The following is a 144,179-nucleotide window of genomic DNA, read 5'->3' as shown; positions in this document are numbered from 1 at the left end:
AACTGAACAAATTTGCCTATGCATTAACAGATGTCACCAGAAACAGCTGTTCTCATGCACTATTTTCTAAAACTATGAAGCCAGTTTTATTCAGAAAACATCAGGGGTGCGATACTTCTGTTCCACTCTACTAAACGCATTTATTAATGGACACATAGTTTTTCGAATAAAAAGGATGACGTCATCATATTTACCGGATTTCATGATGTAAACAATGGAAGTTCTATGGATTTATATACAAGTTTGCATGTTTTTGGACAAAGATTTAATATGTATATTGTGTAATGGACTATTGCAGTCAAAACAGAGGGATGGCATCATTGTTGGATTAAACTCTACATTGCCATAACACAAACAATGTAAGGACTTCCTGCTTTGTTGTTGTATTGTCTGTTGCGCACTCTTTACACAAAATAAGAAATCATCAGCTGAAAGTCATTTAGATTGATCAATGCTTTCATTGGAAGGAATCTGCAGCCTATAACACTGCCCTCGTGGAGAGAGCTCTCGCGGCCGAAGCTACAGAGGTTAGTTTATTCTCCGTCTCTGTAGCGGATATAACCTGATCCTTCCGACGGGTGAATATCCGTAAAGCCGCGGGTCCAGACGGCATTCCGAGCTGCGTCTTCAGAGCTTGCGCGAACCAGCTGGCTGGTGTTTTACAGACATTTTCAACCTTTCCCTCTCCTTGACTGTAGTCTCCACATGCTTCAAAACATCCACAATTGTGCCTGTACCAAAGCAATCCAAAATCACTTGCTTAAATGACTAGCATCCTGTTGCTCTGACCCCCATCATCAGCAAATGCTTTGAGAGGATAATCAGAGATTACATCTGCTCTGTGCTGCCTGCCTCACTGGACCCATTGCAATTTGTTTACCGTAACAACTGCTCCACTGATGATGCCATTGCATCTACACTACACACTTCTCTCTCCCACCAGGAAAAAACAAATACTTATGTGAGAATGCTGTTTGTAGACTACAGCTCAGCATTCAACACCACAGTTCCCTCCAAGCTTTATGTGAAACTCTGGGCTCTGGGCTTAAACAGCTAGCTGTGCAGCTGGATCCTGGACTTCCTGTCAAGCAGATGCCAGGTGGTTAGAACGGGCAGCAACATCTCCTCATCACTGACCCTCAACACTGGATCCCCGCAGGGCTGTGTTCTCAGCCCACTGTTGTATTCCTTGTACACACATGACTGTGTGGCAACACACAGCTCCAATGCCATCATTAAGTTTGCTGATGATATGACTGTGATAGGTCTGATCACTGACAATGATGAAATAGCCTACAGAGAGGAGGTGCACACTCTGACACGCTGGTGTCAGGAGCACAACCTCTCCCTCAACGTCAGCAAGACCAAGGAGCTTGTGGTGGACTTCAGGAGAAAAGACCTGTGGAGAGAGTCAGCAGCTTCAAGTTCCTCAGTATCCACATCACAGAGGAACTCACATGGTCTGTCCACACTGAGGTCGTTGTGAAGAAGGCTCATCAGCGCCTCTTCTTCCTGAGATGGCTGAGAAAGTTTGGTATGAACCACCACATCCTCACATTGTTCTACACCAGAACTGTAGAGAGCATCATGACTGGCTGCATCACTGCCTGTTACGGCAATAGCACTGCCCACAACCACAAAAGGGTGGTGCGAACTGCCAGACACATCATCGGAGGTGTGCTTCCCTCCCTCCAGGACATATATACCAGGCGGTGTGTGAAAAAAGCCCGGAGGATCATCAGAGACTCCAGCCACCCGAGCCATGGGCTACTCTCACTGCTACCATCAGGCAGGTGGTATTGCAGCATCAGGACCCACACCAGCCGACTCCATGACAGCTTCTTCCCCCAAGCAATCAGACTTTTGAACTCTTGATCTCTCACAATCAATATACATCAGCACTGCACTTTATTAAGCTTATTATCTCACAGTGGACTGTCAAAATTAACAACACACTGGGAACTGACTATCAACCGGCAGCCTGAATGTCAATACAGTCCAATACAACCTACTGTATATTTTATATATACTTTATATATTATTTTTATTGTATGTGTATTCTATATTATGTGTGTGTGCATTCTATATTGTGTGTATTGTATACTGTACATTGTATATTATTATTGTGTTGTGTAATTATGTGTATATTAGATATGTAAATTGTGTTGTGTAAATCTGATGTTTATTGTAGATTGGTATATGTCTCATCACTGTCATGACTGCTATGTTGCTCGGAACTGCACCCAAGACTTTCACCCACTGTTGCACTTGTGTATATGGTTGTGTGTCAATAAAAGTGATTTGATTTGATTTGATTTGTTTTGTGTACTCACCTCTGGACATTATTAAGGCAATTTAAACACAGTCTACACATACACTTGCACACACCAACTTCTCTGTGTTCCTTATTTTATCTCACTTGCATATACTTCAACCTCACACAAAGTGAGAATTTTACCATCCCCAGGAAGATAAATGTTGACATATCGGCCACTAATAGGTTGAAACACAAATGTTTTTGTGCCTCCCAATGGAATGCTCAAAATTACTTCAGCCCTGTAGATACACAAGGAGACACACATAGAGAGAAAGAGAGAGAGAGAGAGAGAGAGAGAGAGAGAGGCACAGATAAATGACAAAAGGCACATACTGTAGCATTGTATATACAGTACTTCTGACAGTGACATGCTTTTATGCAAATTCTAACCACTTTATTCACTTTTGACTTTCTTCAAAAAACATGATTGAAGTTAGAGTCTAACTGTTTGAACCTTGAAAGCCCACATTTGTTTACCCACATTTGGAGTGAGAAGGGTACAATAGACCTTTACCACAATTCCAACAAGTCATCATATCCATGATAAATCAATTATTAAATATGAAATCAAATCAACTTAATTGAACTCCACAATAAATCTTAGATTGTAAGATGTTTGTCATCTATTTTTATTTAAAATAGTGTCTGGGGTGGAAAATTGTGTCAGTAAGCTGCAAGGTAAAAAGTGTTACCAATCAATGAGAAAAAACAAATAGTAGCTGCACTCTGTTCAGGTTACTCTCAGAGGATAGGATGTACCCAAAAAGAGACTTTTAGATTTATTTTTAACGTTAATGTTTTTATTGTTGTAGCAGGTAAACACTAATTTCAAACATAATTATGTTTCAGCATTAAAGAGAGAGAGAGAGAGAAACAACTCTTACAGTTGATTGTTGTTGCCGTTGTTATTTGTGCAATGGCCAACACGGATCTGAGCACCATTTATCCGCTCCTCACAACAGTCTCCACGATTAGTGATAACAACCTTGGTTACCTGGTAGACATCCATCAAGTCCACTCTCCACCAGGGATTTTGCTCATATTTGGTGTGAGTGCATGAGAACTTCTTGTAGACTGATTCTTTGTTACCATCTGTAGCCTTTTCGGCTGTTGCATGGTCTTCATATGTGGATGACTGGACAGCGTTGTGCCGAGAGCAAGATTCCCTGTTCATTAAAGCAATTTAAGAATTTATTTAAAAAAAGAATCTTTTAATACATTGTCTCTTATTTTCTTTTGTTGTGTTGAGATAAATCGCAACATTGTTAAGTTATGTTTGTGAATCAAAGTTCTTCTTTAAACTATTTATAAGAATATTCATATTTTACTGAAAACACATTCAAAGTTACAAGAACACTCACTTTTGGACCCTTTGTCTTCTTTTTCTGTTAATAAAACAACAATTATTACACATTAATAAAACAACCATTTATACATATTAATATGTACAGCACAAAATGATGGCCCCGCGAGGCCCTGGACACCTGCTTCTTTGGAGGCACCCTTTTGCAATGTAATCGATTCTACATACATTATTTAACTTTATTATCTGTACAGACCAAATAGAGGAACTACAGCGCTATCAATGCATCATAATAAAAAATGGAGTAGTCCGTTGCATCCTTGCCAACAATGTACCACAATTAGAACACAGCTATGTTAAAGCTGCAATACGGTGTTCAAAAGACACTGCCTTGCGTCACTGGCTTTGGTTCATTGTATCACATATATTTGCAGTATCTTTTTTCAAGGTGTCAGGAAACTACAGGCCTCAGCCTGACACATGTTTTCCATCACACGTTAAAGCAGGAATGAAGCAGTGTGTACTTTTTTTGCCATTCATGTTAACAAATGAGTGTATTTACATTGGAAGCAGAAGCAGCACATGAGCCCCGGTGCAGCTGAAGTTTCAACGCCGAGTCTATTTTTGCTGCGCTGCTCAAACTGAATTAAACTGAAAGTGCACTGTTGATGGACATCATGAAGATACACTATATTGCCAAAAGTATTCACTCACCTGCCTTTAGACGCATATGAACTTAAGTGACATCCCATTCTTAATCCATAGGGTTTAATGTGACGTCGGCCCACCCTTTGCAGCTATAACAGCTTCAACTATTCTGGGAAGGCTTTCCACAAGGTTTAGGAGTGTGTTTATGGGAATTTCTGACCATTCTTCCAGAAGCGCATATGTGAGGTCAGACACTGATGTTGGACGAGAAGGCCTGGCTCGCAGTCTTCACTCTAATTCATCCCAAAGGTGCTCTGTCGGGTTGAGGTCAGGACTCTGTGCAGGCCAGTCAAGTTCTTCCACACCAAACTCGCTCATCCATGTCTTTATGGACCTTGCTTTGTGCACTGTTGTGCAGTCATGTTGGAACAGGAAGGGGCCATCCCCAAACTGTTCCCACAAAGTTGGGAGCATGGAATTGTCCAAAATCTCTTGGTATGCTGAAGCATTCAGAATTCCTTTCACTGGAACTAAGGGGCCAAGCCCAGCTCCTGAAAAACAACCCCACACCATAATCCCCCTCCACCAAACTTCACAGTCGGCACAATGCAGTCAGACAAGTACCGTTCTCCTGGCAACCGCCAAACCCAGACTCGTCCATCAGATTGCCAGATGGAGAAGCGTGATTCGTCACTCCAGAGAACGTGTCTCCACTGCTCTAGAGTCCTGTGGCAGCGTGCTTTACACCACTGCATCCGACGCTTTGCATTGCACTTGGTGATGTATGGCTTGGATGCAGCTGTTCGGCCATGGAAACCCATTCCATGAAGCTCTCTGCGCACTGTTCTTGAGCTAATCTGAAGGCCACATGAACTTTGGAGGTCTGTAGCGATTGACTCTGCAGAAAGTTGGCGACCTCTGCGCACTATGCGCCTCAGCATCCGCTGACCCTGCTCTGTCATTTTACGTGGCCTAACACTTCGTGGCTGAGTTGCTGTCATTCCCAATCGCTTCCACTTTGTTATAATACCACTGACAGTTGACTGTGGAATATTTAGTAGCGAGGAAATTTCACGACTGTACTTGTTGCACAAGTGGCATCCTATCACAGTACCATGCTGGAATTCACTGAGCTCCAGAGAGCGGCCCATTCTTTCACAAATGTTTGTAGAAGCAGTCTGCATGCCTAGGTGTTTCATTCTATACACCTGTGGCCATGGAAGTGATTGGAACACCTGAATTCAATTATTTGGATGGGTGAGCAAATACTTTTGGCAATATAGTGTAAGTTGACACAAAAACATAGATATTGCACAGAATGAGCAAATATTTGTAGTCTAATGTGCTTTTGTATTAATTTTAGCTCGTATGAAAACAAAATTAAATGACACAAAAACATTAAAAGCACACACATTGTTTGCTGCAAAATTGTTATGACGGTCTGCTTTGGTTTGGCTCACACACTGCTTTGGCGTGAGATGTAAAACATGTGTGAGGCTCCTCGCAATCAGAAGCTTGGGGCACTGGACCCATTAGCACTGGCCTTAAACCGTCCTTGGTAAAGAAACAAAATAAAACACAGACTCTTCTATCTGTGTCTTACTTGCAAATACTTCAACCTCACATAAAGTGAGAATTCCTTGCCAAGGTAGAACAATGTCAACATATTGGCCTCCAATAGGCCTGAATGTATATGTTTCTGTGGCTTCCAATGGCATGCTCAAAATTACTTCAGCCCTGTGGATACACACACACACACACACACAAACACACACACACACAGAGAGAGAGAGAGAGAGAGAGAGAGATGAAACAGCATTGTGTAGACTTCTGACAGGGACATGCTGTACAAATATTAAGCACCATTTTTTATTTTTTTGAGAAACATTCAATACCAATGCCTGAAGGTACTTATTACTTAGGAGTGTACCCTATAATTTTATTTTATTTTTTTCTTGAAAAGGCATAAGAAATTCCTCTTCTTGACACAATATAAAACAGAGTTGTACATAAAGAGGAAGAGAGAGAGAAACAACTCTTACAGCTGATTTTGGTTGATATTGCCGTTGCTAATCCGATTGTTGCCAACACGGATCTGAGCATCATTTATCCGCTCCTCACAACAGTCCCCATGATTAGTGATGGTAACCTTGGTTACCTTGTAGACATGCTTCAAGTCCACACTCCACCAGGGATTTTGCTCATATGTAGTGTGAGTGCATGAGAACTTCTTGTAAACTGATTCTTTGTTACCATCTGTGGCCTTTCCGGCTGTTGCATGGTCTTCAAATGTGGATGACTGGACAGCGTTTTGTCCAAGAGCAAGATTCCCTGTTCAACATGAAACAAATTACCCTATTTACATTCTTATTTCATGTTGCTGAACTTATTGTGAAGGAACAATCCATCTGTGCATGTTATTCTTCAACAAACAAAAAAAGTTTTGTCCTCGAAATCTTAAATCAAAATGAAATAACTTGCACTGACCCGCATTTTGTTCTCATTTCATATGGAAATGCATCACATTTCGGAAGTAAAATGGTTTCTGAATGTTGTGTCATGTTGACTTTTAAAGTGCTTAATGAGTCATCTGCTTATATATGTAACATATTTGCCTTGCCAAAGGCACAACTGGCCCCAGAATGGCCCCCATAGTAAAAATGGTCTAGTACCACTGATTATACTATACTTGCCTGTCAAATTAGCGACACACAGCCCAGGCAAAAGTGTGAGCAACACAATCACAGGCATGTCCATCCTGACCTAAGAATTAAGAATACAACACAGCATTTTAGTGCATGGAGAAAGTACATGCATCTCAGCGTCCTTTGGACAGAGGAAAATATCATTGCAAGTGTAGTGTAGAGGACCCCATCAGTTCAACATGACTTATATAGCCAGTATAATGTCCGTTTTGCTGCTTGTGAGTCAGAGTTTAGCAATAATACAACAGTAAATTTCCATCTAATGAATAAGCACTGAATAGGTGTTAAGTATCCAGGTTAGTACTGTGCTTCAAAAATTCAAGCCTGTGTTCCACGAAAAGTATTTGAAAGAGAATGCATGTAATTCTTAATTTTCCATACCACTGTCTCCTTAAGATGATTTGCTTATAATGTGTTCCTCTTTTGTAAGTCGCTTTGGATAAAAGCATCTGTCAAATGAATGAATGTAAAAGTAAATTAAGTGATTACCTGTCTCTTCTCAGATTTAGATGAGCCTTAGATCAGTGTGGCTTGAATGAGTGGAGATGTTTTTTTTTTGTGTGTGTGTGTGTGTGTGTGTGTGTGTGTCTTGTACTGTACGCCCATGGGTGTTTGTACATGAGCAGGATGTGTTGCAATATCAGATTAACTATCTTTCAAATGACCACAGAAATGGAGCATTACCAAATGTTTGTAGCATCCTAAATAGGTGCAATCAAGACCAGACCCTCCAAGACCCAGACCAATACCAGACCCCCTAAGACCCAGACAAAGACTAGACCCCTCGAGTCCCATATCCAGACCAAGACCTATCCCCAAGGCCAAGACCCAGATCTGTCAGTCCAAGAACCAGGCAGTGAATTTTAAGGAACCAAGATGCTGAATTTATTGCAGCAATCATTTAAAATATTAAACAATTATGTTTAAATATGTTTTCATGTTCCTTTATTTTCCTTTATTGAACAAAGAACAAGTCAACCTCAGAACTCTACCACCCTTTTGTTTCAGGTTTTCCCCAAAAAAATTAATACAAGAAAAGTGTAAATAAAAAAAAATTTAAAATAAAAACAGAGTGAAAAGTGTCATATATTACTATTTATTGCAGATATCATTTTTAAAAAGAAAAAAAATCTTAAAGGAATGCTAATAGATTGTTAATGAAATAATACAATTTCATTTTATCCAATAGGACCTATTCTTAATGGATACTTATCTGATTCCTTTAGGATTGGTTCAAAATTATGAAAAATTCCTTCAAGATTTTTTTTGCATCATAAATGAACTCTCAATACACAGATGGCTGCTTCACATGTTAATATTAAATGCCATTTTTTTTTTTTTATCCCCTTTTCTCCCAATTTGGAACGCCCAATTCCACCTACTTAGTAGTTCCTCGTGGTTCTCACCTCAGTCCGGGTGGTGGAGGACAAGTCTCAGTTGCCTCTGCTTCTGATGCAGCCAAATCGCGCATCTTATCACGTGACTCGTTGTGCATGACACCGCGGAGACTCGCAGCATGTGGAGGCTCATGTTACTCTCTGCGATCCACGCACAACTTACCACACACCCCATTGAGTGCGAGAACCCCTAAACGCGACCACGAGGAGGTTACCCCATGTGACTCTACCCTCCCTAGCAACCGGGCCAATTTGGTTGCTTAGGAGTCACTCAGCACACCCCGGACTCGAACTCGCTGAGCGACCCAGGCCCCTTAAATGCCAATTTTAACATTGCTAATCAAAGTTAAACCGATAGATGGAAACACTAATTGAAAACTATTGTTGGAAAATTAAACTATTAAAACAACTATGTATAAAAAGAATGTTCTTCACTGACCATCTCTGATCAAAATAAAGACAAATGCTGATGTAAAACAATTGCAATAATTGAAAAGAACAGTTTGAAGGAATTGATTAGCAGAAATGAGTTGGACTTCCCAAAACCATGGATAACTGTGTTTTATATGCATTACGAATTTAACAAAATAACAATGTTTATTTTTCAAAATCACAGACATGTCTGTTGAGCACATTAATGCAAAGACCAATCAGAGCATTATAATTTAAGTCACCTGCGCAGAAGAAATCCACTCAGCACTCGCTCACAGACTGACCGTACGTTTCCAATGGCGTAAAAAAAACTCAGCTCAAAGCCACTCACCAGGCCAGAAAACTGCCGCTTTGGGCCGTGTTTGTAATATGCAAAGCCAGTATGTATTGTCTATCATTGTTTTCAGTACACAAGCAATAATATTGTTTTATATATACGTGATTACAGTTGGAAAGATGCCAGCTTCATTTCTGAATGCCCACAATGTACAAGCTGTGTTGATTTATTACACGTTTGCTTATCCAGCCTCAGTATTGCCACAAATAATGCATGCAATCATCATTTGAAGTCTGTTTGAAGTCGGAATTAAATATACAAATTTTATTTAAGCACTGAATACAGCAGAAATTCCAGAACTTCGTTGAAGCTCTTCTGACGGACGTCACTGCTTTGAGCTCACAGTAATTGGCTCGCTGCTGGCGTTTTCCACTTCTCATTTACAAAAAGCAGAGAATTCTCACCTCAAGAGCGTGGCACTCAACTTCCATAGAAATTAATTGAAAACACTCATTCACCTTAGCTCACTACGCACCAGTGGAAACATATGGTTAGTTCTGCTGCCGCACTCTCACGAACTATCTTATTATAAACAACAAGGTGAAGAATCAAAGTAAATCTTGTGCAGTGCAGACAGCTTTATTGATTATAACAGGAGTTTTGGTGAGAGTGCAGAACTCAGTCAGTGGTTCACTCACGTTGAACTGAAGTGATTGACAGCTTCATTGATTATAAAGGGAGTGTTCTTTGTTTGCTTTCTTTTTATAATTTAATCACAATTTGAATAACAGTTGTTTTTCATGCTGCTAAGAGAAACAATGTGGAGTTGAAGTCTTCATTTTCTGATGCATAGAACAGCGATTAACTAATTCAGGAACACTAGCTGTAGCTACATAAATAATACAGTATGCAATACATTTATATTAGGGTTGTCAAATTAAAATGTGAAATTTGACTATTAGTCAAATTTAAGAAAGAAATGCACATTTGAATGCTAAAATTGTGCATTTGAATTTTGGATGTGTGCCAAGCACTGATGATGATTTCAGATCGATCACATTCTTGCGCTAAAAAAGGCTAGACATAGCGCAACTAATACAGTTTAACAGAAAGCAGGTGTCTCAAAATGCTTTTTAAAGTTCTTTTTAATTAAGCACAGCATTTAAAAAACAGCTCTCCTGCACGAGATGCTAAATAAACAAAACAAAGCGAATCAAAGATGTTCGTCTAGTATACATTTATATGGAAAACAAATGGATGGTTGCAAAAGCATTTGGTATGAATAGCCCCTTACAGTAGGTGGAGGTCTTTGGCCATCGCATCTTGCTCTCTTATAAGCATTTCTCAGATTAAACAATGAGCTGTTTAAATGCTTTGTCAGGAAAGATGTCTCGAGATTCTCACGTTCAGTTCCATTCTGTCATGTTCCGTCTGTTTGAACAGCCCCTGACCTGTGCACATAGTCTGAGCTGCTTCACCACCGAGTTTAGCCGAATACCACTGCTATCTGTGAATATTGCTACTCTACATACAACTGTACTGAATAAAAAATAATGTGGTATTTCGCTGTTATTATGAAGCTTGAGTTTGGAGTAGTAGGAATCAGTGCAAGTGTAACACCATGTGAACTGTCTTTTGAAGCTTTTCCCCCCTCATTTGACTTTTGACTTAACATTTGAAAATATGGATTGACTAAAACTTTTTTATTATTTATTTTATGCACATTAGTTGAAAATGGAATGCTCTTTTGTAACAGCCAAGAATGTTCTTTGCAATAATATAACAGTGCCGAATGGTTTATGTATTTGATGTGCCCTCTTGTGGACTAAAGAAACAATGTCAATTTAAAAATCAGATGACTTTAAAATTCGAATATTATTTGAATTTTGAAAATATTTAAGTTAAAAATCGAATTTAGTTTCTCTGCCCAATTGACAGCCCTAATTTATTTTAATCAATATTATTAATAGCAATTACAATGCCAAGGGAAATAATCTTCGATTATGATTTTAGTCATAATCGTGCAGCCCTATTCCCGCCAACAACTCATAAGAATACCGGCCACTCCTACTTACAACTTCCACAATGTAACAAGCTTATTGGGTCCTACGGCAACTAGTGGTTGAAATAATTATCACATTTAGTGCACTGGTAATACACTGCTGTCTTGACAAAGACCATACGCCGAGACCCAGATCCAGACCAAGACCACGTTTAGACCACAAGATCAAGACTCTAACTCTGGATTATCCTCAAAGGCTTTCAGAATCTGGGAATCTCTTTCCCATCTGGGACTGAGCACTCAACAACAAGCACACCAGATGCTATCAGTCTCCATAGCTGATGTAAGGAGGACTCTGGCAAAAAGCCAGATGGTCAGAGTGTTAAAAAAGTTAGATAAGGTAGCAGAGGTCTTCACTGACATTTCACTGACTTTAACATCTCCCTAGCTCACACTGTTGTCCACCATCATTACTCCAAGGAATCACCAGCATGTGAGCTTTAGACATATTCAAGCAAATACCTAATCACTACAATGCTTATTTTTCTGTATAAATGGAATCACTTGAAGTCACTTGTAATCACCTGGAACTTTGAAAAAAATATTACAATAGACATTTATGAATGAATACACTTCGTAAGAGAGTGCAGACCGATGGGGCACTAGTCAGCAAGTCCAATCACGCCCTCTCATGGACTTGCTAACTAGTGCCCCATCGGTCTGCACTCTCTTACATCATCAAAGTCTGCACTCAGAGGAAGACCACAAGGGCAGAGGGTGCATTTGGGACAGACTTCAATCAGATGACACATTTTTTACATTATGTTTTTATTTACATGCAGTTTTACAAATTATTATTTAAAAAAGTCATGGCATTGATAGATAGGGTAAAGGAACACACTTTAAACTAACTATTGAATATTTGTTTTTATTAAATAATTTCAAGCAACACACTGACAAAAAAACATAAGATAATAAAGAACCTCTGAAAAACAAAGTGCACATATGACTACAGCAATAAAACCCTGTTGTTTTATATCTTTAGAGAACAAATAAACATGGATGGTTACAGCTTAGAACACAGTAAAATGTATAGAAAGAACATACCACCATATATTCACACATTTTTTTATAAAATACACACAGCCACACTTCTGCAGGTATAAATAGTACTGTTAGACCGAATGTTGCTATATCAATAAATATAAGCAATCTTACAAGCTACAACCATGTGCATTAATATCATGGTTACTTGTGTAACCTCCGTTCCCTGATGAAGGGAATGAGATGTTGTGTCGATGTAGTGACACTAGGGGTCACTCTTGGGAGCCCAAGACACCTCTGGTCTTTGATAAAAGGCCAATGAAAATTGGTGAGTGGTATTTGCATGCCACTCCCCTGGACATATGGGTATAAAAGGAGCTGGTATGCAACCACTCATTCAGGTTTTATGCTCAGGAGCCGAGACAAGGTCCCGGCCATTTCAGCGGGTAGTTCAGTGTTGTGGCAGGAGGGACACAACGTCATGTTCCCTCCATCAGGGAACGGATGTTACACAAGTAACCATGATGTTCCCTATCTGTCACTCACTCGACGTTGTGTGGATGTAGTGACACTAGGGGTCCCTATACAAAACGACGCAACTGGCTGAACTGTGTTACGTGAACTGGCGGTGTGTGATGGGCAGACAAATGTGTGCCTCATAGCCAGCACACCAGGCCGACACGTAACCTCCCCCAACATAGTTATGAGTGTCAAACGGCCCTTTGGGGACAAGTCGACTACCCAAAAGATGGAGACAGGCTAGCCCAGTTGTGGCCTCTTTTCCCCTTCTTTTTTTCCACTCCCTAAAAAAAGGGGGAATATCCGACTGGGCCGACCTGGTCTAGTCGGGGGGTGTCCCTCCCAAGGGGAGGATACCGTGGAGACCACACCTCCCCAAAGAGAGGGGGGGATATTTAGGTAGAAAAATACGTCTTACCGACCATGTGGAGAGTCTCATGGTAGATCCTACCCAACGGGGGAGGAGTTACTACAAACATGGGTGTGGCAGAGGGGGCAGTTTGTCAACAGGGAAACGAATTAGCGGAAGATATACATCACATGGGGTTACCTTACAGGGAACCGCCACATGCTGACCACCTACCCCAGAACAGGGCTTTTAGTTAGCACGTGAGACCACACCTTGCCCAGAGAGAGGGGGGATATTTAAGTGGAAAATACATCACATGGTCTTGCCAAGCTATGTTGGAAGTATGTCATGTGGGGAAGTCTCATGGTAGATCCTAACCAACAGGGGAGGAGTTACTACAAACATGGAGGCTGTGGCAGAGGGGCCTCTGCCCAAGGAAGATGCAGTTTGCCAACAGGGAAACGAATTAGCGGAAGATATACATTGCATGGGGTTACCTACAGGGAACCGCCACATGCGGAGCACCTACCCCAGAACAGTGCTTTTAGTTAGCACGTGTACTGGGCCGGCAGCGAGTCTCTCCGAAAACTCAACTGCCACAGGGCTTGGAGGAAGTCAACCAGGGAACATAGTTTGTGAACACTACTGGGAGTTAATGGCGCATGTCCTCAGCTCGGAGGAGGTGAAAGGCGCTATGTGCAAGTGATACACCTGGCCAGCTATCCCAGGCTTATCCGCTTGTATTGCGTGCCACTACCCAGGATGAAACCGGTTCCACACGGAGGTTGTAGAACCTCACAAAGGTGTTGGGTGTTGCCCAGCCCGCTGCTCTGCAAATGTCTGTTAGAGAGGCACCCCTGGCCAGGGCCCAGGAGGCATGATCCTGGGCATGATATGCCATAGCTATGGTGTCAATGAGCCAGTGAGCGATCCTCTGCTTGGAGACAGCGCTTCCTTTCCGCTGTACACCAAAGAAGACAAAGAGCTGCTCAGAGATCCTAAAGCTCTGTGTGCGATCCAAATAGATGCATAAAGCACGCACCGGACACAGCAACGACAGGGCTGGGTCTGCCTCCTGCTGGGGCTGCGCTCGCAAGTTCACCACCTGGTCCCTAAAAGGGGTCGTGGGAACCTTGGGCACATAGCCTGGTTGGGGTCTCAAGATCATTGAGAGTAGCCCGGACCGAACTCAGGCACGTTTCACTGACAGAACGCTTGCAGGTCTCCTACCCTCTTGATGGAAGTGAGCGCAGTCAGGAAGGCAGTCTTCAAGGAGAGTGCGTTAAGCTCAGCTGACTGCAAGGCTCAAAGGGGGCTCTCTGTAGACCCTGAAAAACTACAGAGAGGTCCCATGAGGGAACGAGGCACGGTCTGGAGGGATTCAGCCTCCTGGCGCCTCTCAGGAACCTGATGATCAGGTCATGCTTCCCTAAGGGCCTACCGTCCACTGTGTCATGGTGTGCTGCTATAGTGGTTACATACACCTTCAAGGTGGAAGGGGACAGCCACCCTTCCCACCTCTCCTGCAGGAAGGGAAGCACCGATCCGACTGCGTATCTCTGGGGGTCTTACCGTCAGGAAGAACACCACTTAGCGAACAGATGCCACTTAAAGGCATACAGGCGCCTCGCAGAGGGGGCCTTAGCCTTAGTGATCGTGTCTACCACCACGGGTGGTAGACCGCTTTGGTCTTCCACGTCCCTTCCAGGGGCCCGACATGGAAATTCCAGAGGTCTGGTCGCAGGTGCCAGATGGTGCCCCATCCCTGGGAAAGAAGGTCCTTCCTCAGGGGAATTCACCGGGGGGGCTGTTGCAAGGAGCATGAGGTCCGAGAACCACGTCTGCGTGGACCAGTAGGGTCTGTGCAAGTAGGCTCACTGGGGGAAACGCATATTTGCACAGTCCAGGTGGCCAGCTGTGTGCCAGCGCATCTATACCGAGAGGTGCCTCGGTCAGGGCGTACCAGAGCGGGCAGTGGGAGGATTCCTGGTGCAGTCACCGCAGGGGGACACCCTTGGCGACGAGCAGACAGGGTGCGGGATCTTGAGCCACGCCGGGGCAGGATGTGCCAGATAACATCTGTCTGCTGCTTCACATCTGAGAACTGCTGGGCAAAGTCCTCGGTGTCGCCGGACTGGCCAACTTGGGAAATGAGAGCAGCAAGGAACCGTGCCTTTTCGGCCTCTCCCATCTCGACCAGGCTGAGCCAAAGGTGGTGCTCCTGGACCACCAAGGTGGACATCACTCGCCTGAGAGACCGCGCCATGACCTTCGTCGCCCGGAGAGCGAGGTTGGTCGCCGAGCACAGCTCCTGCATCAATCCCGGGGTGGAACTACCCTCGTGCAGTTCCTTTAGCGCCTTGGCTGACTTGCAGGGGAGCCATGGCATGCAGGGCGGAGGTGGCTTGTCCAGCGGCACCGTAGGCCTTTGCCGTCAGGGACAACGTAAACCTACAGGTTATCACTGCACCGCGCCACTCATATGTTCTGCTACGGACTCGAAGACTTCACAAGCGTGCAACTGAAGGCCACGAGACCGCAAGTCCACATGAAGTGTGCCATTTGGGACAGGGAAAGGTTGACTGCTGCGTCTTTTGTGGGTGGGTCATACAGTATCGCATGCGCATTTTAATTTATTATCTTGTTAGAAAGGTATTAGAGAATATTAAATATAAAGGCTACAATTCACTCTGATAAAAAACGCTGGACTGCAAAGGTGACTGAAAGTGAGACTGATTCTAATACATGTATTTCCAAAGTGTGGGCTGCTATTATCTTGGGTTATCTTAAAAGATTATAAAATTGAGAGCAAATGCAAAGTTGTTTTTAAATCATGTTTAATATGGAGATGCATTGTTAATTTCATTGCAAAGAGCATTTGTAAATGCTTGTCTTATTTCATGAATAAAAATGTGGATAGTAGATTTTAAAACAGACTCTCCCTGATTTCTTAGAGGGTCGTTGGATTATTAAATTTGAGAACCTCTGGATTTTAATTTGCCTAAATCATTCACAATACTTTATGGGATGAGTAGCATGTAGTTAATTCCCTCATTAAATATTTTAAGCACACAGTTTTGAATGCTATTATTTCGATTTTCAAATATTCAAATATTAAATATTTTAAAGTGATTCATTTCAAACCTTGTTGATTTGTTTTACGGCTCATAAACATAGGTGGAGCATGTGGCTGGTCAAGGGTGATGGGCATGATGTGTGAATTGATACTGAATTTATATTGTCGCTCCGGGAAAATGCTGGCATGTAATTGCTGGTCTAGAATCTATGAAATCTCTATGAAGTGATCTATGAAATCATTTAAAATTTTACAGCAAATATTAAAGAGTGCAGTTCTTAGATCAAATCATGGTTGCATTGAAAACAAGTTCATCTAAATTGGTAGCGTTTATCTGTTTTTATTATTAATTATATCTATTCAATCAAACTCGAAACGAGCCAGCATTGACTTTAGCGAAAATACATTTATCCGACACATTCCTTAAACTTGTGAAAAAGACTGTCTCTACTGGACTTTATCTTAACTTCCAAAACTTTTCAAGTCATTGCTGCATGGCATTGTCAGTGCAGAGCGCTTATGGCGAATGGGATCCAAGTGTTTAGCGCACTTAACTTTTAATGCTTTTTCCAAATCAAATCAAACACCTTTATTGTCAATCAACCATATACACAAATGCAACAGTGGGTGAAAGTCTTGGGTGCAGTTCCAAGCAACATAACAGTATGACAATTACAGTAAACATCTGATTTACACATAACACAGTTTACACATCTTGTTACACAACACAATATACAATATATACCTAATAATATACAATATACAGTATACACAAAATAAGAAGACTGTATACAATAAAAATATTATACAATATAACCGCAAGGGGCGATCATCGGGGTCCAAGCACATGTGAAGAAATAAACAATATAATCAGAATTGACAGAAATGATCCAGTGGATGCTAAATAATACAAACTGACAGAATAGATCCTCCCTAAACTAAATTTGCTGAAAATTGTGTACCAAATTTTGAAGCTGTAAAACGCACATAAAGGAATCATAAAATTAATCCATATCTTCTGTAGCAAAATCATTCAAGAGTTATGGCCCAAAATGTAATTTTTGTTTGTTTTATTTGTTCTGTCTGTGTCAAATGAATGAAACTGGAAGTCTCTACTATGTTCTGGTGCAGAGATATATGTTTTGTTACTTGGTTGCTAGGGTAACCCAATCTGGTGGCTTAGCAGTTACCAAGGTGATACTCAAAATGCTCCTTGCTCCCCTGAGTCAAATCAATGAAACCGTGTGATTTGTTACTTGGTTGCTAGGGTAACCCCATCTGGTTGCTAGGCAGTTACCAAGATGATACTCAAAAGGCTCCTTGCTACCCTGAGTCCAATGAATGAAACCAGAAGTCTCTACGACATTCTGATCCTGAGATCCCCATCTAAGCATTTTGAATGGAAGTCAATGGGGTTTGGTTGCTAAGGTGCAATGGTTGCTAGGGCATGGCTAAATAGTTTATCAAGTGGATACATGAAGTCTGATTGCTCACCCAAGTAAAACAAGCCAACTGTCATTTCTCTAGGACACTCTGATCCAAAGATTTCACTCAGCATTTTTGAATAGAAGTAAATGGGGTTTGGTTGCTAGGGTGCTCTAAATGGTTGCTAGGGCATGGTAAGTAGTTTTTCAAGTGGATACATGAAGTCTGATTGCTCACCCAAGGAAAATAATCAAACTGTCATTTCTCTAGGACATTCTGATCCAAAGATATCACTCTCAGCCATTTTGAATGGAAGTCAATGAGGTCTGGTTGCTAGGGTGCTCTAAATGGTTGCTAGGGTGTGGCTAAGTACTTTCTATGATGATCATTAAGAGATGTAGAAATGAGATGTGAGGAATCTGTCTGTGTCTCGTTTGGAAGGCTGTGTCCTCCGGAGGTCGCATTTGTCGGCCGCATAAGTCATCGAGGCTGTCTCGTTTCAGAAAAGCGAGTAGGACACTTCAAATGCAGCTTTCAAATGTGACCTTCTTTCTCAGGAATTCGAAGGATGCATGAGGTGTATCCTTCGTGGGCACTCACAACCCACAATTCTTTGCTTCAACGGAAATATATAAAAATAATGCTAATTTGCCTGTAAATATGATGTTCAAACACAAGTAATGTTAATTCAGTACCTCAGTAGATGGGTGCAGAGTATATAATATGTATAAAGTATTAGACTAAAAGTACACCTGTAAAATCTATTTTCTTTTCTCTTTACATCATTATAATTCTCCTAAATTTTACCTCATACATTCCCTTCCAGAGGGACTTTGTTCCCTTCTCACTCAAAGCGCTCGCGCTTGTTAAAGAGTGGCGTGCTGTCATAGTAACCATGTTACATTCCGTTTCCGTTTGTCCTACGAAGGCCGTCTCGTTTAAATGAGACTTGTTAAAAGGAGGACACTCAGTATACTGCAGCCTTCAAAGGACGTGTCCTACCTAGCATGCAGCCTTAGAAATGAGACAGAGCCCTGTTTCTGTGAGTCCGCTGGTTTGTTTTTGTTTGTCAACATGTTCTCTGTTAGAGTTCATGTGTCGCTGACTCACGTAATCTGCATTGTTATAGAAGCTGTGATTGTTTCCATAGTAACGCTGATCATGCCAGCTTGCTGCGAATGAGCAGCACCTGATCGCCATTAGTTCCCTAGCTATAATCTACCTCCGTCATATCAATATGGAATTAGTGCAAAATACAAAAGAGCACTTAAAATGGACTCCAACTAATATTAATAATCCAGAGGAACATGAATAAATTCTTGCAAAATACAAGAGCACTTGAACAGACTACAAATACTTTTAATAACAATCCATGTGAACATGAGATGAATTCATATAAATAATACAAACATTCATGTATTAATATAAATAGCTAAATGGAAGTGCATGTTTTTTTCCCAAATGTTTTTAAAATGAAAGAAACACGAGCACAGATTTTACGCATATGCAGCTACAATGAACCTAACCCTAACAATAAACGAATCACTCTCTGAGACTGCTGGTTATTCAGAGTCATATAAAAGATTCGTTCAAAATGAACTAATTGTTCATGAACGACCTGTCACTAGGAACAAATTATAAATTAATATCACTTAAATGTGATGTAGTAATTTGACACTGACAGTATTCCACTACTTGTTGAAAAAGCTGCACAACTTTAAGAGTATAGACGTGTCACATTACTTCTGCTCCCACAGTATTAACTTAACTGCTCCGTATACTTACCTGTTCTCGCAAGTGATGGATGTCCCACAAAGTTACGAATTGAAGACAATACAACTTCATGTGGCTCTTCAGTGGCCTTCCCCATACTTGAAAGCTCAAAGTCTTTTTTGCATAACTTACAACGAGCTCTATGTACATTGCTCATGTCTGGCAAGAGCCAACCATAATAAAGTGTCAATGTCCAGCTATGCTGGATTGAATTTACATTAACCAGACATGATAGTTATCTAAACCAAGACCATTACTAAGGTTCAAATTAGTTGATTAACAATAAAGAGCACACAATATCAACTGAATCTGAGCGTGAAAATGTCACTACATTTTATCAAATTCATCCACCGCAGTGCTAGTTGTAAAATGGTGAGGGAGGGGAACTCCACTGTTAACACTATTTCTAGCTAGAAGGCAGCTGTACTGTCAGTCACACAGCCCTTCCAATCAAGGGCAGTTTGTATCCTGCCTGCAGGGAATATTACAAATATCATTATAGACTTTAATGACTTTTTTATAATTTGTACAAATCGCATACACATTCCATTTTTTATTTCAAGCACTTTTAAGCACTTTTCCTTGTTTTTTGACAAAACAAGCCGACATTCCAGGTTTTTCAGACCTTAAATTTGGAAAAGCTAAATTCAAGCACTTTAAGGACCTTGTGCAAAGACTGTAATTGCCTTTTTCATTAAGCAGATGCTTTTATCCAAAGCAACTGACAAACAGAAGCTATTCTTCCAAAGGAGAACATAAGAATAAAAAAGCTGTAAATGTAATAATTTATTTGTCTGATTTACAAGGAGTGGCTGACTGGCAAAATATTTCAGAATTAACTGTTAGTACTCATTGAAGACATTTCTTGTCATGTGGCTCCCTCTGGTGGACAAAAAATACAACAACCTATTTATGTGCAACATTTCAGTTGTAAAATAAATAGCTATTTCTTATTTTATAGCTCTGCCAAATTGATGACAATTGGCTTTTTTTAAATCTAAATGGTAGAAAAGATTTCATGTGGAAATAAAAATCAATGTGATCATATCCTTTAAGGGCACTAACGGATTTGGAAAAACACAAATATATATATATTCTAGCCTATACAGTTCTGAAGTTATTAGCAAAAATGAAAATTTGCTTATTATAGCACCACCATGTGGCCGATTCTCACAAAATTTAATTTAAAGTTTCAGGACAATCAGCCATTCACAATTCAAGTTATTACGTGCTGAAATTTGATTGGCTTCTGGCAGCCATTTATGTTAATTTGTCGAATTGAATTTTTAATATGTTAGTATTTGAACCAAATAAGATCCATATTTAATTTGAATTTTGTCACTCAAATGGCTGCAAAGTTATCACAGTTTTTTAGTTGTAGCGCCTCCTAGGGGTGGAATTGTACAAAACTTTTCTGACATCTTCTAAACGTCCAGTTGACTATGTGTCCCGAGTTTGGTTACGTTTGGAGTTTGTGTTGAGTACATATTGATCAATTACTCAAATTGCATTAAACCGAAGGAATTATATCGTTAATTTCTTTGGGAAGATTTTACGTATCAAAATTCTTTGATTAATTTTTGTCAGGGGGGTGTGCAGATGATGTATACTAAATTACGTGCCGATCAGACTAACGGTCTAGGAGGAGTTCGAAAAAGTAGGTTTTTCAAAAAATTCAAAATGGCAGAAAAAAATTATAGACGGAAATGAAATCGGAGATATACATTTTGTAGGGCATGACTCAAGGAATCAGAGGAAAAATAATTTTGATTCTAGCCCTTATGTTTCCAAAGTTATGAACACAAATGCAAAGGTACTTATTATAGCGCCACCTAGTGTCTGACGGATTGGTGTATGGGTGCCTGAGTAGTGGAGGGGATTTGAAACCAACCTGCCTAGTTAGGAATCTCTACGACTTACGGTCTCTGACACCCAGACACTTTTAGGGCAGAAAAATAATAATACGAAGAAATATAGCTGCGAGCAGCAAATAACGGGGTTCAAGTGGTTTAAGGCCTTTAAGCACATGCGTAAAAAGGTGGTATTTCTTATTTAGTAAACATGTAACCACCTAGATCATAGATGGAATAGACCATTTACAGCCAATACAGACAATTTACTAAGGAAATACATGGTTTTTAAAGCTTTTTAAAGCTCATAGCGCCACCTATGGTCTGATCTCCATAAAAGTCTGCAAGTTTGTTTAGAATCATATGTTGCATGTGCTCACCTAATTTTGTGAAGTTCTGAGTTTTTGTTTAGGAATTATGGGCTTATTTGTACACTTGACCACACCCATTTTCTAAATGACACTGTTATAGCTACCCAAAGGGTAAAGTCCAACATTTAGTTTTTTATCATTATTGACCTAGAGAGTCCAGAGAATTGTACTGCATTGGTTTTATAGAGGTTGAGCGAAAAACCTAGGACTAGTTCACAAAAGTAGGTTTTTTACATAATTGTGAATATTTAATGAACGATTTGATTGACAGCAGTGGTTCTTGAGGCAAAGTTGTTCAGTGTGAGGAGATCTAACAAATGATATGAATTATAGCTTTGTCCCAATTCAGAGGCTGCATTGTTCAAAGGTCGCATTCGAAGACCGATTGCGTCACTGCTGCACGACAAATGCTGTCCGAATTCGAAGGCTCCTTTCCCATGGAATGAAGGATACAACAGATGGATCCTTCGCGACCTTGCCTAACCCATAATTCATTGCGCGCCAGTGACGACAGGATTTTTTGAGAGAAATTGCTGAATTACACTTTTAAAGGTGAGTATTGGGTTTCAACTTACTCAAATATCTAATTATACAAATGTAAAAAAAAATAAAAACTTTAAAGTGGTTCAAATGTTGACATATCTTACTAAGATGTGATTATATATAGTTTATACTCTTTATTATATATAGAAATGGACCATGGTGAAAATATTTAGATACTTTGTGAACCCTGTTTTGTTTTAGACAGTTTAACATAACTTTCAAACAAGTCCAGTACAAATGTTACAGTCACTCGGCAGCTGTCACAGTTGTTAGGCGACAAGAACAGTCCTCCTTTGGCTAGACTGTCCCAATTAACAATGCTCAGTCCGACCTTTGTGGCCTTTGAAGGAGTGGCCTTTGAAGTCAGAGTCCATCGAAGGATGCAGCCTTTGAATTGGGACACAGCCATTGTGTGTATGTGTGAAACACCACGTGATTACAGAAGTGTAAAAGTCGATAGTGCCATCCATTGGCCGTTTTCTTTCAAATTTCTCACAGACCTCTAGGGTCAGGAGTTGAACAGGCCCACTGAGTTTTGTGCCGATCAGCCTCCATTAACCTTGTCTAATAGGTGCTCAAACCTCTTTGGCCGATGGCAGCCATGTTTTTTGAGATATGCCAATGTCCTCACAAACACCCATGGCACCTTGGACAAAGACATTGCATGCCGATTTTCAACTCAATCAGACAAACAGTTGCGTAGTTAGAGCTGTTTTCATGTTTTTTTTCCTGTTATAGCACCACCAAGCGGCCAAACATTTTTCTGTGACCTCAGATTGAGCTCATACACGTGTACCAGTTTGGTGAAAATATCTAATTTCATTCGGGCGTTATAGCCATTTTAGTAAAAATGGCCCACCCTTTTCGAACGTTTTGACACCCCTTAGCGACCCTGAGTCGAAATTTCAACTTTTTTTGATAATTATTAATAATCAGACTCCAGAGTATATTTCTGCACTGGTTTGGTTCCGATTGGGCAAAAAACCTAGGACTAGTTCGCAAAAGTAGGTTTTTAACATTATCTGAAATATTTACTGAACGGTTTGACACACACCAATGCTTCTTGAGGCAAAGTTGTTTAGAATGAGAAGAGCTATCAGGTGATATATATTACTTGTGTTTTTTCACAACACTGCATTATATACAACCATTAACACCTAAAAAATCGTGAAAGCACCACCTAGTGGCTGATTTTTTAAAACTTTGCACAACCCTTTCTGACCAAGAGTCAAAGAGGTCCACCAAGTTTCGTTCCGATCGGTCATTGTTAACCTTGTGTAATAGCTGCTGAAATTTGATTGGCCGATGGCGGCCATGTTTTTCAACATACGTGAATGTCCATATAGAGAATGATGGCAGCTGAGACAAAGACAGTGTATGCAAATTTTGAAGTCAATAGGATTAACAGTTTCATGTTTTTTTTGGTATTATAGCGCCACCATGTGGAAAAACCGCACCAACTTTTCTGGACGAACAAAGATTGACCTCTTACATAAGCATGCCAAGTTTGGTGAAGATATCTCATTTCCTACTTCCGATGTTTTCACATACCGTAGCTAGCTCGTCGAAAGTTCAAACTTTTTTTGATAACTTTTGATATTGAGACTCCATAGAATCGTTTGGCACTGGTTTAGTCCCGATCGGACGAAAAACCTAGGATTAGTTCGCAAAAGTAAGTTTTATGAAAAATCCAAGATGGCGGAAAATTTAAATCAGAGATATACGTTTTGTTTGGTTTGAGCCAAGGATTCCAATGGTATAAAGCACTTGAGAAACAGTCTAGGAGTTATGAGCTTGCATTTTTGATCGCTGTAGTGTCCCCTTTTGACTGATTTGGCCGAGTCCGTGTTTCTGAGTAGCGAGCAATACTACTACCATCTGACCAAGTTTCAAGTCTCTAGGCCTTACAGTTTGCTCTGCCCGATCAGTTTTATGGCGGAATAATAATAATAATAAAAATCTTAACAATTACATTAGGGTTTCAGCGCTAAGCACTTGAACTCCTAATAATAATAATAATAATAATAATAATAATACAAATCTTACCAATTACAATAGGGTTTCAGCACTAAGTGCTTGAACCCCTAAAAATCTTACCAATTACAATAGGGTTTCAGCGCTAAGCGCTTGCACCCCTAATAATAATAATAATAATAAAAATCTTACCAATTACAATAGGGTTTCAGCGCTAAGCGCTTGAACCCCTAATAATAATAATAATAATAAAAATCTTAACAATTACAATATGGTTTCAGCACTAAGCGCTAGAACCCCTAAAAATCATAACAATTACAATAGGGTTTCAGCGCTAAGCGCTTGAACCCCTATGCTCAAGATGGCGCCGAGTATGGCTGCTACGTTGCGAGCTCCGACACAACATAGCAATGTTTTGTTTGTTTTGTTCACAATTCTTATGTTTTTTGTCTTGGATGTTGTCTGCATTATTGTCTACGACAGACAAACACTTTTGGACATTGGTTCAGCGATCTCACACCGAAATCCGGACTTCACATTCCTCAATGCCGACCCGCTGTTTACAAACACGCAAGCGGAGCCCTTTGTCTGGGCAGCATGGCCGCGGAAACGCAGGAGGAAAAGGGGAAACAGAGCCGGCGTTCTCATCAGAGTAAGACGCCGTGCAAATCGACCCCCGCTACCCACTATTCTACTAGCAAATGTTCAGTCTCTGGATAACAAGCTCTGCGAGCTGAAAGCGCGGATCTCTTTCCAACGAGAGATGAGGGACTGCTGCATTATCTGCTTAACAGAAACTTGGATGTCTGCAGAGATTCCAGACTCAGCCATTGAACCCGCAGGGTTCTCCGTGTACCGAGCGGACAGAGCGAAAGACCTCTCAGGTAAAACTAGAGGAGGTGGTGTATGTTTTATGATCAACAAATCCTGGTGTGATCAGAGGAATGTACATTCTATCAAGTCTTTCTGTTCTCCTGATCTGGAATTTCTTATGCTTCTGTGTCGACCATTCTGGCTACCGAGGGAATTCACAGCAGTCATTATCACTGCTGTGTACATTCCCCCACAAGCCGACACAGACCGGGCACTCAAGGAACTGTATGGGATTATAAGTGAGCAGGAAACCACGCACCCTGAGGCTGCATTCATTGTGACCGGGGACTTTAATAAAGCCAGTTTAAAATCAGTCGCACCAAAATATCACCAGCACATTAGTTTCAACACACGAGGGGACCGGGTTTTGGATCATTGCTACTCTCCATTCCGGGATGGCTACAAATCCCTCCCCCGCCCACCATTTGGCAAATCGGACCACTCTTCCATTCTGCTTCTGCCCGCTTACAGGCAGAAATTGAAACAGGAAGCACCCACCCTCAGAACGATCCAGTGCTGGTCGGACCAATCAGACTCTATGCTACAAGACTGTTTTGATCACACGGACTGGGAGATGTTCCAGTCCGCCTCTGATGACGACATCGAGCTTTACGCTGATAGCATAATGTGTTTCATCAGAACGTGCGTAGAGGAAGTGATTCTGACCAGAACTGTACGAATCTATCCGAATCAGAAGCCGTGGATCAATAGCGATGTTCACGCGGCACTTAATGTGCGGACCTCCGCTTTTAATTCCGGGAACGCGGAGGAGCATAAACAAGCCAGTTATGCCCTCCGAAAAACTATCAAAACAGCAAAATGCCAGTACAGGAGCAAGATTGAAGGACAGTTTAACACCACCAACTCTAGAAGCATGTGGCAGGGAATTAACATCATCAAGGACTTTAAAGGGAATAAAAACTTTGCCATGAACACCGCTGCCTCTCTACCGGATGAGCTAAATAATTTTTATGCTCGTTTCGAGGGAAATAACACCGCCCTTGCGGAGAGAGCTCTCGTGGCTGAAGCTACAGAGGTTAGTTCACTCTCCGTCTCTGTAGCGGATGTAACCCGATCCTTCCGACGGGTGAATATCCGCAAAGCCGCGGGTCCAGACGGCATTCCGGGCCGCGTCATCAGAGCGTGCGCGAACCAGCTGGCTGGTGTTTTTACGGACATTTTCAACCTTTCCCTCTCTTTGTCTGTAGTCCCCACATGCTTTAAAACATCCACCATTGTGCCTGTACCAAAACAATCAAAAATAACTTGTTTAAATGACTGGCGTCCTGTTGCTCTGACCCCCATCATCAGCAAATGTTTTGAGAGACTAATCAGAGATTACATCTGCTCTGTATTGCCATTCAATCTTGACCCGCTGCAGTTTGCTTACCACAACAACCGCTCCACTGATGATGCCATTGCATCTACAATACACACTGCTCTCTCCCACCTGGAAAAAAGAACACTTATGTGAGAATGCTGTTTGTAGACTACAGCTCAGCATTCAACACCATAGTGCCCTCCAAGCTAGATGAGAAACTCCGGGCTCTGGGCTTAAACAGCTCGCTGTGCAGCTGGATCCTGGACTTCCTGTCAAGCAGACGCCAGGTGGTTAGAATAGGCAGCAACATCTCCTCATCACTGACCCTCAACACTGGAGCCCCGCAGGGCTGTGTTCTCAGCCCACTACTGTATTCCTTGTACACACATGACTGTGTGGCAACACATAGCTCCAATGCCATCATTAAGTTTGCTGATGACACGACGGTGGTAGGTCTGATCACTGACAATGATGAAACAGCCTACAGAGAGGAGGTGCACACTCTGACACACTGGTGTCAGGAGCACAACCTCTCCCTCAACGTCAGTAAGACAAAGGAGCTTGTGGTGGACTTCAGAAGAAAAGACAGAGAACACAGTCCCATCACCACCAGTGGAGAGAGTCAGCAGCTTCAAGTTCCTGGGTGTCCACATCACTGAGGAACTCACATGGTCCGTCCACACTGAAGTCGTTGTGAAGAAGGCTCATCAGCGCCTCTTCTTCCTGAGACAGCTGAGGAAGTTTGGAATGAACTGCCACATCCTCACACGGTTCTACACCTGCACTGTGGAGAGCATCCTGACTGGCTGTATCTCCGCCTGGTACGGCAATAGCACTGCCCACAACCGCAAAGCACTGCAAAGGGTGGTGCAAACTGCCAGACACAACATCGGAGGTGAGCTTCCCTCCCTCCAGGAAATATATACAAGGCGGTGTGTGAAAAAAGCTCGGAGGATCATCAGAGACTCCAGCCACCCGAGCCATGGGCTGTTCTCACTGCTACCATCAGGTAGGCGGTATCGCAGCATCAGGACCCGCACCAGCCGACTCCATGATAGCTTCTTCCCCCAAGCAATCAGACTTCTGAACTCTTGATCTCCCACGATCAAAATACATCAGCACTGCACTTTATTACCCTAACTCTTATATCTCACACCGGACTATTATATTATATTATATTATATTAAATTATATTATTATTATTATATTATGTTCTCTCTTAACAACTGACTATCAACCGACAGCCTGAATGTCAACACATATACACTTTTTTTTATATATATATATTTTTATTTTTAATTTTTATTGAATAATGTGTATCTATATAGTAAAAAAAAAAAAAAAAAAAAAAACAGCGTATTGTATACTGTACAGTGTATGTTATTATTTGTATATTGTTAAGTGTAATTATGTGTATAACAGATGTTTAAATTATGTTGTGTTCATTTGATGTTATTGTAAACTGGTATATGTCTCATCACTGTCACGACTGCTATGTTGATCGGAACTGCACCCAAGAATTTCACACACCATTGCACTTGTGTATATGGCTGTGTGACAATAAAGTGATTTGATTTTGATTTGATTTTTTAATAAAAATCCTGACAAAAACAATAGGGTTTCAGCCCCACTGTAATCAGTGGAACTAAATATGAAGTGTTGTGTTGACATTCAGCTGTCGGTTGATAGTCAGTTACCAGTGTGTTATTAAGAGAAGTATAAAATGTGAGTCCAGTCTGAGGCTAATAAATTGTGGTGCTGATATATGTATCATGAGTGATCAAGAGTTCAAAAGTCTGATTGCTTGGGGGAAGAAGCTGTCATGAAGTCAGCTGGTGCGGGTCCTGATGCTGCGATACCGCCTGCCTGATGGTAGCAGTGAGAACAGCCCATGGCTCGGGTGGCTAGAGTCTCTGATGACCCTCCAAGCTTTTTTCACACACTGCCTAGTATAGATGCCCTGGAGGGAGGGAAGCTCACCTCCGATGATGTGTCTGGCAGTTCGCACCACCCTTTGCAGGGCTTTGCGGTTGAGGGCGGTGCTGTTGCTGAACCAGGCAGTGATGCAGCCAGTTAGAATGCTCTCTACAGTGCAGGTGTAAAACCACTTAACTTTTAATTCTATTTCCAGTGAACACAGTCTGGGTTTATGCTTCACATGATTAGGACAGACAGAGTCTGATTTGTGAAAACTGGTGGCACATTTGGTGGCATTTGATTGAGTAGTACTCTCATGGCGAAATTGTCAGGATTCGTACAACCGTTCTAAATTTGGCTAATTCGTTTGAATTCCTACAACTTTCACTACAGCCAGTGACATTGCTGGACATCGTTTCCATCTAATACGTGACAATTACTTATCATAATATTAATAAGCATGTCTTTATCACCTCGTGCGTGGAACTCACGCTTGCTTCTGCATTAGACATTTGGGAATTTGCACGTGATGAAGTCATACGAGTTTATGCGAACAAAATCGTGCGACATCACACGAAATAGTCACCTCGTAAATTACATATGACTTTTCATGAGATCGGGTTGTTATATCTATTCACATTCAAATCAATAAAAATCTAACCAAACTATGAACGAGCCAGCACCGAGATGAGTTTGGTGAAAATAAATTAGTCAGACACATTTTCAAACTGACATTGTCGGTGCGGACCGCTGGCGTATTTGATTCAAGCGGTCCAGACATTTCTATTTTATTTTGCTTTGAAAATTCTTTTTAGAAGTGAATTTTAAAAAAAAATAAAATAAAATAATAATCATAGCCTACTCATGGAAAAATTGTTTCTATACTAATTTAAATGTCTAAAATACAAAGCACTTTTGGAATATTTATGAACATTTCTGGGTTATAATTTGCCTAGGTTAAAGTTAAATTGATAGGTAACTGTATGCAGCCTAACTGATATTTTTAAAGGTATGTGTATGGGATCAAAATCCCGTCAAAAGTATTGCAGTCACGGATCCAAAAATAATAAGCATGAATCAAAATAATAAAACCAAAATAATATGTGCAGATAAAAAAATATGCGCAAAAATAAGTAAATAGTGCAGAACAAAATAATAAGTGCAGATCAAAAAATAAAAAGCATGAATCAAAAATATATAAACACATTTAAAATATGCTGCAAAAAAAACAACAGAATTATGAAACCAGTCATCAGAATTGCAGACAAAATCATGTTTTCATTGGTTATAATACTGTTTTTTGTGCTCTCTGACAATTTTGCTCATATTTTCATATTTGTTGTACACTTACGCTGTATTTTTCTTTGCTTTTGTTTCCGAGTTCTGCGCTTGGTTTTCCAAAACTTGAGTAGTGTTTCATGTAAATCAGGGGGCATTTTGCATCCCTATTGGTCCACTAGTTCTTGATCGACAGCTCCTCCTCTAGACAATCATTCGAAGAGGGGAGGTGTTGTCACTCCAATGCGGCTCCGATGGCTACTGCTCAATCACACGATGGTAGATGAAGATGGATAACCGTCAGCAGGCAAGTCCTGAACAATCACAGGCAATTGAATATAACTATATTATTTGTGGTTGATAGATACGCTGCTTGTGTCTATTTTGAGTATTTTCTGCCAGCTCTAGGAAACAATGTGTTGTCCGAGTATGAGAGATGAGATGACAGTCACATTTAAAGCCATAACAACTTAAAAATTAAAGATACATGCTCAAGTTTATTATTACACCTACATTACAAGTGTAGGTGTGATATTACAGGAGTCTGGTGGTGTAGGTGTCTGCTGTAGGTGTGAATAGTCCACTCCTCCATTAGGATAGCTTAATTCCTACGAGGAAATTTCTGATGCATATACCTTAGCTTACATTAACAATGGAATAGGGTACCATATACATTTAACTGCACATGTCTAAGTATTCAGCATTACTGCCTATAATGTCAGTATTATGTTACCAAATAGTTTTTAAATAAACCGCCTTTTTTTGCTTGAATATAACCAGTTAACTTGGCTGTTACACATTAAGCTCTGGGGTTTTAGGCCACAGTGTATGTGTGAAATTCAGACTTAGCTATATCCGCCATGTGCTGTCACATAGCCTACTGTACATGTAAATAATATCGCATTCCATATTTTTATTCCCTACCACAAATGGTTTATTTGAATCTCAAACAGCATATGTGGAATAAGAAAGGGAAGACTCTCTTTCTCTTAAAACAATGGTAAATAACCACCAAGTAACGCTAATAAAAATAATACTAACAATATCCACTTTACGATATAAAGTAAAATAAATTTGACACAACATTAATGAACATAAATAAATGATCTTTCACACGCACACGAGTGCGGGACAGGATGTTTATTTGCACTCTTTGTATGGTGGACTTTATCAAAGCTCAGGTGAAATATCACCCATGAGTGCAACTACAGCATGACACGCAAACATCAGCAGTCTACTGCGATCAGCAGAAAAAATCAGCAGTAGTTTAAAGTTTTAAGAAACCTGACTGTCAGACACAAGTCAATAAGACTCTTGTGGTCATAGATGTGAGAGACAAAGTGTCCAGAAAATGATAGAAATTCAGTTTTTATCCAAATGTCTTGATTGCATATGTTGGGTGGAAGTTCGCAAAGAGTAGGGGAGAGTGGGTCACACACTAATGCGGGGCTACTCACATCCCAGGTAACAATTTTAGGTTCTAAAAACGTTTTCCAAACGTTGTTAAAAAATGTTACTAAAACGTTAAAATGTCCAGTTTTCTTGTCGTGATTATAATGTTATTTAAAGGTTAAAAAAACTTTTCTTACAACATTCTCCTAACTTTATTTTCACCCAAAATATAACGTTCTTTGAACTTTAATTTTTTATATTCTATGAACGTTAAAATGTCCAATTTTTTTCGTGATTTTAATGTTATATAAAGGTTACAAAAATGTTTCTTACAACGTTCTCCTAACTTTCACCCAAAATATAACGTTCTTTGAACGTTTATTTTTAATATTCTACGAACGTTAAAATGTCCAGTTTTCTTATTGTGATTAGAACATTATTTAAAGGTAAAAAAAAGAAAGAAAAAATGTTTTTAAAACATTTTTCAAACTTTATTTTCCCTCACAATATAACAGGTTAAATGTTTATTTAAACATTATATTAACATTACAATGTTCTTGTTGTGCTTAGAATGTCACTGAAAGGATAATGTTTTTTACATTTTGCTAACTTTATTTTCCCTCACAATATAATTCTTGGAATGTTTATTTGTAATATTCCAAGTACATGAAAATGTCCAGTCTTCCTACCATGAATAGAACATTTGAAGGATAGCAAAACAACCTTACAAACTGTATTCTTTCTCATAATAAAGAAATCATGTAAACTTAAGTTATATGAAACATTTATTAAAACTTTTTACAACCATAAATGTTGTAAAAAAACTGGTTTAAAAGTATCAAAAACAAGGACAACAAATATAAATTTGGATACATCTAAAATTTTCATGCAAAATTATGAAGCCTCAAATTAAATGTGTGTGTGTGTGTGTATTTTATAACATTAACAGTATATAAGTGTGTGTACACATTACACACACTACTGGTGTCCACTCTCCTGATTCTCCACCTGTGAAGTGAACAGATTGCCTCAAGTTATTATTTTTAATGTTTTATTGTTATTATATTATGAGATTATCATAAGACATTCACTTTAGCTACTTCATGCAATTGAACTTATTTTATAATCTTTGCTCTATAGCTGAAGTGTGTCATTTCCCACCAAGGAAAATTGCTAAAACAACCATGTTTTATTATACAACCAAGCATGTTGGCCTGAATGTGTGCCTAAAACAATGTTTTGATTGCGCCACTGCTGCCACAGTGCAAGTGTTAGACCTTAAGGTAAAGTACAAAGAAAAGACAAATAAAAACCTTTAGGCCATGTGGCTTGGATACCATGTCATCTAATGCCGTATGATATTATTATTATTATTATTATTATTATGATATATGGGGATTTTATGCGTGTCAAAAGATCACATATGTGCATTAAGCCTTACCAATATGCCAGTAAGTCATCGCCCACCATGTGGTACACATCCATGTTGTTATAAAAACTTACCCTTGTTCTGCGATTTGGAGCGTACTTTAAGGTCTCTGCAATACATTCAACAAACACCTTTATAGACACCTATGGATGCATCTTGCGGCATGCCTCTAAAAATATATTTTTCATAAATAATTTGTTTGCATCAAAAATAAAAACTTTTAAACACTTTTCACACCTGAAAATTTTAACCCAGGGTCATTCTTATTTTCAACTGACAGTACAATAACACCCTTTCTACACTGTTCAAGTCTGTCTACACTGGATGTGAAGTGAACATTCAAAATGACAAACTTTTACTATTTCTTCTCTCCCTGTTCTAGCCTATACTTTTCTGAATGACTTTGGAACCTCATATTGCTAGCACTTCTCATGTTATTGCTGATAAATGGCTTGTTGTATTCCTCATTTGTAAGTCGATTTGGATAAAAGCTTCTGTTAAATTTTACAGAATTCTGTTGATTTTAATTAGGTTGTGTATTTTTGATTTACTTGCTGCACATCTTGGCAAGGACACTCCTGTAAAATAAATTTTTAATCTCAGAGAGGTTATCCTGGTTAAATAAAGGTTATAATAAATGAATAAATGTAAATTTACATAAAGCACATACAATCAGCTTTGAACTTGAATAACCTGCATCCTGTTTTATTTTCAAAAGAGGTATTTCATTGACATATTGGAACCCTGTTCTATTGTTTGTGCAACGCAATGTGGCGACACATCCAGAGTATACAATCTAATTTTCCTTAACCCTGGTTTAACATCTCCTTTAAACTATGGATAAACCGTGTGAAAAGCCCTAAAGAGCTTAACAAAACAAAGATGTTCTAAAGAATGTATCCCATCATTTTACAGGTGCAATGAATCTGAATGAATTATGTTGGGATTCTGAAATAACCATTTAGCATAGATAGGCAAAAGTAAAAAATAATATCTTTGTGTATCAGAATATCTCTGTTTAAAATGGCCATTTATTGAACAAATATGCTTGCTGATTAAACTTGTATAAAAGCAATATCACAGTTGAGGTACAGAAAATCTTTTAATTGAACACTTACGAATGATCACCGTGCAAATTTCCAGGTCTTCAAGGCTTTTCTTTCCTTTTCGACCCTTCATGCTGTACTGAGCCCACACATTGTTTGTGGCAACTATGCGCAACACCCTACTTACAGCATCACCTGGAGTTTTGCTACCAAGAAGGCTTAGGTGATGGATCTGAAATAAATCAATTATATTTTAGCGGGCTGCATTTTTCCCATTTCAATTCCATATAGACTTATGTGCAGACCACTAAAACAGGATAACATGTTGTAAAAAGCAAGTTTCTGGGACTTATGTGAATAAAAGAATGACAAATGCTGCATTCAAAATTTAAACAAAACATCAACAGACATATCATCTACTGGTAAATTTAAATAACTTACAGTTTTATTCTTATATTCGCCATCTTTTAACTTCAAGCACAAATCATCCAATTAATTTGTGCTCTGGCAAGGATTTAACAGAAACTCATCAGAAGAGTCAATTGGTGGGACAAGACCTAAAAGCATGGATTTGATATCTGAAAGTTTCTGGTCCACTTTGTCCAGTCGAACAAATATGGCTCGTTCCAGTTTCTTCAGTTCTTCTGAATTCTCTGACATTTGTGCTGTTAACAAGTTAACACAAAAGAGAAGGTTAAAAGTAGTGAAAGACACTTTATGGTTATTTGTCAAAAATTCACATCTTCATTCACAATGACTCATCTAAATTTCATTAAATTATAAAACATTTAATAATTATAATTAATTATAATTGTATTTATTTATCACACATTATACATTTGCACATATACAGTGAAATTCTTTTTTTTTTTTTTTTTTCACATATCCCAGCTAAGCTGGGGTCAGAGTGCAGGGTGCAGGGTTGGGTTGAGTGCAGGGTTTAAATTTGCAGTTCATAAGTCCATAGGACAGTTTGAAACAGATTTTTTATTGATATCCCTGTTTTATGGTAAAACAGGTTTAGTCGCAGAAAAATAAACTGACAAAAGTTAATGTAGCTCATTTCATCAATAGGGATGTGCCAATGACTAATTTAAGTGCTGTTTAAACAGAAATGTTGTAATGGACTAGTTTAAAAGTTAAAAATCCTTTTAGTAAACAATCAAAAACATTATGTGCATAGGCAATCCATTTGAAAAAACATAATTTTATTATTCTAGTATCCTAATCTGATACTATAAGCTTCAGGAAAAAATGGACTCGTTTTCTGCTTATTTTATATTAGGCTACCAAAATGTCAAGGATTCACTGAATCAATATTAGTCAAAAATATGTATTGAATAATTAAGCAGTGCAGGGCAATGCATACTCAAACATACTTATTGTAATATTTTATTTCCATAATTTCAGTTGATTACATGCCATGCACACCTACATCACTGAAATTAAGGAAATAAAATATTACAATAAGTATGTTTTTTTTTTTTTTTTTTTTTAGCCATTTTCTCCCTTTTTCAACCAATTTGGCATGTCCAATTCCCAGTGCTCACTAAGTCCTTGTGGTGGTGCTATCTCAGTTGCCTCTGCTACTGAGATGGTCATCTTTTCACGTGGCTCACTGTGTGTGATACCGTCGAGACTTGGCATGTGTGGAGGGCCGTGCTATTCTCCGCTCACAACTTATCATGCACCCCATTGAGAGCGAGTACCAATATCGCTACCCCCAGGAGGGTAACCTGTGACATGTGACTCTACCCTATCTAGCAACCGGGCCAATTTGGTTGCTTAGGAGGCCTGGCTGGAGTCATTCAGTACACCCTGAACTCGAACTTGTGATTCCAGGGGTGATAGTCAGTGTCATATTCAAAGAAATGTCCAGACAATCTAAATGAGTGATAACATTACTAGGGTACAAATTCAAGTATCTGCGCATTTGTTCTCTGCATCCAAAATAGAAGTACTGCATCCCAGATTTCACCTCAAATGTAACAGTCTCACAAGTGCCAAGCAATGTTCTTGCAGTTCTAGGAAGTTCTGGGTGATGTTCTCCGAGAATCTTAAGAAGGCCATCAACTGCACTGTGTTTGACCTGAAACTCACTGGCCCACTGTGCAAGCCTAACTTGTAAAGATGGTGTGTCATTTACAATTTCATCAGCCATATCAGAAGAATCTGAATCATAATTTCCTTGAGCCCCTTGAACATCAGTTTCAAATTCAAGGGATGTTCCCTCAAGGGGCTGTGTTCCCTGAAGGGGCCGTGTACTAAATCTCTCTAGACTATTTGAGGTTGTCTGCACTTCTAAGTTTTCCATATGAGTCTGAACAGATTTCTGCTGGTCTCTTTTAGCTCTCTTCCAAATTGTGTTGTATTTTTGTTGTTCTGACATGTCTTCAATTACCACCCCCTCTAAAACTTCTTGAACTAAAAAGGGACATATCTTTTCCACATACCAAATCAGATTCCATAATATCTTTTTTGGCTGGATCACTGTAGAGAAAAAATAAAAATATGAACAATTAGTGTAGAGACCCACTTATTGTGCCCTAACCTTTAAAGGCATGCAGGGAATTCCAAAACTCATATATTGACATTAATTAACTGAAGAGTACAGGACTTGAGAATTTGTAAAACAATTCCATAAAGATGAACAAATCAAATCAACTCTTTTGTCACCTCTCTCTCTCTCTCTCTATCAAAAAAGTGTGAAATTTTATTGTTTCTCTGTACATTTCACATTCATAAATGTAATTTCACTAGCATGGATGTTACAGTATTTATGAAGAGACTGAACTTTTAATTTTGAAATCTTAAAAAATCAACTAAACATCTGCTATATGCAGTATGTCTAGCAAAATCAGGTTTACAAAAACAACTGCACAAACCACCAACATAAAATACAGCCCAAAAACCACCAGTTCTGATAAGGTGGGGGGGATTCATAATAGCAAAAAAAATAAAATAAAAAAATGCTTACTGTCTATGGCTCGTTGCAACGAGTTTATTTATTTTGTATCATTTGGGTCATTCTCCAACTAAAACTATCATGTTTCTTTTTATATCTTTGTTATATTTAGTGCACTTCACATTAAATGTACCTATTCAAAGTATGTGTGCTAGATTTACAATAGAATATCCTGCTAAAAACATGTAAAATATACTTTCAAACATTAAATACACAGTAAGATAAAACAAACGTAAACTTGGTAATCAACAAAACAAACAGTTCATAATGATTAAGAAAATTAGCCACTCTTATACACTTATCTGTTGATGAAATGTTTGAAGCGGTGATCAGACTGAACGACTGTTGTCTTCGCCCGCAACTGCGCAAGCGTGAGTCGTAATTGTGTGCTCAAAAAGCATTAAATGCAGCCCGCTTCTGACTGAAGTAGTTAAGATTAGTGAGCTGTTCTTTTTGAATGGATGTGTATGGATGACATGCTTCAGTATGCTGAATAAACTGCTTTTGTGAGGAAACAGCTCGACACTTAATGAACTGAACACCTTTCCGATAATATTTAATATATTTACATTAAACAATCCTTTTGAAGTAAACTATTTGTGGAATTTACTAAGATATAACTGCTGTTTTATAAGAGAAGTCACGGATGAATTTAGACAGGTGTCAGTTTAAGACTCTCCCCATTCATTTAAATGGCATTCGCAAACTGTCGTAAAATGACCCTTTTTGCCTCTTTTCTATTTTTTTTTCTTCAATACTTCAAAAATTATTGTTTAAGTATAGTTAAGTCACAATAAAAAGCGACAAATCCTCTGCCTCCAGTTGAGCATAACCAGGAATTAAATAGAAGGGCAACAACAACAAAATAGGGAATATATATATATATATTTCACAAATTAACTTAAACTTATCCAAACTTACACAAGTTTCAATCATTTGTTATAGTTTTTGTTCTAAAGTCTAGTTCCTTATTTTCAAAAAAGAAAATACAAAATTTGACTATCTTCACTGTCAGGGGTGGAAGTTCAATCTCCCTGGTCTGTAACCAGCTCTGCACATCTCTCCAAAAATGTTGCACCAATTCACAATGAAAAAACATGATCTAAATTTTTGATATCTGTTTAACAAAATACACAATCACATCAAAAATGTAATCTTGATCTTAAATAAATTCATTTGTTGGTTAAGACTTATTTAAAATTTAGAAGTTCACCTCTTTAACCTTAGGAGGAAATGGAAATGACACATAACTTTTCATTATTTTCTTAATCTCTACAGCACCAAATTCCTTAAGCACATATTTCTATCTTACAGGGTTCTGGCAACATGCCTATAAAATAATATTTGTAATTACCCTGTTGGTACATTAATTGTCACAAAATTCAATTCCTTTTTTGCAGAGTTGCCTCAATTCTGGGGAGACTTTAGAATGCACGGTGTATGTAATGTACCATTGCTCAACAAAAATGTAATACATTTTCAACATAAACATAATAACACAATTTCTAGCAACAATGTTTTAAGCAGAGAATGTCCCTGGAAAGAAAGTTAACATGTTAAGATATCACCTCAAGGTCAGGTCACATGAAACCATGTCAGAGATTTTGCACAAAGTAGTGATGGGAAGATCAGATCATTTTACTGACTTGAATCTCTGAGTCTCGTTCAGCAAAATGAATGAATCTTTATTCAAGTTATTTTGTTCATTTCGTACATTTGAGTAGAATTAAATTAAAATGTTACATTTTTAATAGCCAAATCCCCCCAACACGTCTACTTACGCAAACTTTGATTATAGTCCCAATAAGGAAAAATTGATAATGCAGCCAAGGACAAATTATGAGAAACAGAAATGATTATTTCACCTCTGGAATCTTCTTGTCGAAGTCGTTCGTTCTTTTGTCACATGACGTGCATAGCGTATATGGCTGTCACGTGACAAAAGAACGAACGACTCGGACCAAAAGACTCGAGAGTCTAATCATTTCTGTTTCCTGTTCAGTGCCTATGCGGTTTTCACGTAACAAATGAACGGAGGTTGCGCAATGCACTTGCGTGGCCAACACAAAATTAATGAATCACTCTCTGAAACTACTCGTTCTTCTGAGTCACATAAAAGATTTGTTCAAAATGAACGAATCATTCATGAACGACCCATCACTAGTACAAAGTCACTGCATGACCTTTTAAATAATTTGATGATTAAAAGACATTCCGAGAATATTGTTCAAAGGTTTCCCCGAAACTATGTAAACACACACAATTATTTTTAACATCATCATCTTGTCTTGAGTACGCTGTGAAGCTCCAGGTTCAAGCTCTTGTCATTTCAAGACTGGACTACTGCAACACTCTCTTGGCCAGCCTTACAGGCAGTGCGACAAAGCCTCTGCAGATTATCCAGAACACGGCAGCACATCTGGTCTTCAATCAGCCAAAGAGGGCACACGTCACACCTCTCGTAGTCTCAGTCCATTGGCTACCTTAGCCGTCCACATCAAATTCAAGGCTTTGACTATGGCCTTCAGGACTGCACCTCCCTACCTCAATATGCAAGTGTATGTTCCCTCACGCCAGATACGGTCAATGAACAAACGTTGCCTGGATGTTCCTTCACAATGAGGCACAAAATCACTTATCAAAACCGTCACCCTCTTTGGTGGAACAAGCTGCCAACCTCCACCCGATCTACATTACAACTTTCAAGAAACAGCTCAAGACTCTTCTGCATTCATTTGACTAACCAACAACCATAATCAAAGGCACTTACTATAAGACCTATTAATAAAAAATAAAAAAACTCTCTTTCCATTTTGCACATTTCACTTCTACTCTAGCTTTTACTGTACTAATCTCTGTACTAATACCCTGCTTGGCAATGTGTCCTATGAATATTGTTAGCTCTTATGACAAATTGCTTGTGATGCTGAATGAATGAATGTTCATTCATTCATTCATTCAAATTGCTTGTGATGTTCCTCATTTGTATGTTGCTATGGATAAAAGATTCTAAGAATGTTCTCTAAACATTATGAGAATGTTTATCAGTAATTAGTAACATCTTGAGGATGTTCCACGAATTCTGTTTAAAGTATATTTTTCCGTATTCTTCTGTTGTTAATAACATCAAAAGGATGTTTCAAGAATGCTGTTCTAAGAACATTTTCTCCCAACATTATGAGAACATTCTTCAGTTGCTAATAACATTATAAGGACATTCTAAGAACGTTGTTCTAAGAATGTTTTCACCTAACATTATGAGAACATTATTCAGTTGTTAATAACATCAACAGTATGTTCAAAGAACATTGTTCTAAAAACATTTTCTCGCAACCTTATAAGAACAATCTTCAGTTGTTAATAACATACAAAGAACGTTCCAAGAACATTGTTCTAAGAACGTTTTCTCCCAACATTATGAGAACATTCGCCAGATGTTAATAACATCAAAAGGACGTTCCAAGAACATTGTTCTAAGAATGTTTTTTAGAACGTTATGTGAATGTTTATCAAACCCTTATAACGTCATAAGAACGTTCCATGAACATTATTTTAAGAACATTTTATCCTAACATTTGCATAACCTTTACAGAACGTTAGTGAAAGTTGTGGGAACTTTCCCTGTTAGCTGGGATGGGTCAAACATTGCCACACAAACTGGTTCATTTGTTCATTTGTTTTGCCTATTTGTTGCCATTACAAAACTGTGTAGAAAAATTGTAACAAATTTTCAAGATATGGCCAAATGTTCATTTTACAGAAGCTAAAGTAAAATTTCTCACGAAAGTTGATTTTCATCTCTGTTTTTAGTGTTTATTTAAAACGAGGTAAACTCAAAATCTGTTAGAACAAACTGTATTTAATTCCATGCAGTCAGATGTGTAATTTACATAATTCCCCTTTAAGTGTGTGTGTGTGTGTCATCAATCCATGCATTATTTCGGCCAATCCTATGGATTTGTTGTGTATTTATTGTCAAGTGTCAAAATTATTGCTATATTATATATGACAAAGTTAATAAATGGCTTTTACTTTTATGTATTTATTTTAATTAGCTCAGAGAATGTTGATAGAAGGGGATTTTTTTATTTATAAAATTATTTAAAATTAAATTCTTAATTTTAAGAATAGCTCCATATGTCATGTTACAATGTACCCCTCACCTGTTACGACATGTCCCATCTCTTTCCTTCTTTCCAGGTAGATGGCAAAAATATATGCTGTACTCATGAAACAAGACCACATATTTGTACCAGACGTGTAAAATAAATGTGAAAAACGAAAAATACTTTGAACCCAAGTACGTTTACACAAACTTATTTTTTAGTTTGTGCCCCACTCTCCCTACAGAAGTGTGTAAAAATTTGAAAAATTCTAATTGTAAGAATTTTAGAAATATTAGTAGTTTAATGTTTTTAAAGATGTGCTTTCATAAAGGGGGAGCTTTTCTATTATTATTATTATTATTATTATCATCCATGTGATTCTCTAATCAGCCAATTGTGTGGCAGCAGTGCAGTGCATGAAATCATGCAGATATGGGTCAGGTGCTTCAGTTAATGTTCACATCAACCAACAGAATGGGGAACAAATGTGATCTCAGTGATTTGGACTGTGGCATGATTGTTGGTGCCAGACAGGCTGCTTTTTTTTTCTCCCCAATTTGGAATGCCCAATTCCCAATTCGCTCTTAAGTCCTTGTGGTGGTATAGTGACTTGCCTCAATCCGGGTGGCGGAGAATGAATCTCAGTTGCCTCCACGTCTGAGACTGTCAATCTGCGCATTTTATCACGTGGCTTGTTGAGCGCATTACCGCGGAGACATAGCACGTGTGGACACCCACGCTATTCTCCACGGCATCCACGCACAACTCACCACGCGCCCCACCGAGAGCGAGAACCACATTATAGCAACCACGAGAATGTTACCCCATATGACTCTACCCTCCCTAGCAACCGGGCCAATTTGGTTGCTTAGGAGACCTGGCTGGAGTCACTCAGCATGCCGTGGATTCGAACTCACGACTCCAGGGGTGGTAGTCAGCGTCTTTACTCGCTGAGCTTCCCAGGCCCCCCAGACAGGCTGGTTTGAGTATTTCAGTAACTGCTAATCTGCTGGGATTTTCACGCACAACAGTCTCTAGAATTTACTCTGAATGGTGCCAAAAAAAAAAAAAAAAACATCCAGTGAGTGGCAGTTCTGTGGATGGAAATGCCTTATTGATGAGAGAGGTCAACAACAAATGGCCAGACTGGTTCACACTGTCAAAGTCTATGGTAACTCAGATAACCGCTCTGGGGTGTGTTTCCCAAAAGCATCGTTAGCCGACTATGGTCACAAGTTCCATTGTTACCAACTTAGTTCAATGATTTGGTGTTTCCCAAAACCATAGTCCCAATGAACATTCGCAAACTGCATCGCAAAGTTGTGTAGTTGGAACTACAGCTCTCTACCTGTGGTTAGAAGCATAGTACATTGTTAGTTTGCATTGTCGACGTCATTGATTTTGCCGCAGCTGGGGTGTGTTCTATTCAGAGTTATCACACCTATGCCCTATTCCTTTCAAATACTTCACCATTCACTTTGAGAGCATTGAAAGTCTTGAAGTTGTGGTGCTCAAAGTCATTTTTATTGGAAATTCAGTTTGAAACGATCTTCCAGCGTGAATGTCACAATTGTTCTCCCTTCGAAGTGCTCTCTGAAGGCATTATTTATGCTGTTTGGAACGCAGGATTGGCTTTGTTTTCTCATAGAAAAGGTGGGTTATTTTATTATTTATAAGCGAATATCTTTGTTACAACATTTTCCAAAGATAAATTTCACATATGGCTATATATGTAAAACACAATATGCTTGTTAATGGTTTTTACTGATATAAAAATGTATCTGTATGAGACAAATCTGCAGTAATTTGAGTATAGTGTCAGAAAAGCACTATGTAAGTGTAAAATTAATTCATTTACATATTTCAAAATATTCACTTTCATATATGTAAAAAATAATTTACAGACGTGTTGCCATGCAAGGAGCAGACGTGTGAGTGGCGAGCTTTGCGCGCTTTGCTAATTGTATTACTATTTGTGTCATAAACCTGTGGGATTCGATACACCCTGATTCTGAACTGTTCCAGGAAGACAATATGACCAAAAAATACAAAATCCTCGGGCTCTGGAGATATTAAAAGACACTTACGTGCTCAGGCTGATTCCCCTGAGAAACAGGCCGAAAACCCTGGACTCAATTCGGACGGTGAACTGAAAGAAATCCGCCATGAATTGATGAATGTGTCTGCAATGCTGATGAAAGTAGTTGCAGATTTGGAGGATCTTGCTGTAATACATCCATTGATTAATGCAATGGAGGCAAAATTCTCAGAGATGGTTACAAGATTTTCGGACATCGAGAGATGGATCGATTATCTGGAGTCATCAGAGAGGGAATTAGCTGCTAATCCACTAGTGACCAAAGTAGATTTGCAGAGTGTTTGGGAAAAATGGGAAGATCTTGAGAATCGTAGCATGTGAAACAACGTCCGAATTGTTAGAATTCCTGAGCACAAAGAAGGCAGAGATATGGTGAAGTTCCTAGACGAGTTCCTCCCGAGTCTGCTCAACATAACAGGCCATAACTGGAAATCGAGCGAGCTCACAGGGTCCCGGCTCGCAGATCCGCGGAGGGAGACAGGACCCGATCAATTCTGGCCAAATTCCTGTGATCATCCGATAAAGATCTCGTGTTGCACGAGGCGAGGAGCAAAGGAAAGCTTTCTTGGAAAAACCACAGCATTGTCTTGTTCCCAGACTTTGCGAATTCGACAAGAGAGAAACGTGATCTATTCAAAGAATGCAAGAATCTCTTACATCAATGGAAGATCGCTTTTGCTCTGGATGGCCGCAAAGTATTTACATGCCCACAGCAAGCATTGTCTTTCATAAAAACGTTGGAGTGAGTAAGCCTTTTGGTGATTTTCATGTTGTCTAGTGGACCTGTCTCATTAAACATACACTCGACTGTCCAAGGAAGCTGGGCGCCTTTTTCATTTCTCTTTGTGCTGGTTCCACCTAGCGGATGAAGTTTGTTTGTGTAATATCATTTCTTCAGGACAGCTTGTGGATGAACTGCTCATTTTGGGTGCGTATGCCTCCTGTTGGCTGGAATTGGTTTTGTGAAATACTTCTTGCAGGGCATTGTTGGGCCTCATGTATTCAGATGGAAGACAAAAGGCAGGCCTAACACAGTCGTAAAACCTAACTCAGGCCCCCACATACCAATTCATAAATTTTACTGATAAAAATCGTGCCAAAATCAAACAAAGGGAGTCCAAAACAGACTACAAATCCCATGAAGCCTTGCTCACTAAAGGATCGAACTCTCAACTCCTATTGGATGAGGCACACGACAGAACGCACCTCAACCATGACATCATCAGGAGTAGAAATACCTCTGAAATGCTTCTGGGATTTGCTTCCAGCAACTTTGCTCGCCGTGTGTAGACGCAGCTCATCGCTGCTCTCAGGTGCAGCCTCGTGGCACAAGGAAGTAACGTCCGACTTGAAACTGTGGCCATACAATCTCCATCTTGCTGGACGAGTTGAGATTACTCTGTGTTCCACCGAACACTCTAACGGATCCAAAAGGAGACCGCCGAGCAATCCACATCTTCATCCATTTGCCTGCAGAAGTGAAGAGAAAAGATTTCTCTTCCCTCTTCAATCAAGTCAATGTCGCTGATTTCTCCGCCAGCCCGCCGAGAATCAGCAGCCGTACTGCCCGCCAACAGAGCGAGGAAACGGCCTCCCGTCATCACCCGAGCCTCAAGGAACCGAGTCTGAGTTAAAGGACGGATGAACACACATTCTGCATCCTCATGCAATCCAAGTAAGAGGTTTACATCTGGGCAGAGATAGAATATTATAGTGTGTTATTCTTGTGTACCAAGGTTATTGCTTGTACAGTTTACGGACCGCCATGTCCGCTCATTATTAATACTCAGGGTATTAATTATCACGAATTTGATTTGCTGTATTGTGGTCCAACCACATTGGACTGTTGTGCATTTCCGCCATCGCGGGTGAGACCGGCAAACTGAGTTTATCCATTGAAGAATCAAAGACCGGGACGGTTTACGAGCCGTCCACCACGTCTCTGAGTGATAAACTAACAGCTGCTTCCTCTCCCACGATCGCGAAACCGGCTTTGGGACCATCACTTTATTCTCTCTCTCTCTCTCTCTCATATTAACCACACACACACACGTGCGAGCGATCCCTCACAAACATTCTCAGACACATTTTTGGCTAGTAGATAGCTTCGTGATAAAGCTCAGCTTTGTCCCTAAGCTATCGTACAAGCGGATACACGCGGTAACTGGTAGACGCCATTGACTGGTTTCTCTCCGCCCACATTCGCGGCCATATTCTCTGGCCGGAAGTATTGCGTGACATACTCTCCACGAGAGTCACGTCCGCCATTTTGTGCGTGTCCCTCCTACACACACACACACACACACACACACACACACACTCACTCGCTCTCACACACACACACCCCCTTATGTGTTATAGGATTATTTTAGTTTCCATATCTAATAATATCACTGTTTAGTTTGTAGTTGTAAGTCGGAAGTTTATTGACTGCATTGTATTAATTATTAATTGATATTACTGCATAAATAAACTTTTGTTCATATTACAAAGAGAGGTGTTTTGGTTTGTTTTGCATACGCCTGTGTCGTGCTGACGGGATGTCAGTGCTCGGATTCAAACCTTCATTCATTGTTTTTTTTCCCGAAAATCGATATTCTTCGGATGTCGATTTTCCTAAGAAAACAATCTAATATTGAGACTGTTTTAATATTCGGTTATTAGTCCCTGATTCCAGGGTGGTGCCCCGTCAATGTTAATCCTTATTAATATTCTATTGATTTTTGATAATTGATAATTATCTTTGATGATTGTTGAATTTGGATGATCAATAAGCTAGTGTTAATTTTAATTAATGTTTCATCAATGTTAACAATTAACGATTATCTTTGATAATTGTTGATTTAAAGGATTAGAAAAGCTAACATTGATTCTCATCAATGTTCTGTTGATTTTAATAATTATGAATTATTGCTAATAACCAAACCCGCTCCTAAACGTAGCGCACTACATTTACTGGAGCCCCATATGAGGTTTTAATGAGTTAGATTCAATTAATTAATTTAAATATTAATTAATAACTAAACAAATAATTATTAATTATTTCTGATAGTAACACTGATCTAAACAACCAGTAAAGCCCTACAGCACTGGAGTGAGTTTGACTGCCCGAAGAACTGAACGGCCCGTTTTTTGTTATGTTTATTGTGCTGGTTCCATTAGTGGCTGGAGCCACACACCTGTTTTGTGGAGGCACACACCTTCAAGACAGTTAAGTGGATGAATCTACATGATTTTTTTGTGTTTATTCTGCTTATGGGCTGGAGTTTGTTTTATAGACAATTTTTTGCTGTTTAATCTGTCTCACAAAATTTGTACAGAAGCACCGGACTTGAGCAATCCGACGGCAAAGTTGTCACGGGGGCTCTCATAGGCGTACATGGACTGTCTGAGTGTAGAGGGATGGACGCCGGTTGGCGCTGTCATGCGCGGGATTGTGCATGTTTTTCTGGTTAATGTGCACGTTTTTCTTTTTTCTGTTTGTTTGATTCTGGGGAAGTTCGGGGTTTGATTGTTGCACCAATGTGGAATGTGGTCTTTATAATTTAATTTTTGACACACAATCAATTTTTTTCTCATATGTCAAAATGTCAAATATTAGTATGAGTGGATTGTCTCTCACCACGTGGAATGTGAATGGGTTGGGGCACCCCATAAAAAGAAGGAAGGTTATTTATTTTCTTTAACGTAAGAAATATGATATAGTGTTTCTTCAAGAAATGCATCTTTCCCCGCAGGAAGCTGAAAATTTGGGAAGGTATGGAGTGGATATGTTTTCTTTAGTACTGGCTCGAGTAAGAACAGGGGAGTCATTACATTGATAAGTAAACATCTACAATTCAAATGTCTCAAACCGATAAATTAGGAAGAGTCATTATTGTTTTAGCAGACATTCAGGGGCAAAGGTTGATTTTGGCTAATATTTACACACCTAACACTGATGATCAGGGCTTTTTTATAAATCTTGAAGGGATGTTGCAAAGCGCTGGCACCCCTCATGATATAATATTGGGAGGAGACTTTAATCTTTTGTTGGACTCAGTCCTTGATCATAGTGAAGCAAAATTGTGTAAGCCCCCTAGAGCTACATTGACGCTTCACAGGATGTGTAAAAATCTTGGTCTTACAGATATTTGGAGACTTTTGAACCCATCTGGTAGTTGTTGATTGCTCAATTGGAAACATCTTAGTCTCAGATCACACCCTGGTGAGTTTGGAGGTGTTGCCACATACGGAGAAAAATAAATCATATAGTTGGTGCTTTAATGTAACCCTTTTGCAAAATCCTGATTTCCAACAAATGTAAAAGGCTGAAATCGTTTATATGGAGACCAACTAGTCCTCAGTATCATCTGTGGGCGTGGCTCGGGAGGCACTTAAGATGGTTCTTAGGGGTCAGATCATACAGTATGCCTCATTCATCAAAAAATCCAAAGCTCGAGAACTCGTGGAGTTGGAAGGGAATATTAAAAGTGCTGAGGCAGAGCTGAAGCGCCGAATGTCATCTGATGGCCTCAGAGAATTGACCCGATTTAAATACAGATATAATACTATTTTTTGCAGAAGGTGGAGTTTTGGCTATTCAGGACAAGACAGTCGTACTTTGAGTCGGGGGACAAAGCAGGGAAGCTTTTGGCTAGATATACAAATCAGAGAGAGGCTTTTTCTACCATTCCCTCAGTGAAATCTGCTGGTGGTGAAAAATGTACCTCAGCCATTGATATTAATAATGCTTTTAAAGAATTCTATCTTGATCTTTATAGTTCCACATCTTTGTCCACCGATGAAGATATTAGAAACTTTGTCGAACCATTAGAACTCCCTAAACTGACGACTGAGCAAAAAAATTCTCTTGATTCTGAGATAACCTTGAAGGAGCTTGGCGAGGTAATTAAGGCCTTGCCCACAGGCAACGCTCCAGAGCCAGACGGCTTTGCTGCTGAATTTTTTAGATCTTATGCTACAGAACTGGCTCCACTTTTGTTAGAAGTTTATACAGAATCATTAAAGAATGGAAAGCTTCCTCCAACCATGACACAAGCCCGATCAGTCTGATTCTTAAAAAGGACAAAGATCCAAGTGGGGGTAAGAGTTACCGTCCAATTTCCCTGATCCAGCTAGACGTAAAAATACTGTCAAAAATTTTGGCTAATCGATTGAATAATGTTATGACTTCTCTTATACATATAGATCAGGTGGGGTTTATTCGTGGCTGTAGCTCTTCTGATAACATTAGGCATTTCATCAATATCATGTGGTCAGTGGCGAATGGTCAGACTCCGTCACTCCTATCAGGGGGAAGATGCATTTTGCTTTACAAAAACATGTACCATTACAAAATCTAATGCAAATTTAGTTCAGAGATCAAATTAGACTGAGCATCTTTGGTGAGATTTGAATTACTGCTGATATTTTTGTGCAGTTTGAAGTGTGTAGCACCTTAAGCTGTTCTTGCAGTTGAGCCTGCAGTCTGCTATTGAGAGCAATATAGGAAATATATGCATTTCATCAATATCATGTGGTCAGTGGCGAATGGTCAGACTCCGGTCACTGCCATCTCGCTTGATGCCGAAAAAGCGTTTAATATGGTAGAATGGGATTATCTTTTTAAGATTTTGGAAATATACGGTTTCGGGAATACTTTTATTGGATGGATTAAGTTACTTTATAGACACCCGGTAGTGGTTGTACAAACAAATTGATTAATTTCAGATTATTTAACTCTGGATAGGGGCACCCGGCAGGGTTGCCCTCTTTCCCCATTATTGTTCTGTCTTGCCCTGGAACCTTTATCAGCTCTGACAGCATACTGCCCAGTAATGGCTTTCCAGCCAGGCGCCTTCCAGTGGCCCAAACAGGGCATTAAGTATTTGGGCATTTTATTCCCAGCAAATTTGTTTGATTTAGTTTAGTTAATTTTGACCCCTTAATAAAAAAGGTTTTCATTACATTTATTTATGATCGGGAAGGTTAATATCATTAAAATGAATTGTATTCCAAAATTCAACTACCTACTACAGTCTCTCCATTGAAGTTTCCCTCTTTTATTTTAAACAATTTGATAGTATAGCTAAATCCTTTATCTGGAATGGTAAACATCCTCGGATGCATTTTAACAAGTTACACAGGCCATTTGACAAAGGTGGGTTTCGTCTCCCCAAGATTTTGTTTTACTATTATGCTTTTGGCCTCAAACATTTGGCGCATTGGACGCTTCCGCCTGAGAGAGCTCCTCCCTGGCTCTTTATTGAACAGGAGATCCTTGCCCCTATCTTGCCATTGCAAAGTCTTTCTACCAAACTGCTCAGAGAAGTAAAGACACAACCCCTTATTTCGTACATGCATTTAGTGTGGACAAAAGTTTCTCGTGCGTTCAATTCGGACATTTATCTGAACGTTGCCGCAAGTATTTTGTTAAACCCTAAATTGTGCATTAACAAGTCCCCTTTCTGCTGGACAGAATGGATTGGGAAGTGTGTTACTATTGTAAGAGGGTGGCCACCCACTGGCCCAATAGCAGCATCCAATGGCATGGCTGAAGGTCTCCTGCGTGTTCTGTCTTATTGTGTGCATTAAATAATACTTTATTTTATTTGAGTTCCATGTTTTATTAATCTTATCATTAATTATTTTCTTTATTTCATCTGACTCCAATTATGAAAAACCTCATTGATATATCTATGCTCTGAATTTAAGTTTTGTATCTTATTATTTTTAGTAATTCTCTCTTCTAGACTGCATTTGTTTTTTCAATGTTATTTGGGTCCTGTGCCGGCCGGACGCAGGTCCTTTAACTACAAACTCATCAGTTTCAGATATTAGTACATTTTAGACTAAATTCTTATAGGTTCTCGGCTTTATCCGTTTAGTCTTATTTGGCTAAGTTCAGTATAGATTCTCGACTATAGTTAATAAGAAATATACTACAAAACAGTCCTTCGGAATGAATCATAGTAACAATTTATTTTACCAGGTAATAGTAATACATTCAAACAATCCAATTAAAATAATAAATCAAACTCAAAGCTATCAGTGAACCAAGCATAATAATAATAATTAAAGTTGCATTCCATTCAAACATTTACCAAACATAAAAAATTCAAATTGCAATTACCTGGTAGAGAAAAATGACACACAATGTTTTCTGTGAGCTCCTCTGCCATCCTTCCTTAAGTACCAAACAATTCTATTGTTATTTCAGATGTGTGTGTGTTTGATGTTATATAGGATCTGGTTTTATGTTTACAAAGAATTCCATATGGTTCCTGTGGGAGGGACATACTGATACTTACAGAATTCTACTAAACTCTGAAACCTTACTAGTGATTTGGTTTTGCTGGAAGGGAATGAGACGGTGTTACCAGTCCCAATGAGATCTTTCAAATGAGACCAAATATACATGATCAAAAAACCTTTTACATTACAGAACAGGATAAGTCATAACTTAATTTTTGTGTGTCCTTAAAGTGACCCGAGGTGAGAGAGAGAGCAGATGTGAGTGTGATTTGCATTTTATGGTCCCTAATCAGTGGGGTGTGTTGTCTCAGGTGGAGATGCCTTCTCAGGGGGTGCCACTTCAGTGCAGCTGTCCCTTTTTTTGTGTGAGTTTTATGACAATGTTATCTCACAAGTTCTTAACTTTCCTGGAAGTGATGCAGACAATTTTGTTCCAGTCTTACAGTTCCTCCGCTTGGCCCCCTGGGGACAGTTCCAGAAACGTCCAGGTGGGGTCATTGTAAAATGTCTGCTGGGTCTGCAGGATCATTCTTTGTGTCAAGTCCATTGTGTCTGCCACAGCTTGTGCGCTGTGCTCGTAGAATGTGTCATCCCACCATGGGGAAACTTCAGTGTCCAGGGGTATCCTCCCTAGGATGTTGATCTGACCCATAGAAAAGTCCTCTGTTACCTCCAGGCAAAAGGATTGATTGGCAGGACAGGTCAGTCCTCCATACGAGAAGGAACTCATGTCACTGACGACACACCACTCAGTAAGGGACACCTGGATTGCGTCAGAATGACCATGTAATGACTGAACGTTTATAAGCTTAGTGTCATTGGAAGAAAAAGGTTGTAATGTGTTACATGTGCAAATAACATAGTTATGCATTTCATGACAACATGTGCGACTGTAAAACAAAGTCTCAGTACCTTTCACCGTCATGTAACCAGTAAGGTGATCCCATTTGACTATCTGATCTTTTCACTATCACGCCAATCTGGCACATAGTATTGGAATTTGGAAAAGCTTGATCTGGATGGATTAAAGGAAAGTTGGCACAGAATCTAAGATATTCATCACCAGTACACATCATTAATATATAGTTATAATAATAATTCTATGATTGTAGAATCACAGTTACATATATAATAATCACAGTGCTAATTCAAAATTATCCAATGTGTGTGATTTGCTGGTTAAATCAAAATCGATGATACATGTCTATTTTCAAAATGTGTAGTGGATCGATAGAAGTGGCTGCACTTCATATCATCCACTTCTTATTACTTTTGCATTGTTATTAGCGATGTGTTGAAAACCAGGGGCTCTCTGGTCTGCAACCATGCCAACAACAATCAATTGGTTCAATTTATATGTAGGTGGAAATGTTGAAATTTGGGTGGCAAGTTTGCTTGTAATTAGTAATTAAATAATCAATGTGTGACTGTAGCCATGCACATGTCCCATGTACATTACAATGTTTCAAATAAGTTGTCAGAAAGTTGTAAATAGTGCTTGTCATGTGTGCCATAATTATGACTGTTTTATGGAAACAGGTTTGTAATGTCATATATGTGAGAGGCTATGTGTATCTGAGAGGCAGACCAGATCTTCAGTGGATAATAATTTCGGAATCTAGGCCATTATTTTGTTCCATGATGTGTAGTGGTGGAGCGTGGCTAGTTTTACTGTCTGCACCAGGTCAAGATGTCATGAGAGTGTAGTGATGAAAGTGTGTACTCTGTATGTTCATGTCTGGGAGATGGGTGGAACCTGTTCTAGAGCAATTGGTGTTGCACAATTTGGTTCCGGTTCTAAACTGGGAGGCCATATAGCGATTTTTTGTTTGTGTAGTGCTGTGAGGTGTAAATGGCCCCTTTAGATTGCCTTCACACCCATCTCCCGCATGGCCAATCCTTTGTCCTGGCTTGATGCAGGGGGATCAGAAACTTTTTGGCATCTGTCTCTCACGAGATTGCAACCTGATATGTGAACAGCCACAGAGGCACCGGTTCTGCTGGGGAACTTTGAGTATTTTAATCACCCTTCCACTCATTAGCTCAAATGAGCTGATGGCCATAGCTTTATTATTTCTTTTATTGTTCTCAACACAGCTCTGTGGTCAAAGAATCAATTCACCTCTTTTGGTGATGTGTTGTCTGCTTAGCATTTTTTTAAGGGTGCTATTCACACATTTGATCATCTATGTTCTATGATCTCTGTGGTCTGTCAGGGTTGTGAAATTTCTGCCTGATGTTTAGCATTTTACACACACATTTTTCATTGTCTACACAGTAGAATGGTTCCCCTGATCAGATTTCATTTGAATTGGTGCTTCTCAGTGAGAGATGATTTGGTCGTTATCACGTGCCACTGTCTTTACAGCATTGATGCACAGCAAAACGACCGTATACACTCCCTCTTGGCACTGATAACCAATGAAATTCAATCGCAAGAATTTTTCAGTGCCTTTAAGGTTGTTCGGTTGGCAGTGTCATTACAAATATACATGTATAATATACCCATCTGCATGCCATGCATAACCTTTCCCCGTCTGTGGCCATGCTTGGCCATTATAATATAATGCATATTATAATGTGATTATAATACAATTATATTATATTAAAAATAGTATCAATTAAAATAATTTTATTACTGGTTTCTGGAGGTTTTCTGGAATGAGATATTTGTCATCTCGCAGCTCTTTTGAGAATACATGCCTTGATTTGGCCCTGTATTAGATGCGCAGTGCTGTGCACAGCAACAGATCAGGCTGAAAGCCTGTGGAGATGCTCTTGTAAACACCCAGTTACTGCAGGTACATATTTACATGGGTCAAATTCCTGCTCAAGCTGCAGAGCTTTTGTGATTACAATATGAAATTGAATGCAATTTTCTCATTTTCTTGATTTGAGATGTCACTAGGTGTATTCTCATGTGAATCTATTTGAATATGAAAGGGGGCGGGGCAGAATCAGAGGTGATGCAAGGCGCAAAGAGTGTTCTTGAATTTTAAAGGCCTAATTAAGTTCTTCAGTCTTTTTAAAGTTACTGAAGGTTAATGCTAATTGTGTAAAACTACTGAAAGTTTGGTAATTGTTTAAAATTACTGGTAGTCACATGGAATTTTGTACTCGGTATGGTTTAACTGCAGCTATATGGTAAATAGCACAGTGTGCCATATCAGAGACAAACATATCCGACATAGTAACACATTCAGCTTGAAACTGATGAACAATTTCAAGAGAAACATGATTACAGATATTTCAAATTTACAAAAGACGAAAAGTCTAGAATGCCCGAAGCATTTACAACCTCTAATCTAAGTGTTTCTTGTAACACTTACAGCAGAAACAGTCAAGTGTTTTCAGAAATAAACTGCATTACCTATGTGTACATGCAGTATCACAAACAACTATTGTTAGATTATATAATCCTATAATCTATGTAGTTCGACCTTTTTGCCCCCAGCACTGTCTGTTGTCCTCTCACTCAGGAATATACACAATGTCGAAGGTCTGTTGTCCTCTCGCTAAGTTTATTTATGCAGTAATATCAATTAATAATTAATACAATGCAGTCAATAAACTTCCGACTTACAACTACAAACTAAACAGTGATATGATTAGATCTGGAAATCAAAATAATCCTATAACACATGAGGGTGTGTGTGTGTGAGAGAGCGAGTGTTTGTGTGTGTGTGTGTGTGTGTGTGTGTGTGTGTGCGTGTGTGTGTAAGGAGGGACGCGCACAAAATGGCGGACGTGACTCTCATGGAGAGTATGTCACGCGAGACTTCCGGCCAGGGAATATGGCTGCGAATATGGGCGGAGAGAAACCAGTCAATGGCGTCTACCAGTTACCGCGTGTATCTGCTTGTATGATAGCTTAGGGACAAAGCTGAGCTTTAGCGTGAAGCTATCTAGGAGCTAAAAATATGTGCCAGAATGTTTGTGAGGGGTCACGCGTGTGTGTGTGTGGTTAGTACGAGAGAGAGAGAGAGAGAATTAAGTGACGGCCCCAAAGCCGATTTCGCGATCGTGGGAGAGAAAGCAGCTGTTAGTTTATCACTCAGAGGCGCGGTGGACGGCTCGTAAACAGTCCCATGTTCTTTGATTCTTTAATGGATAAACTCAGTTTGCCGGTCTCACCCACGATGGCGGAAATGCACAACAGTCCAATTTGGTTGGACCACAATACAGCAAATCAAATTCATGATAATTAATACCCTGAGTATTAATAATGAGCGGACATGGCGGTCCGTAAACTGTACAAGCAAAAACCTTGAAACACGAGAATAACACACTATAATATTCTATATCTGCCCAGACGTAAACCTCTTACTTGAATCACATGAGGATGCAGAATGTGTGTTCATCCGTCCTTTAACTCAGACTCGGTTCCTTGAGGCTCGGGTGATGATGGGAGGCCGTTTCCTCGCTCTGTCGGCGGGCGTATGGCTGCTGATTCTCAGCGGGCTGGCAGAGAAATCAGAAATGTCGACTTGATTGAAGATGGAAGAAAAATCTTTAATCTCTTCACTTCTGCAGGCAAATGGATGAAGATGCGGATTGCTCGGCGGTCTCCTTCAGATCCGTTAGAGTGTTCGGTTGAACACAGAGTAATCTCAACTCGTCCAGCGAGATGGAGATTGTATGGCCACAGTTTCAAGTCGGACGTTACTTCCTTGTGCCACGAGGTTGCACCTGAGAGCAGCGATGAGCTGCATCTACCCACTGCAAGCAAAGTTGCTGGAAGCAAATGCCAGAAGCATTTCAGAGGTATTTCTACTCCTGATGATGTCATGGTTTGAGGGATATTCTGTCGTGTGCCTCATCCAATAGGAGTTGAGAGTTCTACCCTTTAGTGAGCAAGGCTTCATGGGATTTGTAGTCTGTTTTGGACTCCCTTTGTTTGATTTTGGCACGGTTTTTATCAGTAAGATTTACAACTTGGTATGTGGGGGCCTGAGTTAGGTTTTACGACTGTGTTAGACCTGCCTTTGTCTTCTATCTGAATACATGAGGCCCAACAGTGATGTCTGTTAAAATCACAGAGATGTGTGTGTCTACTGCATTACACATTGTTGTCATAATCTTCGGAAAAACATTCTGAAGTTCTACCAGTATGTCACTTTCCCCACCAGGGGTAAGACACTTTGGACCATTGCTACAGTAACTTAAAAAATGCATATATTGCTGCTCCTAAACCTCACTTTGGTAAGTCTTACCATTTGGCAATTATGTTACAAACTACTTACATCACAAGGCTGAAAGCTAATCCAGTCACAGTTAGAACTGTGAAGACATGAACTGACAGTGCTCTGATGGACCTGCAGAGCTGCCTAGAGGCTACAGATATGAACATTTTTAAGGAGGCTACAAACAATATTCATGATTACACAGAAATTGTTAGTAGTTACATTAACTGGTGTACCTCCATCTGTGTCCCCTCCCGAACTTTTCGTGTTTTTCCAAACCAAAAGCCCTGGTTCTACTCGGAAATATGCATGAAGATCAGGAAACGGTGTACAGCTTTCAAGTCAGGGGATGTGGTAGAGTATAAAAGGACCTGATACAAGCTACAAAACTATATCAAAGCTGCAAAAAGGGCATACTCCCAAAAACTTGAGAAATGCTACCAGGACAACAATACACGAAGTATGTGGCGGGGAATTCAATCTGTTACTAACTACAGGACAAACACAAGTAGGATAGAGACCAGAGACACCACACTACAAGACAATCTCAACAGATTCTATGCCAGATTTGACAGATTGAATGAAGACACCCCCTCAAAATCCCTGTGTAACCCTGAGGAGACAGCACTGCAGGTGACACACACACAGGTTCTCAGGGCCCTGAAGCAGGTAAACTGACAAAAAGCAGTAGGACCGTATTGTGTGTCGCCAAGAGTCCTGAAGGCCTGTTCTGACCAGCTGGCAAGTGTATATACAGACATTTTTAACATTTCACTCACACAAGCAATAGTCCCATGATCTTTTAAGTCCTCTATTGTAGTACCGGTTCCAAAAACAAACAAACCCATCTACAATGAATGACTTTAGGCCAGTGGCACTTACATCGATTGCCATGAAATGTTTTGAAAAGCTGGTTCTACAATCCATAAACTCTACGGTGCCAGAAACAGTGGATTCTCTACAATTTGCCTACTGCCGAAATAGATCAGTGGATGATGCAGTAGCACTGGTACTTCACTCCACACTGGAACATCTGGGCATGAATAGAACATATGTATGCATGCTTTTTCTGGATTACAGCTTTGCCTTTAACACTATCTGACCAACAAAACTGATTGTGAAGCTGGCAGACCTTGGAGTGCCAACATCCACATGTAACTGGATTTTGGATTTCCTTACAGACAGACCACAGGTGGTGAGGATGGGAAACAACATCTCTGCCGAGCTTACTATCAGTACTGGAACTCCGCAGGGCTGCTGCCTCAGCCCTAAACTTTATGGCCTGTACACGCATGACTGTGTTTCTACCCAGGATAACAATCTCATCATTAAATATGCAGATGACACGACCATACTTGGACTCAATAAAGGTGGGGACGAGTCATCGTACAGGGAACTGGTGAGCAGAATCATAGGTGAGGAAAATGACCTGGTTCTTAACATAGATAAAACCAAATAAATAATTATTGACTTTAGGAGGAAAGCTCCCCCTCTGCAGCCTCTTATCATTAAAGGGTCTGAGGTGGAGCAGGCTGATAGTCACAAGTTTTTAAGCCTTCACATGATGGTAAAACTGAGCTGGGCTGATTACACCATGGCCATAGTGAAGAAAGCACAGCAGAGGCTTTACTTCATCAGGCTGCTGAAGAACTCCAGACTCAGCTGTCAGCTCCTCACCCAGGCTTACAGAGGACTTGTTGAAAGTATTCTCACCAGCGTCATTACTGTATGGTTTGGAAATACCACCCAGACTGAAAGAAGATCACTTCAACGGGTCATTAAAACTGCAGAGAGAATCATCGGCTCTGAGCTACCCTCTATGGAAATATTATACACACAACGTTGCAGGAGAAAAGTGCAGAGCATTCTTAGTGATCAAAATCACCCAGCTCACTCTCTGTTCAGGTGGAATATCTCAGGATATAATGTCTTCATTACTGTCGTAACCTCCGTTCCCTGATGGAGGGAACGAGACGTTGTGTCAATGTAGTGACACTAGGGGTCACTCTTGGGAGCCCCAAACACCTCAGATCTTTGAGAAAAGGCCAATGGGAATTGGTGAGTGGAATTTGCATGTCACTCCCCCGGACATACGGGTATAAAAGGAGCTGGCTCGCAACCATTCATTCAGGATTTGCGCTTAAGAGCCGAGACAGGGTCCCGGCCATTTCAGCGGATAGCTCAGCGTTGTGGCAAGAGGGACACAACATCTCATTCCCTCCATCAGGGAACGGAGGTTACGACAGTAACCAAGACGTTCCCTGTCAGTCACTTACTCAACGTTGTGTCGATGTAGTGACACTAGGGGTCCCTATACGAAATGCCACAATTAGCTGAACTGTGTTACATGGATTGGCGGTGCAGGTGCGGGCAAGCCACTGCGTGCCTCGTAGCAAGTGCACCTGGCCCTGACATAACCTCCCCCAATGCCCCACGACCGTTATACGGTCCCCCGCACCCTGGGGACAAGACTGCTCATATTGCGGACAGGCCGTGCCAGCCGTGGCCTCTTCTCTTCTTTTTTTCTCACCAAGAATGGAAAATAATTCACACCTGACAAGGGGAAAGACACCGCGGAGACCACACCCTGCCTGAAGGGGAGGTAACGTGTGGAAATATGTCACATGAACTTACCGACCGGCGGTATCGCATGTGGAGGAAGTCCCCATGGTAGGTCCTACCCGGAGGGGATAGAGCTCTACAAACATGGCGACCGGTGGCAGAGGGAGCTCTGCCCAAGGAAGACACGAGTTTACCAATGGGGAAACCGTACCATGGAAAATACATCTCTCAGGGTTACTCACAGACAACCAGCACATGTGGAGCACCTACCCCAGTACAGGGCATACTAGCGCACATACTGGGCTGGCATGGAATTTCACCACCGAATTCGCCTGGCACAGGGCTAAGGAGGAAGGACATCCAGGGTTCACAGTCTCATGAACACGCATGGGGGAAAAGCGCATGTCTTCCAATCCAGGAGGGGAAAGGTGCCGTACGCAAGCGGTACACCCGGCCAGTTGCCCCGCATACTTACCTGTCGTACCTGACAACACACGGGACGAAACTGGCTCAACCCGGAGATTGCCCAGCCTGCTGCTCTACAGATGTCTGCTAAAGAGGCGCTATTGGTCAAGGCTCAGGAGGCCACCACACTCCTAGTAGAGTGTGCTTGTAGTCCCAAAGGGGACGGCACGTCCTGGGCCTGGTATGCCAAAGCAATGGCGTCCACAACACAGTGGGCAATCCTCTGTTTGGAGACAGCCCTCCCTTTCTGCTGTCCTCCAAAGCAAACAAAGAGCTGCTCAGAGCGCCTAAAGCTCTGCGTGTGATCCAAGTAGATGCGTAAAGCACGTACCGGACACAGCAAGGACAAGGCTGAGTCTGCCTCCTCCTGAGGCAGTGCTTGCAGGCTCACCACCTGATCCCTAAAAGGGGTTGTGGGAACCTTGGGCACATAGCCCGGTCAGAGTCTTGTAAGGGGGAAGTCACCCACTGGTCCAAGGACGGTATCCAATGGCGTGGCTGAAGGTCTCCTGAGGGTCCTGTCTTATCATGCGCGACATTAAATAATACTTTGATTATTTGATTTGAGTTCCATGTTTTATTAATCTTATCATTAATTCTTTTCTTTATTTCATCTGACTCCAGTTATGAAAAACCTCGTTGATGTATCTGTTCCACTCAAGCCTGATGCTCGCGGCCGCTCCGCGTCGGCCTCAGACTGGGCGACCACACCCGAAGGTGGGAACCCAGTCGAGTCCTCCGCGTTTGACTGGATCAGCCCGCTGGATTCCGCCAAATTCCACTCGCCAATTCCCATTGGCCTTTTCTCAAAGATCAGAGGTGTTTGGGGCTCCCAAGAGTGACACCTAGTGTCACAATGTTGAGTGAGTGACAGATAGGGAACTTAAGACATCAAAGGCCAATGAGGATCGCCACTCATAAGGCACGTTTTTATAATTGTTTTTTCCAGCCACTCTCAGACTGATTGCAAAAGACATTGAGGCTGGAGGGAAATAATATACCTCCCATCTTACTCATAGCAGGGACATTTAATTCACACACTCAACGGTCCATAAATGGGTTGTATTTTTATTTATCTTACTGGCTATGCCAGATAGAGTTTTTAAATGATCATTTATTTAAAATGTGTTATTTGTTAAATCTGAATGAGTCCAGATTAATATGTATATGTATGTATATATATATATATATATATATATAGTGTTTATTGTGTCATTCTTATAAAATTTGACTCTAAGAGTTTTGCACAAGAATTCCAATGTACCTGTACTGCTTTGTACCTGTGCAAATGGCAATTAATCTAAATCTAATCTAAATCTAAATCATGCGTAACTGACCTGTCAGAAATTTTATTTAGTAGAGCTGTCAGAATTAGCGTGTTAACGCATGCGATTAATTAGTTAAAAATGTTCAACACATATATTTTTCTTTATTACAATTAACAGATTTACCGTTAATACAGCATAAACACTGGTGTGAAGTGTAGAATCTTTGTAATGTGTCTGCCCAGAGTCATTAAACTGACACACAGTAATGTCACTAGTGGAGCAGTGGCTGGGCAGCCAGTGAAATGGCTGATAGCTGCTGGGCGGTGGGGAGCTATGTGAACTATACAGAGAGGTGTAGATTTCGTTCATGTAAGGGGGAAGTCACCCACTGGTCCAAGGACAGTATCCAATGGCGTGGCTGAAGGTCTCCTGCGTGTTCTGTCTTATCGTGCGCGACATTAAATAATACTTTGATTATTTGATCTGAGTTCCATGTTTTATTAATCTTATCATTAATTATTTTCTTTATTTCATCTGACTCCAATTATGAAAAACCTCGTTGATGTATCTATGCTCTGAATTTGAGTAATTCTCTCTTCTAGACTGCATTTGTTATTTCAATGTTATTTGGGTCCTGTACCGGCCGGACACAGGTCTTTTAACTACAAATTCATCAGTTTCAGATATTAGTAAGTTTTAGACTAAGTCCTTATAGGTTCTCGGCTTTATCCATTTAGTCTTATTTGGCTAAGTTCTATTATAGATTCTCGGTTTACCCCAGTCCCAGTCAATTAAGTTCTGTTTTACAGATTCTCGGTCCTACCCTTAGTATTCCCATTTAATTCTACTTGGCTAAGTTCTATTATAGATTCTCGGTTTACCGTTTAGACTTTTACATACTTAACTAATGGATTTCTTCTGAAGTATCTTAATTAAGCCAACTCTGACCATAGATTTGTAGTTAACAAGAAATATACTAGAAAACAGTCCTTCAGAATGAATCATAATAACAATTTATTTACCAGGTAATAGTAATACATTCAAACAATCCAATTAAAATAATAAATCAAACTCAAAGCTATCAGTGAACCAAGCATAGTAATATAATTAAAGTTGTATTCCATTTAAACATTTACCAAACATAAGAAATACAAATTGCAATTACCTGGTAGTGAAAAAACTACATGCAAACGACGAAGCATGGGAGATCTGATTTACAGATTCCTTCAAACATTTATCAATAATAAGAAATACCTGGTAGAGAAAAAACTACATGCAAACGACGAAGCATGGGAGATCTGATTTACAGATTCCCCGAGCTTCTCTGCCATCCTTCCTTAAGTACCAAACGATTCCATTGTTATTTCAGATGTGTGTGTTTGATGTTATTTAGGATTTGGTTTTCAGTTTAGGGAGTTGTAAGTCGACCTTTGATTGAGTAGGTTGTTTGATGTTTACAAAGAATACACCTAATCTGCATACAGCATCTGGTCTCTGTGTGAGACTTGGGAGGGGCATGCCCTGGATAGAATACTGTATTTTATTAAGTTCTTAAATCTTACTTGTGATTTGACTTTGCTGAAAGGGAATGAGACCGTTTTACCAGTTGCACTGAGACCTCTTGAATGATACCAAACATGTATGATCAGAAAACCTTTTACATTACAGAACAGGATAAGTCATAACTTAGTTTTTAGTGTCCTTAAAGTGACCTGAGGTGAGAGAGAGGGAGAGAGAGCAGATGTGAGTGTGATTTGTGTTTTATGGTCCCCAATCAGTAGGGTGTGTTTTCTCAGGTGGAGATGCGCCTCTGCGTGAGAGTTTTGTGATATTAGTACTCACAGAATTCTTTGACTTTCCCGAAAGTGATGCAAACAATTCTGTGACAGTCTTACAGTTAAGATAGTTATGATGGAAGGTAGATAACATGCCATGGTATGTCATAATGTTGCCTTAGATAAAACATTATCTTTGCCACAAGTTTTGTAATGCTACCAATGTTTTACAACACAATAATAAAAAAAATAAAAAATAAACTGAAACATGATAAAGATGTTTGTTTTACAAGAATAAAGAAATCTGGTTTTGAAGAACTGCCGCTATCTTACACCCAGCTTCTTCTCTCTACCTCAAAGCTATAGTGTTGAAATCTGAAAAAAAATCAAATCTGGTCAAAGGTTTCAGCTTTTACAACATTAAAGTGTTATAATAAGGTTATATAGCCCACATTAGCGTACACAAATGTATAACATGTCTCATAAATAAATGAAATACATGTACACATTAGCATTAACCAAGATTAACAAATGATGTAAAAGTATTGTTAATTAAATCTGAACAATTTTAAAGGAATAGTTCACCCAAAAATGAAAATTTTCTGATAATTTACTCACCCTCAGGCAATCCAAGATGTATCCGAGTTTCTTTCTTCATCAAAACAGAATTTAAGATTTTTAGGATTTCATTTCAGGCCTCCTCCTTTAAACAATGCTAGTGAATGTACTCCATTTTTTGACGGTCCAAAATGCATATTTAGGGTGCATCAAAATAATCCACACGACTCCCGTCGACAAATAAAGTTCTTCTGAACCCAAACGATTGATTATGTTTAGAAACAAAACAATACTTATATACATTTTAACTACAAATATTCGCTTCCGAACATCTCAGCTCATGAGAGGGATGATGTAAGGTTGTTGGTAAGGTCACATGTCACGTGGAGGAGGAGGCAGGAAGCGCGTCATTGTTTACAAGATGAGCAGCGCTGTAAAAAAGTTGAATTGTCTTTGTTGTAGATTTGTATTTGTATAAGTGTATTGTTCAAAATGGTCGTTTGGTGTGTATCCTGGATGCTTCAACCTTCAGAAACCCCAAAGTAAATGCATGCTGGGAAAAATATTAACTTTTGTGAACGGCACTTGGTCTGTGGTCTGTGCAAGTTTCTCTTGTAAACAAAGACGCACTTCCTGCCTCCTCCTCCACGTGACGTGTGACCTTACCAACAGGCTTACGTCATCCTTCTCATGAGTGTGCATCACAGAGATGTACGGAAGTGAATATTTGTAGTTAAAAAGTATATAAGTATTGTTTTGTTTCTAAAAATAATCAACCGTTTAGGTTCAGAAGAACTTTATTTGTCGACTGGAGTTCTGTGGATTATTGTGATGCACCCTAAATATGCATTTTGGACCGTCAAAAAATGGAGTACATTCACTAGCATTGTTTAAAGGAGGAGGCCTGAAATGAAATCCTAAAAATCTTAAATTCTGATTTGATGAAGAAAGAAACTCAGATACATCTTGGATGGCCTGAGGGTGAGTAAATTATCAGCAAAATTTTGGGGTTAAATATTCCTTTAAGTTATGCGCTAATAGCAGCTGGGCAGGAGGTGGATAAGTGACTAGTGGCTGGGCGGCCGGTGGCTGGGCTAATGGCAGCTGGGCAGATGGTGGATGGGCTGATAGAAGTTTTGCGATTGGTGGCTGGGCAGCTGGTGGATGGGTCACTAATGGCTAGGTGACCAGTGGATGGGCTGATAGCAGCTGGGCAGCCAGTGGATGGGCTGATAGCAGCTGGGTGGCCAATGGATGGGCTAATAACAGCTTTGCAGTTGGTGGCTGGGCCAAGCCCTGCAAAGGGTGGTGAAAACTGCCAGACACATCATTGGAGGTGAGCTTCCCTCCCTCCAGGACATCTATACCAGGCAGTGTGTGAAAAAAGCTCAGAGGATCATCAGAAACTCCAGCCACCCAACCATGGGCTGCTCTCACTGCTACCATCAGCCAGGCGGTATTGCAGCATCAGGACCCGCACCAGCCGACTTCATGACAGCTTCTTCCCCCAAGCGATAAGACTTTTGAACTCTTGATCGCTCATGATACATATATCAGCACCAAACTTTATTAGCCTCAGACTGGACCCATATTTTATACTTCACTTAATAACACACTGGCAACTGACTATCAACCGACAGCTGAATGTCAATACAACACTTCATATTTATTTCCACTGATTACATGGGGGGTATAGTGTATTTTTATTGTATACAGTCTTTTTATTTTGTGTATACTGTATATTATTTTTATTGTATACAGTCTTCTTATTTTGTGTATTTTGTATATTATTAGGTGTATATTGTGTTGTGTAACAAGATGTGTAAAATGTGTAATGTGTAAATCAGATGTTTATTGTAATTGTCATACTGCTATGCTGCTTGGAACTGCACCCAAGACTTTCACCCACTGTTGCACTTGTGTATTTGGTAGAGTGACAATAAAGGGATTTGATTTGATTGATTTGGGCAGCTGGTGGATGGATCACTAGTGGCTAGGTGATCAGTGGATGGGCTGATAGCAGCTGGGCGGGCGGTGGATGGGTCACTAGTGGCTGGGCAGCCAGTGAAATGGCTAATAGCAGCTAGGTGGTGGGTGGCTCGGTGAACTATACAGAGAGGTGTAGATTTTGTTAAGATGGTTGTGATGGAAGGTAGAGAATGTGTTGTGATGGAAGGTAGAGAATGTGCCATGCTCTGTCATAATGTTGACATAGATAAAAAAAAAAAAGTATCTGTACCACAAGTTTCATAATGCTACCAGTGTTTTACAACACAATAATATATATATATATATATATATATAAAAGTTGAAACATGAAAGATGTTTGTTTTACAGGAATAAAGAAATTATCTTACACCCAGCTTCTCTCTACCTCAAAGCTGTAGTGTTGAAATCTGAAAAAAATAAATTCTGGTCAAAGGTTTCAGGTTTTAAAATGATAAAGAGTTGTTAAAATAAGGTTATATAGCCCACATTAGCATACACAAATGTATAACATGCATCACAAATAAATGAAATGCATGTATAAATTGTTAATTGAATCTGAACGATATTAACACAGACGAACATTGTATGAATTATATTATTGTACTTGTATATTGTATAAACAACAATCATACAATACTGTTTCTATGACAACAGTTTATTACAACATGGAATATTTGGATTTAAATTTCTTGAAATGTTACTGATGTCTGTTTCACAGGAAAGAAGACTGACTGATTGTGAAGAACTGCCTCAGTCTCATGCTCAGCTTCTCTCCGCCTCAATGCTATAAAAATAAATAAATATGTGTGTGAGGATTAAATACAGAAGTATTCATTTTCATCAGCTTCTTAAAGTGTGAACAGGCCTGCTGGTGCTGACAGAACATTTGGGGTTAGGGTTAGGGTATAACCCTAACCCTAAGCTAACCCTAACGCTAATATTCTTTTTGTTTTTGTTTTACTAAAATGTATATATACTAAGAGCCCAAGTTAACACACATATGTAAAACATGCATCACAAATAAATTAAATATATGCATAAATTAACATTTACTACATCATCTCGGTTAAAGTATTGATCATTTGTAGCAACTCATAATGTAGTAATAAAGTATAATGTAACAACTGCACATAATGTAATAAGTTAAATGTAATAAATGTCCATAATATAATAATTTTCTCAAAACATAATACAATTCTGAGCACATAATGTAATACATTTTTTCGTATAAGGCATATTTCACTTAGGTTATTTTATGGGAAATTGATTACATTATGAACTCACTGTAGTAACGTAATAACAGCACACAATGTATAAGTGAAACAATGTATATAATAAAATAATTTTCTCAACATAATAACGTTGAGGATAAAACATTATATAACATTAAATAATAAATATAATAATATATATATATAATATATATATATATATATATATAATTATGTTGGGCCTCATGTATTCAGATAGAAGTCAAAGGCAGGACTAACACAGTCATAAAACCTGACTGAGGCCCACACAGTCATAAATCTTACTGATAAAAACCACGCCAAAATCAAACAAAGGGAGTCCATAACAGACTACAAATCCCATGAAGCCTTGCTCACTAAAGGATCGAACTCTCAACTCCTATTGGATGAGGCACATAACAGAACGCCCCTCAACCATGACGTCATCGGGAGTAGAAATACATCTTAAATCCTTCCGGGAATTGCTTCCAGCAACTTTGCTCACCGTGTGTAGACGCAGCTCATCGCTGCTCTCAGGTGTAGCCTCGTGGAACAAGGAAGTAACATCCGAATTGAAACTGTGGCCATACAATCTCCATCTTGCTGGACGAGTTGAGATTACACTGTGTTCCACCAAACACTCTAACCGAACACTCTAACGGATCCGAAAGAGACAGCCGAGCAATCCGCATCTTCATCTGTTTGCCTGCAGAAGTGAAGAGAAAAAGATTTCTCTTCCCTCTTCAATCAAGTCGACGTCGCTGATTTCTCCGCCAGCCCGCCGAGAATCAGCAGCCGTACCGCCCGCCAACAGAGGAAACGGCCTCCCGTCATCACCCGAGCCACGAGGAACCGAGTCGGAATTAAAGGGTGGATGAACACACATTCTACCTGCATCCCCATACGATTCAAGTAAGAGGTTTACGTCTGGGCAGAGATAGAATATTATAGTGTGTTATACTTGTGTATCAAGGTTATTGCTTGTACAGTTTACGGACCGCCGAGTCCGCTCACTGCTGCTAATAATACTCAAGGTATTACTGTAATGTACTGTTATCACGATGAGATCTGCGGTGTTGTAGTCCAACCACATTGGACTGTTGTGTATTTCCGCCATCGCGGGTGAGACCGGCAAACTGAGTTTAACCATTAAAGAACCAAAGACCGCGGGACGGTTTACGAGCCATCCACCGTGTCTCTGAGTGATAAACTAACAGATGCTTTCTCTCCCACGATAGCGAAACCAGCTTTGGTGCCGCCACTTTATTCTCTCTCTCTCTCGTACTAACCACACACACGCGACCCCTCACAAACATTCTCGCACACACTTTTGGCTAGTAGATAACTTCGTGATAAAGCTCAGCTTTGTCCCTAAGTTATCGTACAAGCGGAGACACGCAGTAAACGGGAAGACGCCATTAACCGGCTTCTCTCCGCCCACATTCGCGGCCATATTCTCTGGCCGGAAATCTCGTGTGACGTACTCTCCACGAGAGTCACGTCCGCCATTTTGTGCGCGTCACTCCTTACACACACACACACACACACACACACCCATTCAAACACACACACACACACACACACACACACACCTTCCTCTTATGTGTTATAGGATTATTTTGGTTACCATATCTAATCATGTCACTGTTTAATTTGTAGTTGTAAGTCGGAAGTTTATTGACTGCATTGTATTGATTATTAATTGATATTACTGCATAAATAAACTTTGTTATATTTCAAAGAGAAGTGTTTTGGTTTGTTTTGCATACACCTGTGTCAAATGCTGGCAGGGGATGTCAGTGCTCGGATTCAAGCCTTCATTGTTTCCTTTTGAATGTTCTCTTAAGAAAATCGACAATCTAATATTGAGACTGTTATACTGTCTGGTTATTAGACCCTGATTGCAGGGTGGTGCCCCGGCGATATTAATCCTTATTTATATTCTATTGATTTTTGATAATTGATAATTACCTTTGATGATTGTTGAATTTGAAGGATCAATAAGCTAGTGTTAATTCTAATCAATTTTCCATTGATTATAATAATTGATATTCTATTGAATTTGATGGTTATCTTTGATTGTTGATGTGAAGGATTAAAAGAGCTAACATTGATTCAGATCAATGTTCTATTGATTTTAATAACTGATAATTATCTTTGATAATTGTTCATTATTGCTAATAACCAAACCAAACTGAACGTAGCGCACTACATTTACTGGAGCCCCATATGAGGCTTTAATGAGTTAGATTCTATTAATTTAAATTTTAATAACTAAAGAAATAATTATTAATTATTTCTGATAGTAACACTGATCTAAACAACCAGTAGAACCTACATAATATATATATATATATATATATATATATATATATATTGTGCAAAATGTATGCTTATTAGGCTACATTGTAAACACAAAAATATTTACATAAAAATGTAATAATTTTGTAATTGTGACCTGTTCCATCATTTTGAGTCACTTTGACCTACAAACACATTTTGAACTTTATGTACTGAATAAAAAAAAATAAAGCCTTAGTTTTCTGATTATATAATTATGTTTCCAATCATTGTCTATGCTGTAAAAATGCTACAGTAAAAAACAGCATTTTACAAAACGGACAAAAACCATACTATGTACATTGAAAAACAAGTATGCAAGAAACATGAAAATACTGATAATTGTAGTAAAATGAACAAAGCATCGTATAATTTACTATAATAACAATAAATTATTTTACAAGAAAACACATTGAATAATGCAGAACAAATTTGCTTTAATGTGTTTTTTTGCCAGTAAAAGTATGATTGGTGTATAGATGATGTGGCGAGGCAACCACATATTCAGCATCTCGCCTGGCAGCAATGGCTCTCACCATGCCCACAACCAGGGAGTGGCCTAACCAGGGACACCTGAAGCTCATCAGCCACTCATTAAAACAGAGCTACAAGCCATACTCACGCCAGACTAGGGTGAGCAAGTTCCATGGTATATGACAAACAATTGTGTAATTTGTGACAAACATTTTTTGTGTGGCTAAAAAACAACAGGATGCTGCACTGAAGTTGAAGGAGTTGGGTGGTATAGCTATAAAATGTCACATACCGGGAGTTATCATGGGGGTACTGCTGTCTTTATGAGATGATGTGCTAAAAACACAAATAATGAGTGAAATGGTGACAGAGGTTAGGCATTTGTCAACCAGTAGAAATGGTAAAAGAGAAGCGAGTACCACTGTGGTGATAGCATTTAACTGCAAAGGTTTACCTGAGCATATCAAAATTGGATATGAATGCTATCCAGTATGACAATATTCATCCAGCACTGAGATTCTTCAATTGCCAAAGATTAGGTCATGTTGCTGTAGCGTGTATAGGGAAAAGGAAATGTTGGAAATGTGGTGGAGATCATGAATATAGGCAGTGTGGAGAGGGGGTTGAACCCAAATGCTGCAATTGTGGTGGGCCTCACAGTACAGCTTTTCTAGGATGTAAGGTACAAAAACAAGCTACTGAAGCAATGAAATATATAACATTACACAATGTATCATATGCACAAGCTGTGAAGCAAGTTTACGATGTTCGTGGAGATGTTGAGGGGAAAAACCTATCTCAGTCTAGGGGATCTTGCAGTCACAACTGTCCTTGAGGTGTAGACACGTTGGTGGTGCGTAAGATTAATTTTGTTGCATTCATTGCTGAAGTTATAAATTGCTCAGCCCAAACAGCTAAAAGAACTGAAAAACTGAAAATCATAATATCTAAAGCTGCTCGACTCCTGGGTATTACTGAAATTTCAGTTGAACAGAGTTGTACTTCTTGGGCAATCTGTAGGATCTGTAATGATTCATGATTCTTCAGGCAGTCAAAGAGGTACAATTATGAAATGAAATTTACAATATTACAATGGAATGCTTGAAGTTTAATTGTAAACCATCAAGAGTTTAAAAAATGTATACTTAAATTAACAGTGTTACCTGTTGATATACACTGGTGGCCAAAATTTTGAATAATATACAGATTTTGCTCTTATAGAAAGAAATTGGTACTTTTATTCACCAAAGTGGCATTCAACTGATCACAATGTATAGTCAGGACATTAATAACATGAAAAATTACAATTACAATTTGAAACAAATGTTCAGAACATTTTTCTTTTTTGGGGGGGGGGGGGGTTCTTCCCTTTTTCCCCTAATTTGGAATGCCCAATTCCCAATGTGCTCTTAAGTCCTCGTGGTGGCATAGTGACTCGCCTCAATCCAGGTGGCGGAGGACGAATCTCAGTTGCATCCACGTCTGAGACTGTCAATCCGTGCATCTTATCGCGTGGCTTGTTGAGCGTGTTACAGTAGAGACCTAGCACATGTGGAGGCTCATGCTATTCTACGCCATCCACACACACCTCACCACGTGCCCCACTGAGAGCGAGAACCACATTATAGCGACCACGAGGAGGTTAACCCAACATGACTCTACCCACCCTAGAAACCGGGCCAATTGGTTGCTTAGCCTGACTGGAGCCACTCAGCACGCCCTGGATTTGAACTTGCGAATCCAGGTGTGGTAGTCAGTGTCTTTTATTGCTGAGCTACCCAGGCCATGTTCAGAACTTCTTAAACTACTTCAAAGAGTTCTCATCAAAAAATCCTCCATGCGCAGCAATGACAGCTTTGCAGATCCTTGGCATTCTAGCTGTCAGTTTGTCCAGATACTCAGGTGATATTTCACCCCACACTTCCTGTAGCACTTGCCATATATGTCTTGTCGGGCGCTTCTCCCGTACCTTACAGTCTAGCTGATCCCACAAAAGCACAATGGGGTTAAGATCCATAACACACTTTTCCAATTATCTGTTGTCCAATGTCTATTTCTTTGCCCACTCTAACCTTTTCTTTTTGTTTTTCTGTTCCAAAAGTGGCTTTTTCTTTGCAATTCTTCCCATAAGGCCTGCACCCCTGAGTCTTCTCTTTACTGTTGTACATGAAACTGGTGTTGAGCGGGTAGAATTTAATGAAGCTGTCAGTTGAGGACATGTGAGGCATCTATTTCTCAAACTAGAGACTCTGATGTACTTATCCTCTTGTTTAGTTGTACATTTGGGCCTTCCACATCTCTTTCTGTCCTTGTTAGAGCCAGTTGTCCTTTGTCTTTGAAGACTGTAGTGTACATCTTTGTATGAAATCTTCAGTTTTTTGGCAATTTCATACATTTTTTAGCCTTCATTCCTCAAAACAATGATTGATTGATGAGTTTCTAGAGAAAGCTGTTTCTTTTTTGCCATTTTTGACCTAATATTGACCTTAAGACATGCCAGTCTATTGCATACTGTGGCAACTCAAAAACAAACTAAGACAATGTTAAGCTTCATTTAACGAACCAAATAGCTTTCAGCTGTGTTTGATATAATAGCAAGTGATTTTCTAGTACCAAATTACCAATTTAGCATGATTACTCAGGGATAAGGTGTTGGAGTGATGGCTGCTGGAAATGGGGCCTGTCTAGATTTGATCAAAAATGACTTTTTTCAAATAGTGATGGTGCTGTTTTTTTACATCTAATGTCCTGACTATACTTTGTGATCAGTTGAATGCCACTTTGGTGAATTAAAGTACCAATTTCCTTCCGAAACAGCAAAATCTGTACATTATTCCAAACTTCTGGCCAGTAGAGTACGTGTTCAGGAAACTTGGCTTTAACCGCAGTTGAATTTCATAATTCCTGGGTACACACTGGTGAGGAAGGAATAGAATTGGAACGGATTGTGGTGAAGGATGTGCAACTTTTGTGAAAGATGGTGTAGCCTTTAGAGAGATAATTACATAATCACAGTGTGAATGTGTTGTCGTGGTGTAGACATCTTTAGGCAGTGTAAAAGTAGTTAATTTTTATAATCCATGCAATAAATTATCATTACTTTCTACTTTATTCAATAGTTCTAATGATGAAGGGAATAAGGTGTGAAGATTTTAACCATATAATGTTCTTTGGGGAAGTTCTCGTACAGATAGAAATCTGAATAGCAGTTGAAGAATATATGGAGGAGCATGCTTTAGTTTGTATAAAGGGAGGTAAGGGAACCAGACTAAATATGAGGGATTTATCAATGTCTCGCTTAGATCTCACTTTAGTACCAGTTTCACTTTAGTACCAGTATCAATGGCATTAAAGTGTCAGTGGGAAGTTCTAGATCAGTCAACAATAGGGAGTGATCACTTCCCAATAATATGTTCTATAGGAATGGAAATTCATAGGAGATCCACAGCGATACAACACAAATGGAGGTCTGATAAAGCTGACTAGATAAAATTTAACACAATTTGTTCTGAGAGAGTGAAAGATTTTAATGTGGATGATGAGATGGATATATGTGCAGATAGATTAAGTTCATTAATAATAAGTTCAGCGGAAGAGTCTATTCCTAAATCAAAGGGCAAGGGTAGGAGGAACGTTGGTGGAATGATGAATATTCTAAAGCAGTTAATGACAGAAATGAGGCACTCAGGGTGTCAAGGAGAACATTAGTACCAGCAAACCTAATAATTTTTCAAAGGAAAAGAGCACAGGCCAGGAAGGTTTTTAAACAAGCTAAAAGGAAATATTGGCAAACATTTTGCTCTACAGTAGGAAGGGAGACACAGCTAGGAGAAGTGTGGAGTGTTTTAAAGAGGATAATTGGAGTTTACCGATCTATCAATATCCCAGTATTAACATGAGAAGGGAGAGTGGCGGTAACTGAAGAAGAAAAAGCAGAACTATTAGTCTGCATGTTTCAAAGGGCACATAATTCAAATAATTTAGATGAAGAGTATAGAAAAAAAGGAAGGAAATTTTAGAGCAACATCAACAGTTATATAATCAAAAATCTAGTGATAAGGCAGCTTTAGATGCCACTTTTGAAATGTGGGGACAAAAAAAAAAGTGTATTGATAAGGGTTCAACAAACTGCTCCTGGAAAAGATAGGATTTGATATATTATGCATAAACATGCAGATGAAGTGGAGTGTGGTTAGAAGGACAGTTGCCTAGGACCTGGAAACAAGCTGTTATAATTCCTATTGCTAAACCACGGAAAGAGCCTACAGTAGCAGGGAATTATAGACCAATTGCCCTCATTTATAACCTATGCAAATTGATGGAAAAAATGATAGTAAACTGTCTATATTATATATTGGTGTGTAGAGGATTAACAGCATCCTATCAGTATGGATTGCATTCTGTCCGATCTACTTTGGATGCACTCGTTTTCTATTTTTATTCTGTTTTTGTTTTTATTATCTCTGTCTTGTTGTTTTATTGTTTGTGCACTGGAAGCTTCTGTCACCAAGACAAATTCCTTGTATGTGTAAGCATACTTGGCAATAAAGCTCATTCTGATTCTGATTCTGATAAAGCTGAGACGGATGTAAAGAAAGCCTTAGCAATGAAAGAGGTACTGGTGGTAGTATACTTTGATATTGAAAAGACCTATGACATGGGAGAGTCACATGGCGCCATGCGGGAGTCGGATGTGTAAACGGCGAGCTCTGTGCTCTTTGCTAGTTTTTAATTATTTTTATGTCATAAACCAGTGAGATTCGATACACCCTGCTACATAACTGTTCTATGAAGTCAACATGGCAAAGAATTCAAAATCCTCAGGCTCTGGAGATATTAAAAGACACTTACGTGCTCAAGCTGACACCTCTGACAGGGCTGCAGACCAAGGACTCGGTTTGGACGGTGCGGTGGGAGAAATTCAGCGGCAACTGTCTAGCATGTCTGTGATGCTGACAAAGGTTGTTACTGACTTGGAGGATTTGGCTATAATATTTTGATCGATTATGGCGATGGAGGCGAAATTCACTGAGTTGGTTACAAGATTGACGGACGTCGAGAGGCGGATCGATTATCTGGAGTCATCGGAGAGGGAATTAGCTGCTAATCTGCTAGCAGCCAAGACAGATTTGCAACGCATTTGGGAAAAGTTGGAAGACCTTGAGAATCGTAATCGGTGAAACAACGTCCGAATTGTTGGAATCCCTGAGCATGAAGAAGGCCGAGATATGGTGAAATTCCTAGACGAGCTCTTCCCGAGTCTGCTCGAGATAATGAGTGTCTTGACTGTCTGAGGAAGCTGGGCGCCTTTTTTGTTTCTTTCTGTGTTGGTTCCACCTAGCGACTGGAGTTTGTTTTGTGGAATAACACTCCTTCAAGAAATTTTTGCATTGACGGAGGATCGCTTTTGCACTGATGTCACCAATTTGAGAATGGATACTAAGGATGGCCGCAGGGTATTTGCATGCCCACAGCAAGCGATGTCTTTCATAAAATTGATGGACTGAGGAAGCCATGGTGTGTTTCTCACGTTGCCTCCAAGTGAGCTTGTCTTGCTGAACATACACTTGACCGTCCGAGGAAGCTGGGCACCTGTTTTGTTTCTTTTTGTGCTGGTTCCACCTAGCGGCTGGAGTTTGTTTTGTGGAATAACACTCCTTCGGGATAGTTTGTGGATGAATCTGCAAATTTTTTGTGTTTATGCCTCCTATTGGCTGGAGTATGTTTTACAGAGTATTTTCTGTTATGTAATTATGCCTCACAAAATTTGTACAGAAGCACCAGACTTGAGCAATCCAACAGCAAAGTTGTTGCGGGGACTCTTGCAGGCATACATGGAGCTTGGCGAGGTAATTAAGGCTTTGCCTACAGGCAAGGCTCCAGGGCCAGACGCCTTTGCCGCTGAATTTTTTAGATCTTATGCTACAGAACTGGCTCCACTTTTTCTAGAAATTTATACAGAATCATTAAAGAATGGAATGCTTCCGCCAACCATAACGCAAGCCCGAATCAGTCTGATTCTTAAAAAGGACAATGATCCAAGCGAGTGTAAGAGTTACAGTCCAATTTCTCTGATCCAGCTAGACGTTAAAATATTGTCAACAATTTGGCTAATCGATTAAGTAAAGTTATGACAACTCTTAGATCAGGTGGGGTTTGTTCAGGGCTGTAACTCTTCTGATAACATTAGGCATTTTATTAATTGTCATGTGGGCAGTGGCGAATGATCAGACTCTGGTTGCTGCCATCTCACTTGATGCCAAAAAGGCATTTGATATGGTAGAATGGGATTATCTTTTTAAGATTTTGGAAATGTACAGGTTAAGGAATACTTTTGTTTGGATTAAATTACTTTATAGGTACCCGGTAGCGGTGGTTCAAACAAATGGATTAATTTCAGATTATTTTACTCTGGATAGGGACACCCGGCAGGGTTGCCCTCTTTCCCCCAAATTGTTCTGTCTTGCCCTGGAACCATTAGCAGCCACGACAAGAAAGGAGGCTTATTTTCCAGGGGTGGTGGCGGGAGGTGTGGCGCATAAGCTTTTGCTTTACGCAGATTATATTTTATTATTCGTCTCCGACCCTACTAGATCTATGCCTTGCCTCCATAGAATTATTAATTCCTTTTCTAAGTTCTCAGGATACAGAGTGAATTGGTCTAAATCCAAAGATTTGGCTCTGACAGTGTACTTCCCAGTAACGGCTTTTCAGCCGGGCACCTTCCAGTGGCCCAAACAGGGCATTTTATTCCCTGGAAGTTTTGTGTGATTTAGTTAGTGTTAATTTTGACCCCTTAATAAAAAGTTTTGAGCGATGTGGGCTTCATTACATTTATATATGATTGGGATGGTTAATGTTATTAAAATGAATTGTATTCCAAAATGTAACTACCTGCTGCAGTCTCTCCCTGTAGATGTCCCCCCTCTCTTATTTCAAGCAATTTGATAGCATAGCGAAGTCCTTCATTTGAAATGGTAAGCGTCCTAGATTACATTTCAATAAATTGCATAGGCCGATTGACAGGTGGGCTAGGCCTACCCAAGATTTTGTTTTATGCATTCAGTCTCAGACATTTGGCTCATTGGTCACTTCCACCTGAGAGAGCCCCTCCCTGGTTTTGTATTGAACAGAAAGTTATTGCCCCTATTTCGCTATTGCAAAGCCTTTCTATCAAACTAACTGGAGAAGTTACACCCCGTTGTCTCGCATTTGCACTCTGTGTGGACAAAAGTTTCCAGAGTGTTTCATTTGGACATTTATTTAAATGTTGCCTTGAGCATATGGCTGAACCCCAAATTATGTATTTAAGTCCCCTTTTTGCTGGTCAGAGTGGATTGTGAGAGGGGTTACTACACTCGGTGACCTATATGAGAGTGGAGTGTTGAGATTCTTTGAAAACTTGGTTCAACATTTTGGGATTCCCAGATTTCAGTTCTTTAGGTATTTACAGCTGCGCCACCTGCTCTGTACTGTTTTTGGGAGAGGTTTACACCCCTCTAAAGTGGCAGATACTCTGGAGTGGTGATTTACTGCTTTTGGAAAAGGTCATGAGGCATCAATGTATTACTCCCTGCTAATTCAGAGTCTGGGGGATGGAGCTTTAACTTCTATCAAGAGATTATGGGAGAAAGATTTAAACTTGGTATTGTCATCAATATAGAGTGGTAATCAATATAGAGAATAAGCACATGAAAAAAAACTTGGTCCTAACTAGCGTTATGATCGCCAGATAGTTTTAAGGGGATGGAAGTCGGCTGGAGAGCCCCCATTTCAGGAGTGGTGTTCGGAGATGGGCCAGGTGGCAGCTTTTGAAGAGGGGTCATCCAAAAAACTGTGAAATTTAGACTTGTTTGTGGGGAAATGGGGCAAATATCTGGTGTTTTTGGAGGGCTCTCAGGGAGGTATAGTGGATAATGTGTGATTTTTATTATAAATTTGTTTTTGGTTTGTCTATAATCATGTGACCACTGGGGTGTTTTTGGGGTGGAGGGGAATAGTGTGGGTTAATCACAAAAAAAAGAACTTTTAAAAGACAACACATGTCAAGACACCTGTGTTTTATTTCATTCATTTCATTCGCTGCCTCTAGCTTGTTTTTAAAGCAGGTGTGCCAAAGACAAGACGTTCTGAAGAAGTTTAGGCTGCAAAGAGGACTTAATTTGGCTTCAATTGTTACACATGATTCCAGATTGTTCTGCAAAAAAGTTTTTGCCCTTTGTAAATGGTAAGCCAATTTTTTTCACTTCTATGATGAGCTGAATGGCCACCAGGCCTTGTAATAACTTTTTACGGTTCCAGTTATGTTACAAATGTTGCTTGGAAAAGAAATTATAAAGAGTGATTTTGAGGTCTGGTTCAGGCTTAATATCTGACGGTACTGGTCATGTCACATGGTCTCTGGTACAGGTTTGTTTTCATTTTAAGGCCCGTGTGGCCTCTAGGAGAAAGGCATGTGTGATGATTAGCTGCTGACGTGTCAGTGTCTCTCACACTCAGCAAAGCAGCTCAATTGTTTTTTTTTTTAAATTTCATGAAATCAGTTTGCTCGCCGTTTACACGTCCGACTCCCGCATGGCGCCATGTGACTCTCCCATAGGTCTTTTCAATATCAAAGTATACTACCACCAGTACCTCTTTCATTGCTAAGGCTTTCTTTACATCCGTCTCAGCTTTATCAGAATCAGAATCAGAATGAGCTTTATTGCCAAGTATGCTTACACATACAAGGAATTTGTCTTGGTGACAGAAGCTTCCAGTGCACAAACAACAAGACAGAGATAATAAAAATAGAAAACGAGTGCATTTTTTTTTTTTTTTTTAATTTCATGAAATCAGTTTATCTATACCTGGACAATATGTCAGTTTATATCAGAATTTTCTTTGGTCACATTTTAAAGTTAAGGGTTATCTCCTGTAGTTTTATGGCCATAACATCCAGATGAAGATGCTGTGTATATTCATGGATAGGTGCACATATCTGTGAAAATCATAATGCATTTTCTACTTGCCATTTTTCATCCATTTACTATGAAATAAGAACATTACACTAACTGTATACAGTTTGCCATTTTATATTCATTTTTCATAAATGCAGTTACCTATTAGTATTGTCTCACAGTTGTCTGTCGTGGCTCTTCTGCTCTCGCCCGCTTCTGGTTGGGCTGCGTGTTTTCCCCTGGGTTGAGTACGCACTCTGGGATTCCACATTAAAAGGTCTGGATAAAACAATGTAATTTTATTTAAATCCTTTCTATATAATTTTGTTTCTGCTATTCATTAAATATAATTTTAGAGTTAATTTCTTTATATTGAATTAATGCATTTTCATTGTTATTTGAATTCTGCTGTATAACTTTGTTTATTCAGTGATCCAACTGGTGGGTATTTAGTCCATTTAAGGCAGTCTCTTCCAGTCTTTGGAGAGAGTGGAATGTAAAGTGAACTGAATGTAGTCTTTTGTTTTTTGATGTTTGAATCAAAATAATTTTGTTGAAAAGCAACAAAGTATATGTTGCTCAGAGTTTGTAATATTAATAATAATAATGTAATATGTAATATGTTTTGCTTTTATTTTCTTTAATGATGCTTAAGCTATTTGTGTTGTGAAAAGCGATGTTCAGATAAAATAGTAAATTCCATCCTTTTGAGTAGCTTTTTTTTTTTTTGTGCTATTTTCTTTTAACATATTTTTCCTTTTGCTTCTTTACTCAGGAAATGGGTGTATTTATTGTATGTATTTTACTTTTCTCTATATTTCAGCTGCTATTGTTACTGTTAGGTAACCATCCAGCGGAGAACTACCAGTAAGGCAAATCACACATAAATTTATAAGGGAGGACTCTGCCAACTATAATTGTTTTAACCAGACTCAGAAACACTCAAACCATAAGTCCAAACACAGAAATAATTGCAGAAAAGTTTATCAAATATACCACACAAAAACCATCATTAATACAAAAACAGAGGGTCAACACAAAGAATGTTGCATGTATGTTTTTATTGTTGTCAGGATGAATAAATATATACCAAGAAAATGAGCTTATCTGTTCATTGTCCAAGAGCATGGGTGTAGGTGGAGATATTAAACAAGGGACAAGCAAACAGTCCAGTAGGAAATTTCAAGTAATAGCTCCCAACATGTGTTTTAAAGGAATTCAGGCTTCAGTTTAGGGTACCTTGCAATAACTGTATCCTTGTAGCACTCAAACAGTAGATTTATCAGTAGATCCAATTTATCCAATGATAACATTGGCATGAAGCATTAAAATTCCCACAAGAAGCAGTACTGCATATGTAGTGGAAGTTGTCTCAACCCAGTAGAATAAGAAAGATCAACATTGTGAATGAGGGATGAACAAGAAGTCCTTTTGGATGAGCTTAAAACAACAGTTTCTCAACCCGGACTCTACACACAAGGTTAACACAAGAGGAGGCCAGGCTTCTCTCTAACCAAACATTTCTTGCTCTACTTCTGTCTTTTATCCAGAGAAGTGGTAGTCTAGAGAGCCCCCTGGAGCATGGTAGTGGTACTACAGCTTGAAACAATAGTAACTGCTCTATGGGCCCTTACATTTCTGTACAGCTACATAAGGGTATGTATTAACTGGTTTATGTTTGTGCATATGTAAATTATGGAGCATTTATCGTGACAATGTTTCCAATATACAGTATATAACACTGTGTGCTTCTAAGGAAAGCACAGTTAAGGTTTACATTTATATATTGTGGTTTTATGATATCAAAATGCACAACACACAGATTCATGTTCAGACTCGTGATTAAACTGATTTTATACAGTTCCTATTTTCTCTTTTCAAAACGTAGTACTTGTTGCAATTTGTTAATTTGGTATAAGTTGATTAACGTTGTAAAAGTTCATTCAGTGTAATACTCTTGATAATTTATAAGAACCCGAGGTAACTGTTCATTTATTACATCTATTCTTAATGGCTTTGGTTTCAGGAGTTTAATAACTTCATGTATTCTGCACGCCCCATACTTTATTAATTTAATTAAATCATTACATTTATGATTTTCTGCGGAGCTGCTTTGAAACAATGTGCATTGTGAAAAGTGCTATACAAATAATAATGACTTCATTCCGTAACAGCTGCAATGTGACTTCAGGTGCATCACTATCTTCAGAAGTGCAACCCTACTCCTGAACATTGACTCGTTTCTCATCATTTTAAGAATTCATAGCCCAGTGTGTTCTGATTTTTGCATGTCTTATAGCTTTTAAACAGCTTTTCAGATACCATTTACTATCAAAATGGGATTAGATCAACTATGTCAGTGCCACCTACCTCTAGTTGGAACCTGTAGAGATTTTATTTATTTTAATCTTTTCAATTTTGTTGTAACTGTTAAAGAAATGTTTAACTGAGGGTTAAGTTTCTTTTCAATTTGTTCCTGCTGGCCAGCACTTTTGTGTAAACTTTGTTTCCCAATATGCCTAATAAACATCCCTTGATTGCAACATCTATAGTTATGGTGGTTTTAAAGTTCATACCCTGTACGACCAGGGTTATGATCAGTGTTCTGTTCTTATATGTGCTATTGTAGAAGGCCGTTTCACATTCTTTAAAGGGGTTAAACTCTATTTCTTTGCACTTTATAGCAAAATGCTTTAACAAATTCACAAAACAAATTTGGATTCATCTTCAGATGCTGGAAGTGATTGTTGGAATTTTGGTTTGGTAGCACCCTGTGGTAAATTTTGGTTTGCAATTCTGGTGATGTGTGTTATTTCTTTCTTAATATTACCTTTTTTGGTGTGACCCTGAAAATAAAAAAATAGCTCAAATGTCAAATTATTTTCATTTGTAAATCCTGATAATGCACATCAAAATTTATGTTTTTATATTCATTGAAGTTCATTCCGAATTTTTTTTTTCTTTTGGTTTCCCTTGTTTCTTTGTAAATGTGTTTTCCCCTAGTTTGTTGTTTGTAAATGCTTTTTGATTCCCTTGTTTCTCATTTTTTCCCCCTAGATTATTTGCCCTTTTTATTTCTCTCATTTTGTTCCTTTGCCCAGTTTGTTTGCCCAGTTTTTGTTTTCCTAAGCCAGTTTATTTAAGCAAAAATTATGTATGTGTGTGTGTGTGGGGCCCAGTTTTTGTTTCCCTTGTTTCTTTACCCAGTTTTTTTTTCTAGTTTTCCTAGTTTTCCTTGTCCAGTTAATTTTTTTTTTTTTTTTTTTCAGTTTTATTTGCCTGGTTTTATTTTTTCCTTGCCCAGTTTATTTGTTTCTTTTGTTTTTTCCCCTTGTGTTGTTGGCCAGTTTGTGTCTGCCCAGTTTATTTGACCAATTTTTGATTTCCTGTGTTGCCCAGTTTTGTTTCCCTTGTTTTATTGCCCAGTTTGTTTCCCTCATCCGGTTTTGTTTTCCCTTGTTGCCCAGTGTTTCTGAATTGTAACTGCTTCAGAATTGTAACTGTTGTAACTGTATTTTTTTTTTTTTAATTAACATTTTTTATTAAATCATACTATAACAGTGAAATGCAACACACACACAACAACAACAACAACAACAACATTTAACCCCCCCCCCCCCCCCCCCCCAAAAAAAAAAAAAAAAAAAAACAAACAAAACAACCCTGTGGTCAAACATAAGTAAATATATAGAAATAAAAATCAAACATACACACAAAATAATCATACTAACTATATTACACTACTCTCTCCACACCCCACCCGAGAGCCCTCCAAAAACTCCAAATACCTGCCCCATTTCCGTATAAACATATCCATGACACCTCCTCATAAGCTGCCACCCTCCCCACCTCCGTGCACCACTCCAGATATGGGGGCACACCAGCTGACCTCCAACCCCTCAAAATTACCTGCCTGGCAATCATCACACAGGTCAGAACCCAGTTCTCTATATGGCCATCCCCCACGTCGATGACTACCCCAATCGCCCAGAACACAAAGTCTGGGGCAAAACGAAACCCAAGTGCCAACCACGTCGCACACAAAATTCTGAAACTTTGACCAGAATTTCTGGATCTCGACACACCACCAAAAAACATGGGCCATGTCTCCATCCTCCGACTGGCATCTCCAGCAGGTGGGTGTGTCTTTAAGACCAAGCCTATACAGTCTAGAGGGGGTCCAATAAAATCTATGCAAAATTTTGAATTGTATAAGACGCACCCTTGCATCTCTAAATGCAGACTTAATGTTTTTAAGAATCTTAGCCCAAACTCATTCCTCCAAAGCCAAGTTGAAATCTTTCTCCCAAACTCTCTTGAGAGAGTTAAGTCTCCGTCACCCAGACTTTGAATTAACAGGGAGTAGTACACTGATACCTCATGACCTTTTCCAAAAGCCGCAATCACCTCTCCCAAAGCATCTGCCTCCTTGGGGGGGTGGGGGTGCTACTCCCAAAAATAGAACAAAGCAGGTGGCACAGTTGTAAATACCTATAAAACTGAGGTCTGGGGATCCCAAAATGTTGGCACTGTTCAATAACAAACCAGGGAGGGGCTCTCTCAGGTGGAAGTGACCAATGAGCCAAATGTCTGAGACTGAACGCATAGTAATAAAACAAAATCTTGGGTAGGCCTAGCACACCTTTGTCGGCCTATGTAACTTATTAAAATGCAATCTGGGACGTTTACCATTCCAAATGAAGGACTCTACCATATCAAATGCCTTTTCGGCGTCAAGTGAGATGGCAGCGACCAGAGACTGATCATTCGCTACTGACCACATGATATTGATGAGATGCCTGATGTTATCAGAAGAGCTGCGGTCCCGAATAAACCCCACCTGATCTATATGTATAAGAGATGTCATAACCTTAATCGGTTAGCCATCATTTCTGACAACATTTTTACATCTAGTTGGATCAGGGAGATTGGACGGTAACTTTTACGCTCGCTTGGATCTTTGTCCTTTTTAAGAATCAGACTGATCCAGTCTTGTGTCATGGTTTATACTTGAATGATTCAGTATAAACTTCTAACAAAAGTGGAGCCAGTTCTGTAGGATTGGATCAAAAAAATTCTGCGGCAAAACCATCTGGCCCCGGAGCCTTGCCAGTAGGTAGGGACTTAATTACCTCGTCAAGCTCCTCCAAGGTTATCTCAGAATCAAGAGCGTTTTTTTTGCTCAGTCTTCAGTTTAGGAAGATCTAATGGTTCCACAAAGTTTCTAATATCTTCATCAGTAGATGAAGACGTGGAACTATAAAGATCAAGATAGAATCCTTTAAAAGCATTATTAATATCAATGGCTGAGGTAAAAATTTCACCACCAGCAATTTCACTGAGGGAATGATAGAAAGAGACTCTCTCTCTGCTTTATATATCTAGCCAAAAGTTTTCCTGCTTTGTCCCCCGACTCAAAGTATGACTGTCTTGCCCTGAATAACCAAAACTCTACTTTCTGCGACAAAATAGTATTCTATCTATACTTCAATCAGGTCAATTTTCTGAGGCCATCAGATGACATACAGTGCTTCAGCTCTGCCTCTGCACTTTTAATATTTCCTTCCAACTCCACGAGTTCTCGTGCTTTGGATTTTTTGATGAATGAGGCATACTGTATGAACAGACCCCTAAGAACCACCTTAAGTGCCTCCTAAGCTACGCCCACAGAGGATACAGAGGACCAGTTGGTCTCCATATAAACACTGATTTCAGTCTTTAATATTTGTTGGAAATCAGGATTTTGCAAAAGGGATACATTAAGGTGCCAACTATATGATTTCTTTTTCTCTATATATGGCAACACCTCTAATCTCACCAGGGCATGATCCGAGACTAAAATGTTTCCAACTGAGCAAACAACAACAGATGAAATGAGGGATTTGGATATAATAATAATAAAAAAAAAAAACATTCTAGAATAAATCTTATGGACTGAAAAAAAAAATTTATAGTCTCTACCAGATGGGTTCAAAAGTCTCCAAATATCTGTAAGACCAAGATTTTTTACACATCCTGTGAAGCATCAATGTTGCTCTAGGGGGCTTACACACTTTTCACTATAATCAAGGACTGAGTCCATCAGAAGATTAAAGTCTCCTCCCAAAATTATATCATGAGGGGTGCCAGCGGCTTGCAACATCCCTTCAAGATCTATAAAAAAGCCCTGATCATCAGCGTTGGGTGCATAAATATTAGCCAAAATCAGACTTTGCCCCTGAATTTGTGCTAAAACAATAATGATTCTCCCTAATTTATCTTTAATCTGTTTGAGAAATTTGAATTGTAAATGTTTATTTACCAATATAATGACTCCCTTGCTCTTACTTGAGCCAGCACTAAGGAAAACCTGTCCACCCCATATCTTCCAAAATTTTCCAGCTTCCTGCAGGGAAAGATGTGTTTCTTGTAGAGACACTAAATCATATATCTTACATTTAAGAAAATAAATAACCTTCCTTCTTTTTATGGGGTGCCCCAACCCATTCACATTCTATGTGGAGAGAGATAGTACACTCATACCAACATTCGAAATTGATATAATAGAAAAAATAAATTGTGCCAAAAACAAAATTATGAAGACCACATTTCAACATCAATGCAAAAATAAAACCCCGAACTTCCTCCCGAACAAAACAAACAGAAAAAAGAAAAACGTGCACATTAACCCCACGCACGAAAGCGCCAACCGGCGTCAATCCCTTTAAACTCAAAGAGTCCATGAACTCCTACGAGAGCCCCCATGACAACGGGCAAAATTACATAACATCAAATATTTTGTAAAACAAACCCCAGCCAGTAGGCAGAATAAACACAAAGAACATGTAGAATCATTCACAGAACTGTCTCAAAAAGGTGTGTTCCTTCACAAAACAAGTTCCAGTCAATATAAAGCCGTTCAGTTTCCTCGGTCAGACAAACGATTCTTCAGTGAGCCAGCTGATGAGTGCAGCGGATGACAATCATTCCAATGTCCCACGAAAATACTCCACAAATCATACTCCAGCCAACAGGAGGCATAAGCACAAGGAACTGACAAATTCATCCATTACTTTGGGACAGTTATGTTATTTAACAAAACAAGCTCCAACCGCTAGGCGGAAACAGCACAAAAGGAAACACGCATCCCGGTTCCTCGGATGGTCAAGAGTCAATTCACTCGTGGGCGTGTATTCACAAGAGTCAATACACACTCACACATCCTTTGTGTGGGCGTGTAGATATTTTGTGGTCATCCGTTCATTGTAAAAGTTTCTTTAAGGAAAAGGTGTTAATCCACAAACCAAAAACTCCAGCTGCTCGGTGGAGCCAACGCAAAAGGAAACAAAAATGGCACCCAGCTTCCTCCAAAAGCCAGAGTATGTACAGTGAGTCAATCCACTCACAAGAAAAACACTCAATGGTTACTCACCCATTGTTTCAATAAAAGACATTGCCTGATTGGGACACGTAAATACTTTGCTGCTGTCCCTGGTGTTTATTCTCAGTCTGGCCAGAAACATCAGAGCAAAAGTGATCTTCCGCTGATGTAAGAGTTTCTTGCATTCCTTAAACCTATCGCGTTTCTCTCGTCAAGTTCACAAAGTCCGGGAACAAGAAAATATTGTAATTCCTCCAAGAAAGCTTTCCTTTGCTCCTCGCCTGGCGCAACACGAGATCTTTATCGAATGATCTCAAAAATTTGGCCAGAATTGTAACTGGGTGTATAGAATTTCACCGGATTATATCATGAAAATGACAAAAACTAGCAAAGTACGCAGAGCTGTCTCTCACATGTCTGCCGTTCGCATGGCGTCACCCCTCCCCTCTGTAAATCAGATGTTTATTGTAATTATCATACTGCTATGAATTTCTCCCACTGTTGCACTTGTGTATAAGATTGACTGACAATAAAGGGATATGATATGAAAATGCCCTAATCACTCCAATGTTTTGCAAGAAATATTTCACAGAACAATTCCACAGAACAAACTCCAACCAATAGGAGGTGTAAGCACAGAGAACATGCAGATTCATCCACAAACTGTCCCGAAGGAGTGTTATTCCACAAAACAAACTCCAACCACTAGGCAGAACCAACACAAAAAGTAACAAAGGCGGCGCTCGGTTCCTCGGATGGTCAAGTAAATCAGTGATTCAGGTCCACTCAGCTGTATAGACAGTATCACACAATAACGTACTCATTCCATTGACTTTATGAAGGACAATGCTTGCTGTGGGCATGTAAATATTTTGCGGCCATCCTTAGTATCCATTCTCAATTTGGCCGTGCAAATGCGAATCAATCTCGTTTCTCTCATCGAATTCGCAAAGTCTGGGAACAAGAAAATGCTGTGGTTCTTCCAAGAAAGCCTTCCTTTACTCCTCGCGTAACAAGAACTTTATAGGATGATCTCATAAATTTGGCCAGAATTGATCGGGACCTGTCTCCCTCCACGGATCTACAAGCCCGAACCCTGTGAGCTCGCTCGATTTCCAGCTTATGGCCTGTTATGTTGAGCAGATTCAGGAAGAGCTCGTCTAGGAATTTCACCATATCTCGGCCTTCTTCGTTCTCAGGAATTCCAACAATTTGGACGTTGTTCTGCTGGCTACGATTCTCAAGGTCTTCCAACATTTCCCAAATGCGTTCCAAGTCGGTCTTGGTCGTTAGTGGGTTAGCAGCTAATTCCCTCTCCGATGACTCCAGATAAATCAATCCGTTTCTCGACGTCCGACACTCTAACCATCTCAGTGAATTTAGTCTCCAGTGATTGATCGACGTATTACAGCAAGATCCTCCAGGTCAGCAACGACCTTCAGTTGACGCTGAATCTCTCCCACAACCCAAACAGAGTCCCTGGTCTGCGGCCCTGTCTGGGGTATCAGCTTGAGCATTAAAGTCTTTTAACCCTCCTGGGTCGACGGACGCGCCGGCACATCCTGCTGGATTTTTTCCGCATAACAGTGGAAAAAACTTAATACTCCGTCATTTTTGGGCATACAGATAAGACATCATTAGAAACTATAAAGGGTCTACTTTTATTTGTGTACACTCACAATAACAAAACCTTGTGCTTTTGTAAAGAAAATAAACAGGGTGCCCTTTCAGCAGTCTCTGTCTCCGTAAGCATCTTTCTGAAACACGTCACAAAAATGAACTGAAACTCTGCGAATATTTATCACACAAACATGAAACATATGTCTACTTTTAAATAAAACAATTCAAATTTAAAACAAATATTCTCCCGCAATGTAATCTGTATGAAACAAAGCGATGTACAGTTTCTCCTGGCTCAGCTAATTATCCCTAATGTGATCACACCCAACAGCATAGCGCACTATTCATATGGTAATGTGCTGATGCGATCAATGCAAATGCTAAACGCCCCCAACAGTGCCTTAAAAAGCATCAAGTTCATCATCAGATTCATTCACTTTCCTGCGCGTTTGGAAGATGGCACGTTACACAGGTGAGGAAGAGTTCACATTTTCCTCAGAAGAAGAGCGGGAATCCGACGAGGAACGTTTGCATTTTGAAGAGTGTCTTGATCCAGCCGAGGATACAATTTCGGATGAGAAAGTCATTTAGTTTTACTTTCATATTATTTGGCATGCTATTTTATATAAACATTGACATATTTTACTAGCTGGACTATTTCCAGACTTGCCAGCCAGTATTCAGAGTATTGAAATTTGAAATATGTCCTAATAGGCAAGTTTTAGTTACATTTAAATGTTGTTTCGGCTAAAGCATGTATTTAAATTGTATGCTGTATGATATAAATATGATATGTAATATGATATAAAAATAATATGAATGTTTAGATTATATTTTAACTAGTGTTTATGCTGCCTCATTATCATCAATGAAGCTTGTGCTTGCAAATATCTGTTTGGGTGTAAATGTGTAAAATGTGATGTAAATATGCCCATATTAGAAAATCAGCATATTAGAATGATTTCTGAAGGATCATGTGACACTGAAGACTGCAGTAATGATGCTGAAAATTCAGCTTTGATCACAGGAATAAATTGCATTTTACAATATATTCAAATAGAAAACAGTTATTTTAAATTGTAAAAATATTTCACAATATCACTGTTTTTGCTGTATTTTGGATCATATAAATGCAGCTTTGGTGACTTTTTAAAAACATTTATAAAAAAATAAAAATAAAACTTACTGATCTAAAACTACTAAACGGTAGTGTAGGTCTAAAGTTTAAGTCTTTATGTAAAGAAAATGTATAGTTAAATTACTTTTTAACTTAAACTTGATTTTGTGAATAAGCTACAAACATTCATTCTCTCTCAGGGGAGGGGTCTTTGTCTCCTCGTGTGAATCACATCAATATTCATGATCATTCACGCCTCTTCGCATATGGCCTAACACTAAGTGTCTTACAAAAGTTAAATGACTATATTGTTTTGTATGAATGAGTGATCAGGATGGGTTTCGCATTTTTGTAGCAAAAACGCTAGGCTACAAGATCCAGTCCTCAAAAGTCTTGTGAACAAATGTTTAGTATGTGTTATATGGCCTTATTTCAGTGACTTAAAATTTTTGTTTTTTCAAAAACCACACATAAACGTTATTTTCTCAAAAATACAAACATGTACATACATGTTGCTTACATATTATTGTAGCCCAGTTTGTGCTGAATACAGTGTTATCAGACTTTAGCCATTAATATGTTTTTAAGCAACTGAAAAAAAGCACAAATGTCAAGGCATGTCAAAATTACTCCAGGGCCCAAAACACCCTCAGAAACCTTATGTTTCCAGAGCCCGAGGATTTTGAATTCTTTGACATGGTCTTCATAGAACAGTTATGGAACAGGGTGTATAGAGTCTCACCGGTTTATGACACAAAAAGTATTAAAAACTAGCAAAGTGCGCAGAGCTCGCCATTCACACTTCCGAACATTTAACTTGACATAGTGTCTTAAAAACAATATATATAATAAAAATGGGGCAGGGGCATAAGTAGGCACATTTATTACAAACCCAAACCCAAAGTCATACTTTTAAAAAATACCCGAATGCTGCAGTTTCTTAGTTTGTGTTGCAGACCTCTACTTTCTCCTAGACAAGGATCCAAATCTTCTACGTTCATGGATTTGTCCTTTGCAGGTTCAGTCAGAGCAGTTTTCATATGCAAATGTAAATTTCTCAACATAATTTACACTTACCATCCCAATATACTTAGCTATGTGATCAGATGGATACGTTTCCTTTTATGTACTGCTGCTATTGTCTTGCTTTTGATCAATAGCAGCGACTTGGTCCGAACACTGGGATAGCAGGAACAATCAATGTTTGTCCACCCATGACATGGATTTAAAACAGAAGACACATATACATGTAGGGCTTTACTGGTTGTTTAGATCAGTGTTACTATCAGAAATAATTGATAATTATTTCTTTAGTTAATTAATATTTAAACTAATTAATTGAATCTAACTCATTAAAACCTCATATGGGGCTCCAGTAAATGTAGTGTGCTACGTTTAGGAGCGGGTTTGGTTATTAGCAATAATTAATAATTAAATTATTAAAATCAATAGAACATTGATGAGAATCAATGTTAGCTTTTTCTAATCCTTTAAATGAACAATTATCAAAGACAATCACTAATCATTAACATCGATGAAAATTAACACTAGCTTATTGATCTTTCAAATACAACAATCAAAGATAATTATCAATTAGCAAAAATCAATAGAATATTAATAAGGATTAACATTGACGGGGCACCACCCTGGAATCAGGGACTAATAACCAGATAGTATAACAGTCTCAATATTAGATTGTTTTCTTAGGAAAATCGACATCCAAAAAATATCGATTTTCGAAGAAAAAAAAACAATGAATGAAGGCTTGAATCTGAGCACTGACATCCCGTCAGCATGACACAGGTGTATGCAAAACAAACCAAAACACTTCTCTTTGTAATATAACAAAGTTTATTTATGCAGTAATATCAATTAAAAATTAACACAATGCAGTCAGTAAACTTCCGACTTACAACTACAAACTAAACAGTGATATGATTAGATATGGAAATCAAAATAATCCTATAACACATTAGGGTGTGTGTGTGTGTGTGTGTGTGTGTGTGTGTGTGAGAGAGAGAGCGAGTGTGCCCGTGTGTGTGTAAGGAGGGACGCGCACAAAATGGCGGACGTGACTCTCGTGGAGAGTATGTCACGCTAGACTTCCGGCCAGGGAATATGGCTGCGAATGTGGGCGGAGAGAAACCAGTCAATGGCGTCTACCAGTTACCGCATGTATCCGCTTGTACGATAGCTTAGGGACAAAGCTGAGCTTTATCACGAAGCTATCTACTAGCCAAAAATGTGTGCGAGAATGTTTGTGAGGGGTCGCGTGTGTGTGTGTGTGGTTAGTACGAGAGAGAGAGAGAATTAAGTGACGGCCCCAAAGCCAGCTTCGCGATCATGGGAGAGAAAGCAGCTGTTAGTTTATCACTCAGAGACGCAGTGGACGGCTCGTAAACCGTCTTTGATTCTTTAATGAATAAACTCAGTTTGCGGGTCTCACCCGTGATGGCGGAAATGCACAACAGTCCAATGTGATTGGACTACAATACAGCAAATCTCATTCGTGATAATTAATGCCCTGAGTGTTAATCGCAATGAGCAGACTCGGTGGTCCGTAAACTGTACAAGCAATAACCTTGATACACAAGAATAACACACTATAATATTCTATATCTGCCCAGACGTAAACCTCTTACTTGAATTGCATGAGGATGCAGAATGTGTGTTCATCCGTCCTTTAACTCCGACTCGGTTCCTCGAGGATCGGGTGATGACGGGAGGCCGTTTCCTCGCTCTGTCGGTGGGCAGTACGGCTGCTGATTCTCGGCGGGCTAGCGGAGAAATCAGCGATGTCGACTTGATTGAAGATGGAAGATAAATCTTTTATCTCTTCACTTCTGTAGGCAAAACGGATGAAGATGTGGATTGCTCAGCGGTCTCCTTCGGATCCGTTAGTGTTCGGTGGAACACAGTATAATCTCAACTCATCCAGCGAGATGGAGATTGTATGGCCACAGTTTCAAATTGGACGTTACTTCCTTGTGCCACGAGGCTGCACCTGAGAGCAGCGATGAGCTGCATCTATACACGGCGAGCAAAGTTGCTGGAAGCAAATTCCGGAAGCATTTCAGAGGTATTTCTACTCCTGATGATGTCATGATTGAGGTGCATTCTGTCGTGTGTCTCATCCAATAGGAGCTGAGAGTTAGATCCTTTTGTGAGCAAGGCTTCATGGGATTTGTAGTCTCTTTTGGACTCCCTTTGTTTGATTTTGGCATGATTTTTATCAGTAAAATGTATGACTTGGTATGTGGGCCTGAGTTAGGTTTTACGACTGTGTTAGGCCTGCCTTTGTCCATGAGGCCCAACAACATATTGAAGGGGTGGATGCCTGAATCACCACCTCATCCCTATTCACTGGTGGCCAAAAGTTTGGAATAATGTACAGATTTAGCGGTTTCGGAAAAAATTGGTACTTTAATTCAGCAAAGTTGCATTCAGCTGATCACAAAGGACATTACCATTGTAAAAAAAACAGCACCCTCACTATTTGAAAAAAAAAAAAAAGTTATTTCCAGCAGCCATCACTCCAACACCTTATCCTTGAGTAATCATCCAAAATTGCTAATCTGGTACTAGAAAAATCACTTACCCTTATATCAAACACTGCTGAAAGCTATTTGGTTCATTAAATTAAGCTTTACATTGTCTTTGTTTTTGAGTTGCCACAGTATGCAATATACTGGCATGATTATGAATGTTTCTGCCAATTTAACAAGAATACTACTTCAGCTCTCCTGAGAGAAAGTACGTTTATCTCTGTGTTTTACATTCCAATAGGATAAGGCCAGTATCCAACAGAAGCTTTGTAGTGCATTTCTCAAAGTATTTCTGTTTCAGGAGTCCAGTGGAGTTAGAATAGCAGTCTAGAGTTGGACAACTGGACATCAGACACCTATGGATGACCATAAAGGGAGGACTGTCCATGACCCGACTCGGACCATTGAAGCCTATATACAGAACTAAAGAGTCATACAAAGTCAATGAGAGAAATGACATACAAGATGACCATGTTCAGATGTGTTCTATAGTTATCTATGCTTGTAACCAATCTGAATCCTAGAAGACTATAGCATTGACGTGAACTTGATGCTGTATCTGACTAGAAGTATTGATGTTTTTGGACCAGAGTTCAGTTCATAATTTTGCATGTGTTTCTCTTGTCTTTGAACTTAGGAGGCTTTTGTACTGCTGACTTCTGCCATTTGATATTGCAAACAACTTTCTTCAGTAAAAACTTCAACTAATTGATTGAAACCTCAACTCCTGGTCTTCATTCCAAGCCTACTGGTCTGCAGGCCCAAGTCACACACCCACACACCATAATTTGGTATCACCAAAGCACTTTTGAAGTGTGTCAATCTTTCATCCATTGCACTTCATCTGAAATTTTACTGTACCATGAACAAAATTAAATAGTGGCCGTGTATTTGGGGCCTGGGTAACTCAGTGATAAAAGATGCTGGCTTCCACCCCTGAGTTCGCTAGTTCGAATCCCAGGGTGTGCTGAGTGACTCCAGCCAGGTCTCCTAAGCAACCGAATTGGCCCGGTTGCTAGGGAGGGTAGAGTCACATGGGGTAACCTCCTCGTGGTCGCTATAATGTGGTTCGTTCTCAGTGGGGCGTGTGGTGAGTTGAGCGTGGATGCCACAGTGTATGGCGTGAAGCCTCCACATGCGCTATGTCTCCGTGGCAATGTGCTCAACAAGCTACCTGATAAGATGCCTGGATTGAGGCGAATCACTACACGACCACTAGGACTTTAAGCGCATTTGGCATTCCAAATTGGGTGAAAAAGGGGGAAAAATATCCCCCCAAAAAATAGAATAAAAATTGTGTCCGTGTATTTTCAGCATAATCATAGGAACTGCAGGTTTATGTTGTTTGATTTATCCAAGTGAGACCTAACTTGTGTACATTTACACTAGGGTTAATCCTTTGTTCTACTGACCTGACTTGTTGGTTGTGATTCAAATAACATACCTTGTGTTGTGATGCTTATGCTGATCATGTGACTTTCACTAGGAAGAGCAGGGCCAATGTGTCCTCATCACAAACTTCCCTAGAATGAGAGCACAGTTAAAAAAAAAAAAAATGAAAAAATAAAAATAAAAATAGTGAACAATTGTGCAACAGACATAACCACTTCCAAATTGCTTGATAATTGACAAACACACCACAGAGGATTCTCTATAGCCTGTGACAGTTCTAATGTCCACTCTTACCCTAATGTAAAAAGGTAAACCAAAACTGAATATTCATTCACTGGCATGCTAAAGAATGCATTAGCAAGATCAGTTACAGAAAAAGATGCATTTCCAGGAATGCATGTTAAAATATAAGCTCAGTTTAACATTATTCCTGACCTTGGATGCATTGCCCCATTCACCTCCAGTCAAATAAAGTCCATTTTAATTGTATAGTGGTTTCACAATACACATGGTTTTAAAGTGACTGTGACTAGGAATGGGAAAACTCCACAAGATGTTAATTTTGTAGAAACAAAATGGCATGTTATATTGTGTTTATCACATTCCATGAACAGAACAAATTAGTGTCATTTAATTTGTTACACAGACATAAATGCTTAGAATCTAATGTTAGCCCATTTTCATATCTCTCCCTAAACATGTTAACTGGCTCATTTTTAGTCACAACAAATTGATGTCTACCAGTGTGTGAGCCTCATCTCAAGTTAAAATTTGCACTCGCAGTCTCAGAATGAAAACTATGCATTTTGTAAAAATCTTCAACCCTTCTGCTCTGGAAGCTCCACTTCCCTATCTGTCACTCACTCGACGTTGGTGTCGATGTAGTGACACTAGGGGTCACTCTTGGGAGCCCGAGACACCTCTGGTCTTTGATAAAAGGCCAATGAAAATTGGCGAGTGGTATTTGCATGCCACTCCCCCGAACATACGGGTATAAAAGGAGCTGGTATGCAACCACTCATTCAGATTTTCTCTTCGGAGCCGAACGGTCATGCTCGCTGAGCTGAATACTACTGTTCATTCACCTGCTGGATCTGACGGCGCATTTCAGCGGCTTCTCCCCCCTCTGCACTGGTGCACTGCAGAGAACGCCCCTGGGTGCTTCGGCAGAAAAACTAGAGAGTATATCTTCTGAAAGAGCATTTTTCCCCTCTAAAAGGGTATATATTTCTCTAAAAGAGCGCACACACGGAACGTCTTTTTAAAGACGTGTCTTTTTAAAGATGCTTTTCCGATTGTGTGTTATTCCTGGTTGTGCTCGTTATCTCTCTCCTTCTAACGGTCACGATCACTGTCTTTCATGTCTGGGCACTGCTCACGCGGAGACAGCGTTCGTGGATGGTCACGTTCACATTGCGAGAATATGTCCATGGCAACGTTGCGGTCGCGGCTTGCCTTCGTAAGAAAGCGAGCCACCCCACAGGCTCCCGCCTCGGTCCTTTTACCCACGGGTTTGAGGCCAGCGCGGCTAGCACTGGGGGTGATTTGGGGACCCCAACGGGACCGCCTCCGCTGGGTATCCCCCCGCGGACCTCCCATTCCCCAGCACGCTCGTCTGCCCCGAGCGGGCTTCCAGGTGAGTCCGCCGGCTCGTCTCACGGCGAGTTCGACCTCTTATTCAGAGCCCGAGTAAGTGATGAGCTCTCGAGCGCAGCATCGGAGAGCGGGCTCGTCCAGTCGGAAGCCTCAGCTGGGCTCCTCCCTTCGGGGTCGATCGCCCAGTCACAGGCTGACGCGGAGATGATGACATGCTTTCCCGGACAGCCGCGAGCGTCGGTTAGAGTGGATTTCACCGCTCTTCCCTGAACCCTCATGGCTCGGTGATTGGTTCCTGGGCTCGCAGCGCCGCTCAAAGCCACGCTCCGCCCCGTTCCTTTCTTCCCGGAAGTGCATGAAGAGCTGAAAAGGTCGCGGGAGGCACTTTTTACTGCCCGGTCCCGATCTTTTCAGCTTCCCTGCTCTCACTACCCTCGATGGTGGGGCGGCCAAGGGTTATTCGGCAATCCCCCGGTGGATAAAGGCGCTCGCGGTGCACCTATGCCCACAGAGCGCCGCCACCTGGCGCGGGTGCCCAAAGCCCCCGTCCAAGGCCTGTAGGTTTACGTCATCTCTGACGGTCGAAGCCTACGGTGCCGCTGGACAAGCCGTCTCCGCCCTGCACGCCATGGCTCTCCTGCAAGTCCCCCAAGGCGCTAAAGGAACTGCACGAGGGTAGTTCCGCCCCGGGATTGATGCAGGAACTGCGCTCGGCGACCGACCTTGCTCTCCGAGCGACGGAGGTCACGGCGCAGTCTCTCGGGCGGACGATGGCCACACTAGTGGTCCAGGAGCGCCACCTTTGGCTCAACCTGGTCGAGATGGGTGAGGCCGACAGGACACGATTCCTTGCTGCCCCCATTTCCCAGGTGGGCCTATTTGGCGACACCGTCGAGGACTTTGCCCAGCAGTTCTCGATGGTAGAGCAGTAGATGGATGCTAGCCGGCTTATCCTGCCCCGGCGCGGCTCAAGATCCCGCACCCCATCTACTCATCGCCGAGGGCATCCCCCTGCGGTGACTGCACCGGCTCCACCGCAGCCCGCCCCTCCAGCCCGGCCCCGGCGTGGAGCCCACCGCAGGAAGCCGACGCCACCCGTCTCACAGCCGGCACCGAAGAACCCACGGAGGTCTTCGAAGCGCCCCTGAGACGGGCGATCCAGGGACAACAAAACCCGCTGCTCTGGAGCTGGTAAGCAGATCTTTGTCTTTTTGTTACCTTTTGCATTTAATTGCGCTGCATGCCCAAGTGGCTGCAGTACTCAAGAGCTCAGCAAGAGTGGTTTTCTTGTTCCCTGGGTCACATATCCGGTGTGTACGGCTGGCATCACGACCACCGTCCACCACTCCATTTGGCAGGTTGGCGCTCCAGCGGCGGTCTCCTGCCCTGAGCGCCCAGCTGTGCCACAAATCCGCCCCCGATGTGACAAGGGTCACGAGGACAGGTCTCTTCCTCCCCCATCCCAGGCTGTTCCGGGGGTGGTCACAAGGAGCCAGGTAAGTGCTTCGATGTCCTCGGACTCAGCACGGCCACGATGTGGTGTGGCACCTCGAGCTCCGCCCCACCGCGAGGCCCCACCTGCCGGTACATCCGATGACGTTGTCCCTTTGGTCCCCCTTGCACGGAACTTGGACGCATGGCTTGCGCTTTCCAGTCCGTCATGAGGGCTGGTCCGGACTGTCCGACACGGCTGCGCGATTCACTCCGCCGGGCATCCGCCCAGGTCCAGCGGTGTCCACTTCACCTTGGTGAAAGACGGAAATGCTGCTACCTTGCGCAGAGATCGCTACCCTCCTACGGAAGGACGCAATAGAACCTGTCCCTCCAGCCAAGATGAAGAAGGGGTTTTACAGCCCTTACTTCATTGTACCGAAAAAAGGCGGTGGGTTGCGGCCAATCTTGGACCTGCGAGTACTGAACCGGGCCTTACACAGACTCCCGTTCAAGATGCTGATGCAAAGATGCATTCTAGCGAGCATCCGGCATCAAGATTGGTTCGCGGCGGTAGACCTGAAGGATGCGTACTTTTACGTCTCGATCCTTCCTCGACACAGACCCTTCCTGCGGTTCGCGTTCGAGGGTCAGGCGTATCAGTACAAAGTCCTCCCTTTCGGCCTGTCCCTGTCTCCTCGCGTCTTTACGAAGATCGCAGAGGCTGCCCTTGCCCCGTTAAGGGAGGTGGGCATTCGCATTCTCAACTATCTCGACGACTGGCTAATCTTAGCTCACTCTCGAGACGTGTTATGTGCACACAGGGACCTGGTGCTCTCACACCTCAGCCGACTAGGGCTTCGGGTCAGCTGGGAAAAGAGCAAGCTCCTCCCGGTTCAGAGCATCTCTTTTCTCGGTTTGGAGTTGGACTCAGTCTCCTTGACGGCGCACCTTACGAACGAGCGTGCCCAGTCGGTGCTGGCCTGTTTGAAGGCGTTCAAACAGAAAACAGCGGTTCCACTGAAACTTTTTCAGAGGCTCCTGGGGCATATGGCAGTGGCCACCCCGCTTGGGTTGATGCATATGAGGCCGCTTCAGCACTGGCTCCAGACTCGAGTCCCGAGACGGGCATGGTGCCACGGGACACACCGCGTGGCCATTACGTCGGTCTGTCACCATCTTTTCAGCCCTTGGACCAACCTCTCGTTTCCACGAGCAGGTGTTCCGCTAGAACTGGTCTCCAGGTGCGTCGTGGTCACGACAGATGCCTCCAAAACAGGCTGGGGCGCTGTTGGGAACGGACACGCAGCCGCCGGCCTCTAGACGGGTCCGCGGCTGCGTTGGCACATCAACTGCCTTGAGTTACTGGCAATTCTGCTCGCCCTGCGGAGGTTCCGGTCGTTGATCCAGGGCAAGCACATGCTAGTTCGGACAGACAGCACGGCAGCGGTAGCATATGTCAACCGCCAAGGCGGTCTGCGCTCCCGCTGTATGTCATAACTCTCCCGCCGTCTCCTCCAATGGAGTTAGCAGCACCAAGTCGCTGCAAGCCACTCACATCCCGGACAACCTCAACACTTCGGCGGACGCGCCGTAACAACAGGTTACCCTTAAGGGAGAGTGGAGACTCCACCTTCAGGTGGTCCAGCTGATTTGGAGTCGATTTGGTCAGGCACAGGTGCACCTATTCGCCTCCCAAGAATCCTCCCACTGCCCGCTCTGGTATGCCCTCACCGAGGCCTTCCTCAGCATAGACGCGCTGGCACACAGCTGGTCCCCTGGCATTCGCAAATATGCGTTTTCCCCCAGTGAGCCTGCTCGCACAGACCCTGTGCAAGGTCAGGGAGGACGAGGAGAAGATCGTCCTGGTAAGCACCCTACTGGCCCGCCCAGACATGGTGCTCGGACCTCACGCTCCTCGTGACAGCTCCCCCCGGGGCAAATTCCCCTGAGGAAGGCCCTTCTTTCTCAGGGAAGGGGCACCATCCGGCACCCGCGCCCAGACCTCTGGAATCTCCATGTCTGGCCCCTTGACGGGACGCATTCACTCAGGCTAGGGCTCCCTCTATGAGGCGCCTGTATCCCTTTAAGTGGTGTCTGTTCGCTAAGTGGTGTTCTTCCCGTCAGGAAGACCCCCAGAGGTGTGCAGTCAGATCAGTGCTTTCCTTCCTGCAAGAGAGGTTGGAAGGGAGGCTGTCCCCTTCCACCTTGAAGGTGTACGTTGCTGCCATAGCAGCACACCACGACGCAGTCGACGGTAAGTCCTTAGGGAAGCATGATCTGATCATCAGGTTCCTAAGAGGCGCCAGGAGGCTGAATCCCTCCAGGCCATGCCTCGTTCCCTCATCGGACCTCTGTAGTTTTTCAGGGTCTACAGAGAGCCCCCTTTGAGCTTTGCAGTCAGCCGGGCTTAAGACACTCTCCTTGAAGACTGCCCTCCTGACTGCGCTCACTTCCATCAAGAGGGTAGGTGACCTGCAAGCGTTCTCTGTCAGCGAAACGTGCCTGGAGTTCGGTCCAGGCTATTCTCACGTGATCCTGAGACCCCGACCGGGCTATGTGCCCAAGGTTCCCACCACTCCTTTTAGGGACCAGGTGGTGAACCAGCAAGCGCTGCCCCAGGAGGAGGCAGACCCAGCCCTGTCGTTGCTGTGTCCGGTGTGCGCTTTATGCATCTATTTGGATCGCACGCAGAGCTTTAGAATCTCTGAGCAGCTCTTTGTCTGCTTTGGTGCACAGCGGAAAGGAAGCGCTGTCTCCAAGCAGAGGATCGCCCACTGGCTCATTGACGCCATAACTATGGCATATCTCATCCAAAACCTGCCGCCCCCGGTAGGGCTACGAGCCCATTCTACCCGTGGTGTAGCGGCTTCTTGGACCCTGGCCAGAGGTGCCTCTCTAACAGACATTTGCAGAGCAGCGGGCTGGGCAACACTCAACACCTTTGCAAGGTTCTACAACCTCCGGGTGGAACCGGTTTCGTCCCAGGTAGTGGCACGCATCGCAAGCGGATAAGCCTGGGATAGCCGGCCGGGTGTATCGCTTGCACATAGCACCTTCCACCTCCTTTTGAGCTGAAGACATGCGCTGTTAATTCCCAGTAGTGTTCACAAAAGTTGTTCCCTGGTTGACTTCCTCCGAGCCCTGTGGCAGTCGAGTTTTCGGAGAGACTCGCTGCTGGCCCAGTACACGCGCTAACTAAAAGCCCGGTTCTGGGGTAGGTGCTCCGCATGTGGCAGTTCCCTGTAAGGCTAACCCCATGCGATCTATATCTTCCACTAGTTCGTTTCCCTGCTGGCAAACTGCGTCTTCCTTGGGCAGAGCCCCTCTGCCCCAGTCTCCATGTTGTAGTAACTCCTCCCCCATTGGGCAGGATCTACCTTGAAGGCTCTCCACATGGTTGGAAAGACCATGTGATGTATTCTTCCACTTAAATATCCCCCCCTCTCTTGGGGTGAGGTGTGGTCTCCGTGGTGTCCTCCCCTTGGGAGGGACACCCCCCAACTAGACCTGGCGGCCCAGTCAGATAATCCCCCTTCTTTTTTAGGGAGTGGAAAAAGAGAAGGGGAAAGAGGCCACGACTGGGTTAAGCCTGTCTCTATCTCTGGGTAGTCGACTTGTCCCCAAAAAGGGCCGTTCGACACTCATAACTATGTTGGGGGAGGTTACGTGTCGACCTGGTGCACTGGCTATGAGGCACACAGCATGTCTGCCCACCACACACCGCCGGTTCACGTAACACAGTTCAGCCTTGTGGCATTTTGTATAGGGACCCCTAGTGTCACTACATCGACACCAACGTCGAGTGAGTGACAGATAGGGAACGTCATGGTTACTGGTGTAACCTCCGTTCCCTGATGGAGGGAACGAGACATTGGTCCCTCCTGCCACAACGCTGAACTACCCGCTGAAATGGCCGGACCTTATATCGGCTCCTCAGCGTAAAACCTGAATGAGTGGTTGCATACCAGCTCCTTTTATACCCGTATGTTCGGGGGAGTGGCATGCAGATACCACTCGCCAATTTTCATTGGCCTTTTATCAAAGACCAGAGGTGTCTCGGGCTCCCAAGAGTGACCCCTAGTGTCACTACATCGACACCAACGTCTCGTTCCCTCCATTAGGGAACGGAGGTTAAAGCAGTAACCATGACGTTTTACACAGCTGAAAAAAAAAAAAAAAAAAAAAAGCCATTATGGCAAAACAATCACGCAACAATTGGCCTCAACCTGACATTAAACAGCATTTTTCTCTCTGAACAAAGATCATTGGTCAATGTGTACAACTAAAGTACAGTGGTCACAAAGAACAGCAGGAAAAAAGTACTCAAACTGCATTAGTTTTAAAAAGGGTAAAAAGTACAACAAAATGTGTTTGGACATCCCAGTTAGCACTGCTGGATCAATTACCCAAGAGTGAAGGCTACAATCACACCAACCAGACACTACAGAGAGGAAAGATCGTCCCTATCAGACCAAGCTTTGATATTTATGAGGGTTAGTAAATGTGCATCAGAGCTCTGCATCAAACTATCCTAAAAATAAGCAATACTGTCACAACTGCCACAAATTCTGCAAAAAGTAAAGCAATTATGAAGTCAAATCATTTTTATTTGTATAGCACTTTTTACAACACATCTTTTCAAAGCAGTCCTCATTGAGCAGTTAAAATGTAGAAGTAACTATGAAGTTATATACATGAAGCAAAAAGATTTTATTGTTAAAAAAATAAATAAATACATTATTTTTTGGAACAACTAACAAAGTTGCTGCTATTTTAAATGAGCGTGCCCAAACTACGGGTGTGACTCCAGCTTTTATAAATATAAGAGCACTGCTGTGATTGGCCGGGCTGATGGGAGCAATGAAGTCCTGACCAATCAAAAAGCTGAAACAAATTGATTATTTAAACCTGGGGTTGGATTCATGAAACATTCTTAAGAAAAAAAAATCTTCTTAACTACCATTTTCTTCTTAATTTCTAACTTAAGAAAAAAGTTAAGAATATTTTGTATTCCCGAAAAACTTATTAAAAAAGTTCTTACCTTTTTTCTTAAGATTGTTCTTCAAATTCTCGGGGAAAAAAAATGGTCTTTACAGTAAATAACATCTTAAAGTTAGGAAAAACTCACAGTTGTCTTAAATCCTTAAAGCTAAGATGTTTAATGAATTTACTTGGTTCTTTCAATATGTTACACATTCTATCATGTTGAGTCAGAGGTAGCAATTGTCTGTTTACATAGACATATAATTTTAGACCAAAACACGTTTTTGACTGTTTTGTGTTATATTTAATATTTATTTTTCAGCTTGTAAACCATGCAAACGTTATCACCAAATTCAAACAATAAATGTTGTTTTGAAGCTTCTTAATGTGATCTTTATATTCCAGTGCACGATGCTCGGAAGACAACGGTTTAACCAACAAAACTGCAATGCTCCCGTTAAGGTTAGTAGGTGTTCAATTGTCACCCGAGATGTCTCATAGTAACCTAATTGATACATGATGCTGCAATACTGGTATTTGTTGTATGGGTGTAAGATTAGTGTAAGGGGGAAGTCACCCACTGGTCCAAGGATGGTATCCAATGGCATGGCTGAAGGTCTCCTACGTGTTCTGTCTTATCGTGCGCAACATTAAATAATACTTTGATTATTTGATTTGAGTTCCATGTTTTATTAATCTTATCATTAATTATTTTCATTATTTCATCTGACTCCAATTATGAAAAACCTCGCTGATGTAGCTATGCTCTGAATTTTAGTAATTCTCTCTTCTAGACTGCATTTGTTATTTCAATGTTATTTGGGTCCTGTGCCGGACGGACACAGGTCCTTTAACTACAAACTCATCAGTTTCAGATATTAGTAAGTTTTAGACTAAGTCCTTATAGGTTCTCAGCTTTATCCATTTAGTCTTATTTGGCTAAGTTCTATTTTAGATTCTCGGTTTACCGTTTAACCCAGTCAAATAAGTTCTGTTTTGCAGATTCTTGGTCCTACCCTTAGTATTCCCGTTCAATTCTACTTGGCTAAGTTCTATTATAGATTCTCAGTTTACCGTTTAACCCCAGTCAATTAAATTCTGTTTTACAGATTCTCAGTCCTACCCTTAGTATTCCTGTTTAATTCTACTTGGCTAAGTTCTATTATAGATTGTCGGTTTACTGTTTAGCCTTTTACATACTTAACTAATGGGTTACTTCTGAAGTAGCTTAATTAAGCCAACTCTGACCGTAGATTTGTAGTTTAAAGAAATATACTAGAAAACAGTCCTTCAGAATGAATCATAATAATTTATTTACCAGGTAATAGTAATACATTCAAACAATCCAATTAAAATAATAAATCAAACTCAAAGTTATCAGTGTACCAAGCATAATAATAATTAAAGTTGTATTCCATTCAAACATTTATCAAACATAAGAAATACAAATTGTAATTACCTGGTAGAGAAAAAAAACTACACACAATGTTTACTGTGTGGATCTTCTGGCTACAGAGAGACTTTGATAAATATAAACTACATGCAGCGGTACAGCATGGGAGATCTGCTTACAGATTCCTTCAAACATTTATCAATAATAAGAAATACCTGGTAGAGAAACAACTACATGCAAATGACGAAGCATGGGAGATCTGGCTTACAGATTCCCAGAGCTTCTCTGCCATCCTTCCTTAAGTACCAAACGATTCCATTGTTATTTCAGATGTGTGTGTTTGATGTTATTTAGGTTTTGGTTTCCAATTTAGGGAGTTGTAAGTCGACCTTTGATTGAGTAGGTTGTTTGATGTTTACAAAGAATACACCTAATCTGCATACAGCATCTGGTCTCTATGGGAGGGGCATGCCCTGGATAGAATACTGTATTTTATTAAGTTCTTAAATCTTACTTGTGATTTGACTTTGCTGAAAGGGAATGAGACCATTTTACCAGTTGCACTGAGACCTCTTGAATGATATCAAACATGTATGATCAGAAAACCTTTTACATTACAGAACAGGATAAGTCATAACTTAGTTTTTAGTGTCCTTAAATTGACCTGAGGTGAGAGAGAGAGAGAGAGAGAGAGAGAGAGAGAGAGAGAGAGCAGTTGAGAGTGTGATTTGCATTTTATGGTCCCCAATCAGTAGGGTGTGTTTTCTCAGGTGGAGATGCTCCTGTGTGAGAGTTTTGTGACATTGGTTCTCGCAGAATTCTTTGACTTTCCCGGAAGTGATGCAAACAATTCTGTGTCAATCTTACATTAGAAAAATACTATAATTTACCATATTTTGAACAATGGTCTCTGCGTACATTTGATTAACAGTTTTATTATCTTGTAATGTAGAAAAATTTACTCATTGATTGATATTATTTAACCCTTTGGCACATGTAATCACATTGTTGTGTTCACCTAAAACAAAGCCTTTAAGACCCAGGGGAAGCCTCTGCCAGCTGGTTGCTTCAGGAGTGGGCGAAAATAACTCAAAAGTGCTAATCCAATTGGTTAGCACTCACATGTCACAGTCCACGTTCAGCAAATCAGTTTGAACACAGACAATGTAATTAATATTAATTACAAAAGCCAGCTAGGCAATCTACCAAGACGTGAGAAAACAGAGAAGTCATCTTTGACTATTGCAAGTTAATGTTGTTAAACAGATGAAAGCATTATACATTTTGGCAACTTTTAACGAGTTTTAAATCTTTGAATTCTTTATTGTTAATCTTTTTTTTTTTTTTTTTACTGAAACACTGAATGACCTATAATCTCTCATGTACAAACCCCATCCAAAACAATGAAGAATACAGACATTTGGGATTTCTTAGATAGATTATTGTTGTCACACACATGACTCTAATATCACAGTATATATCAGGGGTGATCATTACATTGATCTCGATAACAGGTAAAAGGGAAAAAGGATAGAGAGAGAAAAGACACAAATAACAAAAATATTATAGATTTACTTTTTATTTCCCCGCTACTGTAGCCGCATGCTGTAAGTCATAGCATATGCTCATGTTATTGCTTCCTGCATTGCATGCCACATGTTTACTATAGCTTCTTCTGTCAGCTGTGAGGGATTTACATGTGATAAATGTAATGAATTAGTCAGGCTGACGGAGAAGGTTAGAGACATGCATCCAAATGCTAGTGGAGGTCAGTGAGAAAGATACTGGTAAGCAAATATAGATAGCCGGTAGATACTGTTTCAGATGTGGGTAGAACAGCAAGCAACACACACACTTTGGTTCCGGCTGTAGAGACCTGCAGCAGGGTGTTTGGGCGACGTCTCGGCAGCATACTCGCTCAGTGACACCACTCTCCCGTTCCTGTTAGGATTTCCAATCGATTCTCCTCACTCAGTGATGCACCCTCTGAGAATCATGTTGAAAGCACCATTGTTATAGGAGATTCTTTTGTAAGGAATGTGGAAATACAGACTCCAGCCACTATTGTTAAATGCATTTCAGGGGCTCAAGTCTGACATCAGATCAAATTTACAAGTGCTGGCTAATGCCAAATGTAGATTTTGTAAAATTGTTATTCATATCGGCACTAATGATGTCCGGATTCACCAGTTGGAGATCACTAGAGATAATGTTATAGAGGTATGTGAACTTGCAAAAAATATGTCAGAAACTGTAATATGCTCTGGCCCCCTCCCTGCTCATCATGGTGATGAGGTTTATAGTAGATTAGCATCACTGAATGGCTGGATGTCTGAGTGGTGTCTGGAGAATAGCATAGGATTTATGGACTATTGGAAGATTTTTTGGGGTAGATTTGACCTGCTAAAGAGAGACAGACTCCATCCCTCCAGGGAAGGTGCCGCTCTCCTCTCTAGTAATTTGGCTCATAGTCTTAATAATGATAGTATTTGACTAACTGGGGTCCAGGTCAGGAAGCAGACAAACTGGCTAATCCAAAAGTATGCTAGCTGCCTTGAGACATCACACAGATCACATAAACTACAACACATAGGGGCTGTATCACCTATATAATCACATATAAATTAACATATCATACCTCTTCTTCAATACATTACATCACCTGCACATAACTGTATATCTGTATATAAAATATTCTAACAACATTATTGTGCTATTGTATATTTCTCTTTTTTTTAATCTGTTATATTGTATTTTTTTATTATTTCTTTATGTCACTATATGTATGTAAGGATTACACGGGCGACCACCATGTGTCGTGGTGTATGTTTATTGTTAATTTAATGCCTTCCATTTGTTTATGGGTTTTGTAGTTCTTCGTCATGGTCCTTGTGTTCATTAGTTTTAGGTGTCCCTTGTTTCATTATTAGTTTTCTGTGTATTTAAACCCTGTGTTTTCCCCTGTTCATTGTCGGTTCTTGTTCTTTTAATTCAATCTGTAATGCTGGCAGACTGGATCCAATTGCAGTTTCTAATAAAAAGTCAGAAAAAAAAAACACTAGAGACTGTGCAAAACTAGACCACAAAGCACATTACAGACTGAATTAACAGAACAAGAACTAACAATGAACAGAGGAAAACACAGGGATTAAATACACAGAGAACTAATAATGAAATGAGGGACACCTGACACTAATGAATACAAGGACCAATGAACAAAGATCATGAAAAAGAACTTCAAAACCCATAAACAAACGAAAGACACAAATGAACAATAAACATACATATCGACCCCTGGTGGTCACCCGGGTAATCCTTACAATGTATATGTTTAAATGTATATGTTTGTATGTATGTATATATGTTGCATTCTCTTGCACTGGAAGCTTCTGTCACCATGACAAATTCCTTTTGTGTGTAAGCATACTTGGCAATAAAGCTCATTCTGATTCTGATATAGACAGTGTCTGTTCCCCGAACTACCAAACACAAACCCCTCACTAAATTTAGAAAAAAATGGATTAAGGTAAACTTGAAAAAAAAAATAAATAAAAAATAAATTGAAGATAATCACCATATAAATGTAAGACTAATAAACATTAGGTTTCTTTCAACCAAAGCACTAATTGTAAATGAAACTATTACAGATCATAATTTGGATGCACTCTGTTTGACTGAAACCTGGCTTAAACCGGTAAAGTCATTTAGTTTAATCATAATCAGCTTTATTGCCAGGTATGCTTACACATACAAGGAATTTGTCTTGGTGACAGGAGCTTCCAGTGCACAACAATACAATACAGCAACAAGACAGAGATAATAATAAAAAATAATAAAACAATAAATAGAATAAAATAAAAATTGAAGAAAATAAAGTATATATAGAATACACAATAAGACTAATATATATATATATATATATATATATATATATATATATATATATATACACATACACACACATTCACATATATACATACATACATACACATACATAGTGCAAATTTAAATTCAAATCTTTTATATACAGTGCAAGGGAATGTAATGGCAGAAGAGGCAGGAACAAAAAACTGTTCCTGTGCCTGACGGTTCTGGTGCTCAGTGCTCTGTAGCGTCGGCCAGAAGGCAACAGTTCAAAAAGGTAGTGGGCAGGGTGAGTGGGCCCCAAAGTAATTTTTCCAGGCTTTTTCCTTACTCTGGAGGTGTACAGTTCTTGAAGGGAAGGCAAGGGGCAACCAATAATCCTCTCAGCAGTCCGAACTGTCCTTTGTAGTCTTCTGATATCTGATTTCATAGCTGAACCAAACCAGACAGTTATTGAAGTGCAGAGGACAGACTCAATGACCGCTGAGTAGAACTGTATCAGCAGCGCCTGTGGCAGTTTGAACTTCCTCAACTGGCGAAGGATGTACAGCCTCTGCTGTCCCTTTTTCACAATGGAGTCAATGTGTGTCTCCCACTTCAGGTCCTGTGAGATGGTAGTGCCCAGGAACCTGAATGACTCCACTGCTGCCAAAGTGCTGTTTAGGATGGTGAGGGGGGTCAGTGTTGGGGTGTTCCTCCTAAAGTCTACAATCATCTCCACCATTTTGAGTGTGTTCAGCTCCAGGTTGTTTTGACTGCGCCAGACAGCCAGCTGTTCAACCTCCCTTCTGTATGCAGACTCATTGTCATTTTTGATGAGGCCGATTGTATTATTGGTTGCCCCCTGCCCCCCTTTCAAGAACTATACACTTCCAGAGTGAGGAAAAAGGCTGTAAAAATCACTCTGGACCCCACTCACCCTGCCCACTACCTTTTTGAACTGTTGCCTTCTGGCCGATGCTTCAGAGTTCTGAGCACCAGAACCATCAGGCACAGGAACAGTTTTTTTTCGCTCAGGCTATCCATCTCATGAACAGTTAAATTGCCCCATTGAGCAATAACTATGTGCAATACATAGTTTAGTCTTTTTTATATTTATCCAACACATCCAACCTCTTCGGCCATTTCATTCCTCTGAAAAAAAAAAAAAAAAAAACATTTGCACTGTACATAACAGATTTGTATTTGCACTGTACATAACAGATTTGTATTTGTACTGTACATAACAGATTGTATTAGATTTGCACTAGCCATGTGTATGTGTGTCTGTACGTATGTGTATAATTAGGTTTATTTTTTATTATTATCTATGTCTTGCTACTGTTTTTGTATTGTTTTTGTATTGTTGTACACTGGAAGCTCCTGTCTCCAAGACAAATTCCTTGTATGTGTAAGCATACTTGGCAATAAAGATGATTCTGATTCTGATTCTGAATAGTTGTGTTTTGTTTGAATTCCCCATTATGGTGATTAGTGTTCTCTTGAGCTGGCACCTTGGACTTTCTTTATTATTATATTATGTTCTTCCAGCCAGTCAATTTGTGTTTAAGTAAACCACAAGTTGTTGCACTGTGCTACTTGGAAGACAAAACCTAAGGTCAGACTGAATGTCTGATTCTACCTTCCAAACGGCACTATATGTGGCAATAGTGATGCATTACACATAAAAGCAAAAACAGTAAAGGATATTTCAGAAAAATAATATCAACAAATTAAGTGTTTGATGTTTTTGATGAATTTACAGCATAAGTAGAGTTGTTAGCAAGAAACAAAGAAATCAACTATCGGCATTCAAAACGCAACAATGATGACAATTAACAAACATACTTTTACGTAAAAAAGTAAAAGCTGAACATTAAAATACAAGTAGTCTAGACTGCAACAAACACAATATAAATAAAACCCAGTAAATATTAAAACAATCAAAGTAATTTATTCATGCTGCAGTGCATGCTGGGAATTTAGCTGTTAATTTCAACAACAGTAGATAGTATGTAATTTGACAGCTAAATTCTGCTAAATTACAGTTGTATACTGTAGCTGTAAAAACAGTATCTAGCTGTTAATTTCAGCAACAGCAAGACACCGTTAATTTTACAGTAACTTGCTGGCAACCCTGCTGCCAGTTCTTTACTGTTTATTTATTTATTTATTTTTTTAATTAAAAGTTTTTATTGATTCCATATAACATACATATATATATATATATAAAATAACAGAATATTTACAACCCCTCCTCCCGAACATTAACCACCCCACCCCACCCCACCACCCAACACAAACAGATACCCCAGTGGTCAAAAACAATTGACAAAGACACACAAACAAACAATAAAACAGAAGAAAATATTTAGAAATACATAAAAAAAAGTATATGTTCAAAAACAAAAAGGCTACAACATACACATTTAAAACAACACATCTCCCTCCACTGCCCCTCCCTGAGAGCCCTCCAAAAAGGCCAATTAGCTGCCCCGCCTCCTGATGAATGTATCCATGTTGCTAAGCCTGCTATATGACAACTCTTCCCAAGCTGCCACCCTGCCCATCTCTTCGCACCACTCACGAAACGAGGGGGATCCAGCTGACTTCCATACTCTAAGGATAACCTGTCTACCCACCATAACACCGGCCAGGATCCAATTCTTCATGTACTTATCTCCTACATCAATGACCACCCTGTCACCCAAAATACAGAGCCTGGGGCAAAAGGAGATCCAAGTACCCACTACGTCGGCCATAAAATTCTGGACCCTCAATCAGAACTCCTCTATTTTACGACACCCCCAAAAAACATGGGTGGTGACTCCATAGTTGTAACTCAAGATGGCGCCGAGTATGGCTGCTGCGTTGCGAGCTCTGACACAACATAGTAGTGTTTTGTTTGTTTTGTTCACAATTCTTATGTTTTTTTGTCTTGGATATTGTCTGCCTTATTGTCTACGACAGACAAACACTTTTGGACATTGGTTCAGCAATTTCACACCGTAAACCAGACTTCAAATTTCTCAATGCTGACCCGCTGTTTACAAACACGCAAGCGGAGCCCATTGTCTGGGCAGCACTGTCGTGGAAATGCAAAAGGAAAAGGGGAAACAGAGCCGGTGTTCTCATCAGAGTAAGACGCCACGCAAATCGACCCCCACTACCCAGTATTCTACTGGCAAATGTTCAGTCTCTGGATAACAAGCTCTGCGAGCTGAAAGTGCGGATCTCTTTCCAACGAGATACAAGGGACTGCTGCATTATCTGCCTCACGGAAACTTGGATGTCTGCGGAGATTCCAGACTCAGCCACTGAACCCGCGGGGTTCTCCGTGCACCGAGCGGACAGAGAGAAAGACCTCTCAGGTAAAAGCAGAGGAGGTGGTGTATGTTTTATGATCAACAAATCCTGGTGTGATCAGAGGAACGTACATTCTATCAAGTCTTTCTGCTCTCCTGATCTGGAATTTCTTATGCTTCTGTGTCGACCATTCTGGCTACCGAGGGAATTCACAGCAGTCATTATCAATGCTGTGTACATCCCCCCACAAGCCAACACAGACCGGGCACTCAAGGAACTGTATGGGAGTATAAGTGAGCAGGAAACCGCGCACCCTGAGGCCGCATTCATTGTGAACGGGGACTTTAATAAAGCCAGTTTAAAATCAGTCACACCAAAATACATCCAGCACATTAGTTTCAACACACGAGGGGACCGGGTTTTGGACCATTGCTACTCTCCCTTCCGGGATGGCTACAAATCCCTCCCCCGCCCACCATTTGGCAAATCGGACCACTCTTCCATTCTGCTTCTGCCCGCTTACAGGCAGAAGCTGAAACAGGAAGCACCCACCCTCAGAACGATCTGGTGCTGGTCGGACCAATCAGATTCTACGCTACAAGACTGTTTTGATCACACGGACTGGAAGATGTTCCGGTCCGCCTCTGATGACGACATCGAGCTTTACGCTGATAGCGTAATGTGTTTCATCAGAACGTGCGTAGAGGACGTGGTTCCGACCAGAACAATACGGATCTATCCGAATCCGAAACCATGGATAAATAACGATGTTCGCGCGGCACTTAATGTGCGAACCTCCGCTTTTAATTCCGGGAACGCGGAGGAGCATAAACAAGCCAGTTATGCCCTCCGAAAAACTATCAGAACCGCAAAACGCCAGTACAGGAGCAAGATTGAAGGACAGTTTAACACCACCAACTCTAGAAGCATGTGGCAGGGAATTAACATCATCACGGACTTTAAAGGGAATAAAACTCCGTCATGAACACCGCTGCCTCTCTCCCGGATGAGCATACGTTTTATGCTCGTTTTGAGGGAAATAACACCGCCCTCGCGGAGAGAGCTCTCGCGGCTGAAGCTACATAGGTTAGTTCACTCTCCGTCTCTGTAGCGGATGTAACCCGATCCTTCCGACGGGTGAATATCCACAAAGCCGCGGGTCCAGACGGCATTCCAGGCCGCGTTATCAGAGTGTGCACGAACCAGCTGGCTGGTGTTTTTACGGACATTTTCAACCTTTCCCTCTCTTTGTCTGTAGTCCCCACATGCTTTAAAACATCCACCATTGTGCCTGTTCCAAAACAATAAAAAATAACTTGCTTAAATGACTGGTGTCCTGTTGCTCTGACCCCCATTATCAGCAAATGCTTTGAGAGACTAATCAGAGATTACATCTGCTCTGTGCTGCTTCTCTCTCTTGACCCGCTGCAGTTTGCTTACCGCAACAACCGCTCCACTGATGATGCCATTGCATCTACAATACACACTGCTCTCTCCCACCTGGAAAAAAAGAACACTTATGTGAGAATGCTGTTTGTAGACTACAGCTCAGCATTCAACACCATAGTGCCCTCCAAGCTAAATGAGAAACTCCGGGCTCTGGGCTTAAACAGCTCGCTGTGCAGCTGGATCCTGGACTTCCTGTCAAGCAGACGCCAGGTGGTTAGAATAGGCAGCAACATCTCCTCATCACTGACCCTCAACACTGGAGCCCCGCAGGGCTGTGTTCTCAGCCCACTACTGTATTCCTTGTACACACATGACTGTGTGGCAACACATAGCTCCAATTCTACGACGGTGGTAGGTCTGATCACTGACAATGATGAAACAGCCTACAGAGAGGAGGTGCACACCCTGACACTCTGGTGTCAGGAGCACAACCTCTCCCTCAACATCAGCAAGACCAAGGAGCTTGTGGTGGACATCAGGAGAAAAGACAGAGAACACAGCCCCATAACCATCAATGGAGCACCGGTGGAGAGAGTCAGCAGCTTCAAGTTCCTCGGTGTCCACATCACAGAGGAACTCACATGGTCCGTCCACACTGAGGCCATTGTGAAGAATGCTCACCAGTGCCTCTTCTTCCTGAGACGGCTGAGGAAGTTTGGAATGAACCGCCACATCCTCACACGGTTCTACACCTGCACTGTAGAGAGCATCCTGACTGGCTGCATCTCCACCTTGTACGGCAATAGCACCGCCCACAACCGCAAAGCACTGCAAAGGGTAGTGTGAACTGCCAGACACATCATCGGAGGTGAGCTTCCCTCCCTCCAGGAAATATATACAAGGCGGTGTGTGAAAAAAGCTCGGAGGATCATCAGAGACTCCAGCCACCCGAGCCATGGGCTGTTCTCACTGCTACCATCAGGTAGGAGGTATCACAGCATCAGGACCCGCACCAGCCGACTCCTTGATATCTTCTTCCCCCAAGCAATCAGACTTTTGAACTCTTGATCTCCCACGATCAAAATACATCAGCACTGCACTTTATTACCCTTACTCTTATATCTCACACCGGACTGTCATAAATTATATTATTATATATATTCTCTCTTAACATCTGACTATCAACCGACAGCCTGAATGTCAATACAGTACAATACTGTACATTCTATATATACTATATATACTTTTTTATATATTTTTATTTTTATTGAATAATGTGTATCTATATAGTGCGTATTGTATACTGTACAGTGTATGTTATTATTTGTATATTGTTGAGTGTAATTATGTGTATATCAGATGTTTAAATTGTGCTGTGTTAATTTGATGTTATTGTAAATTGGTACTGTCTCATCACTGTCACGACTGCTATGTTGATCGGAACTGCACCCAAGAATTTCACACACCATTGCACTTGTGTATAAGGCTGTGTGACAATAAAGTGATTTGATTTGATTTGATTTGATATTCTAAATGGCATTGCCAGCAGGTGGGTGTGACCTGAAGACCAAGCCTATACAATTTAGAAGGGGTCCAATAAAATCTATGTAGAATCTTAAATTGCATAAGGCACACCCTTGCATCTCTAGATGCAGACTTGATGTTTTTAAGAATCCTAGCCCACGCTCCCTCCTCCAAAAACAAATTTAAATCTTCCTCCCATCATCTTTTGAGGGAATTTAAAGCTCCGTCCCCCAGACTCTGAATTAGCAGGGAGTAATACACTGATGCCTCATGACCCTTTTCCAAAAGCAGTAATCACCACTCCCAGAGAATCTGCCGCACTAGGGGGGTGCGTGCCACTCCCAAAAACAGTGCAGAGTAGGTGGCGCAGCTGCAAATACTTAAAAAATTTAGATCTGGGAATCCCAAAATTTTGAACCAAATTTTCAAAAGGTCTCAATACACCACTCTCATATAGGTCACCGAGTGTATTAAACCCCCTCACAATCCAATCTGACCAACAGAAAGGGGACTTATTAATACATAGTTTAGTGTTCTGCCATATGCTCGAGGCTACGTTTAAATAAATATCAGAATTAAACACTCTGGACACTTTTGTCCATATCGAGTGTAAATGCAAAATAACGGGGTGTGACTTAACTTCTCCGATTAATTTGACCGAAAGGCTATGCAGAGGCGAGATAGGGGCAAGAGCTTCCTTTTCAATACAAACCAGGGAGGGGCTCTCTCAGGTGGAAGTGACCAATGAGCCAAATGTCTGAGACCGAATGCATAATAATAAAAAAAAACTTGGGTAGGCCTAACCCACCATTGTCAATCGGCCTATGTAACTTATTGAAATTTAAACTGGCACGCTTACCATTCCAAATGAAGGACTTTGCTATGCTATCAAATTGCTTGAAATAAGAGAGGGGGACATCAATAGGGAGAGATTGTAACAGGTAGTTGAATTTTGGAATACAATTCATTTTAATTATATTAACCTTCCCAATCATCGATAAGTGTAATGAAGTCCACCTGTCCACATCATTCTAAAACCTTTTAATTAAGGGATCAAAATTAACTCTGACTAAATCAGACAAATTTGCTGGGAATAAAATTCCCAAATACTTAATGCCCTGTTTGGGCCACTGGAAGGCGCCCGGCTGGAAGGGTTAGGAAAAATTCTGTGGCAAAACCATCTGGCCCCAGAGCCTTGCCTGTAGGTAGGGACTTAATTGCCTCGTTAAGCTTCTCCAAAGTTATCTCAGAATCAAGAGCGTTTTTTTGCTCAGTCTTCAGTTTAGGAAGATCTAATGGTTCCACAAAGTTTCTAATATCCTCATCAGTAGACAAAGATGTGGAACTATAAAGATCAAGATAGAACTCTTTAAAGGCATTATTAATATCAATGGCTGAGGTAAAAATATCACCACCAGCAGATTTCACTGAGGAAATGGTAGAAAAAGACTCTCTGCTTTATATATCTAGCCAAAAGCTTCCCTGCTTTGTCCCCCAACTCAAAGTATGACTGTCTTGCCCCGAATAACCAAAACTCCACTTTCTGCGACAAAATAGTATTATATCTATATTTCAATTGGGTCAATTCTCTGAGGCCATCAGATGGCATATGGCACTTCAGCTCTACCTCTGCACTTTTAATATTTCTTTCCAACTCCACGAGTTCTCGTGCTTTGGATTTTTTGATGAATGAGGCATACTGTATGATCAGACCCCTAAGAACTGCCTTAAGTGCCTCCCAAGCCACGCCCACAGAGGCTACTGAGGACCAGTTGGTCTCCATATAACACTGATTTCAGTCTTTAACATTTGTTGGAAATCAGGATTTTGCAAAAGGGATACATTAAGGCACCAACTATATGATTTATTTTTCTCTATATGTGGCAACACCTCTCAACTCACCAAAAAAAAAAATCTATTCTAGAGTAAATCTTATGGACTGATGAAAGATTTTTTATAGTCCCTACCAGATGGGTTCAAAAGTCTCCAAATATCTGTAAGACCAAGATTTTACACATCCTGTGAAGCGTCAATGTTGCTCTAGGGGGCTTAAACACTTTTGCTTCACTATGATCAAGGACTGAGTCCATCAATAGATTAAAGTCTTCTCCCAATATTATATCATGAGGCGTGCGATCTTGAAGATCCCTTCAAGATCTATAAAAAAGCCTTGATCATCAGTGTTACGTGCGTAAATACTAGCCAAAATCAGACTTTGCCCCTGAATTTCTGCTAAAACAATAATGACTCTTCCTAATTTATTTTTAATCTGTTTGAGTCACATTTGAATTGTAGATGTTTACTTATCAATATCCTTTGCTGTTACTTGAGCCAACACTACAGGAAACATGTCCACCCCATATCTTCCCAAATTGTGCAGCTTCCTGCAGGGAAAGATGTGTTTCTTAAAGAAACACTATATCATATTTCTTACGTTTAAGAAAATAAATAACCTTCCTTCTTTTTATGGGGTGCCCCAACCCATTCACGTTCCACGTGGAGAGAGATAGTACACTCATACCAACATTAGACATTTTGATATAATAGAAAAAATAAATTGTGTGCCAAAAACAAAATTATGAAGACCACATTTCAACATCAATGCAACAATAATACCCTGAACTTCCCCCCCGAACAAAACAAACAGAAAAAAGAAAAACGTGTGCATTAACCCCACGCAACAAAGCGCCAACCGGCGTCAATCCCTTTAAACTCAAAGAGTCCATGTACGCCTACGAGAGCCCCCGTGACAACTTGCCATCGGATTGCTCAATTTTGCCTCACAAATTTGTAAGGCAAAATTACATAACATCAAATTTTTTGTAAAACAAACCCCAGCCAATAGGCAGAATAAACACAAAGAACATGTAGACTCATTCACAGAACTGTCTCAAAGGTGTGTTCCTTCACAAAACAAGTTCCAGTCGATATAAAGCCGTTCAGTTTCCTCGGTCAGACAAATGAATCTTCAGTGAGCCAGCTGATGAGTTCAGCAGATGACATAATCATTCCAATGTCCCAAGAAAATACTCCACAAATCATACTCCAGCCAACAGGAGTGCTGGGACTCATGTATTCAGATAGAAGACAAAGGCAGGCTTAACACAGTCGTAAAAACATAACTCAAGCCCCCACCTTCTAAGTCGTAAATTTTACTGATAAAAATCGCGCCAAAATCAAACAAAGGGAGTCCAAAACAGACTACAGATCCATGAAACCTTGCTCACTAAAGGATCGAGCTCTCAACTCCTATTGGATGAGGCACACAACAGAACGTCCCTCAAACATGACATCATCAGAAGTTGAAATAATTCTGAAATGCATCCAGAATTTGCTTCCAGCGACTTAGTTCACCGAATAAAGACGTAGCTTTTGCTGCTCTCCGGTGCCACCTCGTGGCACAAGCAAGTAATGTCCAATTTGAAACTGTAGCCATACAATCTCCATCTCGCTGGACGAGTTGAGATTACTCTGTGTTCCACCAAACACTCTAATGGATCCGAAGGAGACCGCCGAGCAATTCGCATCTTTATCCGTTTGCCTACAGAAGTGAAGAGATTAAAGATTTCTCTTCCATCTTCAATCAAGTCGACATTTCTGAGTTCTCTGCCAGCCTGCCGAGAATCAACAGCCATACCGCCCGCTGACAATCAAAAGCCGTACCGCCCGCCGACAGAGCGAGGAAACGGCCTCCCGTCATCACACGAGCCTCAAGGAACCGGGTCAAAGTTAAAGGACGGAGAAAAACACATTCTACCTGTGTCCTCATGCGACTCAAGTAAGAGGTTACGTTTGGGCAGAGATAGAATATTATAGTGTGTTATTCTTGTGCTTCAAGGTTTTTGCTTGTACAGTTTACGGACCGCCATGTCCGCTCATTATTAATACTCAGGGTATTAATTATAACGAATTTGTTTTGCTGTATTGTGGTCCAACCAAATTGGATTGTTGTGCAATTTCGCCATTGCGGGTGAGACAGCAACTGAGTTCATCCATTAAAGAGTCAAAGTACGCGGGACTGTTTATGAGCCGTCCACTGCATCTCTGAGCGATGAACTAAACAGCTGCTTTCTCTCCCACGATCGCGAAATCAGCTTTAGGGCTGTCACTTCTCTCTCTCGTGTACTAACCACACACACACGCAACCCCTCACAAACATTCTGGCACACATTTTGGCTCGTAGATAGCTTAATTGCTAAAGCCCAGCTTTGTCCCTAAGCTATCGTACAAGCGGATATACACGGTAACTGATAGACGCCATCTCCGCCCCCATTCGCGGTCATATTCCCTGGCCGGAAATCTTGCGTGACATACTCTCCACGAGAGTCACGTCCGCTATTTTTGTGCGCATCCCTCCTTACACACACACTGTCACACACACACACCCTATGTGTTATAGAATTATTTTTATTTCCATATCTAATCATATCACTGTTTAGTTTGTAGTTGTATGTCGGAAGTTTATTGACTGCATTGTATTAATTATTAATTGATATTACTGCATAAATAAACTTTGTTTATGTTACAAAGAGAAGTGTTTTGGTTTGTTTTGCATACACCTGTGTCATGCTGACGGGATGTCAGTGCTCGGACTCAAACCTTCATTCATTGTTTTTTTTCCCGAAAATCGATATTCTTCGGATGTCGATTTTCTTAGTCCCTAATTCCAGGGTGGTGCCCCGTCAATGTTAATCCTTATTAATATTCTATTGATTTTTGATAATTGATAATTATCTTTGATGATTGTTGAATTTGAATGATCAGTAAGCTAGTGTTAATTTTAATTAATGTTTCATCGATGTTAACAATTATCTTTGATAATTGTTGATTTTAAAGGATTAAAAAAGCTAACATTGATTTTCATCAATGTTCTATTGATTTTAATAATTAGTAATTATCTTTGATCATTATTAATTATTGCTAATAACCAAACTTGCTCCTAAACGTAGCACACTACATTTACTGGAGCCCCATATGAGGTTTTAATAAGTTAGATCCAATTAATTAATTTAAATATTAATTAATAACTACAGAAATAATTAGTAATTATTTCTGATAGTAACACTGATCTAAACAACCAGTAAAGCCCTACAGGAGGCATAAGCACAAGGAACTGAAAGATTCATCCATAACTGTCCCGGAGTAATGTTATTTAACAAAACAAGCTCCAACCGCTAAGCAGTACCAGCACAAAAGGAAACGAAACACGCATCCCGGTTCCTCAGATGGTCAAGAGTCAATTCACACGGAGGCCGCATAAAAGTATATCCCATGATTACACAGTCCGCCAACTTTATAAAAGACATCCTTTGTGTGGGCAAGTAAATATTTTGCGGTCATCTGTTCATTGTAAAAGTGATCTTCCGTCAATGCAAAAGTTTCTTTAAGGAAAAGTGTTAATCCACAAAACAAAACAAACTCCAGCCGCTCGGCGGAGCCAACGCAAAATGAAACAAAAATGGTGCACAGCTTCCTCTGAAAGCCAGAGTATGTACAGTGAGTCAATCCACTCACAAGAAAAACATCCAATGGTTACTCACTCATTGTTTCAATAAAAGACATTGCTTGACTTCATGAATTTCTTTACTGATAAAATTGAAATCATCAGAAATAAAATTGTAATTATGCAATCGTCTGTCACAGTACCTCAGAAAACAGTGTCTCTTAATTTTCCTCACAAGCACCTTCAATCCTTTGCTGTCATAGGTCGTGAAGAGCTAACAAAACTTCAAAAGCCAAAACATGCATATTAGATCCAATACCAACTAAGCTCGTAAAAGAGGCATTCCCTGTAATCTCAGAACAACTTCTTAATATTATTAACTCCTCGCTATCAATAGGACATGTCCCAAGAAACTTTAAAATGTCAGTTATCAAACCGCTAATTAAGGAGCCACAACTTGATCCTGGAGATTTGGCTAATTATAGACCGATTTCAAATATCTCGTTTATGTCGAAAATACTAGAAAAGGTAGTGTCCTCCCAATTATGCTCATTTCTAGTATTGTATATGAACAATTTCAGTCAGGATTTAGGCCCCATCACAGTACAGAGACTGCACTTATCAGAGTTACAAATGACTTGCTCTTATCATCTGATCAGCTACATTTCTCTTCTAGTGCTTTTAGGTCTTAGCGCTGCCTTTGACACCACAGATCATGATATTCTCTTGAATAGGCTTGAGAATTATGTTGGCATTTGTGGACTTGCATTAGCATGGTTTAGGTCATATTTAGCAGACCGCTACCACTTTGTCTGTGTAAATGAGGAATTGTCAAATAAAAAAAAAGTTAAGTATTGAGTGCCACAGGGTTCAGTTTTAGGGGCTCTGCCTTTCTCCTTGTATATGCTTCCCCAGGGAGATATTATCAGGAATCATGGAATAAGTTTCCACTGTTATGCCGAGTGTATCAGAGTGCATCAATAAAGCATTAGCAGAGTGTATCAATAAAATCAAAGATTGGATGTCCGGAAATTTCCTTGTACTCAATTCCAATAAAACAGAGGTACTAATTATTGGACCAAAAACCTAAAAATAAGCTGTTATATATATATATATATATATATATTTTTTTTTTTATTATTTTTTTTTTTTTTACAAAGTATGGAAACTAAAGAAATGTAATGGAAATAATCTAATATTTGCAATTAAAAAGAGATACTGTACAGTACAGTAGTAAACCAAATTTAATAAAATAATAAAAACACAAAAAAGTAATAAAAGCAGAAAATAATGTTAAACTAAAAAAATCTACAATTATAAAATTTCTGTTGTTAAAAAAAGTAATGTGACATGCATAAAAAACAATAATTAAAATTTTTGGAATAGGCCTAAATCTCAACCATTGTGCACAGAGGTATTAATACTGATACAGCCTACAGAGAGGAGGTGCACACTTTGACATGCTGGTGTCAGGAGCACAACCTCTCCCTCAACATCAGCAAGACCAAGGAGCTTGTGGTGGACATCAGGAGAAAAGACAGAGAACACAGCCCCATAACCATCAATGGAGCACCGGTGGAGAGAGTCAGCAGCTTCAAGTTCCTCAGTGTCCACATCACTGAGGAACTCGCATGGTCTGTCCACACTGAGGCCATTGTGAAGAAGGCTCATCAGCGCCTCTTCTTCCTGAGACGGCTGAGGAAGTTTGGAATGAACCACCACATCCTCACACGGTTTTATACCAGCACTGTAGAGAGCATCCTGACTGGCTGCATCACAGCCTGGTACGGCAACAGCACCACCCTCAACCGCAAAGCCCTGCAAAGGGTGGTGCGAACTGCCAGACACATCGTCAGAGGTGAGCTTCCCTCCCTCCAGGACATCTATACCAGGTGGTGTGTGAAAAAAGCTTGGAGGATCATCAGAGACTCTAGCCACCCGAGCCATGGGCTGCTCTCACTGCTACCATCAGGCAGGCGTTATCACAGCATCAGGACCCGCACCAGCCGACTTCATGACAGACTCTTCCCCCAAGCAATCAGACTTTTGAACTCTTGATCTCTCACGATCAATATACATCAGCACTGCACTTTATTAATCTCACACTGAACTGTCATAATTATATTCTCTCTTAACAACACACTGGCAACTGACTATCAGCCGATAGCTTGAATGTCAATACAGCACAATACAACCTACTGTATATTTTTATTTATACTATTTTTTATTGTATACTGTGTACTCTATATTGTGTGTATGTGTATTCTATATTGTGTGTATTGTATACTGTACATTGTATATTTGATATGTAAATTGTGTTGTGTAAATCTGATGTTTATTGTAAATTGGTATATGTCTCATCACTGTCATGACTGCTATGTTGCTATGACCAAGACTTTCACCCACTGTTGCACTTGTGTATATGGTTGAGTGACAATAAAGTGATTTGATACCTTCTCTATTGTCTGGCTTAACTACACAGACTAAGTACTAAGCACACATCTGCCTGCAATAAGTTTCACAGGTAGAAACATTGCTGCAGATTCAGTCTGTGTTACCTGCAAACTCCATATCTCCACAGGGCTCCCAAAAAATGTCTGTCTAGATGAGGGTGCAACCATGTTACCTTTACAACAACATGTTGTTTGGTCAATGTGTGCTGCAACATCTATATTTTTCTGGGCAATAATATGGAGATGTTCAACAGCTTTTTGTAGCCAAAGCTTTAAGGTGTGTGTCTATACAGAAGAGATACCTGTTATTTTTTGTTTTATTTTTTCTGAATTCCATATCAACAATTTATTTACATTTTATCATCAAAATGGTGTTTAATTCCTTTAAACTTTAATCAAATTAAAGTATAAAAAAAATTATTTTTAACATGATATTGTATTATTTTTTATCAAATTAAGTGATTTTATACAGTACCTCACAGCACAATCCAAAATACAACATAGCTATTGGCGAATACCAAAGATGTCACTTTTTTTTTATGACCACTTCAGACTTATTGAACCAAGCTCAATATTTTGTATGTTCAGATTGCAAATGGATGAAAAAGTCACCAAGTCTTGTACTTCTCAAATAAAGGAAACTATTTTTATTAAATGAGGAAAATATATTTCAGTCAAAAATGACTGAATACTATAGCAGGGTTAAATATAGCACATGATTATGGCAACTAGTGGGTCCTGTTACGTTTTGTCTGACACAATAGATACATTTTTTTAGATGACTTAAAAGATCTTGTGTTTGGTAGTTCAGGAAACAGACGCAGTCTCTACTTTCTATAGGATATCTAGGTGATACAATCTCTATGTGTTGTAGATCATGTAACATATATGTCACTGGGCAGCTAGCAGACAGTCAGATTAGCCAGTCTGTCTGCTTCCTGATCTGGGCCCCGGTTAGTCAAAAAATAACATTAGTAAGAATATGAGCCAAATTACTAGAGAGGAGAGCATCACCTTCTATGGAGGGATAAAGCTTGTCTCTATTTGACAGGTCAGGTCTATCCAAAAAGCATATGCTATTCTTCTGACACCACTCAGTTATCCAGCCATTCAGTGACAATAATCTACAATAATCCTCGTAACTGCAATTAGCAGGGAGGGAGCCAGAGCATATTATTTGGTCTGACATCGTTTTTGCATGTTCACACATATCTTTAATGGTATCTCTAGGGATCTCCGACTGCCGAAACTGGACATCATCAGTGCCAACATGAATTACAATCTTAGAGAATCTACATTAAGCATTAGTCAGCACTTTTAAATTTGATCTGATGTCAGGTGCTCTGGCACCCGGGAGACATTGACTAAAGTAGCTGGAATCTCTTCTTTTTCTGTAAAATAGAATACCCTATTACCAGGGTGCTTTCAACAGGAGTCACTGAGTGGGGAGATCCTGTTGGAAACCATAAAAGGAACAGAAAAGTGGTCTTGCTTTGGCTTGTGGCTATGCTGCTGAGTGGGGTTAACCCATTCATCCTGCTGTAGGGGCTCTACTGCTGGAACCAGAGAGTATGTATGGCTTGCTGTGTTATCCACATTCAAAACAGTATTTAGCGGCTTCTCTTTCTGACTAACCTCCACTAGCATTCGGGTGCTTGTCACTAACTAATTAGACTTCTCCATCTAAAGAAGTGTTTCTTAATACTGGTCTTGGAGATCCCAAAGCACTGCACATTCTGGATTTCTCCTTAATCTGACAGACCCAATTCAGATCATGGAACTCTACTAATGATCTAAAGGATTGAATCAGGTGTGTTAGTTTAGGAATATTTATAGAAAGTGAAGTGTGAAGGGCCTCCATGTACAGGATTGAGAAATATGATCTTAAAGACATTGCTCTTGATTTTTTATTAAATCTTTTTTTTTGTATATATATTTATTGTTGTACTATATGTAGGGGAGACACTTATTACTTCAGTGACTTTCTCAGGGTAGGTTAACTTTTAAAGTCAATATCTGTATACACGTATCACAGTCTTGACTACAAAAAAAAAAAACAAACAAAAAAAAAAACTATTGAACACTCCATTGAAAAAAATAGACAGTTCATTGTCATATTAACACACAATTACCTTTAGTGATCAGGGAATGGAATTGTTTATTTCTGTTATTACAAATGGAATCTTTACTTCAATACAATGAGTACTGATTAATAAATATTAAATACAAATATCCGAGTAATATATATCAAGTATTTTTGTACTTAATAATTAATTCTGGTTGTAGTAGGGTTTGTGTGTGTGTGTGTGTGTGTATTTGAGTATTGTAAACTATGAACTTTTCACTTAAGTTCTATTGTAGAAAAACGTCTTTTTTTTTTAAGAAGTAACCTAGTAATGCATTCTAACTTGAACTCTAACCTGAAAAATAACCCTAACAGTAACACACACTTTTTATTTAATTTTTTTTCTCACTATATATTTAACAGACATTTTTATTCAGACCTGTCCAATCATGTAACTGGAGTACCCAGACTCGGTTAATCCAATCTGGATTTCCAAACCTGTAAACTTTGAACATTTTGTTCAACCTTTACACTACATAACCCTATTATGCTACAACCTAACCCTGTTTCATAAATCATGAAAATTTCAGTCACAGGTGGCCTCATATATAAAACGTGGCATAGATTTTATCCTAAAAGTGTGACTAAAAGTCAGATTTGGAATGGAATTACGGTCCAACATTGGCCCAAAATCACTTACAGAATGTAAGCCGTATCCACCCCAGAAAGAAGCCAAAAAAACTCAGCCACATTTATCCTGTCCCCCCACTATGCAGCCATAATTGGACCACAACTGTGCCAGAATCCCCAGACATCAGCCAGAAAACAGCCAAACAATTTGCCGCTGCCACACCAGAACTCGGCCACAACTCGTCCTACATCCCCAGAAAGCAGTCATAATTGAACCACAGTTATGCCAAAATCCACAGATGTCAACCAGATAACAGCCTTAATATGTAATATATTTTCTTATTTTATCAAAATAAGTGGCAAAAAAGCAAAAGGTAGAGTTTTTTATTTTTTTATTTTAGGTTAATGTAATTTGTTTTATTAAAACATTAATTAAAATGATTAAAAACAGGAATAGGAACTCAATGAAAACAAGTAGAATACTGGCCAAGTAAAAGCATGCACTCAATACCTCACAAAGCATAATAATGAGCCTTTATAATAATGAGCACTGCGATGAGCTACAGCTGCTGTCAATAAGCCAGGGATGGTGACTGGCTGTTTGGTAGTCTGATAGCCAGACTCGCTGGCGAGGGTGGAATATCAGAGTTGGGTGGCGGCGACGGTCTGCAAACCTCTTCAGAGTCTGGATGGCTCATTGGAGTTGCACACGAGCGGTCTCTCATACTTGTTTGCTCATTCGGAACCACTCATCCAAGGCTGGGACATCACTACACTCAGTCTCCCATAGGAACAGTGGTGGATGGTACCCTAGAACACACTGGAATGAGGTTAATTTCAGTGAGGAATGAACCAGAGAATTTTGGGCATATACAGCCTGCTTAGAAGATACCTGCTTCAGTCAGATTTATTGTTCGAGCAACACTGCCATAGGTAGCGCCCGACCTCTTGGATCAGTTTCTCTGATCGTCCATTTGATTCGGGATGATAGCCTGAGGACAAGCTGACATTGACACCAAGGTGCTTACAAAACTTCCTCTAGATTGGGATGTTAACAGTGGTCCTCTGTCTGAAACTATGTCCTCAGGGATGCCATAGCTCCTGAAAACATGCTCAAACAGACATTCTGCCAACTCCATTGCAGTGGGTAGTTTAGCAAGAGGAATGAGATGGTACATCCTTGAGAATCTATCAATGACGACAAGAACTGTAGTATAGCCATTAGATTGGGGCAGCTCGGTTAGATCGTCCATTGCTATGCGAGACCATGGTTGATGGGGAATAGGTAAGGGTTCAAGATTACCTTTGGGTAAGGATCAAGGGTGTTTGGACTGGGCACACACAGGGCAGGACAGCACAAAATCTTTCACATTGTCATTGAGGGATGGCCACCAGAACTTGCGGGTAAGTTATTTTATGGTCTGTGTTATGCCTGTGTTGGGCCTCATGTGTTCAGATAGAAGACAAAGGCAGGCCTAACAGTCATAAAAACATAACTCAAGCCCCCACCTTCTAAGTCGTAAATTTTACTGATAAAAATTGCGCCAAAATCAAACAAAGGGAGTCCAAAACAGACTACAGATCCATGAAGCCTTACCCTCTAAAGGATCGAGCTCTCAACTCCTATTGGATGAGGCACACCACAGAACGTCCCTCAAACATGACATCATCAGGACTTCAAATAATTCTGAAATGCTTCCAGAGTTGCTTCCAGCGACTTCGTTCACCGAATACGGACATAGCTTTTTGCTGCTCTCCGGTGCAACCTCGTGGCATAAGGAAGTAATGTCCGACTTGAAACTGTGGCCATACAATCTCCATCTCGCTGGACGAGTTGAGATTACTCTGTGTTCAACCGAACACTCTAACGGATCCGAAGGAGACTGCTGAGCAATTCGCATCTTCATCCGTTGGCTTACAGAAGTGAAGAGATTAAAGATTTCTCTTCCATCTTCAATCAAGCCGACGTTTCTGAGTTCTCCACCAGCCCGCCGAGAATCAACAGCCGTACCGCCTGCCGACAGCGCGAGGAAACGGCCCCCCGTCACCACCCGAGCCTCAAGGAACCGGGTCAAAGTTAAAGGACGGAGGAAAACACATTCTACCTGTGTCCTCATGCGATTCAAGTAAGAGGTTTACGTCTGGGCAGAGATAGAATATTATAGTGTGTTATTCTTGTGTTTCAAGGTTTTTGCTTGTACAGTTTACGGATCGCCATGTCCGCTAATTATTAATACTCAGGGTATTAACTATCACAAATTTGTTTTGCTGTATTGTGGTCCAACCAAATTGGATTGTTGTGCATTTTCGCCATCGCGGGTGAGACAGCAACTGAGTTTATCCATTAAAGAGTCAAAAAACAAGGGACTTTTACGAGCCCCGCTCGTAAAACCGTGTCTCTGAGTGATGAACACGGCTGCTTTATCTCCAGCTATCGCGAAATCAGCTTTCGGGCTGTCACTGAATAATCTCTCTCTCTCTCTCTCTCTCTCTCTCACTAACCACACTGACACACACACACACCTTATGTGTTATAGGATTATTTTTATTTCCATATCTAATCACATCACTGTTTAGTTTGTAGTTGTAAGTCGGAAGTTTATTGACTGCATTGTATTAATTATTAATTGATATTACTGCATAAATAAACTTTGTTTTAAGAAGTGTTTTGGTTTGTTTTGCATACGCCTGTGTCATGCTGACGGGATGTCAGTGTTCGGATATTCTTCGGATGTCGATTTTCCTAAGAAAACAATCTAATATTGAGACTGTTTTAATATTCGGTTATTAGTCCCTGATTTCAGGGTGGTGCCCCGTCAATGTTAATCCTTATTAATATTCTATTGATTTTTGATAATTGATAATTATCTTTGATTGAATTTGAATGATCAATAAGCTAGTGTTAATTTTAATTAATGTTTCATCGACGTTAACAATTAACGATTATCTTTGATAACTGTTGATTTAAAGGATTAAAAAAGCTAACATTGATTCTCATCAATGTTCTATTGATTTTAATGATTAATAATTATCTTTGATAATTATTAATTATTGCTAATAACCAAACTTGCTCCTAAACGTAGCACACTACATTTACTGGAGTCCCATATGAGGTTTTAATGAGTTAGATACAATTAATTAATTTAAATATTGATTAATAACTACAGAAATAATTATTAATTATTAATTATTTCTGATAGTAACACTGATCTAAACAACCAGTAAAGCCCTACATAATAATTGGTGCCCCGTGTGAGAAATCCTACGTGCCAGTTCTGTCACAGTGTGTATGCATAAGAATCCAAAGTAATAACTTGAAATCCTTACTTCAAAGTTTGGTTCTGTTTGACAATTTACTTCTCAAAACTTGCCAAACATAAGCCAGTGTGGTGTGAAAGTGCTCTTAAGAGTGAATTAGGGGTTGGTAAATTTACTATAGTCTGCTTAAAACCTGCTGTTGTTGTTATTTAACTCCTAACGCTTTCATCTAAATGTTACAGAGAGGTGCCAAGTCACTTCATTGACATCCACCAAAGAGAGAACACAGTGAAATTTGCACATTACATAACAGTAAAGACCGTAAGCCACAGGTCGAAGCCTCTCAACTGTGCTTTTGTGTTAGCCTTATATCAACTGTAAAACAACAAGCTGTCAGAGCCACTATCACAAGAATTTTTACGGCCCCAGTAAAATGAGTCACCAATCGCCCTGCGTGACTGGAGCTAAAGCTCCACAGAGGTTAGTCGACCCAGCACTGCAAGATGTAGTTGCTGCTGTCCTTCGTCTCTCCATAGAGGAGAGAGATAACCTTAACGGCTACAATATTAGTCATTGTGATGAAGCATTTCAGGAACTAGTTGATTATGTCAACAACCCGGTCGGGAAGCCAATGCGCACAATCCTGGACCTAGTGGGCCAAATGTTCCTTCTTCATCACCACAAAACCCAACTGCAAACCGCCGAGCACCAGGCCCAACTCGCACAGCTGCAGAGCAGCTATCAAGTGGTACAGAATGAAAATCTCAGCCTGCACCAAGAAATTAGGTGCACTCAAGCTGAGAAAGTCCAGGCACAGAAAGATAATGCCCGGATGCAGGAGGAAAACGAAGCCCTGCACAGGCAGCTTCAAGCTGCCCAGCTAAAAGTAGAGTCTGATCAGGTAAGTGCGGCTGAAACACACAGCACGACATCTGACATAGAAGAGGGCCGCCTTTTTAGCGCTACACGTAGAAATGTGCCCCTGAGAAACCCAGGAACACACGCTAGGAGCCGAGCTGCCCCTAGTGATACAGTCTCTGACTTCGTCCTCCAAGACACCTTTCAAAATCCTCCAGCGGCCCGCTGGTTGGATGCAGGTGCCCCTCCTCATAGTTGCCCTCCTCAGTCAGTTTTCAGTCACGCCACCTTGCATTTCAAACCAACTGATTCCACACCACGAAGGGGGGACAATTATTTTCAAGCCCAGAGTGGTGTAAGTGGCTCAAATATCCCATTAGCCAGGGAGCTGTACGCAACCCGGGGTCCACCCCCACACGTCGACTGGACTCCTTCCCCACCACGAAGGGGAGGAAGTCATCCTCATCCCTATAGCGATCCGAGTGACTATGATGTTTCGGATGACTCAGACGACCCGTGGTCATACCGACACCAACGCTTGTGCATCCGACAACTCGAGTCCCTCGCAGGGGACATAGAACGTTTTGACACAAATAATCGAGATTCAAACATCGACAATTATCTTAAGGAAATTGAGCACTGCCTGATTGATTTGCCTTACGCTTCCTCGCGTGAAAAACTCAAGCTCATATGGAAGACCACGGTAAGGAGTGTCCATGCGTTCATGGAAACGCTACCGACTGGTACACGAAACCGCTACTCAGCTCTGTGTAAAGCCCTACGCGAGGAGTATTCGCTGTATATCGACGAAGCCTCCGCTACCATAGCTGCTTTCGCCATCACCCAGAAGAGGCACGAGCCTCCGCGTGAGTATTATAGACGCCTGAGAACCACGTACTTCCAAGGAAGTAATGCACCAGGTCTGGAGGAGGAACGAGCTTTCAAGTCTCTTTTCCTTCACAACCTCCACGAGTGCGTGCAATATGACGTCACAATGCAATGCAGAATGGGCAACCCCACCATGCAGGAAATCAGAAAAGTACGCGCAACTGGCATGGGAGACACGCGTGCGCCCTGCCCGAGGGCACGAAGGCGACGCCAGAGCCCTGGGGATCCAAGCCTCATATGCAGACCTAGCGCTTGAAGGCAACGAAATGCCTCGCGTTAAGGTGAATGCTAGAACCGGACCCTAGAGGTGCCGATCACCCCGCCAGCAGGGTAGGCAACAGAACCAGGGGGGTGGTGACCAGACACACCCCCAGGGTCACAGCAGGCCTAAACAACAAAACGTTCGCCGGCCGAAAGGAAATGCACGTTTCGAACGAAAACCCAAACAAGAAGGTGAGTGGTAGGCAAGGTTTCAAATCCCCTCAGAGAACAAGATTTGAGAGAGAAAATGGAGGATATTAGGAGACGCTTGACTGAGTTAGTAACTAAGCTTGACGTGCTCCGTTGTTCACCAGGTCCGTCGACCTCCTCAAAGGAACACGGCACTGAAACCCTGTTAGTATGATTAGACGATGTACCCCCTCCCGTTAACGCCAAAGTTTACTTTGTAGGTCGGGAAAAGGGGAACAGTGTCCAAGTTGCTCCCCAAAACAGTCACTCCTAACATGCCACACCCTCCTTTTCTGACCTTCTTGGGCGATCCGTACCGTAAGGGCAACGCCTGACACGTGGGTCATTCAACTCCCATGCACTACTCAACACCGGTTCCGAAATAGTCTAATGGGTTCCAACACCTTCGCAGAGGTGGCTAGAGCAAAGCTCTCCCTTGGCAAACCGTTATAGACAGAGACCTGCAATGTAAGCTTCACAAGCTACACACAAGATAGGTCATCTATCACAAAACGGGCCTGGATTGACACTTTTCAAGGGATGATGCTAACATACCCTGTTTACATATGTCCCATTAATACGGAACCACTGTTAGTTGGCCAGGACCTACTGAACCGATTGGCTCCGCTCATTGACTGCCGTCGTGGACACATGTGGGCTCAGGTTGACATACCGAGACCACTTGGTCCAGAAAACAGTTCGCCAGCTTCAGATACACACGTCGCCATCGTCCAAAAATCCAGCAGAGCCGACGACTCCAATAAGAACAATTACAGGGCCTGAATAAAACCCTTCAGGGTACTATAGTCACTGTAAATTTGGAATCCGTTCTTATCAATAACACTTTGCATGCTTTAGGGACTTTGTCAGAGAAAACAACTTATGCGTGTATCATTAGAGATCTAATGCAGGACCTCCTCAGGGAAATTAGCTCCTCAGTCAACAGTCTGAGTGGTGGAAGGATTCCAGCTTACCTGGTCTCCCTAGACCTTTTTGAACAAATCCTTAGATCTGCTACTATCTCCATTGTGCAACCTTCACAGATACACATGGCATATAGTTTTGGCATTGAAATTCCAATCCATGTAAATCCTCAGAACCTCAAAATAAGATTTATCCTCAATCTACCATCATAGGCAGAATATATATAGACTAAAATCTGTACTTAATGTTGGTTTTCAGAGAGGTAATGCACACATTCACCTCAAAACACCACCAACACTCGCCTACCATGATGAGGACCCCTCGCTCTACCTTATCTCTAACCTAAACATGTGTACCAAGACAAAGTACATTCATTGGGTTTGTCAAAACGCAACCCCTTTGTTAGAGAGGTGACTAACTACCTCTGCGGTCAAAGAGCCGAATTCCATGAACAAGTGTCATGATAGCATGTCCATCAAAGATGAAGGAACAGAGACAAAGGTAGAGCGAGCAGGCAGTCGCTGGCTCGTTAACACACCAGCCACCGAAGTCATACGACTGCCATGATACAGCCACTAAGCTAAGGCCACTAAACTAAGGCTACCAAACCAAACGGTGTTCTTAACGGTTCCCCAAAGAGCCATCGTGCACACTGACGATATTGTCCTCCATCATCTCAATGTCAACAATCATGACGCAGAAATTGAGATCATGGACGCATTTAGAGGTCACAGCCTCACCGTTGATGACACCCTTCGACAGCAGCTTCAGGCTGAAGGGATGGAATTAGTGAAGTTCAGTCTCAAACCGACTGGCTTGACCACTATGTTTCATAGTCACATAAGCAGATCGTCATCTTACCAAGAACACCCTATCAGTATATTTGGTTGCCCTCTGGCTCCTCCTTAGTGGTTGGATCATCATCGCAATTATTGTACACGCCATGTACAGGTACATTCAACACCTACAGGCCAGACTGGACTCACTTCTCATACAGCCACATTTTACACACCAGTCTGAGCCCATCACACAGGTTAACTCCATCATTTCCAAGGATAAGCCTTTTAACCTTTAACCCTCCTTTCCTCTAACATTTTGTTCCTAGTAACCAATGTCAGGTTCTACTTTGATTTTGTGTTATGACCAAAGAACAACAAAGGATTGTGTTATGGTTAATGCTGTGCCTTCCAATAACTTGAAATGTTTATGTGTGATGAATGTAGTTTTAGAATTAGCTAGAAGTTCTATGCCCAGATGTGCCTCAATCTCTGTCCAGATGATAAAACCTCTGTGAACTCTAATGAACTGTATGGACTGTGCAACCATTTCTCTTTCCTATCAGGAATACATGGATGGCGTAAACCACAGGTTACTGTGAACCGACAAGAACTTTTCGGCCCTTCAGTTGCTCTAAAGATGCTGGACAACAACCAACTCTTCAGAACAAAGGGGGGAATGTTGGGCCTCATGTGTTCAGATAGAAGACAAAGGCAGGCCTAACAGTCATAAAAACATAACTCAAGCCCCCACCTTCTAAGTCGTAAATTTTACTGATAAAAATCGTGCCAAAATCAAACAAAGGGAGTCCAAAACAGACTACAGATCCATGAAGCCTTGCCCTCTAAAGGATCGAGCTCTCAACTCCTATTGGATGAGGCACACCACAGAACACCCTCAAACATGACATCATCAGGACTTCAAATAATTCTGAAATGCTTCCAGAGTTGCTTCCAGCGACTTTGTTCACCGAATACGGACGTAGCTTTTTGCTGCTCTCCGGTGCAACCTCATGGCATAAGGAAGTAATGTCCGACTTGAAACTGTGGCCATACAATCTCCATCTCGCTGGACGAGTTGAGATTACTCTGTGTTCAACTGAACACTCTAACGGATCCGAAGGAGACCGCCGAGCAATTCGCATCTTCATCCGTTGGCCTACAGAAGTGAAGAGATTAAAGATTTCTCTTCCATCTTCAATCAAGTCAACATTTCTGAAGTTCTCCGCCAGCCCGCCGAGAATCAACAGCCGTGCCCACCAACAGAGCGAGGAAACGGCCTCCTGTTATCACACAAGCCTCAAGGAACTGGGTCGGAATTAAAGGACGGAGGAAAACACATTCTACCTGTGTCCTCATGCGATTCAAGTAAGAGGTTTACGTCTGGGCAGAGATAGAATATTATAGTGTGTTATTCTTGTGTTTCAATGTTTTTGCTTGTGCAGTTTACGGATCGCCATGTCCGCTAATTATTAATACTCAGGGTATTAACTATCACGAATTTGTTTTGCTGTATTGTGGTCCAACCAAATTGGATTGTTGTGCATTTTCGCCATCGCGGGTGAGACAGCAACTGAGTTTATCCATTAAAGAGTCAAATAACAAGGGACTTTTACGAGCCCCGCTCGTAAAACCGTGTCTCTGAGTGATGAACACGGCTGCTTTATCTCCAGCTATCGCGAAATCAGCTTTCGGGCTGTCACTGAATAATCTCTCTCTCTCTCACTAACCACACTGACACACACACACACACTGTCACACACACACCTTATGTGTTATAGGATTATTTTTATTTCCATATCTAATCACATCACTGATTAGTTTGAAGTTGTAAGTCGGAAGTTTATTGACTGCATTGTATTAATTATTAATTGATATTACTGCATAAATAAACTTTGTTTATATTACAAAGAGAAGTGTTTTGGTTTGTTTTGCATACGCCTGTGTCATGCTGACGGGATGTCAGTGTTCGGATTCAAACCTTCATTCATTGTTTTTTCCCAAAAATCGATATTCTTCGGATGTCGATTTTCCTAAGAAAACAATCTAATATTGAGACTGTTTTAATATTCGGTTATTAGTCCCTGATTCCAGGGTGGTGCCCCGTCAATGTTAATCCTTATTAATATTCTATTGATTTTTGATAATTGATAATTATCTTTGATTGAATTTGAATGATCAATAAGCTAGTGTTAATTTTAATTAATGTTTCATCGACGTTAACAATTAACGATTATCTTTGATAACTGTTGATTTAAAGGATTAAAAAAGCTAACATTGATTCTCATCAATGTTCTATTGATTTTAATGATTAATAATTATCTTTGATAATTATTAATTATTGCTAATAACCAAACTTGCTCCTAAACGTAGCACACTACATTTACTGGAGTCCCATATGAGGTTTTAATGAGTTAGATACAATTAATTAATTTAAATATTGATTAATAACTACAGAAATAATTATTAATTATTTCTGATAGTAACACTGATCTAAACAACCAGTAAAGCCCTACACCTGGGTGACCAGAGCTAAGGGAAATATGGACCCACTGCTTGAGTATAGGATGAATACTAGCTGTGACATAGTTAGGTGGACTAGGATCAGAGTGAAGTGAATTTTCCAGGGCATCCATTATCTCCCATCTAATTGGTGCTGTGATACACAAGAATGGCAGAATTGTGTCTGCAACTGGAGAGCTATTGGGGGTTCAAACTGACGAGAGAGAGCATCTTCCTGGTCGATATGTGACTGTGAAATGGAACCGTGTAAAGAAATGCCCACATTGCCTGCCTCGGGTTGAGTCTGCATGCCTCTTGGAAATATTCCAGATTACAATGATCTGTCAGGACAACAAATGGATGAACTGCTCCTTCCAACCAATGCCTCCACTCTTCGAGTGCTAACTTAATGACTAGGAGTTCTCGGTTACCCACATCATAATTACGTTCTGCAGAAGACAGCTTATAGGAGAAAAATGCACAGGGAAACAGTTTAGAAGGTACACCATGACATTGAGAGAAAATTGCTCCTACTCCAACCACTGAGATATCCACTTAAACTACAAAAGGAAGTGTAGGGTCAGGTTGCTTTAGAACTGGGGCTGTAGTAAAAAGTGTTTTCAACTCTTCAAAAGGCAGATCTTGCAGAGTCATTCCATTGTAATGTCTTAAGAGCTTTACGGATCATGTTGGTAAGAGGTGCTGCTACCATACTGAAGTTCCTTATAAACCTTCATTAGAACTTGTCAAAGCCCAGGAAGCATTGCATTTCCTTGACTGTTTTTGTTTCAGGCCAGTTTCAAAGAGCAGACACCTTGACATCATCCATATAAATGTCCTGAGGCCTTATTACAATGACATAATGGTGTGTATTCATAGTGCCCCCTGGTGGTGATGAATGCTGTTTTCCATTCATCCCCTTCATGTATTCAGATGAGATTGTAGGCACCTCTGAGGTCAAGTTTGGTAAATATGGTTGAGAAGTTGTTCCAGAGCTGCAGGGATCAGTGGCAGTGGGTGGCAGAATTTAACTGTATCATTCAAAGCACAGCAATCAATGTAGGGTCTGAGTAGGGGTGGTTTGTTAGGCTTCACACTTGCCCCTTTATATAACCTTTTTCTACAGTCATATTTTATTTTACTCTATGTTTTTCAACAACTAGACTCAATGCAAAAGAAACCTCCAACCAAAGGGGAATTTTAAATATCAAGGAAAGGGCTAAAGAGCTTTATTGCACATGGCTGCTCTGTTTGTGGCTCCTGGTTAGCCCATGCGGTTTCGGAGTCAGTGCTGCTGGAAATGAAACGCAACATTTCTGCTCAAATCACAGCCAAGGAGTTTGTTCTTTACCTGCTGGCAAAATAAATAAAGGAAAAGAAAATCATCAACATGCTAAGAGAAACAAATCGTATGGTCAAAGTGTTCTGCTGATTCTTTTTCTGCTTAGCGGTGACATACAGATGAATCCAGGACCATCAACAAACCATCACTTAAGTGAATCAGTAAGAGGATTGACTGAGTGCATTCCAAGTTGGAATGTGCACTGTGGTGCAAATATCAATGGATTATCAGGGTGTAAACTGGGTGCTGTTGGATGTTTGGCCAGACTCACTTTGGATCTCACAAGATCCGCCCATGCTTGAAACATCAGAGCTCTCTATCGGCCTGACCTCTATTCGGTGAGTCTAAACCATCCCCTCTCTGTGAACAATATAATTTGTTCTTTAGAGCCAAACAAACAACACGTAAGCTATAAAAACGTAAAGATTAAAGGAGCCTCCAGTCATGCTGAATAGAAACAGAGACAGTTTAAATTATTTCAAACTGTAAATCATGCCAAAGTGATTTGGGGCTCAAGACTCAGACCAAAAGTTCCCTATCTGTCACTCACTCGACGTTGGTGTCGATGTAGTGACACTAGGGGTCACTCTTGGGAGCCCGAGACACCTCTGGTCTTTGATAAAAGGCCAATGAAAATTGGCGAGTGGTATTTGCATGCCACTCCCCCGGACATACGGGTATAAAAGGAGCTGGTATGCAACCACTCATTCAGATTTTCTCTTCGGAGCTGAATAGCGCTGTTCATTCACCTCTGCTGGATCTGACGGCACATTTCAGCGGCTTCTCCCTCCTCTGCACTGGTGCACTACAGAGAATGCCCCTGGGCGCTTCGGCAGAAAAACTAGAGAGTATATCTTCTGAAAGAGCATTTTTCCCCTCTAAAAGAGTATATTTCTCTAAAATAGCGCACACACGGAACGTCTTTTTAAAGACGCGTCTTTCTAAAGATGCCTTTCCGATGCCTGGTTGCGGTCGTTTTCTCTAAACTTTGGATGGTCATGATCGCTGTCTTTCGTGTCTGGGCGCGACCCATACGGAGGCAGCATTTATGAATGGTTCATGTTCTCGCTGCGAGAACATGACCATGGCAACATTGCGGTCGCGGCTTGCTTTCGCAAGAAAGCAAGCCACCCCAGCGGCTCCCCGCCTCGGTCCTTCTACCTACGGGTATGAGGTCAGCGCGGCTAGCACTGGGGGCGATTTGGGGACCTCAATGGGATCGCCTCCGCCGGGTATCCCCCCACGGACCTCCCATTCCCCAGCACGCTCGTCTGCCCCAATCGGGCTTCCGGATGAGTTCGCCGGCTCATCGCCTCAGCTGGGTTTCCTCCTTCGGGGACGGTCGCCCAGTCACAGGCCGATGCCGAAATGACGGACATGCTTTCCCGGGCAGCTGCGAGCGTCGGGAAAGAGTGGAACCCTCCGCTCTCCCCTGAGCCCTTGCGGCTTGATGATTGGTTTCTGGGCTCGCGGCGCCGCTCAAAACAGCCATGCCCCGCTCCAGTGCCATTCTTCCCAGAGGTGCATGGGGAGCTGACGAAGTCGTGGGAGGCACCTTTTACTGCCCGACCCCGACTCCGCAGTTCCCCCGCTCTCACTACCCTCGATGGCGGGGCGGCCAGGGGCTATACGGCAATTCTCCCGGTGGATAAGGCGCTCGCGGTGCACTTATGCCCGCAGAGCGCCGCCACCTGGCGTGGATGCCCTAAGCTCCCGTCCAAGCCCTGTAGGCTCACGTCGTCCCTGACGGCTAAGGCCTACAGCGCTGCTGGACAAGCCGCTTCTGCCCTGCATGCCATGGCTCTCCTGCAGGTCCACCAAGCCAAGGCGCTGAAAGAACTGCACGAGGGTAGTTCCGCCCCAGATTTGATGCAGGAACTGCGCTCAGCGACCGACCTCACCCTCCGGGCGACGAAGGTCACGGCGCGGTCTCTCGGGCGGACGATGGCCACACTAGTGATCCAGGAGCGCCACCTGTGGCTCAACCTGGTTGAGATGGGCGAGGCCGACAAGACACGGTTCCTTGCTGCCCCCATTTCCCAGGCGGGCCTATTCGGCGACACCGTTGAGGACTTTGCCCAGCAGTTCTCGACGGTAAAGCAGCAAATGGAAGCAATCCAGCACATCCTGCCCCGGCATGGCTCAAGATCCCGCACCCCGTATGCTCGTCACCAAGGGCGTCCCCCTGCGGTGACTGCACCGGCTCCGCCGCAGCCCGCCCCTCCGGCCCGGCCCTGGCATGGAGCCCACCGCAGGAAACCGGCGCCACCCGTCTCACAGCCGGCGCTTAAGAACCCATGGAGGTCCTCGAAGCGCCCCATCGCGGGGCGCCCCATCGCGGTGGCTGGTCCAGGGACGAGGGAACCCACTCACTTGGAGCTGGTAGAAAGACCACTCCATCCCCCTGTGGAGGGCCGGGTGGAAAATCTTTTGTTGCCTTTTTGTTTGATTTCACCGCATGCCCAAGTGGCTGCGGTACCCAACAGTTCAGCAAAAGAGCGGCTTCCTTCCTCCCTGGGTCACATACCCGGTGTGTATGGTCATCACCACGACTACCGTCCACGGGCTTTTTCTTGCAGGATTGGCACTCCAGTGGTGCCCTTTCCGCCCCTGAGCGCCCAGCTGTGGCACACAGCCGCCCCCGATGTGGCAGCCTCCATGGGTTATGAGGACAGGCCTCTTCCTCCCCCGTCTCAGGCTGTTCCGGGAGTGGTCACAAGGAGCCAGGTAAGTGTTTCGATGTCCCTAGACTCAGCATGGCCACAACGTGCTGTGGCACCTCGTGCTCCGCCCCGCCGCGAGGCCCCACCTGCCGGTACGTCCGACGACATTGTCCCCTTGGTCCCCCTCGCGTGGAATTTGGACGCATGGCTTGCGCTTCCCAATCCATCGTGGTGGCTGGTCCGGACCGTCCAACTCGGCTACGCAATTCAGTTCGCCAGGCGCCCGCCCAGGTTCAGCGGTATTCACTTCACCTTGGTCAAGGGCGAAAACGCTGTTACCCTGCGCGTGGAGATCGCTACCCTCCTACGGAAGGGTGCGATAGAACCTGTCCCTCCAGCCGAGATGAAGAAAGGGTTTTACAGCCCCTACTTCATCGTACCGAAAAAAGGCGGTGGGTTGTGGCCAATCTTGGACCTGCGAGTACTGAACCGGGCTTTACACAGACTCCCGTTCAAGATGCTGATGCAAAGACGCATTCTAGCGAGTGTCCGCCATCAAGATTGGTTCGCGGCGGTAGACCTGAAGGATGCGTCCTTTCACGTCACGATCCTTCCTCGACACAGACCCTTCCTGCGGCTCGCGTTCGAGGGTCAGGCGTATCAGTACAAAGTCCTCCCTTTCAGCCTGTCCCTGTCTCCTCACGTCTTTACGAAGATCGCAGAGGCTGCCCTTGCATTCGCAAGGTGGGCATTCGCATTCTCAACTATCTCGACGACTGGCTAATCTAAGCTCACTCTCGAGACGGGTTGTCCGTACACAGGGACCTGGTGCTTTCACACCTCAGCCGACTAGGGCTTCAGGTCAACTGGGAAAAGAGCAAGCTCCTCCCGGTTCAGAGCATCTCTTTACTCGGTTTGGAGTTGGACGGCGTCTCCTTGACGGCGCGCCTTACGAACGAGCATGCCCAGTCAGTGCTGGCCTGTTTGAAGGTGGCCACCCCGCTCGGGTTGATGCATATGAGGCCGCTTCAGCACTGGCTCCAGACTCGAGTCCCGAGATGGGCATGGCGCCATGGGACACACCGCGTGGCCATTACGTTGGTCTGTCACCATCTTTTCAGCCCTTGAACTGACCTCTCGTTTCTACGAGCAGGTGTTCCCCTAGAACTGGTCTCCAGGCGTGTCGTGGTCACGACAGACACCTCCAAAACAGGCTGGGGTGCTGTTTTCAATGGGCACGCAGCTGCCGGCCTCTGGACGGGTCCGCAACTGCGTTGGCACATCAACTGCCTCGAGTTACTGGCAATTTTGCTTGCCCTGCGGAGGTTCCGGCCGTTGATCCAGGGCAAGCACGTGCTAGTTCGGACGGACAGCACGGCAGCGGTAGCATATGTCAACCGCCAAGGCGGTCTACGCTCTCGCTGTATGTCACAACTCGCCCGCCGTCTCCTCCTCCGGAGTCAGCAGCACCTCAAGTCGCTGCGAGCCGCTCACATCCCGGGAAACCTCAACACTACAGCGGAAGTGCTGTCACGGCAGGTTTCCCTCAGGGGAGAGTGGAGACTCCACCCTCAGGTGGTCCAGCTGATTTGGAGTCGATTTGGTTGGGCACAGGTGGACCTGTTCACCTCCCAAGAATCCTCCCACTGCCCGCTCTGGTACGCCCTCACCAAGGCTCCCCTCAGCATAGACGTGCTGGCACACAGCTGGCCCCCTGGCATTCGCAAATATGCGTTTCCCCCAGTGAGCTTGCTTGCACAGACCCTGTGCAAGGTCAGGGGGGATGAGGAGCAGGTCGTCCTGGTAGCACCCTACTGGCCCACCCAGACGTTTATCTCGGACCTCACACTCCTCGCGACAGCTCCCCCCTGGCACATTCCCCTGAGGAAGGACCTTCTTTCTCAGGGACGGGGCACCCTCTGGCTCCCACGCCCAGACCTCTGGAATCTCCAAGTGGCCTACCACCCGCGGTGGTAGACACGATCACTCAGGCTAGGGCCCCCTCTACGAGGCACCTGTATGCCTTTAAGTGGCGTCTATTCACTAAGTGGTGTTCTTCTCGACACAAAGACCCCCAGAGATGCGCAGTAGGATCAGTACTTTCCTTCCTGCAGGAGAGGCTGGAAGGGAGGCTGTCCCCTTCCACCTTGAAGGTGTACATTGCTGCCATAGCAGCACACCACGACGCAGTTGACGGTAAGTCCTTAGGGAAGCACGACCTGATCATCAGGTTCCTAAGAGGTGCCAGGAGGCTGAATCCCTCCAGACCGCCCCTTGTTCCCTCATGGGATCTCTCCGTAGTTCTTCAGGGTCTACAGAGAGCCCCCTTTGAGCCTTTGCAGAGCTTAAGGCACTCTCCTTGAAGACTGCCCTCCTGACTGCACTCATTTCCATCAAGAGGGTAGGTGACTTGCAAGCGTTCTCTGTCAGCGAAACGTGCCTGGAGTTCTATGGAGTTCTGGAGGGCTATTCTCACGTGATCCTGAGACCCCGACCAGGCTATATGCCCAAGGTTCCCACCACTCCTTTTAGGGACCAGGTGGTGAACCTGCAAGCGCTGCCCCAGGAGGAGGCAGACCCAGCCCTGTCGTTGCTGTGTCCGGTGCGTGCTTTATGCATCTATTTGGATCGCACGCAGAGCTTTAGAGTCTCTGAGCAGCTCTTTGTCTGCTTTGGTGCACAGCGGAAAGGAAGCGCTGTCTCCAAGCAGAGGATCACCCACTGGCTCGCTGACGCCATAACCATGGCATATCTCGCCCAAAACATGCCGCCCCCGGTAGGGCTACGAGCCCATTCTACCCGTGGTGTAGCGGCTTCTTGGGCCCTGGCCAGAGGTGCCTCTCTAACAGACATTTGCAGAGCAGCGGGCTGGGCAACACCCAACACCTTTGCAAGGTTCTACAACCTCCGGGTGGAACCGGTTTCGTTCCCAGGTAGTGGCACGCAACACAAGCGGATAAGCCCGGGATAGCCGGCTGGGTGTATCGCTTGCACATATCGCCTTCCACCTCCCTTTGAGCTGAAGACGTGCGCTGTTAATTCCCAGTAGTGTTCAAAAAATGTGTTCCCTGGTTGACTTCCTCCGAGCCCTGTGGCAGTCGAGTTTTCGGAGAGACTCACTGCCGGCCCAGTACACGTGCTAACTAAGAGTCCTGTTCAGGGGTAGGTGCTCCGTATGTGGTGGTTCCCTGTAAGGCTAAATCCCATGCGATCTATATCTTCTGCTAGTTCGTTTCCCTGCTGGGAAACTGCGTCTTCCTTGGGCAAAGCCCCTCTGCCCCAGTCTCCATGTTGTAGTAACTCCTCCCCCATTGGGCAGGATCTACCTTGAAGGCTCTCCACATGGTTGGAAAGACCATGTGACGTATTTTTCCGCTTAAAAATACCCCCCCCCCCCCTTGGGGTGAGGTGTGGTCTCCGTGGTGTCCTCCCCTTGTGAGGGACACCCCCTGACTAGACCTGGCGGCCCAGTCGGATAATTCCCCTTCTTTTTTAGGGATTGGAAAAAGGGAAGGGGAAAAGAGGCCGCGACTGGGTTAAGCCTGTTTCTATCTTTGGGTAGTCGACTTGTCTCTAAAAAGGGCCGTTCGACACTCATAACTGTGTTGAGGAGGTTACGTGTCGACCTGGTGTGTTGGCTATGAGGCACACAGCATGTCTGCCCACCACACACCACCAGTTCACGTAACACCGTTCAGCCTTGTGGCGTTTTGTATAGGGACCCCTAGTGTCAGTGAGTGACAGATAGGGAACGTCATGGTTACTGGTGTAACCTCCTTTCCCTGATGGAGGGAACGAGACATTGGTCCCTCCTGCCACAAAGCTGAACTACCCGCTGAAATGGCCGGACCTTATATCGGCTCCTCAGCGTAAAACCTGAATGAGTGGTTGCATACCAGCTCCTTTTATACCCGTATGTCCGGGGGAGTGGCATGCAAATACCACTCGCCATTTTTCAGAGGTGTCTCGGGCTACCAAGAGTGACCCTAGTGTCACTACATCGACACCAACGTCTCGTTCCCTCCATCAGGGAACGGAGGTTACACCAGTAACCATGACGTTATTCTGGGGGACACCTGAATATTAAAGTATCATATCAAAAAGGGGATCAAGTTCAGCATCTGCTTACGAACTCAAACTTGGACTTTAGCATTAAGTGAAACCTGATTATCTACAAACACATATGATTGATGTTCCTGGTTATGTTTGTTACAGGAAGGATAGGCCATCACGAAGAGGGGGGGGTCATGATTTATATCAAAGACTTATTAAATGTTCTGAAGTGAACTGGACGTTGTTGGTTTAGAATGTTTGGTGATAAATGTTATAATGTCTCCAAAAATGAATTTTAATATTGTGATTATATAAAATCCACCCTCACATGATCTCATTTTACCATGATTTAGATTAATTGTTTAAATCTTTAAATGGTCGTATTGAAACAATTATAATTATATTTTAATATTAATTGGGCAAACATAGCAAGCAAAAATTGATAATCACAGCCAAACATAAATGTAACAATTAATAAAAGGCACAACAAGGATAACTCGAACAAGTAAAACTCTTATAGATCTTACCTTTACAAATAAACCTGAACGGGTAATAAAAACATAATCTGCTGACAGGTTTGTCTGATCATAATGACCCTAGTTGTTAGAAAAACAAACAAACAAAAAAAGTTTGTGGAGTCATTTTTAATCAGATTTCTAAACCAGGGTTGGTAGGCATCCCAAAGAGTAAATCTACACAATTTGAAAATAATTTAAAAAAATTTGGAAAAATGTTTTACAAATTAATGATTTGGATAGAAATTGTGAAACTGATGAATAACTTTTTCCAGTGGTTTTCAAAGTTATATGCAGCCACTGAAATGCAGTCGACAACATGCATCTCTACCGTGGATCAACTCTGACATCCATCAATTAATGAAGAGGAGAGATCTTGCTCTGAAAAAGTCTGTGATTACAAAAACAAACAGATATTTTCAGTTTTAAATCCTTAAGAAATAAAAAGTAGTTAGTGAATTGCGAAAGGCAAAGACTGCTTATTTTAATCAATTGATTGCTGAATTGGGAGGAAATAGCTCATTCCTCTAACCCTAACCCATTTGGAAGCACATTAGCAACTTACTAAATAAGAATGCAAATAAAAAACCATTATTGGAGTTGAATATAATGGAAGAATTAACACTGATAGCAAGAAGAACTCACTATAAATTTTAAACCAGTAAAATTACCACAATATATAAGAGACACACACTTGTCCTTTTATATTTCTGAGGTTGATCAAGATAAACTACTTTATTAATCAACTGAATGATTCAAGGGCTCAAGATATATTTGGAATTGACACTGCATTTATATATATATATATATATATATATATATATATATATATATATATATATGTGTGTATAAAGCGGCAGTCTGCTAAATCCCATAGAAAATGTGATAAATGTATCTATTAGAAAGGGCAAATTCCCCCAAATTGGAAAACCTCTATTATAACCCCAATTTTTTAAAGCAGGAACAGCAGATAAAGTTCAGAATTATAGACCAATTTCTATACTCTCTGTAACTTCATAAATCCTGGAAAAATTGGTAAATGAACAACTTAACTATCTGGAAAAAAATAAATTTCTTTATCCTAAACAATTTGGTTTTAGGCCCAAGTATTCAACTGAATTGGCAAACTGCTATCTTAGAGTTTGAAGGAGCATTAGATAATGGTAATGCAGTAGGCGCAGTATTTTTGGTTCTCAAAAAGACATTTGATACAGTGAATCATAATATTCTCTTTCATAAACTTAAGGAGTTCAATTTCTCTCAGCAGGTAGTAAATTGGCGTAGATCATATTCAGAATCTCGAGATCAATGCGTTAATAAATAGTTCAAGATAATCTTTACAAAATAATAAAATGGGCCTTCCTCAAGGGTCAATTTTAGGTCCTTTGTTGTTTTCCTTATACATTAATGACTTACCATATTGTTGTAAATGTCTGTAAATGTTGTAAATGTAGATGTCTACTATATGCAGATGACAGTAATTTATGTATCACCTAAGACTCCTTATATAGCAGTAGATTTATTAGCAAATGAAATGACTGGGGTGTCTCAGTGGTTGCAAAATAGCTGTTGGACTCTGAACTGCACCAAAAAAAAAAAAAATTCATGTTCAAACAGAAGCAGGGAAATGGATGGTTTTATAATTAAGATCGATCAAAGGGCAAAAGGGGCAGTTAAAGATTCTAAACAAAAATTTGATGTACATATAAAGAGGCTGTGTAGAACCATCAGAACAAACCTGAATTGTTTTCATGTGATTAGACCATATATACATCCATTAAAGCAGCTAAATTATATATTCATGCAATGGTCTTTTCACATAAAATTATAACTAGAAGACAGGTATAAAAAAGGAAGTCAAAATGAGCCATTTTGTTTGCATGCATTATGAGATCTAAACAATCATTTTAATTAAAGAACCTGAATGTCAACACAGAACAGTTCAAACTTCATGAAACAGCTCTCAACAGCCCAAAAGCTAATTTTAAGTTCAGAAAGATGTTTAGAGTCGTTTTTCATCAGAATTCACTTCCTTTTCACTGAAACAAGACTATGTAACTAGAAGACAGCTATGTATTGCAAAAGGAAGTCAAAATGCATGATTGCAGCATGTTTGCATGCACTATGAGAACTAAACAATCATTTTAATGGAGGAATCTGAATGTCAGTACAGAACTTTGCAATCTTCATGAAACAGCTCTCAACAAGCCCAAAAGCTAATTTTAAGTTCAGAAAGATGTTTGGAATCGTTTTTCATCAGAATTCACTTCCTTTTCACTGAAACAAGACATTTTCTAATGCCACTAGAAGGCAGCTATGCATTGCAAAAGGAAGTCAAAACGTGTGACTGCAGCATGTTTGCATGCATTATGAAATCTACACAATCATTTTAATGGAGGAATCTGAATGTCAACACAGAACTGTTCAAACATCATGAAACAGCTCTCAAAAGTCCAAAAGCAATTTTTTTAATCTCAAAAAATTGTTTGGATTAGTTTTTCATCAGAATTCACTTCCTTTTCACTGAAACATTTCATTTCACTATTGCAACTAGAAGGCAGCTATGCATTGCAAAAGGAAGTCAAAATGCGTGACTGCAGCATGTTTGCATGCATTATGAGATCTAAACAATCATTTTAATGAAAGAACCTGAATGTCAACACAGAACTGTTCAAACTTCATGAAACAGCTCTCAAAAGTCCAAAAGCAATTTTTTAATCTCAAAAAGTTGTTTGGATTAGTTTTTCATCAGAATTCACTTCCTTTTCACTGAAACAAGACATTTCATTAATGTCACTAGAAGGCAGCTATGCATTGCAAAAGGAAGTCAAAATGCGTGATTGCAGCATGTTTGCATGCATTATGAGAGCTAAACAATCATTTTAATGGTGGAATCTGAATGTCAGTACAGAATTGTGCAAACTTCATGAAACAGCTCTCAATAGCCCAAAAGCTAATTTTAAGTTCAGAAAGATGTTTGGAGTCGTTTTTCATCAGAATTTACTTCCTTTTCACTGAAACATGACATTTCACTATTGCAACTAGATAGCAGCAAAGCATTGCAAAAGAAAGTCAAAATGAGTCATTGCAACATGTTTGCATGCATTATGAGATCTAAACAATCATTTCAATAGAAGAATCTGAATGTAAGTACAGAACTGTGCAAACTTCATGAAACAGCTCTCAACAGCCCAAAAGCTAATCTTAAATTCAGAAATATGTTTGGAGTCATTTTTCATCAGAATTCACATTCATTTCACTGAAACATGACAGTTCACTATTGCAACTAGAAGGCAGCCAAGCATTGCAAAAGCAAGTCAAAATGAGTCATTGCAACATGTTTGCATGCATTATGAGATCTAAACAATCATTTCAATAGAAGAATCTGAATGTAAGTACAGAACTGTGCAAACTTCATGAAACAGCTCTCAAAAGTCAAAAAGCACCTTTTAAAAATAATAGTAAAATGTCATGATTCAGTGAAAACATGAAATTCAGAAGTGAATTCTGATTATAAATGACTCCAAATAACTTTCTGAGATTAAAAATTTGCTTTTGGGCTGTTAAGAGCTGTTTCATGAAGTTTGCACAGCCCTGTACTGACATTCAGATTCCTCCATTAAAATGATTGTTTAGTTCTCATAGTACATGCAAACATGCTGCAATGACTCATTTTCACTTCCTTTTTCATACCTGTCTTCTAGTTATAATAGTAAAATGTTATGTTTCAGTGAAAACATGAAATTCAGAAATTAATTCTGATTGAAAATTACTCCAAAAATATTTCTGAGCTTAAAAATTTGCTTTTGAGCTGTTGAGAGCTGTTTCATGAAGTTTGCACAGTTCTGTACTGACATTAAGAATCCTCCATTAAAATGAATGTTTAGATATCATATTGCATGCAAACATACTGCAACGACTCATTTTGATATCCTTTTGCAATTCTTAGCTGCAGACTATTTGCAATATTGAAATGTCTTGTTTCAGTGAATAAGTAGTGAATTCGGATGAAAAACAACTCCAAACATCTTTCTGAACTTAAAATTTGCTTTTGGACTTTTGAGAGCTGTTTGATGAAGATTGAATAGTTCTGTACTGACATTCAGATTCCTCCATTAAAATGGTTGTTTAGTTCTCATAGTGCATGCAAACATGCTGCAATGACTCATTTTGACTTCCTTTTGCAATGCATAGCTGCCTTCAATTTACATTAGAGAAATGTCTTGTTTCAGTGAATTAGAAGTGAATTATGATGACAAACGACTCCAAACTTCTTTCTGAACTTTACATTTGCTTTTGGAATTTTGAGAGCTTTTTCATGAAGTTTGCACAGTTCTGTACTGACAATTCTGATTCCTCCATTAAAATGATTGTTTAGATCTCATAGTGCATGAAAACATGCTGCAACG

At 41.0% G+C, this 144,179-nt stretch overlaps 1 protein-coding gene across 1 annotated transcript; it reads right to left on the bottom strand.

Moving 5' to 3' along the window:
- Positions 1-3,325: 3,325 nt before the first annotated feature.
- Positions 3,326-7,531, bottom strand: LOC127427230 (fucolectin-like). Its single transcript, XM_051674690.1, has 6 exons — positions 7,463-7,531; positions 6,962-7,031; positions 6,311-6,599; positions 5,872-6,005; positions 3,679-3,702; positions 3,326-3,483 (listed from the first exon to the last, which is right to left on the bottom strand). Exons 2-6 carry the CDS (start codon positions 7,023-7,025, stop codon positions 3,326-3,328), a joined length of 669 nt encoding a protein of 222 aa, XP_051530650.1. The 5' UTR covers positions 7,026-7,031; positions 7,463-7,531.
- Positions 7,532-144,179: the final 136,648 nt, after the last annotated feature.

This window comes from Myxocyprinus asiaticus, chromosome 36 (assembly GCF_019703515.2).
Source record: "Myxocyprinus asiaticus isolate MX2 ecotype Aquarium Trade chromosome 36, UBuf_Myxa_2, whole genome shotgun sequence".
Lineage (NCBI taxonomy): Eukaryota > Metazoa > Chordata > Actinopteri > Cypriniformes > Catostomidae > Myxocyprinus > Myxocyprinus asiaticus.
This window is presented reverse-complemented; position numbering and strand designations above follow the sequence as displayed.

Bases quoted from the DNA above. Each gene is read 5' to 3' on its own strand.
- LOC127427230 (XM_051674690.1), bottom strand. From the start codon at position 7,025: ATGGACATGCCTGTGATTGTGTTGCTCACACTTTTGCCTGGGCTGTGT. The intron at 6,600-6,961 runs GCAAGTATAGTA...CATGTTGAACAG, and splicing joins GTGTGTCGCTAATTTGACAG to GGAATCTTGCTCTTGGACAA. The intron at 3,484-3,678 runs GTGAGTGTTCTT...TTTAATGAACAG, and splicing joins AGAAGACAAAGGGTCCAAAA to GGAATCTTGCTCTCGGCACA.